The sequence below is a fragment of the Salvelinus alpinus genome, chromosome 5 (assembly GCF_045679555.1).
Source record: "Salvelinus alpinus chromosome 5, SLU_Salpinus.1, whole genome shotgun sequence".
NCBI classification, from domain to species: domain Eukaryota; kingdom Metazoa; phylum Chordata; class Actinopteri; order Salmoniformes; family Salmonidae; genus Salvelinus; species Salvelinus alpinus.
The window spans coordinates 62,678,620-62,819,978 of NC_092090.1; the positions used below are offsets into that span (position 1 = coordinate 62,678,620).

General features: G+C 43.4%; 10 protein-coding genes and 1 pseudogene across 31 annotated transcripts in view; 4 read left to right on the top strand and 7 right to left on the bottom strand.

Annotated features, from left to right (window-relative positions):
• The window catches only part of LOC139576443 (F-box/LRR-repeat protein 17-like), a 321,636-nt gene extending 319,637 nt beyond the window's left edge, over nucleotides 1-1,999 (bottom strand). For 3 of the 4 annotated variants that reach the window (XM_071402571.1, XM_071402573.1, XM_071402572.1), the window contains exon 1: nucleotides 1,797-1,998. The gene's annotated coding sequence lies outside the window, so the exon portion shown is untranslated. Of the gene's footprint in view, nucleotides 1-1,796 lie in introns of all 4 variants that reach the window. The other variant, XM_071402574.1, reaches the window with a different exon arrangement.
• Nucleotides 2,000-7,430: 5,431 nt separating this feature from the next.
• On the top strand, nucleotides 7,431-29,703 carry cdc14b (cell division cycle 14B). Of its 13 annotated transcripts, XR_011675115.1 has the most exons (17): nucleotides 7,431-7,710; nucleotides 10,119-10,209; nucleotides 19,259-19,334; nucleotides 20,648-20,740; nucleotides 20,907-20,983; nucleotides 21,216-21,282; nucleotides 21,415-21,477; nucleotides 21,564-21,651; nucleotides 21,981-22,211; nucleotides 22,319-22,457; nucleotides 22,712-22,874; nucleotides 23,025-23,122; nucleotides 23,899-24,057; nucleotides 26,713-26,757; nucleotides 27,029-27,151; nucleotides 28,026-28,091; nucleotides 28,383-29,703. XR_011675115.1 is itself a non-coding variant. In XM_071402577.1 (16 exons), exons 1-16 carry the CDS (start codon nucleotides 7,605-7,607, stop codon nucleotides 28,401-28,403), a joined length of 1,629 nt encoding a protein of 542 aa, XP_071258678.1. In that variant the 5' UTR covers nucleotides 7,431-7,604; the 3' UTR covers nucleotides 28,404-29,703. The 13 variants fall into 13 exon arrangements, 8 of the variants coding, with proteins under 8 accessions (XP_071258678.1, XP_071258679.1, XP_071258677.1 ...); XR_011675112.1 differs by lacking the exon at nucleotides 23,899-24,057 and having other exon boundaries at nucleotides 27,467-28,091; XM_071402577.1 differs by lacking the exons at nucleotides 23,899-24,057; nucleotides 28,026-28,091 and adding an exon at nucleotides 27,467-27,614.
• Nucleotides 29,704-30,228: 525 nt separating this feature from the next.
• Nucleotides 30,229-45,558, bottom strand: LOC139576445 (nucleotide sugar transporter SLC35D2-like). 4 transcript variants are annotated; one of them, XR_011675119.1, is made up of 15 exons: nucleotides 45,330-45,558; nucleotides 45,111-45,144; nucleotides 44,808-44,894; nucleotides 44,564-44,631; nucleotides 44,295-44,366; nucleotides 44,103-44,171; nucleotides 43,814-43,916; nucleotides 43,063-43,155; nucleotides 42,870-42,937; nucleotides 41,409-41,487; nucleotides 41,095-41,177; nucleotides 40,809-40,980; nucleotides 34,368-36,469; nucleotides 30,881-31,018; nucleotides 30,229-30,483 (listed from the first exon to the last, which is right to left on the bottom strand). XR_011675119.1 is itself a non-coding variant. In XM_071402584.1 (12 exons), the coding sequence occupies exons 1-12, from the start codon at nucleotides 45,464-45,466 to the stop codon at nucleotides 40,833-40,835; spliced, it is 1,041 nt and encodes a 346-aa protein (XP_071258685.1). In that variant the 5' UTR covers nucleotides 45,467-45,558; the 3' UTR covers nucleotides 40,805-40,832. The 4 variants fall into 4 exon arrangements, 1 of the variants encoding a protein (XP_071258685.1); XR_011675118.1 differs by having other exon boundaries at nucleotides 34,368-37,874; XR_011675117.1 differs by having other exon boundaries at nucleotides 34,368-40,080.
• LOC139576446 (zinc finger protein 367-like) lies at nucleotides 35,119-40,182 on the top strand. Of its 2 annotated transcripts, XM_071402585.1 has the most exons (5): nucleotides 35,119-35,433; nucleotides 36,347-36,497; nucleotides 37,005-37,124; nucleotides 37,261-37,399; nucleotides 37,536-40,182. In XM_071402585.1, exons 1-5 carry the CDS (start codon nucleotides 35,119-35,121, stop codon nucleotides 37,786-37,788), a joined length of 978 nt encoding a protein of 325 aa, XP_071258686.1. In that variant the 3' UTR covers nucleotides 37,789-40,182. The 2 variants fall into 2 exon arrangements, with proteins under 2 accessions (XP_071258686.1, XP_071258688.1); XM_071402587.1 differs by lacking the exon at nucleotides 37,261-37,399.
• A 3,976-nt stretch (nucleotides 45,559-49,534) lies between the features above and the next one.
• Nucleotides 49,535-53,276, bottom strand: LOC139576447 (C-C motif chemokine 28-like). Its single transcript, XM_071402588.1, has 3 exons — nucleotides 52,815-53,276; nucleotides 50,875-50,992; nucleotides 49,535-50,014 (listed from the first exon to the last, which is right to left on the bottom strand). The coding sequence occupies exons 1-3, from the start codon at nucleotides 52,912-52,914 to the stop codon at nucleotides 49,915-49,917; spliced, it is 318 nt and encodes a 105-aa protein (XP_071258689.1). The 5' UTR covers nucleotides 52,915-53,276; the 3' UTR covers nucleotides 49,535-49,914.
• Nucleotides 53,277-54,352: 1,076 nt separating this feature from the next.
• On the bottom strand, nucleotides 54,353-56,607 carry LOC139576448 (vasotocin-neurophysin VT 2). Its single transcript, XM_071402589.1, has 3 exons — nucleotides 56,420-56,607; nucleotides 55,622-55,826; nucleotides 54,353-55,179 (listed from the first exon to the last, which is right to left on the bottom strand). The coding sequence occupies exons 1-3, from the start codon at nucleotides 56,537-56,539 to the stop codon at nucleotides 55,034-55,036; spliced, it is 471 nt and encodes a 156-aa protein (XP_071258690.1). The 5' UTR covers nucleotides 56,540-56,607; the 3' UTR covers nucleotides 54,353-55,033.
• Nucleotides 56,608-67,211: 10,604 nt separating this feature from the next.
• On the bottom strand, nucleotides 67,212-72,781 carry LOC139576449 (RING finger protein 37-like). The gene is made up of 7 exons (XM_071402590.1): nucleotides 72,625-72,781; nucleotides 71,507-71,574; nucleotides 70,516-70,617; nucleotides 69,655-70,388; nucleotides 68,734-69,512; nucleotides 68,383-68,574; nucleotides 67,212-67,739 (listed from the first exon to the last, which is right to left on the bottom strand). The coding sequence occupies exons 1-7, from the start codon at nucleotides 72,725-72,727 to the stop codon at nucleotides 67,468-67,470; spliced, it is 2,250 nt and encodes a 749-aa protein (XP_071258691.1). The 5' UTR covers nucleotides 72,728-72,781; the 3' UTR covers nucleotides 67,212-67,467.
• A 22,451-nt stretch (nucleotides 72,782-95,232) lies between these two features.
• Nucleotides 95,233-113,637, bottom strand: LOC139576450 (leucine zipper putative tumor suppressor 3-like). Of its 3 annotated transcripts, none has more exons than XM_071402593.1 (9): nucleotides 113,429-113,637; nucleotides 108,873-108,936; nucleotides 106,565-107,419; nucleotides 103,350-103,787; nucleotides 102,972-103,139; nucleotides 102,705-102,833; nucleotides 102,438-102,629; nucleotides 102,081-102,311; nucleotides 95,233-98,047 (listed from the first exon to the last, which is right to left on the bottom strand). In XM_071402593.1, the coding sequence occupies exons 3-9, from the start codon at nucleotides 107,306-107,308 to the stop codon at nucleotides 97,163-97,165; spliced, it is 2,787 nt and encodes a 928-aa protein (XP_071258694.1). In that variant the 5' UTR covers nucleotides 107,309-107,419; nucleotides 108,873-108,936; nucleotides 113,429-113,637; the 3' UTR covers nucleotides 95,233-97,162. The 3 variants fall into 3 exon arrangements, with proteins under 3 accessions (XP_071258694.1, XP_071258693.1, XP_071258692.1); XM_071402592.1 differs by having other exon boundaries at nucleotides 108,853-108,936; XM_071402591.1 differs by lacking the exon at nucleotides 108,873-108,936.
• A 5,233-nt stretch (nucleotides 113,638-118,870) lies between these two features.
• Nucleotides 118,871-120,109, top strand: LOC139575319 (sepiapterin reductase-like; annotated as a pseudogene).
• An 8,412-nt stretch (nucleotides 120,110-128,521) lies between these two features.
• On the bottom strand, nucleotides 128,522-131,401 carry LOC139576451 (fatty acid-binding protein, liver-type-like). Its single transcript, XM_071402594.1, has 4 exons — nucleotides 131,150-131,401; nucleotides 129,781-129,953; nucleotides 129,304-129,396; nucleotides 128,522-128,613 (listed from the first exon to the last, which is right to left on the bottom strand). Exons 1-4 carry the CDS (start codon nucleotides 131,214-131,216, stop codon nucleotides 128,563-128,565), a joined length of 384 nt encoding a protein of 127 aa, XP_071258695.1. The 5' UTR covers nucleotides 131,217-131,401; the 3' UTR covers nucleotides 128,522-128,562.
• A 9,857-nt stretch (nucleotides 131,402-141,258) lies between these two features.
• Nucleotides 141,259-141,359, top strand: part of LOC139575218 (fatty acid-binding protein, liver-type-like) — a 2,646-nt gene continuing 2,545 nt past the window's right edge. The window contains exon 1 of the mRNA XM_071400200.1: nucleotides 141,259-141,344. Within this exon, the coding sequence (XP_071256301.1) occupies nucleotides 141,278-141,344 (67 nt within the window). The 5' untranslated portion in view covers nucleotides 141,259-141,277. The remainder of the gene's footprint in view (nucleotides 141,345-141,359) is intronic.

Genomic DNA, 141,359 nt, shown 5'->3' on the forward strand with positions numbered 1-141,359 from the left:
GATGCATGTTTTTGAATATTTTCCTTCTTTTCACACTAGGTTAGTATTGTGGAGTAACTACAATGTTGTTGATCCATCCTCAGTTTTCTCCTATCACAGCCATTAAGCTCTATAACTGTTTTAAAATCACCATTGATGTCATGGTGAAATTCCTGAGCGGTTTCCTTCCTCTGCGGCAAATGAGTTACGAAGGACGCCTGTATCTTTGTAGTGACTGGGTGTATTAATAAACCAACCATAAAGTCATTCATAACTTCACCATGCTCAAAGGGATATTCAATGTCTTCTTTTTACCCATCTAACAATGGATGCCCTTCTTTGCGAGGCATTGTAAAATCTCCCTTGTCTTTGTGGTTGAATTGGTGTTTGAAATTCACTGCTCAACTGAGGGACCTTACAGATAATTGTATGTGTGGGGTACAGAGATGAGGTAGTCATAGAAAAATCATGTTAAAACACTTATTGGACGCAGAGTGAGTCCATTAGCTTAATCAAAATGCACAAAGTACTAGCCTATGTAACAACATATTACTACAAATGTTGTTACTAGTGTAGGATAATTAGGGTAGTGCCACATAGGTATAAAAACTGTTACGAAAGTGTTACCAAAACTCTTGCGAAGGCTGCTGAACCAAAATGTTTGCCTTTCAAATGAAAAAAAGCAATCGACAGCCTTAAGGCACTAGACAAGACCGAGCTGCCACTATGATCACAGCAAGTCAAGTTCCAAAACATTCCACTGTTCCACTGACCTGCATTAGATCTCATTCAAGCCAACACTGTAACATAACATCTGCACTATTTCACCATAATAGGAAAATATGCCATTACATGAATTTCAAGAACTTCAAAAAGTGACAGTAACACAATCTTTCCCCCTGCTATTCTATAATGTGTGTGGTCTTTCATCACAAGTCATGGTCAAACACAACTATGACACTATCTGTGCCTAAATATAATGGAACAGCTGGTGGTCAGTTCCTCTAAATAGAACGCTACTGTAAGGTCCATCTCGACTCACAACAGTGTTTCCTGTATATGCATTTAGCAGCTGCTATTATTGGTCAAGCACAGACAGTGACAATAGTGGGCAGTGTAGGTCTCTAGAATATCGCTGTTTGTGTATTAAGGCAAGCAGCTAGTTAATGTTTCCTACAACGCATTTGATTATTCTTAAGGTAGTTAGCTAGTGTTTGTACAGTGATGATACTGCCCAATAGACAGTGAGTGAGTAAGATGATTTCTGCAACTATTGGTTTCACTAGCTAGGAGGCTACATTGTAAATACAACTTTAGCGAGGGCAGAGATTAAATTGTAACGTAGCACGCAAGACTTGTAAACGAATTAATCAGAATAAACTTTACCTTCCCTCAGCCTTAAATCATTGGTATATATATATTGCGATATACCTTACTCAATTATATCCATTGTGCGTTTATTTGCATTATCATTGGCATGGCGCAAGCAGGTTTTGGATTCGTATGCTTTTTTGCAACAATGTGTATCATTAGACAGTGCCTGCCTTTACTACTGACTTGTCATGTAAAACACTTAGCCTGGGGGTTTAAAATGGAAGAATAGCAAGCAAGCTATTACTATTACTTTATAGAAAATGAAAAATAACTTGTTAAATAACACATATCCAGCAATAGGCTACATGGTAAGACTACAGGATAGTAGCTAGTAGTAAAACAGTGGCTAGATCAGCTGTGTTTTAGATAGATAGCTAGTTAGCAACATGGATACTAGCTGAGGATGCATAGCTAGCTTCTAGCTACATTGTATTGCTGCTCACCAGTTCACGCTGTGCTCCCCCCTCCGAATGGTGCTCTCATAATCCGCGCGTGCAACACACGGACGAGTATAGCGTTAAAATTTCAGGACACAATCATGTGAAATTGGCAACAATTCAGGTAAAATATTCTTTATGATGTTTTGGTCTCCAAAGAAAACACTTCCGGACTAAATAAATGCAAGGAGAGGAAGACGACAAGCACGATTTACAATCTGTTATTGGTGGAGCCAAATGTCAGTCTTTGCCCAGTGTGACCAATCCAGGATGTAGTCAACGTTGGACTCCAATGGGTAGAAAAGGGGGTAGGTAGCTAATGACAATTGGAAATAAAATAGTCATGTAGTGGAAAGTAGTTGCAATCGGTGCTTAATTTGAGCCGGATCCGCACCTCTCAGTTTTGGACTGTTTCGTTCCGGAACCCATTTGCCAGGATTCGATACCTCTCTTGGCATGAAAAATTATTGTCACCATTTGTAATGTAAAACATTTGAATAAAAATAGTTAATTCAAGTTGCCTCCTCTGTAATTCTCCTGACACCTAAAAAAGTAAGGTGAAAACTTGCCTGATATTCTATGGATTGATTCGTGTAACGCCTCGATTACACAGACAGGATTATTGCGTTTTGGTACACCAGAAATACATTAATTTTCAATGGAACGCTGCGTTTGCCTTACAGCATTGCGTTGCAGAGGCAGTTGCAGTGCATTTTGTGTTGTGCATACTTTGGATTTATCGAACATATGCATCAACCTGTATGCGTAAACTGCTTGACATAAATGGTGGCAGAAGGTGAATGTTGAACTTTTGTTGCACACATATCCAGATTATGCTGAGTAATATTTTGCGCATATAGGCGTTAGGCCTGCCCAGTTTACGGTTTGCGCAACATTGTAGCCTATAGACCAATGCATGGCCATTGCTGTGGTGAGAGAGAGAATCACGGCTGTATCTCTCACATAACTAGAATGACATTCACTATTCACTTTCTATGATCTCTGCTCTGATAGATGATCCAACTCTCATCTCTCCAGCGTTGCACTTATAGAAGGGCTCCCGAGTGGAGCAGCTGTCTAAGGCACAAGAGGCGTCTCTACAGACCCTGGTTTGATCCCGGGCTATATCACAACTGGCTGTGATCAGGAGTCCCATAGGGCGGAGCACAATTGGCCCAGCGTTGTCCATGTTTGGCCTGGGTAGGCCGTCTTTGTAAATAAGAATTTGTTCTTAACTGACTTGCCTAGTTAAATAAATGTTCAATGTAAAAAAAAATCATAGATGCGGGGAAGGTGCTAGAGATGCCGCAGCACCCCTGATAAATTGAAATACATTTGCCAAAGTTATAGAAGTACTGCTGTCTGTTCAGAAAGAAATGAAATGATTCAGAAGACTACACCAGGAGTAGGCCTATAATTTAGCCACAGCGGATCAATAGCTTTTTTTTTAATAGTCTAGCTGTGGATTAGTTGGGAACACACTGCAAATCTGTCATTATTCTTCTTCTGTGGGTTTTATGCCGGACTACAACCCAAAAAGGTGTATTGCCGCCCCCAACTGGATGGGTTGAAACCAAAACAAGGTAAAAAGAAAATCCATACGCGATAGGGAAACTAACTTAATCCACCCAAATAAAAATAGTACATTGACAAAACAAAACTCCCACTTCCTTCTTTCAACTCTCTATAGCTCCCTTCTCAGGCTCTAGGGCCTGAGAGGGTTGTACAGCTTGTGACAATATTCCATGAAACTCCTTCACCGAGAAATCTTTCTGCCCCAGGAACTGCTCCTCCGCTTCCACAATGATTTCTATCTTCCTGGAACTTCTTTCCACCTTGGCAGAGCTATTTATCACCATAGCTATAAAGGCCACAAAGTACACCTTCTTCACCTTTAAAATGTCAGGATCCTGCTGGCGAAAGGCAACCACTGCAGCCTGCAGTGAAGGCCTATCCACCACCAAACCCTCAACCCTTTTAATAGCTGCTGCATATGATATGCTCTGGATAGCCCTGACTTTGGCCACCTCATTCTCTTTCACACTTGTGGGGCATTCGAAAGATGTGTCTGTCACATGTTCATCACTTTTATAACACATAGACTTAACTTTTTCTTCATTCACCACAATCGCGGGAACGCAAATGGCTCCTGCTGAAAAAAGAGAATACTAATCTGCTTGTTGGCTACCAAATATGTTATCAACTTCCAAATAGGCCTGTTAAGCGAACAGCCTTGTTTTACAATGTAAAACAAGCAAGAGGCTTTTGACACAATGGCATCAGTCATCTCCAGTGGGTGAGTGGTGAATCAGTGAAACTGGAAAGCTTTTTTAGGACTATAATTTCCTCCTCATATTGTACAATATCTGTGTCTCCACCTTCAGCCCCATCAGAGATATTAGTTAAAGGAAGACATAGGAATCCAATTGGGCTAGAAGAACAAAAGTGGAAGAGGCCCAACTCGGCTGAAATTCTGTTTCCCTCCAGCAGGTGACGTTTTTTGTTGTTTCGCCCACCGATCAAGGAGTTTTTGTATGGAGGTCAAAGTGTCGAATTTGGTCCCAAAAAATGGCTAATGGTCGTCTTGCACCGAACTGTGGGTGTGCAGGTCAAATCAAAGGCACTCCTTCGATATTAAGTTGTTTTTTGACAAAAATGAAAACGTTTCAGTTTGTCACTTTTATGAGGTTGGAGCAGTGGTGGAGAAAGGTCCGAGTTGGCATACTTGAGTAAAAGTAAAGATACCTTCATAGAAAATAACTCAAGTAAAAGTCACCCAAAATACTGATTTAGTAAAGTCTAAAAGTGTTTGGTTTTAAATATACTTAGCCTAATAAGTACTTTTGGGTGTCAGGAAGAATGTATGTTGTAAAAAGTACATTATTTTCTTTGTGAATGTAGTGGAGTGAAAGTAAAAGGTGTCAAGCATATTAATAGTAAAGTACAGATATCCCAAAACACTACTTAAGTAGTACTTTAAAGTATTTTTACATAAGTACTTTACACCACTAGGTTGGATTAATAACATGTTCAACTACTTAAGACACTGGCTCGATTCAAGGTTGTGCCTTTAGATTTGAGAAAATTAACAACCAAGGAAGAATTTTTCACTTCTCTCATTGACTTGACCCTGGCCTGGTCTGTTTGATCTATTTCGCAAGCATTCCAAGAAGTTTCGCGATGTTGGACTCCCGAGGGGCGCAACGGTCTAAGGCACTGTATCTCTCAGTCCCTGGTTCGAATCCAGGCTGTATCACATCTGGCTGTGATTGCGAGTTCCATATGGTGGAGCACAATTGGTCTGGGTTTGGCCATAATTGTAAATAAGAATCTGGGTTTAGACGTGTAGTGTTTGTAACACAAGATGGAGGAGAGCCTGTCTCTCTTCAGATTGCATATATTTTGGGAGATAGCAAAATATGACCTTTTCATTCAAGACAGGATAAATATATTGTTCCAGATGATAATAAAACCTGTTTTGTTGAGTTACTTTTTCCTCAACTTGTTTATCTAACTTTATAGCAAGTCAAGCTAGCTTGCACTGCAGCTAGCTAAAAGCTAGGCTAGGTTGAAGATACCATTGTAACTAGCGACCTCCACCTAATAATTATCATGAAATACCATGGGGTGACCTGGGGCGCTCTGAGGTACCCGAACGCATGAAAAAAAATACGTTATAATAAAGCATTGCATTATTTGTTCGACTGCAACTTCTGGGGTAGCTAGCTTTAGCTTGGTACCTAGCTAGCACCAATACAACCAGCCTGAAAAAAAATGACCAGTAGAAACTGCAGTCATTTTCATTATTCTTAGCAATGATTTAGGAATCATTGTGAGTAAGTATTAGCTAGGTAGCCACTTGTTGTTCGCCTATTGAAATTGAACTTCAGTTCATGAAAATAAATAGCTAGCCAGCTACTTAACCCTGTTGCCCAAAGCTAACGTTATAAGCAGCCAGCTAGCTTTATCAGGCTAGTGAAGCTCGACCGGACCGGGTTATGTGTTGTGAAGCTAGCCACAATAAGGATTAGGCACAATAGTGGAATTTTCTGTTTGCCTTCAAAATAAAAGGACCTCTTTGAAAGTTATGCAGAGGTTACAATTGGTGGAATCATGCCATATTTAGACTAGATAATGTTAAACAAGGTTATGACATATGAAATACGAATGTTAGTGTAATCAATGTGTAATAACTACGTAAAAAAATGTATGAATGCGTTAAATTATTATGTGACGTGCTGTCATATTCATGTCCTGATTGGTCAACAAGCTAATTTGACACGTCAAATAGTGGTATTTGACACGTCACATTGTGTTATTTGACATGTATATTTTTTGACACGCAAAGACCCAAATGGAGTTCCATAATTGCATGCATTGTCATCTTTTGCACACTGGCATAGAGCCGTAGAGCAGAGGTGCTTGCAGAAGTTGCACACATGGGGGGAAAAGTTTGTAGTCTAGGGTCTGGGAAATTGTGGCCTTTTATAAACTGTAGCCCTGGCTATGGAAACACAATTATCCTAATATATCATACGGGTGTATACGCTAGTCTAGTATAACACTGGTGTTACAGTGTTATATCACATTAAGCGTCTCCAATTCAAAATTAAATCTAGAATCGGCTTCCTATTTCACAACAAAGCATCCTTCACTCGTGCTGCCAAACATACTTTCGTAAAACTGATTATCCTACCGATCCTTGACTTTGGTGATGTCATTTACAAAATAACCTCCAACACTCTACTCAGCAAATTGGATGCAATCTATCACAGTGCCATCCGTTTTGTCACCAAAGCCCCATATACTACCCACCACTGCGACCTGTATGCTCTCGTTTGCTGGCCCTCACTTCATATTCGTCGCCAAACCCACTGGCTCCAGGTCATCTATAAGTCTTTGCTAGGTAAAGCCCCGCCTTATCTCAGCTCACTGGTCACCATAGCAGCACCCACCCGTAGCACGCGCTCCAGCAGGTATATTTCACTGGTCACCCCCAAAGCCAATTCCTCCTTTGGTCGCTTTTCCTTCCAGTTCTCTGCTGCCAATGACTGGAACAAATTGCAAAAATCACTGAAGCTGGAGACTCATATCTCCCTCACTAACATTAAGCACCAGCTGGCAGAGCAGCTCACAGATCACTGCACCTGTACATAGCCCATCTGTAAATAGCCCATCCAACTACCTCATTATATATATTTTTCTCCTTTGCACCCCAATATCTCTACTTGCACATTCATCTTCTGCACATCTATCACTCCAGTCTCTATCACTCCAGTGTTGAATTGCTAAATTGTATTTATTTCGCCACTATGGCCTATTTATTGCCTTACCTCCCTTATCTTACCCCATTTGCACAAACTGTATATATACTTTTTTTTCTATTGTGTTATTGACTGTATGTTTTGTTTATTCCATGTGTAACTCTGTCTTGTTGTTTGTCGCACTGCTTTGCTTTATCTTGGCCAGGTCGCAGTTGTAAATGAGAACTTGTTCTCAACCGGCCTACCTGGTTAAATAAAGGTGAAATAAATAAAATAAAATAAACAGTCGAAAAGCAGCATAATAATAATAACAGTAACTACTGAGGGGCAGGCAACGTCTTACGTCACAGAAAGGGATTCATAAACTTGCCCCGTTCACAAACGTCACCAAAGGAAAAACTGAGCAAGAGCGAACAACTGCGCTTCGGATGACACCCTAGCTGGAGAGCAAGGATCAACATAATAAAGCACCGAAAACTAAAACAACCGCAGTGCAGACGATCTCACTGTGCCATTTGGAGATGCTCGCAGTGCATGCATAAAAGCAAGAATGAAGCGCAAAAGCGAAAAGAGGCGACCTGAGTCGATGAAAAAGCGCCGTGCAGCTCAGAGAGAGGAGGCGGAGCTAAAGTCAGATATTCACATTAGTGTATCAGGTAAGAAACTGCGGATGAACCCTTCGTAGCTTGCATTGAGCGAGTTTGGAGCATAGACCGTAGGCTACGCTGGCCTTGCAGTGTCTAAATGCAGATTTTATGATTTAGCTGACTATTAGACTTCCCTGCAGCTTTTTATCTAAAATGGCGACAACATCGGTTCCTAATCATAAGCTACAATATTGACTATGCTACTTATGCGTTGTCAGCTACCCCAGTTTATGCATTTTCATACTAGGGCGGCGCACGTCAGTTAAGAACAAATTCTTATTTCCAATAACGGCCAAACCCGGAGGACGCTGGGCCAATTGTGCGCCGCCCTATGGGACAATCACGGCCGGTTGTGATACTGCCTGGATTCGAACCAGGATAGGTTCGATAGGCATGATAGGCTAGCCTACAGCCTTGTATAACCAACCAAACATTGTCGTCTGTAGTGACACCTTTAAAACTGAAATGCAGTGCCTTCGACCACTGCGCCACTCGGGGGCCACGGTGCACTACAGTGTATTTATATCATTACCATGTGCGTCAGAGGATGCAGAATTCCTGTTTACCCCAAAAATGAGGATAGGCTACAATACATGCATTTTGCCTGATTCAAAAGGCTGATAATGTGGCTGTTTTTATAAACCAAACCACACTTAAGGAAATTGTCTCACTTGTTATTTTAAATTGAGAATGGGCGCGCTTTTTGCACACAAACAATGGGTCTACTGTAGGCTATTTGTCAGGCTACCTCATAATGCATATTAGGCCTGCATGATAGGCTAGCCTACAGCCTTGTATAACCAACCAAACATGTGTCGTTTTGTAATAACTTGGTAAGAAAATGTTTTCAATCAATTCAAACCTTATCGCTTATTCTAAAAATCCCTCACTTGAGGACTACAGTGGACGTGTTCCGTCTAAGTAGAAGATGCATTTCTATTGGCCACGCGAATCTATTCTCCTAGCAACGGCTTGGGCATCGTTCCAATTAGAATCTCGAATGTCTTCCCAAGCAGAACTTTAAAAAATGAGGGAATTCGATTAATATAGCCCGGGAACCCGATACGCATGGTTTAACAGGGTGAAAGTTGATTGTATTCGTTTTGGAACGGGGCAACCACCCGGGCGTGAACCAGGTGCCCCGTTCAAAGTCCACGGCAAAGTCAGCTCAAAACAAAGGGGACGTAATTAAGCACGATAAGTAACGAGTAGGATGCTGTGTTTTCACATGCAAAAGTGATTGCTTTTGATAAAAACGTATTATCTGGCATTAGTTGTAGTTCGACAATTCAAAGATATAAGCTATTTGATGGAAAATAAATGTATGTTTCTGGACGGTTCGCCATGTTGCATTGTTGACAACATGACCGAGTGGCTCAGATTACTGTGAGATTTGAGAAGGGCGCTCCTGCCTCACTGCATTTGCCGTTTACGTCACGGGCCATGGTATGGTGCCCCGTGGTTCAACATAATAGAATCGGCCCAGTCCTGCATTCATAGAAGTAGAATGATTGGCATGCCAACCCTGCAACAGTGTAGCGTTCACCGTTTCCTTGAACCAATAACGTTGCGCGAGAGCATTACATTGTTGCAGTGGGTGGTGCTTATGATTCTATTTCAAACTATTTTTGAGCAGAGTACGTAGCCTGTCTATGCGGCGTGTTATTTTTCGTCGCTAAGCAAGTTGAGGCTTTATTTGTCATATCAGTATATTTTTTTCAACTGAGACAGACACATTTATAGACCTTGCCCAGCAAAGCATTATGCTACTTTAGAAAAATATTTGCTGCACTTTCTATTGGTTTTTGAGTGGTAGAAAATACCATATTTTGCTGTTCGCTACTGTGGGGCGTTTTAGTTTAATGGGATAAAGAAAATAGATTTTCTTTAATGCGTGTGTAGGCCATTGTGCTGGAATGTTTTTCAGACGTTTTCGTTATTATTTAGGCGCGTTTATAGTAAGACTGCAGTGAAAACAAGCCGTTCAGCTTGACTTGTAACTAATTGATGGCTAAAGTCGCTATCAGAATGACCGAGGACAATGTCACGAAAAGTATTGAAATCATTAAAGGTAAGTGCTGTTCTGAAAGCAAACCATACCTTGCCTACTGTAAATTGTTGCACTATTGATATCCGTCGGTCGAAACATTTCTGGGGGCAAGGAAATTCAAATTCAAACTGGCATGTGCTATTTGTTTTGCCCGCAAAGTGTGGCACAATTAACAAGCATTCATTTGTAGCTAACGGTACATTGTATGTTTGTTTGATGTCCATAATCAAATCAAATCCATGATGAAACTCAAACAGAATATAATGCAAAATAGTTCTCTTGATCACTGAACGCCCCCCCCCCCCCCCCCCCCAAGACCACGACTGTGTGCCAAAAAAAGCTTTTAAAACCCCCTTCTATTTTTCAGATCAACTGTATTTCGCAGTACTGCAGCAGAAGATAAAAAGCACAGCTGACAGACATTGCTTCTGCATAGATGATGAATTGTCATATGAAAAGTAAGTGCTTTGTCTTACAGGACGTTCATAGGCATATGAGTGATTCCTCACGAAACCAGGTGTGTAGTCATTTCTCCAAACATTTGCAAAACATATTGTTTTGCAACAAAAACTAGCGTTTCTATTGGAAAGGTTCAGCAAACAGGCCGGACCTACCCAAATCTGTCTAATAGAAACAATAGTTTTGGTTGCAGAACTGAACGTTTTGCAACTGTTTGGAGTAATGATTATACCCCAGGACAAAAAAAAGCAGGCTGAGTTTTCCAAAAAGATTCGTAGCACTAAGGATCATCTTGCGTCCATTTAGTTTCAATGGAATGAAGATGATCTACGATGCTTTTGGGAAACCCTGGTTGGATTTGAGATTACTCATGTATTGGAGCCCTGCAAAGTGGTCACCATAGCTGGCACGGCCACAAAGTCATGAAATCAGGTTTTAAATCTTAACCACACTGCTAAGCCTAATCTTAAATTAAGACCAAAAAGCATATTTGTGGTTTCATGAATTTTTAAAATATATACAATTTTGACTTTGCAGCTTAACATATATTTAACATTTGTATGTAAAAGCATAATTGAGAAATAATAAATAAATGTTGGTATATTTGACATTTTGGCCTTACCCAGGCCTCCTGTGTATGACTCCATAATGTTTCATTTGTAGGTGCTACAAAGCAATTATGTAATATGAAGCTTTACTGCTTGCTCTTTTTATTAATGTTTTACATTCGTTTATGAATATTGAAACACACATATGTACACACACACACTACCAGTCAAAATAAACACCTGTGTGTCACGAGAGAGAGAGGAGCTGAGGATATGTTTATTGTGGAGGTGTCTGCGAGCGTATATGACTGTTCTGGTCTTAAACCATACAAATTATATACTTTTACATTTGAGAAAATAAATGTTTACATACAGTATATGCCAAGTCTACAGAATGAAATGTGAAAGTGGATGGCATTTAATCTAATGTGCTATCTGATATACAGTACCAGTCAAGTTTGGACACACCTACTCATTCAAGGGTTTTTCTTTTTACTATTTTCTAAATTGTAGAATAATAGTGAAGACATCAAAACTATGAAATAACACATATGGAATCATGTAGTAACCAAAAAAGTGTTAAATCAAAATACATTTTAGATTCTTCAAAGTATTCTTTGCCTTGATGACAGCTTTGCACACTCTGCATCTTCTTCATTTTAAGAATGATGGAGGCCACTATGTTCTTGGGGACCTTTTAATGCTACAGAATTGTTTTGGTACCCTTCCCCAGATCTGTGCCTCGACACAATCCTGTCTCGGAGCTTTGACCTCATGGCTTGGTTTTTGCTCTGACATGCACTTGTGAACTGTGGGACCTTATAGTGTGGCAGACCAGTGGGTTGGGTCAAAACGTTTAGACAGATCAGACACGGACAGAGTAGGATTAGCTCAGTTTCAAAAGGTGTTTATTAAAATAAGTTCAAAAGAAAATAATGGGTCTCCCCCAAGAGACCCTCGCCGGGATACCGTCTTCTAGGTCTTGCTGTATCCTGTGGAGATCAAAAACGGAACTCCCTACTGTTACCTCTGGTACTGTCCCCAACTATACAGTAGTCCTTTCCTCCCCCAGTCTCTCCTCTGTGTGCTGCCCTTCTGGCAGCTTTATGGGACTTGTACAGCTGGTGAGCAATCAGCCCTTGATTACTCACCAATCAGCTCTGGCCGGAGAGACCTGGCACGTCCAGCAGATGGAGCCGTCGCCTCGTGATGTATACTCGGTCTGTCACCAGGCCTCGACGAGTCTCCCCCTGGTGGCTTACCTGCTGTACGTCCCCCCCTTAGCTCTGGTCGGGGAGGGGACTGTCATCAGTGCGACGTATGTCTCCCTTCCCGATAAGGCATCCGCGTTTCCATGCTTCGCCCCTGACCTGTGCACAACAGAAAAAGAGAAGCATTGAAGGGACAAGAACCACCTGGTGACCCGATCGTTTGTGTCCATTCCCCTGGCCATCCAGACCAGGGGAGCATGGCCCGTGACCAGGGTGAAGTGGGTACCTAACAGGTAATAATTGAGTGTCCCACTTCACCGCTAGACACTCTTTCTCAACAATAGAGTATTTTTTTCTCTCGGTATCAGCTTTTGGCTGATGTACATGGGGTGCTCCTCCCCATCGTGTATCTGGGACAGAACGGCCCCTAGTCCCGTATTAAATGCATCCGTCTGGACCAACATCGACACCTGGAAATCGGGCGTTACGAGAATCAGATGGGAGCACAGCGCTTCCTTCAAGCGGCTGAACGCCGCTTCTGTCTCGTCTGTCCATTTCACTGTTTTTGGGAGGCGGGCCCTGGTTAGGTTGATGAGGGGGGAAGCTATAGCCGCAAAGTTGGGGATAAACCGGCTATAGTATCCTGCCAGTCCCAGGAAGGACTTGACCTGTTTCTTGGTGCGTGGAACGGGCCAGTCACGTACCGTGTGACCCTTCCTCTCCTGGGGCTTGACGTTCCCCCGTCCGATCAAATACCCCAGCTAATCCACCTCTTCGAACCCTAGTTTGCATTTCTTGGGGTTCGCGGTCAACCCGGCTTGTCTGAGCGCGTCCAGCACCGCCTGGAGGCGCGTCAGGTGCTCTTCCCAACCTTGGCTGTGGATGATGATATCATCCAAATAGGCCGCTGCGTACTGCTGGTGGGGTCGAAGTACTTTGTTCATCAGTTGCTGGAATCTGGGCGGGGCTCTGTGGAGACCGAACGGGAGCACCCAGTACTGATACAATCCGTCTGGTGTCAAACGCCGTCTTCTCCCAGGAGGAGGCTGCCAACGGTACCTGCCAATATCCTTTGGTCAGGTCAAAAGTGCTGATGTACCGGCCTTTCCCAATCGGTCGATGAGCTCGTCCACTCTCGGCATGAGGTAGGCGTTGAACAAGCTTGTCGTTCACACCCCGGAAATCATTACAGAAGTGCAGGCTACCGTCGGGTTTGGGCACCAACACGATGGGGCTGCACCATGCACTGTGAGACTCTTAAAGCCCCCCCCCATCCTTAGCATAGCCTCCACTTCCTGTTTCACGGCCTTCCTTTGGGCCTCCGGAATCCGATATGGCCTCTTTTGTACCGTTTCCCCAGGTACGGATGTGGTGTTCAATGAGGGTCATGCGGCCCGGCATCTCGGAGAACACCGCCGTGTTCTGATCGACGAGCTCCCTGAGCTCTTGCTTCTGGGCTTGGTCGAGGTCCTCATTGCTCGGGACCACCACTGGTACCGTTGGCGTCCCGGGTCCTGACCATAACACGACCAAGGCTGTCCTCTCGTGCCATTTCTTCAACAGGTTCACGTAGTAAATCTGTTGGGGTTTCCATCTCCCCCGGCTGCCGTAAGCGGTAATTGACAGGTCCCAGCTTCTCGATCACCTCGTATGGCACGTGCCATGTTGCCAGGAACTTACTTTCGGCCGTGGGGATTAAGACCAGCACCCTGTCTCCCACCTGTTATTCTCGGGGCTGGGCTCCCCGATTGTAAGCTTGGGTGCGTTGGGCCTTCTCCATATGTTCCCTCACGACTGGCCATATGGCTGTCATCCGCTCCCTCATCATCTCCACGTGCTCTACCACGCTGCGTATTGGGGTCGGTTGGGCTTCCCACACCTCCATGGCGAGGTCCAGTAGGCCTCGTGGCCTCCTCTCATAGAGGAGTTCGAAAGGGGAAAACCCAGTGGAGGACTGGGGTACTTCTCGGATTGAGAACATTAGGTGGGGTAGTAGCTGGTCACAGTTCTTTCCGTCCTGCTCAATGACCTTCCACAGCATTTGTTTGGGTGTTTTATTGAACCGCTCGACGAGCCCATCCGTCTGCCAGGTGGAAGACGGAGGTCCGGATCTGCAGGAGAGCACACAAATCTTTCATTAGATGGGACATAAACTCAGTACCTTGGTCTGTCAGGATCTAGTTCGGGATGCCCACCCGGCTAAAGAGGTGGAACAGCTCCCGGGCGATTCCCTTGGATACCACCGCCCGTAAGGGGAATGGCCTCGGGATACCGGGTGGCATAGTCCACTATTACCAGGATGTACCGGTGTCCTCGAGCTGTTTTTACCAGGGGTCCCACTATATCCATGGCGATGCGTTCAAAGGGCACCCCGATGATCGGTAGGGGGACCAGTGGGTTTCGGAAGTGTGCCTTTGGGGCAGTCATTTGACACTCCGGGCAGCTTCGACAGTAATCTTCCACGGCCAGTGGAACCGGGCGGCGATCCGTTCCCGGGTCTTCTCCATTCCCAGGTGTGCACCCAACAGGTGGGTGTGGGCCAGCTGAAGAACGGTTCCCACGTACCGTTGGGGCAGCAACAATACCTCTCGAAGTTCCCAATGTTGGCGTGACATCTGATACAGAAGGTTATTCTTGATTTGGAAATGGGGGTATCGCCAGTCACTCACCCCCGGAAGTAGCTGTCCATCCACCGCTATCACTTGGGCTGCGGCGGCTTTCAAGTTAGGATCCTCCCACTGGGCCATCCGGAATTGTCCCCTCAGTTGGCCCCCAGGGGGTGTCTCGACTGGCCCCTCGAAATTGAGGAGGGGGAGGCTGGGCTCTTCCTCCTGTGGTTCCTCAAGGGGGTTGAGTTCCCACTGAGCCGCATGTTGGGCCCGGATGAACTGAGCTATCAACTCGTCCATGCTCATGCTGCATAAACATCAACCCTGATCTGACCACGTTATCAGAATGCCCGCATTCTCCACCACTTGTGGCAGACCAGGGGGTTGGGTCAAAATGTTTACACAGATCAGACACAGACAGAGTAGGATTAGCTCAGTTTCAAAAGTGTTTATTAAAATAATAGTCCGAAAGAAAAGAATGGGTCTCCCCCAAGAGACCCTCTCCGGGATACCGTCTTCTGGGTCTTGCTGTATCCTGTGGGGATCAAAAACTGAACTCCCTCCTGTTACCTCTGGTACTGTCCCCAACTATACAGGAGTCCTCTCCTCTGTGTTCTGCCCTTCTGGCAAGTTTATGGGACTTGTACAGCTGGTGAGCAATCAGCCCTTGATTACTCACCAATCCCCAATCAGCTCCAATTAGTCCAGCTCCAATTAGTCCAGCAGATGGAGCCATCGCCTCGTGATGTATACTCCGTCTGTCACCAGGCCTCGACGAGTCTCCCCCTGGTGGCTTACCTGCTGTACGCCACAATAGATAGGTGTGTGCTGTCGTGGCTTTGCTATGCCGGATTAAGTGATATGACATGCTATTCTATAAAATAATTTCTCTGTAACTAATATTACCTGATTGAACTAATCATGTAAATGTAATTAACTAGAATATTCGGGCCTCCACGAAATAATGTTTATAGAGCTGTTATCTTCCGAATAAACTCTTAATAACCTGTTGAGGATGGGGGCGCTGTTGTGGCTATTTATGCTAATCGTGTAATTTTTTGAAACGGCTTCCCACAAAGTTCTTGATCGTACAATATGCATATTATTATTATTATTGGATAGAAAACAGTCTATAGTTTCTATAGGAGTTGAAATTTTGTCTCTAAGTGGAACAGAGCCCATTCTACAGCAATTTCCCTGACATGGAGTCAGAATTCAGAAATTTTTGCCACTGTTCTGGAGTCAGTTAAAAGGCCACTGTTATTGCTATGACTATACGGACACTGCTTACGTCTTCCCCTGGATGTCTTTACGTGATGACGATTTGAATTGGGTCGATTGCGCGTTCACAGGCACTATAAATTAAAAAACCCTGAGGCTAGTCAATCTTTTGGAGCTGCGTCATGCGCCTAGAGGACACCGACCGCACCTGTTCCAAGCATTAGTGGAGGGAGTAATATTACTCTGGTCATGTTTCTACTCGTTATGGGAGTTAAAAACATCATAAGGTAGTTAATTTAAAGCGTTTTATAGCAATTTATATCCGTTTAGTGCGATTTTGGGACATTTATTTCTGAAACGCTGTGAGTTGCTGGGCACGCTTCCAGTTCATCCCGAACGCGGTTGGCATTTCCACATGGCAAGAGGACAGCTTTCCACCAAAAGACGATTGGACCCAAGAAAGGATCCTTTGCCCAAGATACCGATGGAAGAACAGCTCAAAGTAGGACATTTTTATTATGATAAATCGTGTTTCTGTCGAAAAGTGTTAGTGGCTTCGGACGCCATGTTTTTTGACGTAGCTTGGCTTGGCGCAAGCTGTATTGAAAAGTAAGGATAATTTAAAAAATGTAATTCCGCGATTGTATTAAGAATTAAATTGTCTATCAATCCCTGTCCACCCTATATTTTTTAGTCACGTTTATGAGTATTTATGTATAAGAGTAGATCACTGTCTAAGTGGCGCACAGACTTTTTCTGACCAGCTGAGCTACATTTCACATTGTCTAACCATGATTTTGGTGGCTAAATATAAACATTTTCGATCAAACTCTATATGGATTGTGTAATATGATGTTACAGGAGTGTCATCTGAAGAATTCTGAGAAGGTTAGTGAAAAAATTAATATATTTTGGCGATGTTTACTTTTATCGCTCACTTTGGCTAGAATCAATGCTGGGCTGCTATGTGCTATGTGCTATGCTAATATAACGATTTATTGTGTTTTCGCTGTAAGACACTTAGAAAATCTGAAATATTGTCTGTATTCACAGGATCTGTGTCTTTCGATTCGTGTATGCTGTGTATTTTTACGAAATGTTTGATGATTAGTAAGTAGGTAAACACGTTGCTCTAAGTAGTTTTTCTATTCCATTTGTGACGGTGGGTGCAATTGTAACCTAGGCCATCTACCTGAAATATGCACTTTTTTCTAACAAAACCTATCCCATACCATAAATATGTTATCAGACTGTCATCTGATGAGTTTTTTTTATTGGTTAGGGGCTATAAATATCTTAGTTTAGCCGAATTGGTGATAGCTACTGGTGTTGGTGGACAAATAAAAGATGGTGGATTATGCTAATGTATTTTTAGGTAATAGATGTACATCTTTACATATTGTGTCTTCCCTGTAAAACATTTTAAAAATCGGACATGTTGACTGGATTCACAAGATCTGTGTCTTTCATTAGCTGTATTGGACTTTAATGTGTGAAAGTTAAATATTTAAAAAAAATATTGTTTTTGAATTTCGCGGCACTGGTTTTTCAGTGGGGGTGGGGGGGGAGTGCCGCTAGCGCCACTCTCATCCTAGAGAGGTTAAAGACCTGGTAATCTTTTACATCAGTAGCGGTCAATTCTTAATCGTCACCTTATTCAGTCTCGTCTGAAGTCGTGGAATTCTTGGTTATCTTCACGAACCCTGGCTAACAAGTTGAATCAGCAATACAAAATTTGGTTTAATTATTAATTTACTAAATACCTAAACAATCACACAGAATTACACATACGCAGGATGGGTCATACATTGATGACTAATTATGTCATAAAAGAAAACGTCCCTAGCGGACGGAACAGATATGATGGCTGGTTACACATAGAAAGGTGGTTGGGTTTTGAATGAAAGCGCGGGAAGACTGGGGAACAAAGGAATTTGGTCTCTGATCAGACCTTGTAAAGCTATGCTATCGTAACTACAGAATCTTATGCATTGTAAATAACCACCCTTTTGGAAAAGGAAAATGCAAGGAATATTTACTCTGAGCTGTGCTTCAATAGGTTGGTCGTAGATGGAAGGCCGTGTTGCCCAACAGAGATCTTCCTGTCCTCTGAAGAATGTATGGTAGAACGGATGCGTTGTAGTAACGTCTTGTGTTTGGTAGAAGAGATACTTTGTCCGTCCCTTCCTACCCCACGTTTACAGCTGCTGCTGCTCACTCAACGGCTAGGAGGTATCACTTCTTTAGTGAATAAGAGTTCAAAGTTCATACCAAGTTGCCATACTTTAAGCTCACGCTGAAGTTGGTTTAGTTCTGTAGATTAGCCCTTTTAAAGTATGGACCGTCGTCCTCGGGAACACAAATGTTACATTTACGTAAAGGGCTTATATAGTGGTGGAGAGAAGGGCGTGTTTCATAGTTTACAAACAATGTCTGTTCGCATGGGCGGGGCCACTGAGTTGAGCCTAGTTCACTTATGAAAACCAATTCTCTCATTTAGAAGCTAAAATTACATTTAATCTTTTCACAAATAGTTTCATATTTAAACATTTAAATTGCACAACAATTCCATGTGAATCTGATAACTTGAATGTGTAGACTTTCCAAGATACAGTTTGTCATCCTATCATCAGTAATAATGTCTCAGATGACAACTGATCTGATATCATATTCTTTAAGTACCAATGCATATTTTCAACTGGTTGGATTACTGAAATATGGTTCTGGTCCCCACCCTTTTGATGTTTTCAGACTCTCTATGTTAACAAATGGCTTTCCAATAGTAACTCTGTAGAGAGAGAGAGGAAAGGGGGGGGGAGGTATTTATGGGGGTCATAAACCTGACCAACAGGCCAACGTCATGACAGTGCCCTTCCAAATCATGTCCAATCAATTGAATTTACCACAGGTGGACTTTGTTGTAGAAACATCTCAAGGATGATCAATGGAAACAGGATGCACTTGAGCTCAATTTCGAGTCTCTTAGCAAAAGGTCTGAATACTTATTATGTAAATAAGGTATTTCTGTTTTTTATTTGTAATGTGCAAAAATTTCTAAAATCCTGTTCACTTTGTCATTATGGGGTATTGTGTGTAGATTGAGGGACAAAAAAAATATTTTATACATTTTAGAGTAAGGCTGTAACGTAACAAAATGCAGAAAAAGTCAAAACGTCTGAATACTTTCTGAATGCACTGTAAGTGTTGAACATTAATGAATAGCAGATGTGGATGTCCAAGTATGAATGTTCATCAGCAAAGAGGATAGTTCACACACAGTGTAACATATGTCACAATATTCATATTTCCGAGCTTGTCTCCACCCATTAGGTCTTCATCAGAGGCTTAGGCCTATTTAGGAGAGCTGATTTATTGATTGTTCAGAACATTGCAGGTCACTCTAAAGAAACTTCGCTTTAACAGTCAACCTGCCTGTGCCTTGTGTTCTCTCTTCTCCAGCTTCTATGCAGACTTTGGCCCGCTCAACCTGGCCATGTTTTATCACTTCTGTTGCAAGCTCACTAAAAAGCTCAAGGTAAAGGAACTCTGTAACCTTACACACACACACACGGACAGAGGACTTGGTCAATTGATAGTCAACTGTTTTCTCAGCCTAACCAAACAGAAGTTATGTCACACTAGTCAGAAATGGGTAATGTTTGTAGATTATTGAAGAGAATGATGGCAGGGTATTAGAACTCATGATTTTTAGAGCATTGTAGTCTGGTAAACCCAGACTCTTTCGGCAACTTTGATAAAGGGAAGAAAAAATTTGGGGTGGGTACTCTTCAGACAACACACCTCTCCCAACAAATCTCGAGGCAGACATGCCAGAACTTCGGGATTCGAAACCAAAGTTTGCAGGCAAAACCTTTTGCAGTGGATTTAGTGAAGGTAGTTGATTCAAACTAGCCACTTGCGAAATGCACTCATTAAAAATAACCTCTGATCTCCGTCTTGCTAGCTACTATTTAGTATTTTATTCAAGCGAATAAGGTAGTGACGCAGTTCCTCTTTGCCGAACTGAAGTTCTATTGTTAAACTGGAATATTATAAAATTTTGGGAGGAACTCGGGATGTCTAGAGAGACTAAGAGCATTGAGTTCAGAGATCTCCTAATCCAGTCCTGGACACTCAATGATAGTCTGACTTATAGCAGGCCTAGGCCTATTGGTGTAAGACAAGCTCATATGGAAAAGTTGTGACAAAAGAAAAACCTTTCAATTTATTACTGTTCTGTATGTTGTCAACTTGCTATGTTGTTAGTCTGTCGTAGTCAGGGATCAGGATTGTTTTGTGTAGTGATGTGCAGAGTCAGGTAGCCTAGTAGTTAAAAGCATTGGGCCAGTAACCGAAAGGTTGCTGGTTCAAATCCCCAAGCTGAATAGGTGAAAAATCTCTGTGCCCTTGAGCAAGGCACTTAAAGATGCACTATGCAGAAATCACTCCGCCATTTCCTAGTCACTAAAATTCTAATAGTTCGCCTCATTTCAGTTTGTGACAAAACAATCAAGTATAGTGTAGAGAATCATTGTACAGTCTAAACCGCTGTGAAATATATTTTCCATAGCGAAAAATATTATATTTCCAGCTTTTTGAAGCTGGTGTACAAACCCGAAAGTAAAAGACGTAAGAACGGAAAACATAAAATAGCGCACATACAGATCTACCGCTTCGCAGACATGTTTTCAATGAGAATGACAGATCTATAACACACATTTCTATGTGAATTTGGTCGGGTCGCCCAACAAGTTACATATTGCAACTGTAAGTCACTCTAGATCAGAGCATCTGCAAAATGACTTAAATGTAATTTGCTAATTGTTATTTTGTTGTCATCTGGAGCAGTCATGCACACTAGCGAAGAAGAAGATAGTCTTCTACACCTGTGGAGATCAAAAGAAACAAGCCAACGCTGCTTATCTTATTGGTTCATATGCAGTAAGTATTTCTCACCCAGCAGAGAAGTCATACTGATTGATGGCCCTGTACCAATGATTGATTGTATGTTACCGGGTAATAAAAGTGCTTGTGAATCTTCATTTTAATGTTGCTGCTGTTCCCCATTAGTAGGTCCTCCGTAATGCTGGCCTGTGTTTGTTTGAAGGTGATGCATCTTCAGAAGACGCCAGAGGAAGCCTACAGTCTACTGGTGTCCAGGAACTCTACCTACTTACCCTTCAGGTAAACACACACACACAAATGCATGCATACATATACAAACACAGAACTTCTAGAGAGAGAAACTGCTCAAGAGCACACATTAGAAAGTAGTGCCAATCACAATTGATCAACGTCGTATTGTTAATCTTTTATGACCCTGTCTTTATTTAGTCCTTATAAATGTGGTATGAATGCTTTATGCAGATGGATTTGAATAGTTTCTAAATGTAATTGTTTTGTCTGTTTTGAACAGAGATGCCTCTTTTGGAACCTGCATGTACAATCTGAACATTCTAGATTGCCTGTGCGCCGTATACAAGGTACAACGCTTCAGTCAGTCCGATGTTAGTCTAACAAGTTCATCTGCAGCTGCACATTTTATGAAATGTAAAACATTTTGCATAGTGTTCCGTGCTCCAAATGAAATGTACTCCCATAAAATGTATCTCCAGGCTTTGCAGTTTGGCTGGCTTGATTTCTCCCAGTTTGATGTGGAGGAATACGAACATTACGAGGTAAGTTTATCGCTATCGTACTTCAGAATGCAACTTGGGTAAACACAAACGATTCGTAATTGTCTGTCTGTGTTTCTTTGTTGCAGAGAGCAGAAAATGGAGATTTCAACTGGATAATTCCTGGAAAATTCCTAGCGTTCAGCGGTCCTCATCCAAAAAGCAAAATGGAGAACGGTAGGATGAAACCCTCCAGATTAGCTTTCTTCAATCTGAGCTGTAAGGACATGTTTGCATTTTTTATGTTTTAATACCAATGTGGAACACGCTGCCACATTGATCTTTTCCCCACTAAGAATGACTGGCAAATTAACTCCCTTACACTGTGTAGGCTATACTTGCAAAGTGGACATTGAAAACATGACGCATTTCAGTCACAGAACGTTATGAAATGAATGATCATTTTGCAAGCGTACACTTCCCCCCTACATGCCGTGTACAAATATATGTGACTTCAGGTGTGCAGAAGTAAAACAATTTCTACAAAATAATTTTGTTCTCTCCAGGTTACCCTCTTCATGCCCCCGAGGCCTACTTTCCTTACTTCACGAAACACAATATCACAACCATCGTCCGTCTCAACAAGAAGATGTATGACGCAAAGCGTTTCACCGACATGGGCTTCGAGCACCACGACCTCTTCTTCGTGGACGGGAGCACGCCAAACGACTCCATCGTCAGGAAGTTCCTCAACATCTGTGAGAACGCAGACGGAGCTATCGCTGTTCACTGCAAAGGTACATTACTTAATTACATTCACGCCTCAGTCCCAAATGAATGGGAAAGATTGGCAGCGTAACTCTGATCAAACACTACATATCCCACTGATCCTAATGTTTTTCAGCTGGTCTGGGTCGAACAGGCACCCTGATAGGCTGCTACATGATGAAGCACTACCGCCTGACTGCGGCTGAGGCCATCGCCTGGATGCGTATCTGCCGGCCCGGATCAGTCATCGGACCACAACAAAACTTTGTGGAAGAGTATGTGTCTGATTTTCTCTAGATTCAATCCATTGTTGTGAAGGCTTTTGCTGTATAGATCAGTGGTCACCAGCTCTAGTCCTGGAGAGCCACAGGCAGACTAGCTCCAACCCAGCACTAACGCACCCAATTCAACTAAGTTTTTCAGTTCTGGGACATCTTGGATTGAGTTGAGTATCAATTGTTGAATCAGTATCAAAGATGTTTTGTAGGGAGTTGTACAACTTCAATGCTGTTATCCCGTTATGCTGCAGTAAGCAGAGCAGTCTGTGGTCCGAGGGCGACGTGTTCCGGGAGAAAATGAACGAGCAGGAAAACGGCAAGCTGGCGGTCACCAGGATCCTGTCGGGGGTTGATGACATCACCATCAACGGCAGCAACAAGAACAAGATGTCCAAGAAAGAAGAGGCGGAACTGGTAAGAGTTTTGGAAATCCTGTCTGGTTACTTTGATGTCAAGAAATTGAATAAACCTTAATGTCAAGAAAGGAGGGAGGGAACAGTGAGTTAATGGATTCCTCTGTCTGTGTACCTCATTTTCTTACCATTTGTCATTCATCTCCCTCAGTATAATGACGATGAGGAGATGAACGGCATCACGCAGGGTGATAAACTGCGAGCCCTGAAAAGCAAGAGACAGGCCAGAGCATCCACAGGCTCCCTATCGTAAGTATCCCATCTACCTTCAACTCCCATCATGCATCACACTGACTTGTTTCAGGATACTGAAATAAGTGAACCCCCCCCAATTCCCTGCATTTGGTTGAGTTATCAAATTGATTAATTGGGTTTATTTTGTCCTTAAAGTTCATAGAATTGTAATTAGGGGAGGGGAGTAGGAACAGGCTTTGTAGTCATGTTATCCAAGTCATCCATTGTATTGATGTTCAGAGAAAGTTGAGGTTTCATTAGGATTCTAACTTGAGATCATTTGGTATTGTAGTTTCCTTTTTGGATGTCATTTCATGCTCCCCCATTCATTCTTGGGTGGCAAGGATTTGATTTTAGCCTAATGATAGTTGGCCCATTATAGGTATATGTACTATGGGTTGTAATACAGGTTTTGGGTTGAAATAACAGTCCACTTGTTGTTCTGTTGGTGCCATGCATTTGGTCTTGTAGTCATCATGGTTTATTTTTCATTGTCTGCCTCAAAACCATATAGTAGCTGCAACTCATGATTCTAACACTGATTGACTATTGTTTATGTTGAGAAAATTGTCTATGTAGAATGACTGAAAGTAGTGTCTTACAAGCCCATATGGGCTGGGCACACTGCGCTATTTTAACGAGCGCCAAATTTACTATTTTAATTTGCGCCATGTTCCACTGAGAATCCAAATGCGAATGTTATGGTTGTGGAACATTTGGTGCCAACATGGAGCACAGTTTGTAGACCTCTGTGAACACCTATGGCTGTGGGTTTTGTTATCCCGTGGCAGGCAGGCGGTAGTATACTGCTGGAGCCTCTTAGGCACCGTGTGGCCAGAATGCTGTCTGGATTGTCTGCCTTTCAAAATGTAGCAGAGAGAGCAAGACAGAGAGGGGGAAAAAAACTGAGAGAAAAACTGAGAGAGGAAGTGAGGTTTTGTATCATGGAGGTAAGTGCATGTCACTTCTTGTCTGACTAGCTTCCTCTTCCTGTTTAAATGGTCGCCATGCCAATGGATGTATGGCTTTTGAGTGACTGCGGTACGATAAGGTATCCTGTGGGTGGATAATGTGATGAATGATTTTGGTCACCTGCTCGGGCACGTGCTGCTTTGATATGCACAGGCTAGCAAGGGGGAGAACTGGGAATCTCCATTAGACAGGGATTCCCAAGGACTGCTCATACTATTGATTGAGACAGCTGCTCAACAGAATGTGGTTTCTCCATCGTCACGGATACAGCGATATGCTCTGAGATTGGCCGTTCATGGAAGCCCAAACCTTGCCCTCCTATTATTTAACTCCAGCATAGTCCAGCTACCATTTAGTTTTTCTCTGTGAAAGGGACTGAAATGGATAATGCAACATTGACTGTGGGCACGTGTGATCTATTTTTACCTCCTATGCATGACAACAACAAAAAAGCATGATTTAACCTTTTGAACATGCACGGCCTCTGTATTGTACCTAATATGTTGTAAGTGTTGGGCCAGGTTGAATGTAAAATGGCTGTTCTTTTTCCATTGTGTTAGTGACTGGGTCAGTGCCTGCCCACTGTCCGAGCCTTGCTTCTTCCTGCCTAAAAATCCTCTTCTCTACTGAACCAAACCCACATTTATCTTGCAAGAATCCCTCATTGACTCTTGTCGTAGTAAGGGTCCAATCACCATAGGCCACTTTCATCAGCCTATTGTATTCATGTCTTGAGAATGATTATTGCTAATTATTTTCATGAAAGTCTCAGTTTCTTTCCGCCAGTATCTTCCACGGGCACAGTTAGACTCAGATTATGTTCTAGATTCCAGAGTGTATCCTCCACATGATTGTCAAATGCCCTGGGTGTTCACTGTGAGAACACTCGTCGAGACGACATTTGGGCTTCTGGACTAAGAGGTGTATAAGCCGAGTTATTTTTAGGTGATGTATTTACACAGTCAAACCCACATTGTGTGAAGCTTTTCTTCAGTTGTCTAGGCCTGTGGAGGTGCCTTTGTTCTTGCAGCGTGTCCTTGATTGCCTTCTCCATTGAAGTCAGTCTTTTAGAGTAAACTGGAAGCAAGCTTTGGTGTTTCCTTACTGATTCTCAATGTTGAACCATACTTAGGCCTATAACTGCGCAAACAACGGAGATGGTAGACTCTGAAATGCGCCACTAGACCACCATTTGGGAAACAGTTTTAGCATGCTGCAGAAAACAAGTTGTGTAAAATCAATGCAAGAACTTGGGAGGTGGTGAGACTTGAATTGGTGAACTTAGCAGGTACCTTTTCTGCTATGGTGAAAAGACTACTTTACCTTTTATTTTATTTTGTAGCCTGGGTGCCTAACTGTTTCAGCATTTAATAATGCCACTTTGCTGCCTTGTCAATCAAGATAACAACCAGTTGGCTGAAGTGGAAAGGGTCTGGCGCCCAGGCTACAGGCTAGTGGATATGTACAGTAGGACTCAGGACGGGGTGTTGCTGTTGGCTATGCCTGACCCAGTTCCAGTGGAAAAAAGAACGAGTGAGATTCTCTCCTCTGGATGTCTCTCTGGCTATCCTTCTTTCTGTCATGTTTTTGTTTCTGTTCTGTTTGGATGTTTTCCCCCTCCTCCTTTAGATGGTTGATAGCCATGCTGCTCTCGTCCCTGTGTAGCCTTGCCCTGTGGTGGATTGTGTATGGCTTCCCTTCTTCCATCCTGCATTTCTGTATAGACGGGTTAGGATTTCACTGAGCTCTTCTGTCCGCCCGTCCCCCAAACTCTTCCCCCTTCCGGAGTCTAACTGAGAATGCTGTAAGTGTGCCCCCTCACCTTAATAACCCCCTCAAGAGTTTATGTGCCGGGCCCCCCCCCCCCCCCCCTGTCCACCATCCCGTCCACCATCCTCACCTTTCTTTACACTTCTAAATATCCTTCAGAGTTCTGGTACAAGTTTTCTCACACCCTGGCTGCAACTGACTTTTTTTTGCAAACGAGGAGAGTAGGGATCACATTTCTGTGATGTGTTACTTAGCCTTTGTCAGTCTTGGAAAGTTTTGGAAATGCCTTTTTTTGCTTTTTAACTTCAAGCACTGCCAGTAATAACCACTTCCTGCTTATATATTTCACTCCTTGAATCTCTGTTTTGGAATAATTTTACCAGTAGCTGCATATCAGCAAAGCCAATGCAAATCACTCCCACCCCAACTGAATAGTGCGCTTAAAGCAGTCAGTGAAAACAGATATTGATCCAATTCCTAATTTAAGTGCTACAACCAGCTTATATTTGACCCCTGGCAAGCCTCCAGCACCTGAATAACCAACAAAGTGCTTCTATTGCCTCACATTCAACTTTGCATCAAACTCTGAGCCAAAGTTCCTCTGAGCCATGAGTAAATTAATGCTCAACATCTTAGAATGTTCTGGATTATTCTGCGGCTGCTGCCTGTTTGCTCTCTCTCTCTCTCTCTCTCTCTCTCTCTCTCTCTCTCTCTCTCTCTCTCTCTCTCTCTCTCTCTCTCTCTCTCTCTCTCTGTCTCTGTCTCTGCATCTCCAAGCTGTGTGGTCTCAATCTCCTCCTGTTTGTCTTTCTCCCTCCCTTGCTGTTGATGTTGAAATATGGTGTGTGTTTGTGTGTTTACAGACAAGAAGAAAAAAACATCCACAGCAGGTCATCGCAGTCTTTAAGGTACTTAAACGCTTCCTGATTGAGAACTCAACTAGACCGATTGTCCGGCTGCACAGTATGGGGCCGTTTGTTCACTTGCTGTCGGCGTGGTGTGTTAAAGGGACCCCCCACAACTGAAGGCCATCATGTTCGCCCGTTTCTACGTGTAGCATCGGTTTGCAAATTACGGCCGGCACTCTGTTCAGACGGGCTAAGTACTCTCGGCCGGCAGGCGCTTGACAATCCTACCAGTCTGTCCGTTCTCTAAGTATGTGATCTCTCTCTGCTCCAGGATTCTCCTTCAGTCCAGTGGGCAGAGCTGTAAAGCTGTGGTGAACCCCTCCCATCTCCCTGATGCCTCTGAGAAAAGGAAGAGAACCAGAACCTCACTGCCTGCCAATAGTGTGGGGGGCAGGTTAGTGTCAAGGTCTCCAATAAGCCGTGCTATTGAATTCCAACTAGTACTTTCATCGACAGCAGTGCAATATTAATGTGAAAGTCTGTATACGGTGTGGGTAACTCAAGTTAGGATTTGTCAGAGGTAATGCTGATCTAGTTTATTCTATTTCTCATATTTGTTAGCTGAATATTCTGTAAAATGTTTGAAGGTTATATTTACTCAGTCATACAGAAAAGAGTTGACACAAGTGTGTGAAGTAAACTGGACAGAATGAGCTGTAGCCATACATGGTTTATGATGACTCGATGAACCCCTTCCCTCCTCCGTCAGCTCCCTGTGCCACTCCAGACTAGCCAGGTCTCTAGACAGCATGCATGTAGTGGCCAGTGACAGAGAGCCAGTGTGCCGTGAGCCCAGTGGCTGCCGTAGAGACACAGTCAACCTGCCCAACATAAACATGCTGCAGGCCCCTCGGAAGGCAAGCCCCTCCTCAACCTTTTCTCTGGGCTCAACCTCACTCTCTCCTACTCTGCGGGTCCCCCACACACCAAGGGTCTGCCTAACTTGACATTTCATATGAGCAAACGCCTTCTATATCTGTTTGTACTCTAGGCTTCCGACACTCCGGCTCAAGCAATTGAACAGTCTCTCCAGCTTTTTACACTCCCTACGTCTTTTTGCATGTCCTACTGGAATGGATGATTCAGGAGTATGACTGGCTATCACTTCTCTGGACTTTTACTGCTCACACTGTGTCTCCTTGCTTTCAGACCCCGACAACCTTTTGTTGGCTGTTGGCGATTCTGCTGAGAAGTCATTGGGGAATCAATCATATAACCCTTTCATTTTTCTTTCACCCTTTTTTACTTTTTAATTTCACTCCTAACAGACGCACTGTGTCCAGAAGACGGAGAACTCAATGCTCTTTACAATCAATGCGCTTAACGAGACTATGGTATCCATTTCCCTTTTCTATCCCTTTTTGTATGGCTCATTGCTCTGCTATGCTGTTGTGTGTCTCTAGACAACCTGCACTCTTAATTGCCCACATCTCTAAGTCCTTTATAAGATTAGAATAGACAGACTGCATGCATAGTAAAGTCTTGCATATTGTGTTTTTGTAACCCCTCTTTAGGGTCTTTAATGAATAGAAGACATTGTAGTATCGTTGAGAAGTTGCGGTGTATTATCTGAATGTCCCATTTCTCTCTGCCTGGGTGTAATTGTGTGCTTTTTCTCCCTTCAGTCACTCCATACCAAAAGCTAGAGCTCCTCTACTGCGCTGAGCCTGGGGTCCCGGAATTCTAAAAGAGTTCTACAGGAGTCCAGTCTACCCCACAGCTCCTGAAAATTTAGATTTTGTTTTCATTTCTTAAAAGGGACTGGGTGTATTTTTCTTGAACCAGTCCAGTCGATTTTTGATAAAGGGATGATGTTCGATGAGGAAATGATGCATCTGATTGTGAATGGGAAGAACGAGTTATCAGATATGATTGAAGATGTAAACCATGTTTGGTTGGTTTGGAGTTAATTTGCCAAATCTCTTTATCAAAAGGCACGTCTTTTATTATATATTTCACTGTTTATCATGGAACAAAATTTAAAAAAGGTTGTGTGCATCTTAAAATGAAACCCTGTTCTCTATACACTAGTCCTGGCCATAAGTAGTGGAAATAGTGTTCCATTTCACACATTCGTTGCCTGCTTGTTTACATACTAGTAGAGGGTTGCCATAGCAATCCAGACTGATCCTGAACCATCAGACTGTCAATCTGCTTGTTGGTGAAGGTCCTCCAGAGGTAGGCACCGTCCACTTTTCTTAACCTTTTGTATGATCTAGGTCAGGTCATGTCCAGCTGTTTGGAAGTTGAGGTGTTTTGTAGATGAAATCATTTGTGAAAAGCTCATGTCGGCCCTCTTGAACATGCACCATGTCTACTCTAGGGGGTATGCTCTTTGGGGAGCATCTTTCAGAATGTTATAGACAGAAATGTCATGCACAGAAGTAATACAATGCCACCCTCTTTTCAATAATCGATGGTTTGTCCAGAGTTGTAAATCCTCATTTCGCTTGTTGTATTTCACTTGGCTCTATTCAATCCGTATTGCGGAAGTTCAACGTTCCCGCTCGATTGAAATTGAATGGCAACGTTCCCGCGTTAGCAGAGACTGCGTTCACGGTCAACTCTGCATATGTCCGTTCAATCAGAAATGATCTTTACATTTCTAGCGCTTCAGCGACGCAGACTGAATAGCACCCTTAATATGCTCCAGCTTTCTTTCATTCTCCAGTGACGCTTCCAGTCAGTTGTCTTTTTTTTGTTGTTGAGCTGCTGTACTTAAACTGTAAATAAGTCAACATTTTGATATACTGAAAAATGTATTTGTACTTTGTAAATATTTTTGTACTTGTTATGATCAACCACGCTATCAATTGTAATCAGTCTTGCATACAAAATGGTCTTAAAGGGGCCTCATCTCATTTGTGATGATCGTGCATTATATATCTGCTTGGAGCACATGGAGTATACCAGCTTTCTAAAATAAAATGCCACCAATTATACTGACCAATGTCTTTGATCATTTTTGGTGACAGCCTGCTCATGTACTACCACAGCAACCAAATAAATGTTCAATTCATGGACACCCCTGGCAAGCACCATTCACTACTCACCATTTTCAAGCTTTGTACTTTTAATCTTGTATACTTTGTGCTACATTAGAGCCATTGAGAACAGGATATTGATGGTGATTGATGACCACAGGATAGTCAATTATTCATAGTGTGTGCTGTGGTGAATTATCTGAATGTTAAGTCTGCAGCTGTGTATCTACAAACTCACCACTGGGGGACATATAATGTAGAAAGCTGCTAACTAACTGGTTAGACTAAGTGTGTAAAGAACAAGAGACCAACACCGACATCAGTGGTGTGCAGTAGATCACCTGCTGGGTGTCGTCGAACGGTGGCGATTTAACATGTAGAATCAGAAAATTACTGCCAATATTCTGAGGATGCGCATCCACTGTGCAAGGCCTGTGTTGGTCTGTTGTGTCCTTCAGAGGAACAAAGTAAGACAAGACAAGCCATCTGCAACAGTACATCTATTGTCACAGGACTTATTGAACATTGCCTTCAGTGCTTCCATAGGAACACAAGGCAGGAGGACAAATAACACCCAAATGTGTTAGAATAGATTTCAAAAAATGTAAGTGCAACCCATTTCACCAGGAGCCAAATGCAAACAAAAGGAATTCCTTTGTAGTCTTGGTAAAATAATTAATCTCCCCATAGCTAAGGCAGGGAAGTCCTCAGGGTGATCTGGGTTTGGGGCTAGGACATAAGCCTGGAGAGAAGCACAACAGGACATATGAACATGAGTGGTGTTAGGGGATAGGATTATAATACGTGTACAGTACTTTTCATGCTCCTAGAAAGAAGTTTCTTCACCTCACAAAATGTGTTATGGTTGTCTAAAAATAATTTTGTCTGTTTTTTACCAAGACATTTTAAAAAAACCCTTGCCTTTGGTGTTCACTTAATAGAACTGCTCTGTATAAAACTAATATAAAAAGCCTCTGCCCATATGTAGTTGGTTTCCAGCATATTTCCTAGTATAAGAAATGCCAAATATGAGCAACAATAGAAACACATGAACTTAAACACAAATAAATGCCTAATTGTTTATCCATTTATGGTCCTGCCAAAGGTCAATCTCTGCAGCACTAATCTGAATCACTCACCTCAATGCGTTTGGACTTTATGCCTTGGAGGGCACCTTGCTGTCCAGCTTACGGAGGTTAAACTCCGCCTTGGGGCGACTCAGCTTCTGCAGGGCCTTCCACTTGTCCAGAGACACTTCTCCCTCTGGCTCTGATGGTCTGTGATGAATGGGAGGGATGTATAATAAACACATTACCACTACTAAAAATATAACTATACACCTGTTCCACTATGCATCTTCCCAGTATCAATCAATGTTATTACCTCCAGAAATTGTTGAGTGCATGTGTTGTATTCACTGGTTCCCCCCATCTATCGTGTGTGTGTGTGTGTGTGTGTGTGTGTGTGTGTGTGTGTGTGTGTGTGTGTGTGTGTGTGTGTGTGTGTGTGTGTGTGTGTGTGTTGGTTATCCTATCCTCGTGGGGAACTAAAATCCCCAATTGTCCCCACAAAGATAGTCAAACAAGGAAAACTCTCCCTCATGGGGACATTTCAAAGACTATTTTAAGCTTAGGGGTTAGGTTTAGTGTTACAATTAGGGTTAGAATTAGGATAAGGGGTTAGTGGTTAGGGTTACGGGTTAAGGTTATGGTAAGTTTTAGGGTTAGGCTTACAATTAGGGTTAGGGTTACAATTAAGGTTAGGAGTTAGATTTAGGGTTAGGAGTAAGGGTTAAATTTAGTTTTAGGGTTTGGGGTTAAGATTAGGTTTAGGGAAAATAGGATTTTGAATGGGATGAAATGTTTTGGTACCCACAAGGATAGTGAAACAAATGTGTGTGTGTTTGTGGTGTGTGGTGACTCCGCCTCAGGTGGGATTCCTCCTGCATCAGGAGTCACGTCCATCCCTACATCACTACAGCCCTACATCACTACATTCCCACATCACTACATCACTACAGTGGAGAGAATAACCATGCTAAATCATCCATCACCAATTTTAAAATTGCACTTTGTGCATTTTACTATTACAACTTTCAAGAGTAAGTTTAAAGTTGGACTGAGTTCCAAATGTATTATTATTATTTATTTATTTGGAGGGGGGGGGGGGCATAGTATGCTTAGCCTAGCCTACATAGGCTATATGGAGGCCACACTTGCACTGCAGAAAAACTACTGTAGTGTCATGTTCAAGAGGAAATTAGAACAGCACATGGAACAGATGTTATATTTACAGAGGAACTATTGGTGCAGTCGTCTACTTTTGTGGAGAATTTTCTTTTTGGGGGGGGGGGGGTGCTGCAGCAAACTTCCTTTAAAACTGCAAAATGTTCTCTATGCTGAAAATGTACACTGCTCAAAAAAATATGTTATGCAAATGGAATAGACAAAAGGTGGAAATTATAGGCAATTAGCAAGACACCCCAAATAAAGGAGTGGTTCTGCAGGTGGTGACCACAGACCACTTCTCAGTTCCTATGCTTCCTGGCTGATATTTTGGTCACTTTTGAATGCTGGCGGTGCTTTCACTCTAGTGGTAGCATGAGACGGAGTCTACAACCCACACAAGTGGCTCAGGTAGTGCAGCTCATCCAGGATGGCACATCAATGCGAGCTGTGGCAAGAAGGTTTGCTGTGTCTGTCAGCGTAGTGTCCAGAGCATGGAGGCGCTACCAGGAGACAGGCCAGTACATCAGGAGACGTGGAGGAGGCCGTAGGAGGGCAACAACCCAGCAGCAGGACCGCTACCTCCGCCTTTGTGCAAGGAGGAGCACTGCCAGAGCCCTGCAAAATGACCTCCAGCAGGCCACAAATGTGCATGTGTCAGCATATGGTCTCACAAGGGGTCTGAGGATCTCATCTCGGTACCTAATGGCAGTCAGGCTACCTCTGGCGAGCCCATGGAGGGCTGTGCGGCCCCCCAAAGAAATATTCCTACACCATGACTGACCCACCGCCAAACCGGTCATGCTGGAGGATGTTGCAGGCAGCAGAACGTTCTCCACGGCCTCTCCAGACTGTCACGTCTGTCACATGTGCTCAGTGTGAACCTGCTTTCATCTGTGAAGAGCACAGGGCGCCAGTGGCGAATTTGCCAATCTTGGAGTTCTCTGGCAAATGCCAAACGTCCTGCACGGTGTTGGGCTGTAAGCACAACCCACACCTGTGGACGTCGGGCCCTCATACCACCCTTATGGAGTCTGTTTCTGACCGTTTGAGCAGACACATGCACATTTGTGGCCTGCTGGAGGTCATTTTGCAGGGCTCTGGCAGTGCTCCTCCTTGCAGTGTACTTTAAAACTTAAATTTTTCTCTCAACTGTCAAGGGGGTGCCACAAAAAAAAAATGTGACCACGTGGTGGGGGGTGGGGGGGGGGCTCCCACCAAGTGGGTGAAAAGCCCTGACACAATCTCACCTGTTTAGAAAGCCCTGACACAATCTCACCTGTTTCAGAAAGAGTTGCTATTAAAATATTTGCCATACAACCTCCGTTCACAATTTATGCTTACATTTTGCTCATATTTCATCACAGAAAAACATATTATGCATGGGATCCGATGTGAGGAGGCACACCAACTAGAAGGGGGGAAAGGAGGCAACACACACCGTCTGTTGAACTTTATTTCCTTTACACATGTAGGCCTACATGTCCGCAAATATCCCATAAGAGCCATGTGCACATGCAACCAGAGTAAAGTAATGAATCTGTTTTCATTATCTTTTTAAAAACGTTACAATGCCAGTCTTACATACATTACAAACAGTCCTCTGATAAACAACAGGTTAATTTAATTTACTAGGCCTAATGTAATAGGCAAATACTTGTATAGTGTAGGACTATTCTACTAGGCATAGGTTTTAAATGACTGACTGCAACCTTATTTTCAGTTTCATTTCCTCTCTGGTGGCTTGATTAGGCCTACCCAGTGTTGCCAACTCATTTTCAGGGTAAGTTGCTAGAGGCAGGTTGATTTGTTGCTAAAAGTTGCGAAATGACGTTACACAATAACGTTACTCAAATTGACTGGCCATCTCGGCAAAGAATATGATTTGACATTTGTTCAGGTACAGACTTCCACTCTTTTCTGTACTTCTGGCTGTACAATTTTGATTGAGACATGTTAATTGATGTAAGTTCTGTTCAAGATCAAACATTCGTGACCAACTATATTCATTGGGTTTGGCTCGTCGACTGACTGACTGCTGTTGAAGTCAGCCAACAATGATTTGCAATTTGCTGAAATTGCTAATGCCTGTGCACGAGCTGAGCGCCTGCTGCTGACGTCACTCACAATGCACTTTTGCAGCCAGTGACGTGTGTTGTGACTGAGTGTGTGACAGAGAAAATCGTTTTTGTGTCATTTAGAGGGAAAATGCGTGCATTTTAGCGTTTGAGTAACTTTTCAAAAGTTGCTAAAAGTTCCAAATACATTTTTAAAAGTAGCTACATTTGTTGCTAGATGCTATTTGAAAAAAAAGTTGCCAGGGTAGTCAGAAAAATTGCTAAATCTAGCAACAAAATTGGTCTGTTGGCCTACCTACGTAACTTTGGCGCCTTTGACTCACCCGTTCCCTTTAAATCGTTCCAAAAATGTAATAATATAAACAAACATAGGCTACTTTATGCGTGGGAGAGGCTTCTGATCCGCAGCGGTCCAATCCCAGTCCACTGTAAAAATTAACCGCCCTTCATTGCTATTGGTTTAAGCATCTCAGTGTCTGGAGCGGTTTTATGCGTTATGCACATTGGTTCAATCTGCTGTCAATCTGTAAAGGCGCGCTCTAGAACGTTTAAAACATTCATTGGATAAAAAGTAGCAACCAATGAGCGTACTTTGAACGTTCCGATGATGACCATTGGTTACTGTGTTGCTCTCGTTCGGATTTACCTCATGCTTTGACCCTTGTAATAGGTTATTTCCCATACATGTGGTAGGAGGATTTAATTTACCTTCAACTGATTTGTCAAATGAACCGCCCAGGCGCGATTTGCAACGCGGGAAAGACTTCCAGAAGTAGGAGCTGTATCCACATTGACCTTGTGAACATCGGACTTTCTATTTTTGTAAATTAATGAATATTTGTGCAATTTTTAATACGGAATTGTGGCGCGGTTGTCTACGTCGCTGGAAATGAAGAATATTTTCTCTCCTGATTGAGTAGCTGAATTTGGTGGGACACTTTCAGACGTATAGCTGCCTAATCCAACTTCTGTTAGAAGGCTATTTTGCTAACGTTAAGCTACTTGATAAAAACGCGTTTAGCCTATCTTTAGATGACAAAGTGATTCCTGAACACCATTGTGATACAATTTGAGATGTTATCAGTTTTGAACAAATCGGTCTTCATCTCAGCGATGGCCGAGAACAAGCACCCTCAAGTAATTTTTTGCAACGACTCCCCAAAGAGGGTTCTGGTGTCTGTGATCAAGACCACCCCGATCAAGCCCAGGAAGTGCGCGTCCCTGATGCCGACCAGCCCTGGATTCAGCGACTTCATGGGATACCCGTGTGGGTGGGGGGAGAACGCCCATAATGTGAGTCTGAGCCCTGGCTCGGTGAACGGGGCTGCCTCACCTACCGGGACCAACACCGCCAGCGAGGCTGACCTGGCTGCCTCTGACCAGTTTAAGGTAGGATAAGTTGGAGGTTGTTGTTCATGTTGTTTACCCTAATAACGTTGTGTTGAAGTTGAAATCATATCTAGTAGGCTAGGATAGTTTTACTGACTAGAAAGTAGTCTATACAAATAGCCTACTTAGACTTTGTATTAATTATGTATCTGTTAGTATACCGTAATAAATGTATGAGCATATTTGCATGTAACTTTCAGTTGTTTTTTGTATTTAATCTTTTTGCAATGAATGATAGGTTACATTGTTTCAACTTTACAATATAGATGATCATGTTACACTCATCGGAAAGGCCAGATACAAATACACTTTAGGCTACACTGAATCATTGAATGACGCAAAAAGAGAAATGTAATCTAAATCATTGTCGTTTTTTTTAATGAAACGGCAACTAGGAAAAGTGTGTTTTTAAAAAACGCCTGCGCGCACGGTGTGACATGATGAATTTTAAAACCCAGTCACTTCCTACAGTAACATCTGTCACACGTGATGTCACCTCGCGCGGCAATTTTTTTTTTTACCGGATGTGCATGGAATGAATGAATACATGCACCTTGCCACAATGTTGAACTGCTTGTGGCCCTGGCACCATTCATTTGTACCAAACAAACAAATATCCCTATTTGACAATGATCATCAAGTTGATTTATATCATGTGTGGCAGCAATGATTTGAAGTTGGAATTAGAAATTGAGGGAACTTTTGCTTTGAATGAAGCCGTTCATAAAGCATCAGTATAAGACGACGTAACAACTAGTTACTGTTTTAGTAAAACAAACATTGTTAGGGGAATAATGCTGCATTCCAAACTGAAAGTATGAGGTTGTAAGTCTACATTAAGTATTCAGAGAGTAAAGAAAGATGCATTTATTAATTTAAACTGTAGTTAACTTTGTTTCCTCTTTGTTTTCAGGACGGTATTCGGCGTGGCCGCCCGCGTGCTGACACTGTCCGTGAGTTGATCAACGAGGGGGAGAGCTCCTCCAGTCGCATCCGCTGCAACATCTGCAATCGTGTGTTCCCCAGAGAGAAGTCCCTACAGGCCCATAAGAGAACACACACAGGTGAGAGCAGAGCACAGATGGCCCTGACACACGGACACCCAGCCTACCAGGACACTATGCTGTTACCTGTGTTGCAACCTGCATTTGGCGGAACACCAAGACTCCAGCCACCCAAGTCATCGACTGTTCCTTTGGCTACCACCCGGCAAGCGGTACCGATGCACCAAGTCTGGAACAAACAGGACCCTGAACAGCTTCTATCCCCAAGCCATAAGACTGCTAATTAGTTAGTTAAATAGTTAACCAAATAGCTACCCGGACTATCTGCATTGACCCTGCACATCGACTCGGTACTGGTACCCCGTGTATATAACCAAGTTACCGTTACTCATTGTGTATTTATTCTTCGTGTTAATATTTTTCTATTATTTCTAAACGTTTCTGTCTGCATTGTAGGGAAGGGCCCGTAAGTAAGCATTTCACTGTTAGTCTACACCTGTTGTTTACGAAGCATGTGACAAATAGCATGTGGTTTTAGTTCAACTCCCCATCTGTGTTCTCTCTCAGGGGAGAGGCCATACCTGTGTGACTACCCTGACTGTAGCAAGGCTTTTGTCCAGAGTGGCCAGCTAAAGACCCACCAGCGTCTGCACACTGGAGAGAAGCCCTTTGTCTGCTCTAAGAAAGGTAAGTACACAACTAGATCGTCACTTTTGTCCCTTTACATAGGTGGTACCTTGAGACCTTTCATATAGATGGGGTGCAGAATCTACCAAATGGAAAAGCATTGACACTAACTCGGATGTTACTGTTACCTCCGCAGCCTGTGGCAGTCGCTTTACCCACGCTAACCGGCACTGCCCAAAGCACCCGTATGCCCGTTTGAAGAGAGAGGACCCCAAAAAGGGACCAGGCAAGGCCCAGTCTGTGGACAATAAGGCTGTGGCAGAGTGGCTGGCAAAGTGGGTGGCTCTGGAGGGAGGGAGGACAGGCAGATCAGATGGATAGTAAAAACTAGTAAACAAATCAAGCGATATCACCCTGTTCTGCACACCCCAATACTCACCATATCCCCCCCTTGTCTCTGTGTTGTGGCAGGTACTGGCAGACCCGTGAGCAGCGTGCCCCTGTGCCCACCAAGGGGAAACCCCAGGGCACGGGTGGGGTGGAGGACCAGGAGCAGCAGGACCCCCGGGAGTTTCTCCAATCAGACGAGGAAGAAGAGGAGGATCCAATGGAGGAAGAGAAGGGCAACGGGGGCGGGGCTGCTAGGCGGCGTCTCCAAGAGCAACGGGAGCGTCTTCATGGTGCCCTGGCGCTCATTGAGCTGGCTAATAACCTGTCTGCCTAAATCCCCGCCCACATCCCAGTCCTGAAACCTTCCCCAGTCAATCCCCTTCTGCCTCCCTACGCAGTATGCTTGGGATAGAAGTTTGCCTGTAGGGAAAAACATCTAGGATAAGCTTACCCTCCCCAAATACTTAACCATTAATGGGGGGGGGACGCTAAGCTGACCTTAGATTAGTATGTGGAAGGAACTCCTCCACCTGCAGTGTGGGGCAGGCACAAGCTTAAAGCACCTTATCCAGCTTCCAATGTTACCTTATTGGGCTGCTATGATTGTAGATGTCATTATTTGATGAATGTTTTTACTCTCCTCTGCCTTCTAAAGAAAAGAGGAGAGAGGAACTTTGAATGTTTTTGCTGTTGTTTTGTTTGCACTTTGGTGGTAACGAGTTATTTGCCGTCTTTTACTTCGGGAACTTAAGCATATTGTGTGCTTGTGATTGTGTGAAGCATATTCTGTGCTTGTGATTGTGTGCGTATTCGTATAATGGATGTATATGTGGATTCGGCTCAGATGGAAGTAGTGGTACAGGGTGCGTTCAGACGTAGGATAACTTAGGTGTATCTAAATGCTCTGATCTGGACTGTGACAGGATACAGTAGGTGGAAAAGCAATGCGGTGGAAGCCTATCAGGGGATCTTGCTTCCACCTGTCTAGTTCTTTCAGATCAGTGCAGATGAAGGAGAGTAGATGAGGGGAGGAAGTCACTGAAGAGACGATTGGGATGCAACCCACTGTTAGAAGAAGAGGTGGTCATTGCAAGTCCAATCTAGAGTAGTAGCTAGGCACAAGCTTTCACAAGAATCCAAGCTCTGACACCTTCACCTGTCAAACGAATCCCACCCAGACCTGTAGCTCTAACCCAGGGGAGGGACAACTCGGGTCCCGGAGAGCCGCAGAGTGAGCAGATTTAGCTCCATCTCAGCTCTTAACAAACCCGATTCAAATGGTGATCTTATCATGGCCATTTAGACCACAATCAGTCGACCCGGGTGTGTTAGAGCTATGGCTGTGCAGGCGTTGACCGTCCCTGCTCTAACCAAATCACATCGCCGGACAGAAGGAAGACATGCAGAGCCAGGATATGTAAAGTCAGAAGTGCTGCCATCTTTTATATTAAAAGATGCTAGCTGATTGGAGATACGGACATGGTAGCGCCATTGGTGGTGTATGAACAAGTCTTCTCTGCAATCAACGCTTCATAGGTATTTATTTCATCATGTTTATTTGACATTATTGATGACACCGATTTGCTATCACAAGCTTTCTCCGAGTACGGACATACTGAGTAATTCCACTGAAGAGTTTATTGATCATGTCCTTCCTCAGTGATTTAGTATCTATCCATGTCAACTAATAGCAATTAGAATGTCACTCACCTTTGCAGCAGAACTTGTATCTATCTGCTATTAAGTTTTGCCTTTATTGATTAAGTTTGCAGTGTAACGTTTCCACTTATCAGACCGGTCTAGAGAAATGTCTAGAGGATGTAATGATTGCTTGGCGTTGGCGATGTTTTATTATTTGTTAGCAACACTACATCTTTTTACATTGTGTAAAGGTTTTATGATCAATGGTCAATTGTTTTTAAATTTATGTTTCGGTTGTTTGATTAGGTTTGTGCTTCGCGCAATACCCAGATCCTTTATTGGCCATATGTGATTAAATATGTTGTATCCCACTGGGACACAAACTGGTTGAATCAATGTTGTTTCCACAGCATTTCAACAACAACAAAAATGCAACGTTATGACGTTAAATCAATTTGGAAAACTGATTGGATTTACCAAAAGTCATTAACATTAAGGAATTTTGGTTTGTATTTTTTTCAGACAACTTTTAACCAATGACATGGTAAAAAAAAAAAAAAAAGAATTCACATTGAATTCACTTTACTTTACAATTCAAACAAATGTAAATAAAACTAGACTTTGAATGGACCACACTGTCCAGTGGGATAACATGTCCTATAAATCTTTTAATAGAGTACAGGTTCAACTGGACGACAGTTATTATTTGATAGTCAAAGCACCAAATTATGTATAATGTATATATCTTGTTTTTCTAACTCTTTGTTTATTATTTGGTTTCAAAATGTTTCGTCGGTTAATATATTCCCTAACTTGTTTGTTAGAAATAGAGAAGGGGGAAAATGACTGCACACGATCTACAGTACAAGAGCTTGAAGTTCATGTGTAGATGATTGTGAAACTCACTTTCTCTCCCACCGTGTTAAACAGACCATAGTCAGAATTGGTGTGTTTTAGGCCTTGATAGGAAATGTTCTGACTTGCTCTGTGGAGATGACATTGTTGTTGTTTAAAGCAGAGATTCTCTTTATAGGCAGTCCACTGTTGGTACTTGTTGGTCTTCAATAAACACCATCGTTGATCATGATCTAGGAGCTAGTTTCATTTCGTCACGTTTATAGTTAGGTTCATTGATTGGTAAGAGCTGCATCACTAAACTAGTTTATGTTCTCATTGAACATACAACTCTATACACTACACTTACAGTATGTCTTTCAGTCACACACATTGGTTTCAAGAGGTGGTTAGTAACTACTAGTGGCCATTGCTACTTACATGTGTAATAATACAAATAGTATTGCTATTTACATGTGTAATACATATAGTATTGCTATATGGATGTTTAATAATACATATAGTATTGCTATTTACATGTGTAATAATACATATAGTATTGCTATATGCGTGTGTAATAATACATATAGTATTGCTATTTACATGTGTAATAATACATATAGTATTGTTATTTATGTGTGTAATAACACGTATAGTATTGCTATTTACGTGTGTAATAACATAGCTAAACCCTTGACAAGACAATTGAATTGCAGGTTTCAACTTGCAACACAAAATAATGAACATTGGTCTAAAATATGATTATAATTTAACATAATGATAATTTAAGTCTACAAAATGTTATAACTTTTGCTCCACTATGAAGGCAGTGTTTACTGCTTACAGTACAGAAAAAGAGACTACGGCATCATGTCTCACCTGGTTCATCACAGGTTTATTCACTTATTTCACAGGGAGTCTGTCTATGGAATCGTCCATCATGGGAATGATCAGCTGATCCTGGTTTCCCTGTATTCCGCTTTCATCGCTTTGGGATGGTTTGCTGCTGCTGTGGAACGTCAGGTAGGAATACACAAGTCCCCCTGATATACTGACGAGAAGAGAGAACTATAGAGTTGGACATTGGCAATAACTTAAACAGAATGGCATAGCAACAGTGTTCCTGAGCTAATGTGTCACGACTTGGAAACTCATCCGCTCTTACCAAATATTTAACCCCAGGAAGTTTGTCCATGAAAACAGGTAGTCTCCACCTAAAAACATGCCGATGTAGGCCACAGCAACGTTCTGCGGAAAACAATTGATCTTGATACACTAGTTGCCTTGGCATGATATTCATGGATATGTGGACTCGTGAGAAGGACATGATCAGAAGAGGATTGTGCATTTAAAAACATTTTCTTCCCCCCCCCCATTTTGTGCTCACTGAACCTGACCCAGCTGTGTCAATACAGCCCCGAAATGTTAGGAACAAACATATTGACCCACATGTTACTGGTCCACATGTGCTCTTCTTACCTTAATTGCTCCCACCACCGTGGTGGTCAGTGCAGAGTTGTAGTGGCTACACAGCACTATGGAAAACATCAGCACAAACCTTAAACAGAGGCGCAACATTTTTATCATGTTATACTTACATTTCATATGATTTTTATGATTATTATTTATTATTAATAATAAGACCACCACCCCCTAGTAGGGGCCTTTTGTTTTTTTAAACATAGATTTATTTTTCAAGTTCAAATATACATTATAGAACACCATGTGAACGATCATACTTTTTGGAAGAAAAGGGAAAGAGACATAAAAATAAACAAAATAAAGAAGAATAGAAATTCAAAAAATTAAGTTTAAAAATAAAACATCCTTAAAAGGACCAAAATAAGTAATAATACTAATAATTACAGGAGTTTATTTCAGTGTCATTAAATGAAGGGAATTATTCTACAAACATATGTCCCTCTTTTTGTCTATACAGTTATTGGGCAAGGTACAATCTGTTGGGAGTCCATTTCGACAGAAAAGTATCCATCTTTAGTTGCAACCTGGCTGTCATATTTTCCATAATTGACAATTTTTTCCCGTTGACTTACAGTTGGCGGCTATGGTTTAAGCCAATTGAACATAATAATTTTCTGTGCAATCACTAACAGTGACCTTAATATGTACAGTTGTTTTTTTATCTTCCAGGTTACAAGGTATTATACCCCTAATAAAATGAACATTGGGTCCAGTGGTAACTCAATGTCTCGGATTGTCTTCACTTCTTACTTTTTTTAATGCTCTTCCAGAACCCTTGTAACTTTGGACAGTACCAGAAGATGCGTGTGTGGTCTCATATTTTTCAACACAGCGACTCCAACAGTGCTGAAGCTGTTTGATCAAATGTTCGATATCAACAAAGGTGTTTTAAAGTATCTCATCTTCACTTACCAGTCAAAATCCCTCCACGCTGGGCTACTATTGCATTTGTGACTACTTTCACAAATTCTCTCCCATGATTCATCTTCCACCACCACATTCATTTCTAGTTCACATTTTCCTTTTACCTCCCACGTGTGTTCAGAAGTGGTCATTTGAAACCTTTTATGTAACTGAGACACCTCTTTTCTGGCTGCTATTTGCCCTTCTAATATGTTTATGAAATATTGCTCTACAATGAATGGTAGTAGGGGCCTTTTGCATTACTTTTCTTAATATGTTCTAAGATTTGTTAGGGGAAGTTGTGTTGGCAACGATTGAGCCCAATGGGACAACATCATGGCTAAGGTGGAACGTGTCTCAGTGTTCTGCTCCGCCTCCAGTTGTTGAGGAAGGATATCCTCATGGAGACTACACTTCCTTGAGACACATCTTGCTCTTACAATGTTGAACCACAAACATATCAAATGACAGAAGTGGAATAATCCCCCTTTAACAGCCATATAAAAAGGCATACGCTGCCAGTTTCTTTTTTGAGTCATTTGTACACTGACTTACCCCATGATGCAGGAAATAAGGAAGCAGGAAACAAAGGGGGCATTCAACCAGTGTTCATATGTGATGGCCTGTCAATGGAAAACAAACACACAGACAGCGGGTCAGACAGACAGACAGACAGGCGGGAATGAACTGATCCTAAATCTGTGGCTAAAAGCGATGCTTATCCTGAGAAAACAAGAAATCCATTTACCTTGTGTAAATCCCCAGTAAATGCACTTGCCAGAAGAGTTGGGATGACGATGATGAATGCATTGTAAAATAAGATCCCATATTTTCCAAGACCCTTTAAAGAAATAGAAAACTTTATTTCATGTGAATCCCGAATTACGCAAAACACTTCGCTTTTCAACTCCTCAAATGTTCAACCATAAGAGGAGAGTGTTGCTGGAGCTTAAAGATCCAGTGATCCACAGTAGAGGCAGGTTACGCATTTTGCAGTGTTTACTTTAAGGGTGGTTATCCAAACAAATGAATCAACGTCACGTAGCCTGGCCACGTTTAGGTGAGTCATTATCCTGAAAATTCAGACCCTATACATTGTAAGCAATAGAACACAGGTGACTCTTTCAGCAACACCTCACTTCACCTTTCCTCACTTGGCTGGAATGTAAACATGCAGGATGTAAATGTATCGATTGTTGCAAAACTAAGGACTAGATTCATTCAACCTGCCGTATAAATATGTATGTATTCTCCTGTGCCTGTTTAAGAATCTCTTAAATCTAAAAACTGGAAGTATCTACCTGTAAGGAGAATGTAGTCCAGGTGCTTGGTATTGTCACAGTACCCAGAACCATTCTGCGATTATTTATTTGACGACGGGTAAAAAAGGTATGTTTACGTGCTGAAATCAATTCTTTATCCCTTCCTAATTGCCCTGGTCTACATGTTGATAGGGAAAACAGATGGAGGACAAATAGTGTGGCTACAATGTGTCCCACCTCAGTTCCCAGCTTCTTCTTGGTGTACACACCACTGGCAGCAGTGAAGACATCATTAAGCAGAATGAACGTGTAGGCCTCTGCATCAAAGGCCAAGTCAGAGCTATTGGAGAAAATAAGTGGTACATTTTATTCATAATGGTAATGAAGATAATCAGTGATTCCTTTGAAGAACTATAGATGTTTTCAGAGGTAATATCTGAAGGAGGGTAGCTCACCGGACAGGAGTATGTTAACAGTGTGAAAGTGTATTAGTAGCATATCAGTGTTGGCAATCTATTGGACCTACCTGGCAGCCACCAAAGCTCCAAAAACTATGGCCAGAACACTGTAGATAAGACGATTAGGGAATGTTTTTCTGGAGAGGAAATGTGAATGAACATGTTAATACTTCAAGGCTGAACTGTAAACTTTAAGGCTGAACTGTAAAAGATGAGCAGTTATTACAGTGCAGTAGACATGTGGGAAAATGGCCACAAACCTCAATAGCCTTGCTTCCATGATCATTGTCATCAATATGGTGAACTTCCTTAATACTGTGAACATGGGCAAGCTGTACAAGGATCAATGGATCAATCAATACAATCATTAATATTTGATCTGCTTTTTTATAAATGCATTTGTCACAAAGTGCTTGGCGCCCAGGCCTAAGTTCCTATGAGTAGGGAGTGTTGTTTAAATTGTACCGACTGTAATTGAGATGATATCTGAAACATTACGTTTCACTCATGCATTTAGACTCCATTGTACCTTAACTTCTTTGTACTAGCCAGTCCTGTTATGTGGTTTCCAACATACAGCAAAGGTAGGGGGAAGATCTGTATGTCCAGAATGTATTAAATTAATTAAATCAAGATTATTACATTGACATGTTGGCAAATGGCCCCCCAAATCTTTTTTTTAACATTGGTTCCTTTTGTGGCTCATTGTGGTTCACCTTTTGTTGTATGCATCTGTGACAGACAGAAGATGAAAATAAAGGGAAATCACTTACTTTGACGAGAACGCTTCTGTCAAAGTCTTGGAAGTGAACTGTTTGGTTCATTTTAGCAAAATAGAGAATGAGGATTGTAGTAGTCATCTGTAAATAATTTTAAAAAAAGAAGGGGGATCAATATTTATGAATAGATGGCAATTCCACACTCAGTGATGTAGTTGATGTTACGCTACTGATAATGGTCAGTTCTTATTTCATCAACAGTTTGATTTGGTTATGATACGGGAAGGTAACCTGATCCTACATCTGCGGTGCAACTTCTACCTCAAGAATCCTGAATTGAGATACAGAATAGCCTACCTGGCCAATTCCTAGAAACATGTAGGAGGGAAATCTAAAAGCAAGGAAATAAATGTTATTGGATAATCAAGATGTCAAGATGTAGCGTATAAACAATACAATACAGAAGGTAACCCATGATAACTGGCTGCCTGTTTGAGCCTCAAATTGTCATGTTAATTTAGAATGTTATTTGTTGAACCTCTGTACACAATAATTGCAGTGACGAAACGACCTTACCTGTAGTTTGTGAGAATCGTTTTGTTTACAACAATGATAAAAAAAGAACTGACAGCGTAGAACGCAGCAGATAAACACTTTAAAAGTACGGAATGTTCGGGTTCTGGTAAATTAGCTGAGGTAGACATGACAGACATTAGTTCAAGAATAGTTGTTATCGCAAAAATATATATAATGATCTCGGTTGCTTTCACTTAGGCTTTGTCGCGATCATTTGGTAAAAGGGGAGGACGTTAATTAGAGTGGGCTGGGACTGTTCAAACAGGCTGAAATTTGCGAAGGGAATTACATAATTCTGGAAGATTATAAACAATATCTTTACTTTTACTTTTTGCATAGAAGGGAGGAGATATACGTTTAGTGCCAAATATAGACGTTATGCCATTTTGCTGAATCATGCTTGATTATTCACAATTCATTTCCATGCATGGTCAATTTTTTACAATTTTTTAAGTAAAATGACATGGAATTTCAATGACTGCCTGAAGTACGACTAACCATAACACACACACAGTCACACAGCTAAGTATTTATGTAAATATAATAAATCAAGGGAAAGGGAAAGGAGACGATCTGGATACGGGGATTGCTATGATTATTTTATTGCACCATAACACAGTAGTTCATGATTTATTACCTGTTCCAGCTGTAAAATTCTCACTGTCATTACTAATCTTCAAAATGAAGGCAAGTGGTTGTTAATTCCTTTAGGTGGCGCCATTGTGTAATTTTGTTTAATATTGCTACTCTTGCAGCCAGTAACTTTGCACCTCTCTTTTTGTAGCCTGGGACCGGATATCTGGTCTGGTCTGGTCCCAAATGGGATATCTGATCTGGTCCCAGGTTAGATCAACCTGTAGGCTGCAGGCTGGCAGAGAGCTTGGGAGTCAAAAGTGTTTGTCCCCTCCCTAATATATCTCTTTCTATCTGTCTCTGAGTCCACACTTGTATTTTCTCTTGACCATCTAGAATGAGATAAAGAAGGATTGGACTGTGGAGCAATGAATCTCAATATTCACCCGGAAGTGAAATGGAAATTCAGTGAATAGAACTGAATAATACGATCACAGCATTTCCCATAATATTAGCATACATGGCTGCTTTTTCATTTTTTTTAACAAAATCTCAAAATGTTTTTCTGAGTCCATTTGAGTCTACACAGGTTTGTAGGCAGGCGATAGATAAGTGAGTTGACCTGAGCTTTTATACTAAGAGGCTCTGTTTTCCTCTGCTCAGTATCTCTCCCAGGGCCGACTCCAGGCATAAGCGTCATAAACTTTTTTCAATTTATTTAAAAAATTGGAACTCATTCGGTGTCTCAACTTACTGTTGAGATTTAGAATAGTAGAATACGTAAGGTGTAAGTTTGAAATTTGGTTGTGCATCAGCCAGGGGACCTGCATTGATTTTGCTAGTCACGCTCACTGAGATATCATTAATATGGCATAAGTCATGGCAAAATGTGTAGAATTGCAGGATATTCGCTTTAAAACGGCAACATTTTCTCTATGCCCGATGGCAAAATGTGTAGAAATGCAGGAAATTAACTACTATCAGGGCCACCCAACCAAATCTCTTAGGGCCTCCTAAAGGCTAGAGCCAGCCGTGGTTTCTCCTCTCTTTGTCTACTTCCTGCTTCTCCAGCCTCACAGACTTAAGCACAGCCTCCACATCTCTCTCCCTGGACGAAAGGATGGAATACCAAGGTGGGTCTAAATAGTGACTTCCTCTCCTCTCCGTCTAGATTGATGTGAAAGACATGGACACCTGGGTATCCATCTACCGTATTGCTTTCACATGTTTTATGATCATTGCAGATGAAGGAGTGGAGGCATTTTTTGTCATTTAATATATTGTTTTGTTGCTCATACACTGCTAAACTTTTGTCATTTTGGTCCTGGAGGTAAAGTATCTTCCTAATTAGTAGACCTTTGTTTTCCTCCTTCACATGTGTAGAGTAATCCCTCTAAAGCAGAGGTTACTTCTCTCGTTTATCCGGTCTTTCTCCTCCACCCCTAGCAAGAAATCTATGTGTTTTGGCAAAGTTGTGAATGAGTTCTGTTAAGTAAGGGAAGTCATTTTACTCACAAGCAGCTGGCTTCGCTATGAAGGTCACCTTCCTGGACCTCCTCAGCATTTTCACAGGTCATAGTGACCCACAGAAACACACCACAACCAAACGTCACTCCTCTGAGTGTTCCAGATACACACATCAGTTGTGTTTATTCATATGTGTGGTCATTGATGTTTTCTCTGTATATATGTCTCTGTACGTGCCTCTGGTCCGTACTGGTCTCTGTACGTGCCTCTGTTGTACACCAGAGCTGGTGTGTTAGCAGAAGGATTGTGTGTGGTCTTGGTTTAATTGCTGTTGCTAGGTTGTAAAGCAGTGGTCACCAACCCAGGTCCTGGAGAGAGATTGTTGGGTGTTTGTCTCAGTCCAGCACTAACACATCAGCTACTCAACAAATGATCAAAAACCTAAATTAGTTGAATCAGGTGGGTTAGTGCAGGGCTATAGCAAAAGCCTGCACACCTCTTCAGAATGAGCGTGACTGACAGTGATCGCAACGCAACCCTTACGAAAAGACTGCATGATTTCACACGTGACAAATCACAGGTTTTGCCCATGTACAATTATATTTCAGATGTGAAATTTCAGATGTGAAATCATGTGAAAACATGTGGTTTGGAACACTTTATATGTGATGATATTTCACATGAAGTTTCACGTGAATTTTCACGTGATCACACAACATTTCACATGTGAAATCATGTGAGACCATCTGGTTCTGGAACACTTTAAATGTGATGATATTTCACATAACCTTTCACATGTGGATTAATATTTTCACATGATGCCCTGCAAACAAAAATGAGTTGTTAGGATGTCTCCGGAACATAACGAAATAGCCACAGTGTTTTCAATTCACATATTTGACTACATTGTGTATGTTTATACATGAATTATTATTCAAGGTGTCCTCACCTGGGATTTGAACTCACCACCTCTTGGTTCACAGCATTCCAATATTCCTGCTATGCCACCATGTCTGTGTCAATCACTGATTTCATCTGTATTCCTACACTTTGGCCTTCAAAGTAAATCTCAGCTTTGTATAACACACTCAAGAAAAACTATTATATTTATCATAGTGATTCAGGAGTAGCATTAAAACAGAATAATATGCTCCAACAACATTAGAACACTATACAGAAAACCCTCAAATTGATGGTACTCTTTTGCTAAGTGCAGAGATATATTATAGGTAATGAATGTGTAGGGGACTGTCACGATCGTTGGAATAAATGGACCATGTTTTAATAAATGAAACTCACCAAAACAAATACAGAAACAAACGAAACGTGAAGTAATGGAGTGTTCACAGGCACTACACAAAAACAAGATCCCACAAACAACAGGTGGGAAAAGGCTGCCTAAATATGATCCCCAATCAGAGACAACGATAGACAGTTGCCTCTGATTGGGAACCATACCAGGCCAACATAGAAACGAAAAACTAGAATGCCCACCCTAATAACATCCTGACATAACCAAGTAGAGAAATGAAAGGATCTCTACGGTCAGGGTGTGACAGGGACATCTGAGAATGCTTCAAACTTTGTGGCACAACAGAAAGATCAAAGTATCCCAAATAGTGAGTTCAAATCCCAGATAGGGTCATATTGAACATGTTGAATTGAAATGTTCACATGGGAAAACAAAAGACACACATGTGAGGTCAGTTGTTCACATGTAAAATCATATGTATTCAATATAGAGTTCACAAGTTAACAGCACTTTCTCACATGTAAGTAGAATAACATGTTTTCAACTTTCACTTGTGAAATTGCATGTGAGCTAAAATGAGCATTTTCACATATGAAAATTTTCTCTGAAAATCTAACTCTCAGATGTGAAAATCAAATTTGCACTTTCATGTAAAAAACATTTTCACATGACAATCGAATTTTCACTTTCACATGTAAAAAAACGTTCAAATGTTGTCACGTGTAGTTTCCTGGTATCACATGTTTAAATGTTGCATCTCAAATGTTTTCACATGTGTAGTTTCATGTTATCAAATGTTGCTTTTACATGCTGTCACATGTTATGTAAAACACTAGATCACATGTGAAATTCATGTGGTTTTTCTATAAGGGAATATATTGCAGCTCATACTAAAATCAACAACACAAGAATGTTTTGGGATAAGTATGGATTTTATTTCAGATATCACAGCCCTTGATTATTTATACAAAGTATAAGTAGAAAACAGTTTTGCGAATGCTATAGATTAGTTGGTGGATTACATGCAGAAATGTATTCGATTTTTATTACACACACCACAGGTTTCTGCCTCACACACATAGTAATGCATTTACAAAACTCCTCCAAAACACATAATGATAACCAAGGAAAATGTCTAAAAAGACATGAAAGAAAAGTCAAGCTGCTGCACATTAATCTCAGTTAACCTAGAAGTAAAATGTTGCATAAATTGGTCAGGTGCCAGTTATGTTTACGTAGTCTGTCCACAAGGGATTAGCCACACATTAAAAAGTTCCCTCACTCCACAGAGCACTAATGCTTTTTCTGTTTTCCGCCCTTTTTTCTCTGCATCCTCTTCAGCTTTCTCTTTACCTTTGGGTGGGCACAGAGCTTCTTCCCTTTCACGTGCAGTCTATGGAAATGGAGGGGAAAAGACATTGTCTCAGGTCACCATCTGACATAGAGGGTCTTTATTAAAGGCCCTGAACAGTCATTCTGAAAAATACATTTTCTTTCATGGCTAACTACCAGGAAGTATGAAAAGACAGGCTGAGTGAGCAGGGAGCTTATATTCATGACCTCGTCTTTACTGACAGCTTTTTGAAACGCCTTTGTCAAGTAACTTGGATGCAGTGAGTAGCGTTGCAGTAAAATTACCCCCGGCAAATTTGTTGAGACACAAAGCAACTCAAATAACATTGAAATTGCATCAAATGATATAAACAAATGTAATACACATCTCCTGTTTGGCATGTCATTTGTGATGCGATTCACAGCAGCACTGACGGGGTGTGTTGACTTGACAACTGCGTCAGTTTAGAACGACCCCCCCTTTTTGTTCCATGCTAGGTGAAGACCTAGCTAGCCAGAAGCTAGCTAACACCAGACACAGATGAAAGGGGAAACAAGGCGGTAAGAGATACGAGAGTATCATGTTACCATTGGTGTATTAAAATGAGAATTAAGGTAATGTCACCTTGTCCCCTTAATGATGAAGCTAAGTGTTTGACATGGGGGGAGGGGACCAGTAACTTTTTGATTAAATGTTATCAATGTAGAAGTGACAGTCATTTTTCATACTTTGATCATCATACCTTCAAATATCATCCAATTTCATGAAAAACATGATTTTTACTGTTCTGACCTTTAACATAATTTATATCAGACAGTGGAACACTAACACTAGTATGCCATGACAGTTTTTAATGATAGTAAATGTGTAATTGGGATACTACAATTAGTCTACTCTAGTCAGTACTGTGATGAACTCACACGAGTGCGTTGATCTCACAGGGACCATTGCTTCTCTGCATCTCTGCTCTCTCCACCTTCCTCAGCACATTGGGGGGAATGTCCATAGATGTCGTCACACAGCATTTAGGAATGCCACCTGCAATGTTTACCATCAGTTGTAAGAGTTGCAGTAATAGTGGCCTAAGTGATGGTAGTGGTAGTTGCAGTAGTGGAAGTTGTATTGGTGTACAGATGTAGGATCTTAATATGATCACTATGGTGTTGCTGAGAATTTCCCCACACAGCAGGAAATGCAAACCTGTAGTATATTCAAGGTTTAAAAAGGCTTCAATAGTTGGTAATTTTAGTAATGTATCAACCCCTACAAACAAATGTCCATTAATTACTGTATAATCCACATAATAATTAACATTACCTGTTGCTGCAGGATTATTTTCCTGCTGTAGCAAACTGGCTCAAATCAAGATCATACATCTGTAGTAGTGGCTTCAGTAGGCATGGTAATAAAATAATAAAGTAATAATAATAGTAGTAATAGTTGTAGTAGTACAGGTAGTAGAGTGTTTTTTCAAAGAACAAGGAGTTGGAGAGGTAGCTGAAGTAGTAGTTTAGGTTGCTCCAAAAACCACAGACTAGTAAATTCTCCTTAAACTCAAGTGACCTGTGTTGTTTTAAACTGTGACTATAGAATGACAGTTGAATGACAACCTAGTGGTTGATGAGTATCAACTGAAAGTAAGCGAGTCATAACAGATAAAACCCAACAATTATAATCCTGCCTGTGCCACCAAATAAACACTTCTGGGCAATACCATTCAGGAAACATAACTATAGTAACTGTCAATCTCTCTCTCTCTCATTGTCTCTTTCTCTTTCTCTTAATCGCATGTACACACACACACACACACACACACACACACACACACACACACACACACACACACACACACACACACACACACACACACACACACACACACACACACACACACACACACACACACACACACACACACACACACACACACATACACATACACACACACACACATCACAAGCTTCAGCATTTCCACTGAGCTCTTGTGTCTCCACTCTCACACAGCCCCAAATAATGAACATTCAAGGCAGCTAGCTACTCATTGAGTTCTATGCAAAGGAGTGATGGTTTGATGACTGACCAATAGATAAAAGTCATTGTTTACTAGGCCACTGCTGTTCTGATTTGTCAAATATCAATATTTGTTTTTCAAGCAAGAACTACTGCAAAATGTTCTGATGATAGAAATTAGAGTGGCAGGGGGCCAGATCCTGAACATTTATTAATTTATAATGGTCCCTTTGATCAATTCTATACATTAATCAAATATTCTGCATATGAATTTGGCTCTAGCATTTGTATGGTTTAAGCTACAAAAGATCATGACCACATTCCCGAAAGCTACGACTCTAAGGAACACCTACGTGCTTTCTGTTTCCATCTCTGATACTCACAAGGACTCTGTTAGAAGGGAGTGTGACAAAAAACGAATCTAATGACTGAGGGAAATTAATTCAAAGCATACTGTACTTCCTTCAGACTGGAATTTGGCATTACCTGATTTGTGTTATTTATTGAGATTCTTAGTTTTCAGATCATTTTAAAAGGACCTCATTACTTTTAAGAGGCTTTTGAACAAAAAAATGGTGAGCAAGCTTTGCACCTTTACCTTTTCAATGATGATCAAATTATTTGGTTGCACCTCATTGGTTGAGCACCCTCCACTTGTTTCCTACCTCGTTTTAGCAACATTACATTTGAAGAAAAGTGCTTTATTGGTGGTTGCGTTGCTTTCTTATACAGTTCTTCCAAAGAATAATCGCATGTGGAAAATGTCCGGCCCCTCTGCAATTTACCTTTTGTACATCTGCCCCCCCTAAGAATATAGTTGAATAGACTTGTATTACAGTGTCTTCCTTACCTTCAGTGGTTGTGACGGCCAGAGCACACAGAAAGAGCAGCATCACCATCACTCTAAGATCCATGGTGACAGCGGGAGTGAGAGAGCAAGTGAAACCCATCAGAATTTATACCGAATTCCTCCCCCCTCCTATCGCTGTGGGTTGTTGGTATTAGTCTGGCAGGTTTTAACAGGTTCGATTACTACTACATTTAACTTAATGAAAGACTACAACAACCTCACAATGCTTTGCGAGAGACATCATGTAGAATGGTAGAATGGATAATAGAATATAGGTGGCAAACCAAAAACAGAGATCTAGGTGGAGCAGCCTGGTAAAAGCCAGGGTAAAAGTGGGGGCAGTGCATACCAAACCAACACAGGAAATAAAGGGGGCTATACTGTCAATATAGCGCAAATAATGCAATTTAAGGTTGAGCTGTGTTGTCAACAGGCGTTGATAGAACTCATATCTTTTTCAGTATGTATTTTGTTGTTCCATCAAAAAAGTATGAAAACACCCCTCAGTGAAATTGCTAATAAATCTATTTGCTGATAAATTGAAGAGTTCTATACTCCAACTCTATACTAGTTCCAGACATCTTCACATGGTAGAATTCCCCCTGGGGAATTTTATGGTGTGATACAGTGAGTAGTTGATTGGTTTGTCCAGGAAAACATACTCAATAAGAGTAGAGCTATCAAAACATAGACGAAGAGTGTTTGTTTAGCACGATGACACACCTGCTAAATCATCTCAACACTGGTTTGACAGTAGTAAACTGCTAATGACTTGCATATGTTCCACCCCCCTCTCTCACACTCTCACTCACCACAAAGCAATTTGCAATTGCCTTTTTGCAAAATTACATGTGACGACCCTCCCATTCTGTCTTCCGAATTCTTTCTCTTTGCTATTGTTTTCCTTAATAAGATGGGTAGTCAGTGAAATGGAACACACCTGGGCTCGGGTGTGTCCCAGGGATAAATACACCTTTCCCCTATTCATTAGAGAGACTCTCTCCATGCAGACACACTGTATTTTTGGTTGTGGCATTTTGTGGCTTGTTTATTTTGGCACTGCTCAACACCCCACATTATCACTACCTATGCACGCAACCACTCACTTACACTACTGATTACTGCCTAGACACACACCATTGTTAATTGTATATAGTTTACTTTATTTAATAAATATCTTTTTGTTATTCCGTTATCTCTGCGTTGTCTCCCTCTTTGTTACGGGCTACGAGTCGGTTCGTGACACATAGGTGTCTTCTCAAACCTCCTCAGACCAGGTGTTATTTAACCATCAATGCACTTTATAATTAAATATCCAGGTATTGGCTGCACATACCATCCTAGAAAAACTACGCACGCACACACACACACACACACACACACACACACACACACACACACACACACACACACGGTAGAACCAGTCAAGACGCATCCGTTTCTTTCAGTAAATCAAAGCTATGAGACAGGTATAATTACTCTTCAGAAGTACAGAACCTGGCTTGGAACTGGGTACAAAAGACAACCGACAAGTTTGGTTGGTAGTGATTTCTTGATATCTTTAATTCAATTATACAACAGCAGAGATTCTCAGTATTATATGGTGATTCATAATAGTAATATCTGTAATGCACTGCATTAATGTAGTGATCTACAAGCACTTCACATACTAACAACAATGATTGTTGAACATTAATCTGATCATTCTATAACACTGCAAGAAAACGATTTATTTCCTACATATTTAAATGTCTGTATTTCTGTGGTGTATACATGACCTATTTATATTGAGGCATTAGGAGAAACAATGTCTTGTAGAACTTAAAACGTATATATGCAATGTATGTATGTGTATATACGTTGTTAGGTGGAAAAAACACTCTTTCTTTGACAGTTCATAACTCGTATCCATTTTATCCTGTTATTTCTGTCAGAGGTTTAACCATTTTGCCTGATTCCAAATCGACCGCGGGCCCCTAGCCTAAGTATTGTATAGATGTAAAAGATTTTGATAGTAGTGGTCAACAATATGGCGAAATCGCCACCACTAGGCAAGGTGGAACAATTACCATATTGCTAAAACCTATCCAATTACTTGAAGTTCCTTCTGAAAAAATTAAGTAATTCATTTCAATCTTTTCCGATCTACGAGAAGTGTCAAATGCTAGTAAGGGAATTAGGCAACATGTAAGCGAATCTCTGGAGTGAGATTGTTACTCTTAGTATTCACTTTGCCCCCTGGTGGCAAAGTGTAGCAGGCGCAGCAGCAGTTCCTCCGGTGAGTCACTTGTGGCTCCAGCGCTGTGATCCGCAGGAGAGTGGTACCGACTCTCCCCCAAACAGTCTTGATCTAGAACACAGCTCTCTGTCGACATACATACAACGATGAGAGTTAGAAAGCGATATAAACATAGCATTTATTGTGCAAGTGTAACGGATGTGAAATGGCTAGCTAGTTAGCGGGTACGCGCTAGTAGCATTTCAATCAGTTACGTCACTTGCTCTGAAACCAATATGTAGTGTTGCCCCTTGCTCTGCAAGGGCCGCGGCTTTTGTGGAGCGATGGGTAACGATGCTTCGTGGGTGTCAGTTGTTGATGTGTGCAGAGGGTCCCTGGTTCGCGCCCGTGTCGGGGCGAGGGGACGTACTAAAGTTATACTGTTACACAAGTATACACCGGTTTGCACAGACAGAAACAGACAGACATACAGAGGCAGATGACAGACAGACAGACAAACGGGTAAGCGCACAACCACACACACAGACGAAACACAATAGACAGAAATAAACAATGACACCTACTGTACCTGAGTCACAGCAAACTCCTGGTGCAGCGCAGTGCCCTGAATCAGATCCACAAGGTCTCCCTCCTGTCTGGCAGGGGGTGGGCAGGTAATTCTCCTCAAAGCAGCGTGCTGTCTCTGAGGAGCCCATCCAGCAGCCCAGTCCCTCCCCACAGCAGATACTGGGGCCAAAGCAGCGGCCCTGGTCCCCTGGTCCACATGTCATGCACTTCAGGGGGAGAGACCAGTTAGCTGGCTTTCTATTGTTTTTATGCTATGAACCTCAATGTGTCATTTGTTTATGATTTAATTATTGATAATAGTTGGTATTGGAAATACAATTATCCATAATAAAGAAAAAAAAATGTTTTCATTGTTGTAGGCCTATGTGTGTTTTAAGGAGCACTGGAAGCACAGATGAACTCCAAGAAGAAAAAAAATTGCCTACAATTATGTCGGTTCAATCTAAATTCCATTCCGCATTTATTATGACCGTGTAAATACCGAATTGTATAAAACAATAGGCTCTATATTGATGAGTTGTCAACATAACAGTATGACCATTAGAAAAAACCTAACTAAAATGCAATAGGAAAAATAAATTACTGCACCCGGTAATTTTCAAATGGTCATTTTCCAAACCTTTAGGCCTATGGATTATAATAAAGTTGTGCGGTGCGTAATGGAAAGATGGTAGCCTAGTCTATCTACTCTGGTGGGGGGGGGGGGGGGGGACAGCACAAAGTAATTACCTTTGAAGCATAGCCTATATAGCCTAAAAAGAGGACTCGGAAAATAGAACAGTCTGTAACGTAGGCCTACCTGTCTGGTGCCGGTGTCCTGTAACGCGCGCTTCCCGCCTCTGGGACAGTTCTGGATGTAGCACGCAGAGGAGAACGCTAGGAGTCCGATGACGCACAGTAGAAGCGTGGAATGTGGCATTGCAATTGTGCAGAAAAAGCGCGCCTATATTCCTCTTGCTGCTTCACTGATGACTGACAGATATTCGATGCTATCCGTTACTTATATGGGATGGGTTTGTTATTCAAAGTTGTTTGACGTCAGAGTTTTTTCTTACATTTGCCTCTAGTGATGGAGTTAGGGTACTAGGGGGTAACTAGCCCCCAGGGGTAACTGCCACCCCCCCTGTAATTCACATTAAGACCACAAGATGTCACCAAATTATTTCCCCAACACTTTCCCTGGCTGCCACTGCTCTTGCTCAACAAAAAATGTCCTCTGTGTCATCACAACTTTTGGAGATATTTCAACAAAATGATTTTGTGGTAAGTTGATTTAAAAAAAATCAAATTTTAAAAAGCTGTAGTTATAGTCCAATGAAGTTAGATCTATATATATATTTATAAATGTACAAGTAGGAAAGCCTTAACATAAATAATCCACTTGTTTAGAGAGGAAAATGTAGATAATTTTTTTGTAAAGCAGGATGTTGGATGAGTGTGTTGGGGGCAACTCGCCTACTTTATGCTAACTTTCTAGCTAGCAACTTCACTAGCAGTAAATGCTAGCCAGCTAGCTAGTTAGCATAAGCTGCTAGGAGTGCTAGCTAGCAATATTACTACCAGATCGTCTGAGGGAAAATACATTAAAAAAAGATAAAGTAACTTAATTGCAGTTGTAAATGTTTCCACTTATGACTGACAGTTTTACACTAAATGCTACTTTATAGCCTTTTAGCTATTTTACATAGCTTTTTATGTCATATAGCTAGATAGCTAGCTACGTTTTTGAGTTTCTTGTTAATTTTTATTAATCAACATTTCATTAACAGTGCCGGTTTTAGCCAGTCGGCTAATTTTCAACTGAAGTCCCTGGGCAGGTTTTCAGAGAGAGCTTTTCAAAATCTCTCCTCCTGTTATCAGTCACAGGTGGGGACTGGATTAGGTGTGAGCAGTGAAGTGAAGTGAAGTGAAGTGAAGTGAAGTGAAGTAAAGTGAAGTGAGCAGGCTCATGAGTTGTGCTCCAATTTTACTGGGGATAGCTTTATTTGTGACCGATTTACAAATTAGAGTCATACAATAGCAGAGAACAAGAGTTGCCACAATGTTACATTTAATGAATGAGTTATGACTCAGTAACTCAGTTATCCTGTCTAGCCCCAGCGTTCCGCTAGCGGAACTCCTCCCACATTCCACTGAAAAGGCAGAGCGCGAAATTCAAAAAATATTTTTGAGAAATATTTAACTTTCACACATTAACAAGTCCAATACAGCAAATGAAAGATACACATCCTGTGAATCCAGTCAACATGTCCGATTTTTAAAATGTTTTACAGCGAAAACACCACATATATTTATGTTAGCTCACCACCAAATACAAAAAAGGACAGACATTTTTCACAGCACAGGTAGCATGCACAAAGCCAACCTTACTAACCAAGAACCAACCAAACTAACCAAGAAACAACTTCATCAGATGACAGTCTTATAACATGTTATTCAATAAATCTATGTTTTATTCGAAAAATGTGCATATTTGAGCTATAAATCAGTTTTACATTGCAGCTACCATCACAGCTACCGTCAGAAATAGCACCGAAGCAGCCAGAGTAATTACAGACACCAACGTCAAATACCTAAATACGCATCATAAAACATTTCTGAAAAATACACAGCGTACAGCAAATGAAAGACAGGCATCTTGTGATTCCAGACAATATTTCCGATTTCTTAAGTGTTTTACAGCGAAAACACAATATAGCATTATATTAGCTTACCACAATAGCCAGAAACACAAGCCATTTACCAGCAGCAAAAGTTAGCGATCGTAACAAACCAGCAAAAGATATATAATTTTTGACTAACCTTGATAAGCTTCATCAGATGACAGTCCTATAACATCAGGTTATACATACACTTATGTTTTGTTCGAAAATGTGCATATTTAGAGCTGAAATCAGTGGTTATACATTGTGCTAACGTAGCATCTTTTTCCCACAACGTCCGGATATTTTTCTGACACTGACACATATTCTGACCAAATAACTATTCATAAACATTACTAAAAAATACATGTTGTATAGGAAATGATAGATACACTAGTTCTTAATGCAATCGCCGTGTTAGAATTCTAAAAATAACTTCATTACGACATGCAGTTTACGTTATGGCGAGAGCGTGCCCAAAATCTGGGCGCAAACTACTAGTTCACATGTTCGACAGATATATGAAATAGCATCATAAAATGGGTCCTACTTTTGATGATCTTCCATCAGAATGTTGTACAAGGGGTCCTTTGTCCAGAACAATCGTTGTTTGGATTTAGAATGTCCTCTTCTCCAGTCAATTAGCACGGAAAGCTAGCAAAGTGGCGCGAAGCTCTCCTTCCTGAACATACGCAGACAAAGCAACACGCCTAACGTCCCAAAAAAAATTCAATAATCTAATAAAACTATATTGAAAAAACATACTTTACGATGATATTGTCACATGTATCAAATAAAATCAAAGCCGGAGATATTAGTCGTCTATAACGACAGCTTTACAGAAGGCAATACCAGGTCACTTCTCTCGCGTTCCAGAAAACAGGAAATTGGGGTCACGTCATGCCAAGAGCTTTTATTCGACCTCAGATGATGTTATACACTCCATTTCTTCTCTCACTGCCTGTTGACATCTAGTGGAAGGCGTATGAAGTGCATGTATACTAATAAATATCAAGCACATTTATAGGCAGGCCCTAGAACAGAGCATCGATTTCAGATTTTCCACTTCCTGTCAGGAAGTTTGCTGCAAAATGAGTTCTGTTTTACTCACAGATATAATTCAAACGGTTTTAGAAACTAGAGAGTGTTTTCTATCCAATAGTAATAATAATATGCATATTGTACGAGCAAGAATAGAGTACGAGGCCATTTAAATTGGGCACGATTTTCCCCCAAAGTGTAAATAGCGCCCTCTATCCTCAACAGGTTATGAGTTATTGTTATTAAATGTTATATTCCAATATTATATAATGTTATTAGTTACAGTGCCTTCGGAAAGTATTCAATCCCCTTGACTTTTTCCACATTTTGTTAGCATGGTGGTGGCAGCATTATGCTGTGGGGATGTTTTTCAGTGGCAGGGACTGGGAGACTAGTCAGGGTTGAGGGAAAGATGAACGGCCCAGCCAAAGTGGCCCAGCCAGCCAGAGCTCGGTCTTGAACCCGATCAAACATCTCTGGAGAGACCTGAAAATAGCTGTGCAGCAACGCTCCCAATCCAACTTGACAGAGCTTGAGAGGATCTGTATAGAAGAATGGGAAAAACTCAAGTCATTTTTCCAACAATTGTTTACAGACAGATTATTTCACTTATAATTCACTGTATCTCAATTCCAGTGAGTCAGAAGTTTACATACACTAAGTTGACTGTGCCTTTAAACAGCTTGGAAAATTACAGAAAATTATGTCATGGCTTTAGAAGCTTCTGATAGGCTAACTGACATCATTTGAGTCAATTGGAGGTGTACCTGTGGATGTATTTCAAGGTCTACCTTCAAACTCAGTGCCTCTTTGCTTGACATCAGGGGAAAATCAAAAGAAATCAGACCTCAGACCTCCACAAGTCTGGTTCATCCTTGGGAGCAATTTCCAAACGCCTGAAGGTACCACGTCATCTGTACAAACAATAGTACGCAAGTATAAACACCATGGGACCACGCAGCCGTCATACCGCTCAGGAAGGAGACGAGTTCTGTCTCCTAGAATGGAACGTACTTTGGTGCGAAAAGTGCAAATCAATCCCAGAACAACAGCAAATGACCTTGTGAAGATGCTGGAGGAAACAGGTACAGAAGTATCTATATCCACAGTAAAACGAGTCCTATATCGACATAACCTGAAAGGCCGCTCAGCAAGGAAGAAGCCACTGCTCCAAAACCGCCCCAAAAAAGCCAGACTATGGTTTGCAACTGCACATGGGGACAAAGATCGTACTTTTTGGAGAAATGTCCTCTGGTCTGATGAAACAAAAATACAACTGTTTGGCCATAATGACCATCGTTATGTTTGGAGGAAAAAGGGGGAGGCTTTAAAGCTGACGAACACCATCCCAACTGTGAAGCACTGGGGTGGCAGCATCATGTTGTGGGGGTGCTTTGCTGCAGGAGAGACTGGTGCACTTCACAAAATAGATGGCCTCATGAGGGAGGAAAATTATGTGGATATATTGAGGATATATTGAAGCAACATCTCAAGACATCAGTTGGGAAGTTAAAGCTTGGTCGCAAATGGGTGTTCCAAATGGACAATGACCCCAAGCATACTTCCAAAGTTGTGGCAAAATGTCTTAAGGACAACAAAGTCAAGGTATTGGAGTGGGCATCACAAAGCCCTGACCTAAATCCTATAGAACACTTGTGGGCAGAACTGAAAAAGTGTGTGCGAGCAAGGAGCCCTACAAACCTGACTCAGTTACACCAGCTCTGTCAGGAGGAATGGGCCAAAATTCACCCAACTTATTGTGGGAAGCTTGTGGATGGCTACCCGAAACGTTTGACCCATGTTAAACAATTTAAAGGCAATGCTACCAAATACTAAATAAGTGTATGCAAACTTCTGACCCACTGGGAATGTGATGAAAGAAATAAAAGCTGAAATAAATCATTCTCTCTACTATTATTCTGACATTTCACATTCTTAAAATAAAGTGGTGATCCTAACTGACCTACGACAGGGAATTTTTACTAGGATTAAATGTCAGGAATTGTGAAAAACTGAGTTTAAATGTATTTGGCTAAGGCGTATGTAAACTTCCGACTTCAACTGTAGGTGTGCCAAGCTTGTAGCATCATACCCAAGAAGTCTCATGACTGTAATCGCTTCCAAAGGTGCTTCAACAAAGTACTGAGTAAAGGGTGTGAATACTTATGTAAATTATGATATTTCATATTACATTTCTTTTGTAAATTGGCAAAAATGTAAAAAATTCTGGTTTTGCTTTGTCATAATGGGATATTGTGTGCAGATTGATTAGGGGAAAAAACGATTTAATCATTTTTAGAATAAGGCTGTAACGTCAATGTCAAGTGGTCTGAATACTTTCCCAAGGAACTGTATAATCCATTCCAATATTACATTTAATCTTTTTTTACATTAATTAAAAACAACTATTGAAAACCTTTTGCTCCTGAATGTAATTTTAAAGATGGCTGGGATTTAAAATCTTGCATTATTCAAATAATATTTAGTGCAATTGTACATAATGGACTGTATGGAAAAGGAAGAAAGGAGAAAGAACAAATAAAATGAATGTGCAGGTGAGTTAAAAAGAGGAACTTTACATAAAATCTCCTTATACTGCGGATTTTAATGGTGACATGTGCAACACCATTTCCCCCCCATATTTTATAAAAATAATTCAAATTAGACAACTAGACTTAGCTTTTAAGTATTACATACTAAAGAATTTAAACCCCACCCATAAAATGGATTTTAACACACTTGTGTGAAACCCTATGCCATAATCTTCTACAGGGGTTACTGGCAACCCGGTACTGGCTAAGTTACCCCCGGTACTTTTAAAAAACACCCCATTTCTAAAAACAACAACAAAGTGTAAACTGTAGCTATTTATTTCTCTTTATTGTTAATTTGCCTAAGCATGACCTTCATCCACATACCATTTTTTCCCCAAGCGTTGCTGTTTTGTGTTTGCAATTAGACATCGATCTTAGGGGGGGGCTAGTTACCCCCTAGTACCCTACAAATTAACATTAGCCTAAGCCATACCACATTCTATTTTGCTTCTCAATTCAGTTAGACTTTTTGTTTTTGTCCTTCCCGTGTGGCATAACCTAGCCACCATGATGTCCTTTCAATTGAGTTTTTCCTATTCCTTTTCTGTTTTGCCTCTGATTTTAGGATGGTGTTGTTGCATGTTCTTTGAGAGTTGTAGGTTGCCCACATTTAGAAGGAAGGAGAAAGGTAAAGACCACTCAGGATTAGATCCACCCGTTGTATAAAACAGAAATAAACAATTTGTTCAATAATGTTAGGCAGACAGACAGTGCCCTGTTTGGAAACAACACGTATCCCCGGAACTTCATGTAGCCTATAGGCCACCTGTAGCTCCACATTGCTGTAATAATTGTTAGCTAAGATACAGTAAAGTTACACTAGCTAAATCATTTTTGGGGTTAACATAGAATTGTCTGGTGATGTCATTGAGATCAATAGATAAAATGAAATTGTCCTCGATTTTCAGATGAGTTTCAAAGGAAGAAAACAACATTTTCATGCATTTTGGTGTAGAATGTCCCACCACAAGTGACCTTCTCACAGTCGTTAACCCCAAAAATTCCCCGCTACCTCTGCCACTGCTGCTGAAGAACATCCTAGGGGAAACACTGTACCTATCCAATCCTTTTTAGATTGGCATAAGTCAAAGCCATGCACAAGGGCCTGGGGGTTAGGGGCTAGGGGCTAGAGGTTGTTTCAATGTTTCTGGACAGAGCCAAAGATAACCAGTTCTGATAGCTAGATAGCAGAACATTCAGTGCAGGGGTGGGATGTATAGGCACTGCCTGGCCAAGGTAGTCTATACAACTGGCACATAATGGCCTTGACTGTATGACCCTACGAATAGAAGGATGGAGGTGGTCACTTGTTTTCAGGACACCACAGAGCTTGGAGAGGGTTGAAGTTAATAGAAAGAGAGAACAAGGGAATGAGAGGGAAAGGGAGAGGGAAGAGAAAGAGACGTCACACAGTGTCTGTCTTTGCATCCAAAATTCTAAATTATCTGAGCAACAAAAGAGAGCTTTGAACCTGGCAGAAGAAAACATCTAGTCTGTATTCAAAACTGCATGTATACTAATCTGGTTTAATTTTTATGAATTATTCATGTACACGTAACTGCCAAAATAATGGAAACACGTGAAAAAATGAGGGATAAAGTTGCCTATATTGAAAGAAGGTGCTTCCACACAGGTGTGGTTCCTGAGTTAATTAAGCAATTAACATCTCATTATGCTTAGGGTCATGTATAAAAAGGCTGGGCAGGCCACTATTGGTCTATGGTCATTGAATGGTTTGATGAGCATGAAAACGATGTTAACCATGTGACATGGCAGTTTCAGTCACCAGATCTCAACCCAATTGAACACTTCTGGAGCGGCGCCTGAGACAGTGTTTTCCACCACCATCAACAAAACACAAAATTATGGAATTTCTTGTGGAAGAATGGTGTCGCGCCAGGGGAGAACGACTGCATGGAAGTTCAAGGCCGACAGCTGTACTGCAGGCATTATTAGCAGAAAACAGGATCCCCCACTATAGTGAATATAACATTTTAATCTTCCTGGTCAATCTTAGTGTAAAAAATAAATAAAAATTGAACACAACCATGGTACCAATAATTGCTTCTAATACACCAGATGTAGAATCAGAATCACATTTATTGTCCTTCAAGAGGAAACTCTTGGCACAGCTCACACATGAATTGATAAAACAAATATGAAACGCAGAAGAAACAGACAAAAGGCATAAATCTGAGAAATTACATGGAATTTTTCACTATGGTGATACCCCCGGGATGAAACTCCTCCTGAAACGCGCAGTGATGCCACTCTGACATTGCTCATCCTAATACTTATATATTCCTTAATTCCATTATTTTACTTTTAACTTGTGAGGGATCAGCCGGATCAAGTGGACCGACCGCGCCGTCTCCTGGAGGTGGGCTGCAGTACAGCCACTACTGATGCGCTCACCTGAGGTTTGTAAACACTTGATGTTGAGGTTTCCTTTATGTTGGAAGTTACCTGTATGTGGTAGCTAGGTGGCATGAAAGCAACCCACTGGGCATACACTGGTTGAATCAACGTTGTTTCCTCGTCATTTGAAGCAATGTGGAATAGACGTTGAATTAACGTCTGTGCCCAGTGGGGGGAAAAAGTATGTTTTTATTTCAACAAAATATCATTGCATAATCATTGTTTAGGTATTTATATGGCATATTTCTAAAGTTTTCCTTAATAAACTACTTTACATGATGTGGAAAGAAAAGTCCAAGAGGTAAAACAGACTTAAACATGATACCACAGCGACTGTGTTCCATGGACAATGTGACAAATAAGTTTCCCTTCGAGATGTGTTTCTATTTATTGATGACTGAAGAAGCAAACCATGTCTGCCAATATAGATTTGCATCTCAAACTGACATTTAAATGATCAGATTAATTATTGTATTCTAGATGAGTGTCTTGATGCATGCTTAGGTTTGTGTTCTCCTTATAAACTGTCATTATGTTGCTGATTAACTTGTAAATAGCAAATGAAATTAAGCAGGCACATTGTTCAGAAATACAAAAGGGCAAACGATGCTTAGTAGGAGGGTAACTGTGTTCTTGTTATCTTCCCGAGAGTGATAGGGAGTTGAGGCTGGTCCTCTGATAAGTAGAAAATCACTTCAAGATACCTTCGTAAAAACAGGTCTATACATTATAAGTACAGTACCTCATTCTGCTATACTTTCAAGAGTATGTGGTTGAGGTGGTTCAAAGGAATGTTTACATGTGAGAGCATGTTTAAAAAATATATATATATATTGTAGCCTATCAGCCTCATAACAGCAGTACACATAATTTGTGTACTGTTGAAGATTAGTTTGACTGGTGTCTGTCTGCATAGACCTTAAGATCTCAATGTTTAGTAAATAAACAATCTCCAATTCTGCCCATGTAACCCCAAAATGAGTGTCAGTGAGAGAGAGAGAAAGAACACCAGCATTGCTGTCTACCAAGCCACTCATTACAGAGAACCAGGGACAAGACACTTGTCCAGCTTTACGTTGCCCTTGCAACCTCAACTTCCTAACTCCTATACTTTGTAAGGATTGCGTTGTGGGGATCACAAAATGGTCTTAACGTAAACTTTGATCTGAAGCCATTCTTGTGATTTTGCTATTGTAAATGTTTGTAGGCTTATGTAGCCAAATTGTATCTATGATCGTACGCTATCCATTTATGTTTTTTGTATGCTATTTTAATATATGATAATTAACCAATGATATCAGGCCACAACTGGCTATGATTACAGACACCTGTGTGTGTCTTTTGACACTATACAAATGAGTTATCTCGGAGTGTTTGTCATTATAACCTGAAGAAGACAGCTTGTCTTTCAAAACGTTGGGCATAAATATTTTTGCATCTGAGCTCCGAGAGTGTGCGGTTCTCCTTTATTTTTTTAAGTGTTCTACTCCGCTAGCCAGCACCTCGCCTAAATAGGCGTGCGTTTCTTTCGCCTCAGGATCACAAAATGTCCAGTGCTTTCTTCCCAGATTTGTATAACACAATTGGCCCTTGTAGAATAAATAAAGTATACAACTGAATTGGATTGAATAAACAGGTGTAGAGAAGTTCCATGTTGTACTGGCCTCCTTCTGTCAGTTGAGATGGTAGAAAGGAGGAGAGGGAGCAGAGGGATGTTGATCTAGTGCAGGCCTCCAGTGGTCAGTTCAGCACATGGTTCTGCTTTGTTCCCTTACAATGACACGTCAGCCTTGGGACCACTCTGTTCACTGTCACTCTTTCTCTACCTCTCACTCTTCATCGATTGCCTGGAGATTTGAAGTGTTTTAGCCTTCAGCAACCAACTCAAGGGTCCTCACAATGAGACGGATGAGAGGAATAGAGAAGGCAAGGGCCTTTTCCTCAACTGGATTAGCTGAACTCATGCGTCCTCTGCTCCGTCCTCTCTCACATTTGAAAAAGGTAAATCGAGAGAAAGTGGACGAAAATATGAAATGAGACTCTCCTCCACTGGTGCGTCATCAAGCAAATTACTTTTACAGGGTGGATCCCAAAATAATTGTGTAAAATTATAAAAACAAAGTTAGTTGCGCACTACATTTTCTAGATAAAAACATGCTACTTATAATTTTTAACATGTACGTGTCCTTCTCTTACAAAACAATAGCTTATTCAAACGGGATGTGGCAGATTTCAAAACTCTTCTACGAAGGACTCGGGTAGGATACACGACTATCCTCTATGAAAGGTGGCTATCGAGGGGGGGGAAGACACTCTCCCATCGTATTGAAACTCTCCTCGAACACTTTTCGGCTTCCGGGTCACGGAGGAGAGGACGGACTTTTGCCCAAATGTGAAAAGGCCGAAGAGAAGAGAATGAGAGGGAGAATAGTATAGATAAATGTATTCACCTATGAAGTTGCTTTAAATTACCTACGTATGAAGTCCCTGTCAATAAATTGTTTTTGTCTTTATGTTTGAGACTATTGTGGCAAAATATATTTTGAATCTTGAAAACAGGGGGGGGGGTGGGGGCAGGATCAGCAGAGGTTTTTCTGTACTGGCCACTCAGATACAGCAACCTTGGACCACTCTGTTCTCTCTCATTCTTCATCTCCCCCAACCTTTCTTTGTGACTCAACACACTTTTCTATTCCTCTCTGATCAATCTATACAACGGCAGCTGACAAAAGGCTGTGGCCCTTGCTGTGACGCTACACTATTGCCTTGTTTAGCAAGACAAGTTAGATAAAGCAGAAACAGAGATACACTCTCCTTAAGTTATGACACTTGGGTGCAAGTACGACCCACATCGCCACAATTAATAAACCAAACAAAAAAACATAAATTTAAGAAGTTTAGTCTGTAAACGTTTTAATGACTTCTGTTGGGGAGTGGGGTAGAGGGGCAGCACAAGACAGGTGGATTTGTTTATCAAGGCTCAAGGGATAATAAAGAGTCCCATTGCAATCTGTTTCGTCCAATGTCCACCCCTCACAGTTGCAGTGAAGAGCACAGGCATGTACAGTGAGTGGGAGTCCGGTGGTGGTTAACAACACACATGTTTTCAGTGAGTAGGGTTGTTCAGTGGTTAATGCCACACATTTTTTCATTCAGTGATGCACGCGCGTTATGTTACTGGAAGAGGCAGGGATATTGCAGGTGGGACATAGGATGTGATTGGGCATTGCTGTGGTGACAAGTGGGCGGGACTTCCTGTGTAGGCAGGGGCGGCACAGGAAGTGACCACAGGGCAGGCGGTATGCTGACGGAGAGGTCGAGTAGACGGACAGAGAGCAGGAACACGAACCACACCTGTTCTCACCTGGGAGAGAGAGAAAGGGAAGGGGAGAGAGAAGGGGGGGAAGGAGAGAAATAGGAAAAGCTATAGAGGGTGAAGGAGAGAAAGAGAACATGTATTGAGCAGTACATATAACCTTGAATGAGTATCTGTTCAGTTTTTATTTTCTCTCTCACAGACCACTGTATTCACTCTCCAACAACTGAAACATTATTGAAAAAAGGCTAACAACAAACTACAGGAATTACAGCAATGGAAATAACGCTTTTATGGCAAGTCGGAGAGGATCCAGTATAAAGAAAGACCCATCTTGACCCATCTCTGCACACATACTGTAGGTGAAAATAACAAACTGAAAGACCTTGGTAGTGTAGTAGGCCTGAAAAGCCTGCCGTTGCACTGCCTCTCTATGTTTTAAGTGTCTTTCTCCCTGGTAACTAGGCAACATCCCACTACTTAACCATCTAACTCGGTCAACTAATGACTAGTCAACTCAATACTTTTCCCCGTCATTCATTCGTACTCTCAACCCTGAAGTTGATGGAAAACCTTATAAAAGCATTACAGCCATTCTATTTTAATTGAAGTAATCACTTTTCTGAACGGGATTGGAGAAGAGAAAAAACAGGATTCCACTGAATTGTTTTTCCTTGTCAGATCAGTGATTACTCAGAGGAAAAGATACATCTTAGCCATATTCATACCAGCCACTAGCCGCTGCTCCTACCTGTTGGGGTGTCAGCGGGTGTGTCTGTGTGTTTGTGTTGGACCTGGGGGGTTTGGGAGGTGTAGGAGGTAAAGGAGGGTCGGCCCTGCAGGGCTGAGAGAAGGGCCTGGTCTAGACTGGCAGACAAACGCTGCTCATGGTCTAGACTGGCAGACGAACAATGCTCATGGGAGCTACCGCTGGGAACGGTGGCTGGAACAAAAGGAATAACACAGCAACACTCATGAGTGACACATTCAAATATTTGATAGATCCAACCTTCAATAAAGGCCTTTGAACTAGCAAGAGAATTAATGCCTTGATGTTTTGCTCTCACGCTTTTTGAATTGTCTACACCAGTTTACCACTTACCTGTGGAGATAGTGGAGTTTGTGTCTGTTCTTAGTCTTTTCGAGTCAGGAAGTAGCTCCTTGGCGTGACCAGCACTAGCAGAGGCTGCTTTGGCCGCGGGGGGCTCACCCTTTCCCTTAGAGCGGATCAGAGTGGCCCAAACCTCCAGCTCTCTCTTCCTCCTACTCCCCAAATCTGGCCCTCCATCCTGGGGACTCACTCTATCCACTACCCCTTCTTTACAACCAACTTTACCAGCACACCGGTCCTTCCCATTCCCATTCTTCACCCTGTTGTTAAAAGCTCCGGTTCCCCTGTGCTGTGTAGAGTGGCTCCTCTCAGTATTTACACTTTCTGCACGTTTTTGGGTAGTCTGTGTGAGAGTCCCACTGTTCCTGCTAAGTGCACCCTGGTGGTTGGCTGACTCTATAGCAGCAGCAGCAGTAGTGACAGCAGAGTCCCCACTGTCCCCAGTCCTCTGTGGGGGTATGAGCCTGGAGGTGTGCGGACTCTCCCCCTGGACCTGCCTCCCCACCATCCCCTCCCTGACCTCTAACCCTGTCTGAAGCAGGAAGCGGTCGATGCGGCTCTTCAGGTGGGGGTTGGGGAGGGCCTGTGCCTCAGGGATGAAGGGTACACCGGTGAAGGGGTCGTTGGGGACACGACCCCAGGTAGCCTCCCTCCTCTGGTACTCTTCCAGAGTGGAGCTGTCCACAGACACTCCGCTGGGCAGCAGCATAGGGAGCAGCATCACTTCCTGGGTCAGGGGGTCCAGGAAATCCTCAGGGACCTGCAGGAGGCTGGGAGGGGGGTTGGACCGAGAAAAATACAGAACATTATTATCGTCCCAGAGATCGTGCCTTTGGCTTGAGGACCAGAATTACAATTCACCTTGCATCATATATTGTGTTGAAAACAGTCAGCATTTAATACACACTTTACCTAGTTGCTGTTGTCGTCTGTGACAGTGGCTGTGGTTGAACGACAGGTGAAGGCTGCGCTGATGCCAAGTGGCTAAGCTGTGGCGCTGGTCTCAGGGTAGCATTCTCATGTGCTATTCTCACCCTCTCCGCCTCCTCTGGAGGACAGCAGCGAGAAGGCAGCCCCCACACTGCCAGTGCCTTGAGCCCCATCGCGGAGGCACCCGCACCGTACGGCACTGACACACGGAGCTGCTTCACAGAGCCTAGTGAGAGCGGCCCCCTGCTCCACAGCTCCTCTTGTCTACACCCCTCTCGGGGGGGCGGTGGCAGGGAGGGGAAGGGAGGGCGCGGGCGGAAACAGGGATGGGAGAAACTGACATGGGTCTCTTCTCTTAGTTCACAGCGTCCCACTAGACGGAAATCCCCCTGGCTGGTGTCTGTGTGACTCTGAGTTTGGCCACGTTGGGCCCATTGCTGGCTCTTCTCCTGGCCTTGTTGGCTCCATTGTTGGGCCTGGAGGCTCCATTGGTGGCCTTTGAATTGGGCCTTGGCTTGGTCCCATTGCTGGCCCTTCTCTTGGCCTTGTTGGACCTGACTTTGGCCCTGCTCTAGGCTGTGGTTGTGAGGGAGTGGGGGATCAGAGCTGGTGCTGATCTCCAGCCTCTTGCAGGCCTGTCCACGGTCCATCCCCCAGGGCCACAGCTCCACATCCACCCGACACACTTCCACCTGGAAACCAAACTGCAGTGTCACCTAGGGTCAGATAAAGGGAAGATTAGACAGACACACACCCAAAATGACCACTTCTCTAGAACGAGATGAAGAATAGAACAGTGATGTCATAAGATTAATCTCTAAATATTCTAGAGCGTCAGCTCACCTGAACGGGTGGCCGAAGGAAGTACTCCAGCTTAAAACCCCGCCTCCGGACTGCTGGGTCAGCCGATAGGAGGTTGGTGACGTCATACCCATCTGCACACAGCTAGATGAGGGAGAGCGGGAAAAGAAGAGAGGAGAGAGAGGGGTGAAGAGTGAGGAAGGGGAGAGGGATGGAAAGGAGGAGGAGAGAGAGCGGTAGGGTCAAAGAGAGAAGTTATGAGGGGTAAAGTGAGGTAAGGGAAAGAGGAGACAGGAAGGGCAAAAAGGAGAGGTGGAGAATGAAAGGAGAGAGGGAGAGGTAAAAGAGGAGAGTGAAAAGGATGAAGAGTCACTCCCAGAACAATAATAAGGACTAGCCAAGAGAGTTTCATTCAGCCTATAATACAAAGCGAGGAACAGAGCAAGGTCAGCTGTGATTCAACCTCCCACACTTGCCCCTCTCCTTCCAACCTCTTCCTCTCATTCTAGCGCACATCTCTCACCCTAGCTCTTTTTCCTCCTCTCCATAAAACCCAGAAGACAGAACATGACCACAGATGTATTAAAGAAGGACAAGAGGGTGAGACGAGACAAAAATAAAAAGTGGCTTTGTCAGCTGGATGCCAGGTTCGCACTCAGGAGGAAAGCGGGTATCTGAACTTTTCCAATAAGAATGCTCATTTTAGATGTTTTACTTAGAAGCATCTCCCCCATTTGCATTGACTGGCTGAGCATACCCATAGCATAACCATAGGGCAGCGCACAATTGGCCCAGCATCGTTAGGGTTTGGCCGGGGTAGGCCGTCATTGTAAATAAGAATTTGTTCTTAACTGACATGCCTAGTTAAAGGTTAAATTATATTTATTTTTTTTATTTTATTTTTTAAAGCATACAACCTTTGTTCAGATTGTTAGCCGACACATTGAACCAATGCTAGAAAACGACCCATGGAAGGGGGGATAATGTCAGCTCCGGTCCATACAATCCTAACGCAATGTAAAATGTTTTGTACCTTGTCACACTGGATGGTGGTCTTGAAATGTGGCAGGCAGAGATTCACCACCATGGTCTTCACACTTGCTGAAAAAAATAATAATAAACTAAAATCAATGTTAACTTCTACACTTTTCATTGCTCTCCTCATTAGGGTTACCAACTTACTCGGTGGAATTATGAAAATCCTTCAGACAACACTCTAAACCAGGCGTAGCAAAACAAGTGTCAACCCTACTGATCACATAGGGCAGCACGTCTGTGGGTGTATGACAGAGATGCTGAATAATTCCATTCAATTGCCTAGATCTTTATTGTCCCTTAAAAGGTCAATTCTTGTTCAGTGTAAAAAAAGACATACATCTACATATAGCAAATATTTCTTACAGTGACAAGGGGAAGAGTAAGGCCAGTGTGTTGTGAATCATAAACACACAATGAAGTTCTATACAGGCAGTAATAGCTACAGACTTAACGAAATTGTTTCTCTTCAGAATTGCAATAACCCTTGACCTCTCTCCACTGTGAGCGGTCAGATGACCTTGTCCTAGAAAGGGACACTTATTTAGTTTCACGTTAATTTACAACGATTGCCTACTTGATTCAAAGAAACAATATATTGGGAAGCAATATATAACTCATAGCACTACATCCAATAAATCGTAAGGAGGATGACACACTACATTACAATTGAACACAAAGAAAAAGGACATGGCAGTAAAGAAAAAAAATACGACTATGCCATTCAGTAGTCTATCTGGAGTTATACAGTCATGTTCAGTTAGCCTAGCTATTCCTCCACAACACAACAAGTTAGCTAGCTAGATAACGCTAGAGGCATATGCTAGCTACATAATAGCATTTGAACACATTATAGCCTATTCTACAAACAAACGGTCGACTAATGACAGTATTCTGTCATTTATGTTGGCCCTTTCATCTCTAAAGATAACCAACTAGCTAGGTAGTACTTCTTTGGTTGTTTCCTAGGCAGAGACCCGACGATGTGGTCTCTCTGGCTAACGTTAGTTGCTTAATTGCTAGCGAACGTTCGCTAGCTAGCTAGGTTTTGTTTACAGAAACCGGTCTAACGTTAACTTCTTGCAAAAAGTTGTCTAGCAAGCTATCTGAGTTTACCGTGCTTCCTGCTAATGTTCTTGTAGAAGAGCTCACACGAACTGTCTGAAATATATGAAGATACAATCACTTGAGCTTTTCTCTGGAGGGACCACTTTTGCATGCATTTAACCAAAACACTGACTACTAGCTAGCTAGCTAATGTAAGGAAAGAGAAGAGGGACAAATTTCACAGCGTCAACTGTTTTCACGATTGCTACTACCTTGTGACAGTTCTAATGAACTGGCTCTGAGTATAGCACTATGATGCCAAAAGCAGATAGGCCTACAATGTTAAAGCTGTTCTTACAGCTTCTCTGCTATGAATTAAAGTATTTTTCTTAATTCGAAATGGTTAATTGTTTCGATGTGGCAAGAGAGGTTTACATCAGAATAGCAGCAGTACCTTGACAGATTTATTAGATTATGGCACCTAGGGGAGAGTGGGGTAAGTTGAGCCACCATTGTTTCTAGGAAATCAATCACAAAATTAATGATTTTAATAAATATTTAGGAAAAGGTAATCATTTCATGGAGTCTGTGAAGTAAGAATCCACATGGAAAAAGTGGTAAGCAAATTAGGTAAAAAAAAAAACAGTAAGTGTTTCCAAAAAAGTTCAAAGGGTTTGTTATTTGTTAAGCCTGTGTTAAAAGTTGCTTAAAAGTATTAAAAGGCAAAAAAGCATTGTGATTGCGTTGAATTGTGTTTGGGAAATGGTTTTAAAAGGTAATGGTAATATTTCATTAAGTAAAAAAATGTGTAGGCAGCTTAATTTACTCTGTCCCATGGCTCAACTTAACCCATACCCGGGGTAAGTTATGCTAAGAAACCACTTTTGTATGGCTGTATGGTCAAAAAGGGTATGAAATTGTTGCCGCCGTAGCATTGAACGCCAGAGAGCATTTGGCCTCCCTTGATAAAAAACAATATAAAATAATAGCCAATCAGCTTTGAGCTAAACTGAGTGAGCTCAACTGGGAAGCCAGTTTGGATTTGGCTTCACACCAATCACATCAAAAGCAAAACGACAAAAAAAACTTGAATTGTTGCATCTTGTTGTGTCGTTGTCCTCTGGTGGCTAGCTAGCTAAAATGGGCCCTTTCCTAAATTAGCCATGGATGGAAATAGGGATTTGGACTAGATGTAGTAGGCTAATGTTAACCAGCTGGCTTATCGTCACCCATGAAAGGAAGTTAGGCTAGTGAGCAAGCATTTTAACCAGGTAGCCTAGGACAACAAAAACTTAAAGCATGCATTATATGACAGTCATAGACCGTTTCGTCAACATGAAAGAGTGGAGGATGGCATTGGCATTTCTCTACAAGTAGGGTGAGTCCCAAAAAAATGATACTTGCACACACACACACACACACACACACACACACACACACACACACACACACACACACACACACACACACACACACACACACACACACACACACACACACACACACACACACACACACACACACACACACACACACACACACACAGAGAGAGAGAGAGAAATCAGAACCATGGACAGCCACATCATATTTAGGTTTGGTTGATTGGACCAAATCGTTTTTGGTATCTTTTAGTTGGCACTGTATTAGACTAAGCAAAGGGGATTGGATGATATTGAAATGGTGCTGGAATAGTGGAGGCAGCTCCTGTTTTCTTTGCGACTTGCGGTAACTCTCCGTGGTTCTAAATCAACAGTTGTTTAGTACTCCGAAAATGTCTGAAACATTAACTTGCTTGACCATGCTGTAGGTCATGTAACTGTTTGTTACATGCAATATGGTTTGTGGACTTCACCGGACAGATGTTGCTTTCAGGTTTTGTGATGAAACAAAGGTGTGGTTGAATTTATTCTGCCACTGTGTCTTCTCATTGTCTCGGCCTTAGGCCTATATATCATGGTGGCAAGGCATATGAACTAACAGGTTATAGAGCAAACAACGCAATTATCACACCACATAGGTTGTAATATGGCTTTTTAGGGTGGGGGGGAGCTTAGCTTCCCTGGTGATTTTACCCACGCACAGCTACTGCCCTTGACCGTGTCTCCCGACCCATCCTGTCTCAGCCTCCAGTATTTATGCTGCAGTAGTTTATGTGTCGGGGGGCTAGGGTCAGTCTGTTATATCTGGAGTATTTCTCCTGTCTTATCCGGTGTTTATTTATTTATTTTATTTAACCTTTATTTAACCAGGTAGGCAAATTGAGAACACGTTCTCATTTACAATTGCGACCTGGCCAAGATAAAGCAAAGCAGTTCAACACATACAACAACACATAGTTACACATGGAGTAAAACAAACATATAGTCAATGATACAGTGAAAAAAAATAAGTCTATATACAATGTGAGCAAGTGAGGTGAGATAAGGGAGGTGAAGGCAAACAAATATATGTATAAATAAATACAAATATAAAAAGGCCATGGTGGCGAAGTAAATACAACACAGCAAGTAAAATAAAAACTAAAAACACTGGAATGGTTGGTTTGCAGTGGAAGAAAGCGCAAAGTAGAGACAGAAATAATGGGGTGCAAAGGAGCAAAATAAATAAATAAATACAGTAGGTAAAGAGGTAGTTGTTTGGGCTAAATTATAGATGGGCTATGTACAGGTGCAGTAATCTATGAGCTGCTCTGACAGCTGGTGCTTAAAGCTAGTGAGGGAGATAAGTGTTTCCAGTTTCAGAGATTTTTGTAGTTCGTTCCAGTCATTGGCAGCAGAGAACTGGAAGGAGAGGCGGCCAAAGGAAGAATTGGTTTTGGGGGTGACCAGAGAGATACAGTGGGGAGAACAAGTATTTGATACACTGCCGATTTTGCAGGTTTTCCTACTTACAAAGCATGTAGAGGTCTGTAATTTTTATCACAGGTACACTTCAACTGTGAGAGACAGAATCTAAAACAAAAATCCAGAAAATCACATTGTATGATTTTTAAGTAATTAATTTGCATTTTATTGCATGACATAAGTATTTGATACATCAGAAAAGCAGAACTTAATATTTGGTACAGAAACCTTTGTTTGCAATTACAGAGATCATACGTTTCCTGTAGTTCTTGACCAGGTTTGCACACACTGCAGCAGGGATTTTGGCCCACTCCTCCATACAGACCTTCTCCAGATCCTTCAGGTTTCGGGGCTGTCGCTGGGCAATACGGACTTTCAGCTCCCTCCAAAGATTTTCTATTGGGTTCAGGTCTGGAGACTGGCTAGGCCACTCCAGGACCTTGAGATGCTTCTTACGGAGCCACTCCTTAGTTGCCCTGGCTGTGTGTTTCGGGTCGTTGTCATGCTGGAAGACCCAGCCACGACCTATCTTCAATGCTCTTACTGAGGGAAGGAGGTTGTTGGCCAAGATCTCGCGATGCATGGCCCCATCCATCCTCCCCTCAATACGGTGCAGTCGTCCTGTCCCCTTTGCAGAAAAACATCCCCAAAGAATGATGTTTCCACCTCCAAGCTTCACGGTTAGGATGGTGTTCTTGGGGTTGTACTAATCCTTCTTCTTCCTCCAAACACGGCGAGTGGAGTTTAGACCAAAAAGCTCTATTTTTGTCTCATCAGACCACATGACCTTCTCCAATTCCTCCTCTGGATCATCCAGATGGTCATTGGCAAACTTCAGACGGGCCTGGACATGCGCTGGCTTGAGCAGGGGGACCTTGCGTGCGCTGCAGGATTTTAATCCATGACGGCGTAGTGTGTTACTAATGGTTTTCTTTGAGACTGTGGTCCCAGCTCTCTTCAGGTCATTGACCAGGTCCTGCCGTGTAGTTCTGGGCTGATCCCTCACCTTCCTCATGATCATTGATGCCCCACGAGGTGAGATCTTGCATGGAGCCCCAGACCGAGGGTGATTGACCGTCATCTTGAACTTCTTCCATTTTCTAATAATTGCGCCAACAGTTGTTGCCTTCTCACCAAGCTGCTTACCTATTGTCCTGTAGCCCATCCCAGCCTTGTGCAGGTCTACAATTTTATCCCTGATGTCCTTACACAGCTCTCTGGTCTTGGCCATTGTGGAGAGGTTGGAGTCTGTTTGATTGAGTGTGTGGACAGGTGTCTTTTATACAGGTAACGAGTTCAAACAGGTGCAGTTAATACAGGTAATGAGTGGAGAACAGGAGGGCTTCTTAAAGAAAAACTAACAGGTCTGTGAGAGCCGGAATTCTTACTGGTTGGTAGGTGATCAAATACTTATGTCATGCAATAAAATGCGAATTAATTACTTAAAAATCATACAATGTGATTTTCTGGATTTTTGTTTTAGATTCCGTCTCTCACAGTTGAAGTGTACCTATGATAAAAATTACAGACCTCTACATGCTTTGTAAGTAGGAAAACCTGCAAAATCGGCAGTGTATCAAATACTTGTTCTCCCCACTGTAAACCTGCTGGAGCGCGTGCTACAGGTAGGTGTTGCTATGGTGACCAGCGAGCTGAGATAAGGGGGGACTTTACCTAGCAGGGTCTTGTAGATGACCTGGAACCAGTGGGTTTGGCGACGAGTATGAAGCGAGGGCCAGCCAACGAGAGTGTACAGGTCGCAGTGGTGGGTAGTATATGGGGCTTTGGTGACAAAACGGATGGCACTGTGATAGACTGCATCCAATTTATTGAGTAGGGTTTTGGAGGCTATTTTGTAAATGACATCACCGAAGTCGAGGATTGGTAGGATGGTCAGTTTTACAAGGGTATGTTTGGCAGCATGAGTGAAGGATGCTTTGTTGCGGAATAGGAAGCCAATTCTAGATTTAACTTTGAATTGGAGATGTTTGATGTGAGTCTGGAAGGAGAGTTTACAGTCTAACCAGACACCTAGGTATTTGTAGTTGTCCACATATTCTAAGTCAGAGCCGTCCAGAGTAGTGATGTTGGACAGGCGGGCAGGTGCAGGCAGCGATCGGTTGAAGAGCATGCATTTAGTTTTACTTGTATTTAAGAGCAATTGGAGGCCACGGAAGGAGAGTTGTATGGCATTGAAGCTTTTTTTTTTTTTTTTTCTTCTTTTTTTAAAAAATTTTATCCCCTTTTCTCCCCAATTTTTCGTGGTATCCAATCGCTAGTAATTACTATCTTGTCTCATCGCTACAACTCCCGTACGGGCTCGGGAGAGACGAAGGTCGAAAGTCATGCGTCCTCCGAAGCACAACCCAACCTAGCCGCACTGCTTCTTAACACAGCGCGCCTCCAACCCGGAAGCCGGCCGCACCAATGTGTCGGAGGAAACACCGTGCACCCGCCCCCTCGGTTAGCGCGCACTGCGCCCGGCCCGCCACAGGAGTCGCTGGAGCGCGATGAGACAAGGATATCCCTACCGGCCAAACCCTCCCTAACCCGGACGACGCTAAGCCAATTGTGCGTCGCCCCACGGACCTCCCGGTCGCGGCCGGCTGCGACAGAGCCTGGGCGCGAACCCAGACTCTGGTGGCGCAGCATAGCACTGCGATGCAGTGCTCTAGACCACTGCGCCACCCGGGAGGCCTATTGAAGCTTGCCTGGAGGGTTGTTAACACAGTGTCAAAAGAAGGGCCAGAAGTATACAGAATAGTGTCGTCTGCGTAGAGGTGGATCAGAGAATCACCAGCAGCAAGAGCGACATCATTGATGTATACAGAGAAGAGAGTCGGTCCAAGAATTGAACCCTGTGGCACCCCCATGGAGACTGCCAGAGGCCCGGACAACAGACCCTCCGATTTGACACACTGAACTCGATCAGAGAAGTAGTTGGTGAACCAGGCGAGGCAATCATTAGAGAAACCAAGGCTGTCGAGTCTGCCGATGAGGATGTGGTGATTGACAGAGTCAAAAGCCTTGGCCAGGTCAATGAATACGGCTGCACAGTATTGTTTCCTATCGATGGCGGTTAAGATATCGTTTATGACCTTGAGCGTGGCTGAGGTGCACCCATGACCAGCTCTGAAACCAGATTGCATAGCGGAGAAGGTATGGTGGGATTCGAAATGGTCGGTAATCTGTTTGTTGACTTGGCTTTCGAAGACCTTAGAAAGGCAGGGTAGGATAGATATAGGTCTGTAGCTGTTAGGGTCAAGAGTGTCCCCCCCTTTGAAGAGGGGGATAACCGCAGCTGCTTTCCAATCTTTGGGAATCTCAGACGACACGAAAGAGAGGTTGAAAAGGCTAGTAATAGGGGTGGCAACAATTTCAGCAGATAGTTTTAGAAAGAAAGGGTCCAGATTATCTAGCCCGGCTGATTTGTAAGGGTCCAGATTTTGCAGCTCTTTTAGAACGTCAGCTGACTGTATTTGGGAGAAAGAGAAATGGGGAAGGCTTGGGCGAGTAGCAGAGGGGAGGGCAGTGCTGTTGTCCGGGGTAGGGGTAGCCAGGTGGAAAGCATGGACAGCCGTAGAAAAATGCTTATTGAAATTCTCAATTATAGTGGATTTGTCGGTGGTGACAGTGTTTCCTATCTTCAGAGCAGTTGGAAGCTGGGAGGAGGTGTTCTTATTCTCCATGGACTTTACAGTGTCCCAGAACTTTTTTGAATTTGTGTTGCAGGAAGCAAATTTCTGCTTGAAAAAGCTAGCCTTGGCTTTTCTAACTGCCTGTGTATACTGGTTTCTAGCTTCCCTGAAAAGTTGCATATCACGGGGGCTGTTCGATGCTAATGCAGAACGCCATAGGATGTTTTTCTGTTGGTTAAGGGCAGTCAGGTCAGGAGAGAACCATGGGCTATATCTGTTCCTGGTTCTAAATTTCTTGAATGGGGCATGCTTATTCAAGATGGTGAGGAAGGCATTTAAAAAAAATGTCCAGGCATCCTCTACTGACGGGATGAGATCAATATCCTTCTAGGATACCTCGGCCAGGTCGATTAGAAAGGCCTGCTCGCTGAAGTGTTTCAGGGAGCGTTTGACAGTGATGAGTGGAGGTCGTTTGACCGCTGACCCATTACGGATGCAGGCAATGAGGCAGTGATCGCTGAGATCTTGGTTGAAAACAGCAGAGGTGTATTTGGAGGGCAAGTTTGTTAGGATGATATCTATGAGGGTACCCGTGTTTACGGAATTGGGGTGGTACCTGGTAGGTTCATTGATAATTTGTGTGAGATTGAGGGCATCAAGCTTAGATTGTAGGGTGGCTGGGGTGTTAAGCATGTTAAAATTTAGGTCGCCTAGCAGCACGAGCTCTGAAGATAGATGGGGGGCAATCAGTTCACATATAGTGTCCAGAGCACAGCTGGGGGCAGAGGGTGGTCTATAGCAGGCGGCAACGGTGAGAGACTTGTTTTTAGAGAGGTGGATTTTTAAAAGTAGAAGTTCAAATTGTTTGGGAACAGACCTGGATAGTAAAACAGAACTCTGCAGGCAATCTTTGCAATAGATTGCAACACCGCCCCCTTTGGCCGTTCTATCTTGTCTGAAAATCTTGTAGTTGGGGATGAAAATGTCAGAATTTTTGGTGGTCTTTCTAAGCCAGGATTCAGACACGGCTAAAACATCCGGGTTGGCAGAGTGTGCTAAAGCAGTGAACAAAACAAACTTAGGGAGGAGGCTTCTAATGTTAACATGCATGAAGCCAAGGCTATTACGGTTACAGAAGTCATCAAAAGAGAGCGCCTGGGGAATAGGAGTGGAGCTAGGTACTGCAGGGCCTGGATTCACCTCTACATCACCAGAGGAACAGAGGAGGAGTAGGATAAGGGTACGGCTAAAAGCTATGAGAATTGGTCGTCTAGAACTTCTAGAGCAGAGAGTAAAAGGAAGTTTCTGGGGGCGATAAAATAGCTTAAAGGAATAATGTACAGACAAAGGTATGGTAGGATGTGAATACAGTGGAGGTAAACCTAGGTATTGAGTGATGATGAGAGAGATATTGTCTCTAGAAACATCATTGAAACCAGGTGATGTCATCGCATATGTGGGTGGTGGAACTGTGAGGTTGGATATGGTATAGTGAGCAGGGCTAGAGGCTCTACAGTGAAATAAGCCAATAAACACTAACCAGAACAGCAATGGACAAGGCATATTTACATTAAGGAGAGACATGCTTAATCGAGTGATCAATAAGGGTCCAGTGAGTAGAGGTTGGTTGGGGTCACGGCGATCCAGACAGCTGGCCGGGTAGATGGCTATCGGTAGCAAGATAGCATAGTATGGAAGTCTATTTGTAGATACCTCGTGCGTTTCCGTCGGTAGGTTAGTGGGGTTCCGTGTGGTAGAGGGGATCAATCCAAATTGGCAAAATAGATATAGTGACCCAAGAAAAAAAATAAAAAAATAACTAATAATAATAATTGTCCGATATACTTATTCAGATAGCAGCCGATAAGACAGCTAACGGTTAGCGGGCCCCAGATGAGCGTTCAGGTAACGTCGGGACGGAGGTGCCAGTTGGATAACTCCCTCGGGCAGATAACGTCGGCAGTCAGTCGTGAAGGCCCGGTGGGGCTCCGTATCTGCAGCAACAACAAAACAAAAACAAAAAACGGGTCCGGATAGGTGACTGTAGCCCAGGAATGGCTGATGGAACTCCTCAGCTGGCTAGCTCCGGAATGATTTGAGTTTGCTCCGGGATCGACGTAAGCCAATAGTCACACGGTTTGCAGCTAGCTAGCTGCAAATGTCCAGAGCCTGCGGCTGAAATCCGGGGAAACTGAGAGAAAAAATGTCCCGGAATGCTCCGGTCCGAGTCGCGTTGCACAAAAGTGCCGTTAGATTATCGAGCTAAAGGAATAGCTGATGACCACAAAACGTGGGCAGCTGAAACACCAACGCTAGCCAGCAGACCGGCTAATTTCTGGGCAGCTACAGATTAGCTTCTGGCTAGCTATCGGATAGCTTCTGGTTAGCTTTCTGGCTAGCTTCTGAATTAGCCCCTGGCTAGCTTCCACGGTGGATTTTCAGATTTGAGGTAAATAATACTTTTTTGTAATTGGTGAAGCGGGTTGCAGGAAAGCTTTTGCAGGAAAGCTTTTGTAGTTGAGTTCTTGGATAATAAAATATATAAAAGATATGCGAAGAAAGGTGTAAATATATATATATACAGGACACGACAATACGAAACAGAAATGACGTCTGAACTGCTAAGCCATCTTGGAATATCAATATCGGTGTCCAGTGTGAATTTAAGTATTCTCTCTCTCTTTTTCTCTCTTTCTCTCTTTTTTTCTTTCTTTCTCTCTCTCTCTCTCGGAGGACCTGAGCCCTAGGACCATGCCTCAGGACTACCTGGCCTGATGACTCCTTGCTGTCCCCAGTCCACCTGGCCGTGCTGCTGCTCCAGTTTCAACTGTTCTGCCTGCGGCTATGGTACCCTGACCTGTTCACCGGACGTGCTACCTGTCCCAGACCTGCTGTTTTCAACTCTCTAGAGACAGCAGGAGCGGTAGAGATACTCTGAATGATCGGCTATGAAAAGCCAACTGACATTTACTCCTGAGGTGCTGACCTGTTGCACCCTCGACAACCACTGTGATTATTATTATTTGACCCTGCTGGTCATCTATGAACATTTGAACATCTTGGCTATGTTCTGTTATAATCTCCACTCGGCACAGCCAGAAGAGGACTGGCCACCCCTCATAGCCTGGTTCCTCTCTAGGTTTCTTCCTAGGTTCTGGCCTTTCTAGGGAGTTTTTCCTGACCACCGTGCTTCTACACCTGCATTGCTTGCTGTTTGGGGTTTATAAATACATTTGATTGAATGATTGACCGAGTTATGCTGAATGTAAAAAATTGCTCAATTTACCCCACTCTCCCCTACTTAAAATAAATGCAGGCATGACTGTAAGTTGCTTTGGGTCCCATGTGGCGCAGTTGGTAGAGCATGGCACTTGCAAGGACAGGGTTGTGCTTGATTCCAAAGGGGGACCAGTACGGAAAATATATGCACTCACTGCTGTAAGTCGTTCTGGATAAGAGCGTCTGCTAAGTGACTAAAATGTAAAAAAGCCTCTTCTAAATGGCATATATTATAAAGGTGAATGCTGGTTTTCCTGCCAGAAAACTGCTGATATTGACATGGCCTTGACTGGTAAGCTTAAATTCTTATATTTTTAGTAAACTGAAATAAAATTATTAACGAAACTATACTAAAACTATTATCTTTGACTTCAAAAATAAAATCATCATTAATTATGTTCAGTTTTAGTTTTTTTTCACTAGCTATCACTAGCTAACAGCGGGGAAAAACTCTAGCTAACTCGATTTTTCTTACTGTCAGGTCAGAACACAAGTCTGTAGTGTAAGCCTGTATGTTATATGTATGTACAGCGGGAAGAAAAAGTATGTGAACCCTTTAGAATTACCTGGATTTCTGCATAAATTGGTCATAAATTGTTATCTGGTCTTCATCTAAGTCACAACAATAGACAAACACAGTCTGCTTAAACTAATAACATACAAACAATTACAATTTTTCATGTCTTCATTGAACACACGTTGTAAACATTCATAGCGCAGGTTGGAAAAAGTATGTGAACCCTTGGATTTAATTACAGGTTGACCCTCCTTTGGCAGCAACAACCTTAACCAAATGTTTTCTGTAGTTGCGGATCAGACCTGCACAACGTTCAGGAGGAATTTTGGACTATTCCTCTTTACAAAACTGTTTCAGTTCCACAATACTCTTGGGATGTCCGGTGTGAACTGCTCTCTGGAGGTCAAGCCACAGCATCTCAATCGGGTTGAGGTCAGGACTGACTGGGCCACTCCAGAAGATGTATTTTCTTCTGTTCAAGCCATTCTGTTGTTGAATTACTTCTGTCTTTGGGTCGTTGTCCAGTTGCATCACCTAACTTCGGTTGAGCTTCAATTGGCAGACAGGTAGCCTTACATTCTCCTGAAAAATGTCTTGATAAACTTGGGAATTCATTTTCCCGTCGATGATAGCAAGCTGTCCAGGCCCTGAGGCAGCCCCAAACCATGATGCTCCCTCCACCATACTTTACAGTTGGGATGAGGTTTTGATGTTGGTGTGCTGTGCCTTTTTTTCTCTCCACACATAGTGTTGTGTGTTACTTCCAAACAACTCAACTTTAGTTTAATCTGTCCACAGAATATTTTGCCAGTAGCGCTGTGGAACATCCATGTGCTCTTTTGCAAACTTCAGATGTGCAGCAATGTTTTTTTTTGGACAGCAGAGGCTTCTTCCATGGTGTCCTCCCAAGAACACCATTCTTGATTAGTGTTTTACGTGTTGTATACTCGTCAACAGAGATGTTAGCATCTTCCAGAGATTTCTGTAAGTCTTTAGCTGACACTCTAGGATTCTTCTTAACCTCATTGAGCATTCTGCGCTGTGCTCTTGCAGTCATCTTTGCAGGACGGCCACTCCTAGGGAGAGTAGCAACAGTGCTGAAATTTCTCCATTTATAGACAATTTGTCTTGCCGTGGACTGACTTTTAGAGTGACACAATAATTTGTGTGTTATTAGTTTAAGCACATTGTTTGTCTATTGTTGTGACTTAGATGAAGATCAAATTTTTGGTCAAATTTATGCAGAAATCCATTTAATTACAAAGGGTTCACATACTTTTTCTTGCCACTGTATGTACAGTATGTATGTACTGTATGTATGTATCAGTGGAGGCTGGTGGGAGTAGCTATAGGAGGACAGGCTTATTGTAATGGCTGGACTGGAATAAATGGAACGGAGTCAAATGTGGTTTCTGTATGTTTGATACCGTTCCAATTATTCCATTCCAGCCATTACAATGAGCCTGTCCTCCTATAGCTCCCACCACCAGCCTCCATTGGTATGTATGTACAGTTGAAGTCGGAAGTTTACATACACCTTAGCCAAATACATTTAAACTCAGTTTTTCACAATTCCTGACATTTAATCCTAGTAAAAGTTCCCTGTCGTAGGTCAGTTAGGATCACCACTATATTTTAAGAATGTGAAATGTCAGAATAATAGTAGAGAGAATGATTTATTTCTTTCATCACATTCCCAATGGATCAGAAGTTTACATACACTCAATTAGTATTTGGTAGCATTGCCTTTAAATTGTTTAACTTGGGTCAAACGTTTCGGGTAGCCTTCCACAAGCTTCCCTGTCACGATCGTCTTGCTGTGAGAGATTGGACCAAGGCGCAGCGTGTGCAAAATACATCTTCTTTTATTGAAGAAGAGAGAAAACAAACAAGAAACGAACAACTATACATGAACTAACAAAATAACAAAACTGACGACCGTGAAGCTATACAAACATAAGTGCTGACACTAAACACTTAGACATAGACAATTACCCACAACCAGCTAAAGCCTATGGCTGCCTTAAATATGGCTCCCAATCAGAGACAACAATAACCAGCTGTCTCTAATTGAGAACCAATTCAGGCAACCATAGACTTTCCTAGACACCTACACTGAACACTAAACCATCTACTCTACTTAACCCCCTAAACCATACAACACCCTAGACAATACAAAAACACATACTACACCATGTCACACCCTGACCTAACTAAAATAATAATGAAAACAAAGATAACTAAGGCCAGGGTGTGACATTCCCACAATAAGTTGGGTGAATTTTGGCCCATTCCTCCTGACAGAGCTGGTGTAACTGAGTCAGGTTTGTAGGGCTCCTTGCTCGCACACACTTTTTCAGTTCTGCCCACAAGTGTTCTATAGGATTTAGGTCGGGGCTTTGTGATGGCCTCTCCAATACCTTGACTTTGTTGTCCTTAAGCCATTTTGCCACAACTTTGGAAGTATGATTGGGGTCATTGTCCATTTGGAAGACTCATTTGCGACCAATCTTTAACTTCCTGACTGATGTCTTGAGATGTTGCTTCAATATATCCACATAATTTTCCTCCCTCACGAGGCCATCTATTTTGTGAAGTGCACCAGTCTCTCCTGCAGCAAAGCACCCCCACAACATGATGCTGCCACCCCAGTGCTTCACGGTTGGGATGGTGTTTGTCAGCTTGCAAGCCTCCCACTTTTTCCTCCAAACATAACGATGGTCATTATGGCCAAACAGTTCTATTTTTGTTTCATCAGACCAGAGGACAATTCTCCAAAAAGTACGATCTTTGTCCCCATGTGCAGTTGCAAACCATAGTCTGGCTTTTCTATGGCGGTTTTGGAGCAGTGGCTTCTTCCTTGCTGAGCGGCCTTTCAGGTTATGTCGATATAGGACTCGTTTTTACTGTGGATATAGATACCTGTTTCCTCAAGCATCTTCACAAGGTCCTTTGCTGTTGTTCTGGGATTGATTTGCACTTTTTGCACCAAAGTATGTTCATCTCTAGGAGACAGAACTCGTCTCCTTCCTGAGCGGTATGACGGCTGCGTGGTCCCATGGTGTTTATACTTGCGTACTATTGTTTGTACAGATGAATGTGGTACCTTCAGGTGTTTGGAAATTGCTCCCAAGGATGAACCAGATTTGTGGAGGTCTTGGTTGATTTCTTTTGATTTTCCCATGATGTCAAGCAAAGAGGCACTGAGTTTGAAGGTAGGCCTTGAAATACATCCCCAGGACTCAAATGATGTCAATTAGCCTATCAGAAGCTTCTAAAGCCATGACATCATTTTCTGGAATTTTCCAAGCTGTTTAAAGGCACAGTCAACTTAGTGTATGGTAACTTCTGACCCACTGGAATTGTGATACAGTGAATTATAAGTGAAATAATCTGTCTGTAAACAATTGTTGTACTTGCCAAAACTATAGTTTGTTAATTAACAAGAAATTTGTGGAGTGGTTGAAAAACGAGTTAATGACTCCAACCTAAGTGTATGTAAATTTCCGACTTCAACTGTATGTACTGTATATATGTATTCATGTATCACAGGAGGTTGGTGGCACCTTCATTGGGGAGGACCGGCTCGTGGTAATGGCTGGAGCAGAATAGTTGGAATGGTATCAAATACATCAAACACATGGTTTTATTATGAGTCGTCCTCCCCTAAGCAGCCTCCACTCTTATGTACAGTGGGGAGAACAAGTATTTGATACACTGCCGATTTTGCAGGTTTTCCTACTTACAAAGCATGTAGAGGTCTGTAATTTTTATCATAGGTACACTTAAACTGTGAGAGACGGAATCTAAAACAAAAATCCTGATTATCACATTGTATGATTTTTAAGTAATTAATTAGCATTTTATTGCATGACATAAGTATTTGATCACCTACCAACCAGTAAGAATTCCGGCTCTCACAGACCTGTTAGTTTTTCTTTAAGACGCCCTCCTGTTCTCCACTCATTACCTGTATTAACTGCACCTGTTTGAACTTGTTACCTGTATAAAAGACACCTGTCCACACACTCAATCAAACAGACTCCAACCTCTCCACAATGGCCAAGACCAGAGAGCTGTGTAAGGACATCAGGGATAAAATTGTAGACCTGCACAAGGCTGGGATGTGCTACAGGACAATAGGCAAGCAGCTTGGTGAGAAGGCAACAACTGTTGGCGCAATTATTAGAAAATGGAAGAAGTTCAAGATGACGGTCAATCACCCTCGGTCTGGGGCTCCATGCAAGATCTCACCTCGTGGGGCATCAATGATCATGAGGAAGGTGAGGGATCAGCCCAGAACTACACGGCAGGACCTGGTCAATGACCTGAAGAGAGCTGGGACCACAGTCTCAAAGAAAACCATTAGTAACACACTACGCCGTCATGGATTAAAATCCTGCAGCGCACATAAGGTCCCCCTGCTCAAGCCAGCGCATGTCCAGGCCCGTCTGAAGTTTGCCAATGACCATCTGGATGATCCAGAGGAGGAATGGGAGAAGGTCATGTGGTCTGATGAGACAAAAATAGAGCTTTTTGGTCTAAACTCCACTCGCCGTGTTTGGAGGAAGAAGAAGGATGAGTACAACCCCAAGAACACCATCCCAACCGTGAAGCACGGAGGTGGAAACATCATTCTTTGGGGATGCTTTTCTGCAAAGGGGACAGGACGACTGCACCGTATTGAGGGGAGGATGGATGGGGCCATGTATCGTGAGATCTTGGCCAACAACCTCCTTCCCTCAGTAAGAGCATTGAAGATGGGTCGTGGCTGGGTCTTCCAGCATGACAACGACCTGAAACACACAGCCATGGTAACTAAGGAGTGGCTCCGTAAGAAGCATCTCAAGGTCCTGGAGTGGCCTAGCCAGTCTCCAGACCTGAACCCAATAGAACATTTTTGAAGGGAGCTGAAAGTCCGTATTGCCCAGCGACAGCCCCGAAACGTGAAGGATCTGGAGAAGGTCTGTATGGAGGAGTGGGCCAAAATCCCTGCTGCAGTGCGTGCAAACCTGGTCAAGAACTACAGGAAATGTATGATCTCTGTAATTGCAAACAAAAGTTTCTGTACTAAATATTAAGTTCTGCTTTTCTGATGTATCAAATACTTATGTCATGCAATAAAATGCTAATTAATTACTTAAAAATCATACAATGTGATTTTCAGGATTTTTGTTTTAGATTCCGTCTCTCACAGTTGAAGTGTACCTATGATAAAAATTACAGACCTCTACATGCTTTGTAAGTAGGAAAACCTGCAAAATCGGCAGTGTATCAAATACTTGTTCTCCCCACTGTATATATATTGTTTTTAAAGCATTGGATTGGTGAGATTGACTTTATAATTTATACCTAACCTAAAGTAACCTATGACCTGACCCCCCACCTGTCCCCCGGCCCCCAGTGGCAAGAAGAGGCATCCCAAAAATCACACATAACTACAGTATATAACACAAATGGCCCCTCCTATGCTCCGACACATGCTTTCTGTCCCTAACACTAAAACCAAAAATATTATAACAACTAAAGATGTATTTGTATAGAACTAAAACTAAATAAAAACCAGCAAATCAGGTCTAAAAACTGAAACTAAACTGAATTTTAAATAAAAAAAACAAATAGAAATAATAACAAATATAAAACCACAAAACTACACTGAGTATACAAAAGACTAGGAACACTTGCTCTTTCCATGACAGACTGACCAGGTGAATCCAGGTGAATATGATCCCTTATTGATGTCACTTGTTAAATTCGCTTCAATCAGTGTAGATGAAGGGGAGGACACAGGTTAGAGAAGGATTGTTAAGCCATGAGACATGGATTGTGTATGTATGCCATTCAGAGGGTGAATGGGCAAGACACAAGATTTATGTGCCTTTGAACGGGGTATGGTAGTATTTATTGAACCTTTATTTAACTAGGCAAGTCAGTTAAGAACAAATTCTTATTTACAATGACGGCCTACCAAAAGGCAAAAGGCCTCCTTCGGGGACGGGGGCCTGGGCTTAAAATAAATAAATAAATACAATGTAAAAATAGGACAAAACACACATCACAACATTAGAGACAACACAACACTACATAAAGAGAGACCTGAGACAACAACATTGTCACGTTCCTGACCTGTTTTCTGTTGTTTTTGTATGTGTTTAGTCGGTCAGGGCGTGAGTTGGGGTGGGCATTCTATGTTATGTGTATCTATGTTGGTTAATGGGTTACCTGATATGGTTCTCAATTAGAGGCAGGTGTAATTCATTTCCTCTGATTGAGAACCATATTAAGGTAGGATGTTCTCACTGTTTGTTGGTGGGTGATTGTCTTCCGTGTCTGTGTTTGTCGCGCCACACGGGACTGTTTCGGTTTGTGTAGTCTATTCCTGTTCTGCGTGTTTATGTAAGTTTTTCCAGTTCAGGTCTGTCTACGTCGTTTTGTTATTTTGTTTATTATCAAGTGTAGTTCGTTTTCGTCTTGTTTAATAAATTCATCATGTCTTCATTACCCGTTGCGTCTTGGTCCAATCTATCTCCTCAAGACAATCGTTACAGAATCACCCACCAACCAAGGATCAAGCAACGGGGGAGAAAGCAGCAACAACAGCGCACGAAGGAGGAATGGACATGGGAGGACGTTTTGGACGACAAGGGTTGCTACACATGGGAGGAGATACTGGCTGGAAAAGATCGCCTCCCATGGGAGCAGCTGGAGGCGATTAGGAGAGCAGAGGCAACCGGAGAGAGGGACCGGCATTATGAGGGTACGCGGCTAGCACGGAAGCCTGTGAGTCAAGCCCAAAAATGTATTGGTGGGGGGCTAAAGGGTAGTGTGGCGAAGTCAGGTAGGAGACCTGCGCCAACTCCCTGTACTTACCGTGGAAAGCGAGAGTACGGGCAGACACCGTGTTACGCAGTAGAGCGCACGGTGTCTCCTGTACGTGTGCATAGCCCGGTGTGGTACATACCAGCTCCTCGTATCTGCCGGGCTAGATTGAGCATTGAGCCAAGTGCCATGAAGCCGGCTCTACATATATGGCCTCCAGTACGTCTCCTTGGGCCGGCACCAAGGATGGCACCAGCACCAGCCTTACGCATGGTGTCCCCGGTTCGCCTACATAGCCTGGTGCGGGTTATTCCACCTCCCCGCACTGGTCGGGCTACGGGGAGCATACAACCAGGTAAGGTTGGGCAGGCTCAGTGCTCAAGGGAGCCAGTACGCCTGCACGGTCCGGTATTTCCGGCGCCACCTCCCCAGCCCAGTACCACCAGTGCCAACACCACGCACCAGGCTTCCTGTGCGTCTCCAGAGCCCAGTTCCTCCTCCACGCACTAGCCCTGTGGTGCGTGTCTCCAGCCCATTACCACCAGTGCCTACACCACGCACCAAGCCTCCTGTGCGTTTCCAGAGTCCTGTGCGTCCTGTTGCTGCTCCCCGCACTAGCCCTGAGATGCTTGTCCCCAGCCCGGTACCACCAGTTCCGGCACCACGCACCAGGCCTAATGTGCGTCTCCAGGGTCCAGTATGCCCTGTTCCTCCTCCCCGCACTAGCCTTCAGGTGCGTGTCCCCAGCCCGGTACCACCAGTTCCGGCACCACGCACCAGGCCTACAGTGCGCCTCAGCCGGCCAGAGTCTGCAGTCTGCCCAAGGCCGTCTGAGCTGCCCGTCTGCCCAGTGCCATCTGAGCCATCCGTCTGCCCAGTGCCATCTGAGCCATCCGTCTGCCCAGTGCCATCTGAGCCATCCGTCTGCACAGCGCCATCTGAGCCATCCGTCTGTCCAGCGCCGTCTGAGCCATCCGTCTGTCCCGAGCCATTAGAGCCGCCCGTCTGTCCCGAGCCGTCAGAGCCGCCCGTCTGTCCCGAGCCGTCAGAGCCAGTCAGCCAGGATCTGCCAGAGCCGCCAGTCAGCCAGGATCTGCCAGAGCCGCCAGTCAGCCAGGATCTGCCAGAGCCGCCAGTCAGCCAGGATCTGCCAGAGCCGCCAGTCAGCCAGGATCTGCCAGAGCCGTCAGCGAGCCATGAGCAGCCAGAGCCGTCAGCGAGCCATGAGCAGCGAGAGCCGTCAGCCAGTCCGGAGCTGCCGTCCTTCAGTCCGGAGCTGCCGTCCTTCAGTCCGGAGCTGCCGTCCTTCAGTCCGGAGCTGCCCCTCAGTCCGGAGCTGCCCCTCAGTCCGGAGCTGCCGTCCCTCAGTCCGGAGCTGCCCCTTATCCCGGTGCTGCCCCTTGTCCCGGTGCTGCCCCTTGTCCCGGTGCTGCCCCTTGTCCTGGTGCTGCCCCTTGTCCCGCTGATGCCTCTTATTTTAGGTGGGTGTATTTGGAGGGTGGTCATTGGGAGGGGGCTACAAAAGTGGGAATTGACTATGGTGGGGTGGGGACCACGCCCAGAGCCTGAGCCGGCACCGCGGACAGATGCCCACCCAGACCCTCCCCTAGACTTTATGCTGGTGCGTCCGGAGTTCGCACCTTGAGGGGGGGGTTATGTCACGTTCCTGACCTGTTTTCTGTTGTTTTTGTATGTGTTTAGTCGGTCAGGGCGTGAGTTGGGGTGGGCATTCTATGTTATGTGTATCTATGTTGGTTAATGGGTTACCTGATATGGTTCTCAATTAGAGGCAGGTGTAATTCATTTCCTCTGATTGAGAACCATATTAAGGTAGGATGTTCTCACTGTTTGTTGGTGGGTGATTGTCTTCCGTGTCTGTGTTTGTCGCGCCACACGGGACTGTTTCGGTTTGTGTAGTCTATTCCTGTTCTGCGTGTTTATGTAAGTTTTTCCAGTTCAGGTCTGTCTACGTCGTTTTGTTATTTTGTTTATTATCAAGTGTAGTTCGTTTTCGTCTTGTTTAATAAATTCATCATGTCTTCATTACCCGTTGCGTCTTGGTCCAATCTCTCTCCTCAAGACGATCGTTACACATAGCAAGGCAGCAACACATGACAACAGCATGGTAGCAACACAACATGACAACAACATGGTAGCAACACAACATGGTAGCAGCACAAATCATGGTACAAACATTATTGGGCACAGTCAACAGCACAAAGGTCAAGAAGGTAGAGACCACAATACATCACACAAAGCAGCCACAACTGTCAGTAAGTGTCCACGATTGAGTCTTTGAATGGAGAGATTGAAATAAAACTGTCCAGTTTGAGTGTTTGTTGCAGCTCGTTCCAGTCGCTAGCTGCAGCGAACTGAAAAGAGGAGTGACCCAGGGATATGTGTGCTTTGGGGACCTTTAACATAATGTGACTGGCAGAACAGGTGTTGTATGTGGAGGATGTGGGCTGCAGTAGATATCTCAGATAGGGGGGAGAGAGGCCGAAGAGGGTTTTATAAATAAGCATCAACCAGTGGGTCTTGCGACGGGTATACAGAGATGACCAGATTACAGAGGAGTATAGAGTGCAGTGATGTGTCCTATAAGGAGCATTGGTGGCAAATCTGATGGCCGAATGGTAAAGAACATTAGCCGCTCGAGAGCACCCTTACCAGCCGATCTATAAATTATGTCTCCGTAATCTAGCATGGGTAGGATTGTCATCTGAATCAGGTTTAGTTTGGCAGCTGGGGTGAAAGAGGAGCGATTACAATGGAGGAAACCAAGTATAGATTTAACTTTAGCCTGCATCTTTTATATGTGTTGAGGACAGTGCACCATCTAGCCATACTCCCAAGTACTTGTATGAGGTCACTACCTAAAGCTCTACACCATCAGAGGTAGTAATAACACCTGTGGGAAGAGGGGCATTCTTCTTACCAAACCACATGACCTTTTGTTTTGAAGGTGTTCAGAACAAGGTTAAGGGTAGAGATAGCTTGTTGGACACTAAGAAAGCTTTGTTGAAGAGCATTTAACACAAAATCCGGGGAGGGGGCAGCTGAGTATAAGACTGTATCATCTGCATATAAATGGATGAGAGAGCTTCCTACTGCCTGAGCTATGTTGTTGATGTAAATTGGGAAGAGCGTGGGGCCTAGGGTTGAGCCTTGGGGTACTCCCTTGGTGACAGGCAGTGGCTGAGGCAGCAGATTTTCTGACGTTATACACTGCACTCTTTGAGAGAGGTAGTTAGCAAACCAGGCCAAAGACCCCTCAGAGACACCAATACTCCTTAGCCGGCCCACAAGAATGGAATGGTCTACCGTATCAAAAGCTTTGGCCAAGTCAATAAAAATAGCAGCACAATATTGCTTAGAATCAAGGGCAATGGTGACATCATTCAGGACCTTTAAGGTTGCAGTGACACATCCATAACCTGAGCGGAAACCAGATTGCATACCCGAGAGAATACTATAGACATCAAGAAAGCCAGTCAGTTGATTATTGACTGTTTTTCCAACACTTTTGATAAACAGGGCAACATAGAAATAGGCCTATAACAGTTAGGATCAGCTTGATCTCCCCCTTTAAATAAAGAATGAACTGTGGCTTCCTTCCAAGCAATGGGAACCTCCCCAGAAAGGAGAGACATGTTAAAAAGGTTGGAGATAGGCTTGGCGATGATAGGGGCAGCAACCTTGAAGAAGAAAGGGTCTAAACCATCTGACCCAGATGGTTTTTTGGGGTCAAGTTTAAGGAGCTCCTTTAGCACCTCAGACTCAGTGACTGCAGGGAGAAACCTTGTTGCGGGGCAGGGGGAAATGATGGAATAGCATCGGGGATAGTCGCATTAGAAGGGGTGGGAGATGAGGAAATGTTGGACGGGCAAGGAGGAATGGCTGAGTCAAATAGGAATCCTGACTTAATGAAATGGTGATTAAAGAGCTCAGCCATGTTCTTCTTGTCAGTAATAACCACATCATCAACATTAAGGGACATGGGCAGCTGTGAGGAGGAGGGTTTATTCTCCAGGTCTTTAACCGTTTTCCAGAACTTCTTGGGGTTAGACCCACAGAGAGAGAACTGCTCCTTAAAGTAACTAACTTTGGCCTTCCGGATAGCCTGAGTGCACTTATTTCTCATTTGCCTGAACGATAGCAAGTCAGCTTGAGTATGCGTGTGCCGAGCCTTTCGCCAAATGCAATTCTTGAGGTGGCGTAACTCTGCAAGATCACGGTCGAACCAGGGGTTGAACCTGCTTTTAATTCTAATTTTCTTAATGGGGGCGTGTGTTACCACTGAAAATATAAAAAAGAAGGTTCAAGTGTCTTCGACAGAGGGGATCAAGCTGATTCTATACCATTACACAGAGGCCAGGTCATGAAGGAAGGCTTGCTCATTAAAGTTTTTTAGCAAGCGTCTATGACAAATCAGGACAGGTCGTTTCACTGAGCAGCCATTATGAACACAGGCTGTAAAACAGTGATCATTAAGGTCATTACAGAAAACACCAGACTAATACCTATCAGGATTATTTGTGAGGATAACATCGAGGAGAGTAGCCTTTTCTGGGTGTTTGGAGTCATACCTTGTGGATTGGTGATCATCTGAGAAAGATTTTGGGAGTCCCATTGCTTTAGGACTCAGGTGGTTAAAGCATGTCCCAGTTTAGGTAACCTAGCAGGACAAATTCAGACTTAGTGTAAGGGGCCAGGAGAGAACTTAGGGCAGGTAGGGTACAGGCCGGTGCTGATGGAGGACGATAGCACCCAGCAACAGTCAACAAAGAGCTATTTGAAAGTTTAATGCTTAAAACCAGCAAATCAAATTGTTTGGGGACAGACTTGGTAGAGACAACCGAACACTGAATGTGATCCTTGGTAAAGATTGCCAATCCCCCACCTTTGGAAGATCTGTCTTGCCGAGAAAGGTTATAACCAGAAAGGTTAACATCAGTATTCAAAACACTTTTTCTGAACCACGTCTCAGTAATGGCCAACACATCTGGATTGAAGCTGTGAACCCACAATTTCAATTGATCCATTTGAGGTAATAAGCTTCTGGTGTTAACGTGCAGAAAACCCAGGCTTTTATGAGAGCAGAAATCAGTGAAGCAGATATCAGAGCACAAGTCAGAATTGGGGCTAGCAACAGTAGATGGGCCAGGGTGTACATGCACATTTCCAGATATCATCAACAGTAATACAATCAAGGCACGGCTTAGTACAGGGAGAGCTCTGCAGTGCTGATTTATGACATCTGAATGTATATCAGATGGCAACAAGATCATATTGTAGTAGGTGCCAGGTGCACTGGTTTGAAGGTGTCAAGAACTGCAACGCTGCTGGGTTTTTCACACTACCTTGTGCATCAAGAATGGTCCACCATCCAGCCAACTTGACACAACTGTTGGAAGCATTGGAGTCAACATCCCTGTGGAACGCTTTCGACACCTTGTAGAGTCAGGCCATGCCCTGACGAATTGAGGCTGTTCTGAGGGCAAAGAGCGTGTAACTTAATATTAGGAAGGTGTTCCTAATGTTTTGTACACTGTGTATAATAACCCTATTGGAAATTAAGTCATGTTTATTTCCTTGCATCTTTATTGATTCAGTTTGATTTTACCCAGGAGTGATCTTCATCAAGCCATTACAGTAACATAAATACAAACCGTTAAAATAAGTACAAAAACATTGGTGGCAATTTCCCCTCTAAAACAATACAGTAATTACATTGACATCACCAACAACAACAAAAAGAAAGTAACAACGGCTTTGGATATAGTTGATATTGTTAGTAGTTGATTTTCAACATATTCTTACAATATGGTTGAACCATGTAGTAGATCTAAACTAGCATTCATACAGTTAAGAAACATTCAAGAAAAGCTTATAATATTCACAAGAATAATAATAACAATTGTAATAGTAATAATTTGATTTCTTTAAATATTCACACGCAGTATCTTGGTATGCTGGAATAAACATGAACACATAAAAGCCATACTATTCACATCTAATCGAGTCTACTTTCGGTCTGATCTCCTCAATAGGACATAGTGCAGTAAGTCTGAACCCTACCTAGGGAAGGCAATGTCTTCCTTTGTCTGGCTCTCTAACTCTTTGGGATGCATCCCATTTTGAAAACTGGCACCCTTGCTGATTTGAAAGGGCTGGGTGGGTGAAAGTTATTTCAGCCTTTCTCTGGCCCAAGCCTCTCATTCTTCCACTACTGTACTCTCACTTGCCTCCTATTTTTACATATGAAGTCAGTTTCAGCTCTGTCCTCACTTTTTTCACCTCATTCTTTCTGCTCACTCTTGTCACTTGGTCTTCTCCTCTCCTCCCACTCTTGCGTCATAAAAGCACGATCTTGAAAGTATAAATAATGACAATATCCGAGTAAAGCCAGTGTGTTTCCCGTGTCTCTTTCGCAGACCCCGGAATAAACAGTCATTTTCAAGTAATTTTCTCTGCTGGTGGGGAGGTCTGACACAGCTCAATGCGGACCCCTTGTGTTCATCTTTAGTCACCGCGGACAGTTTGTAGTGCCAGAGAGCCAGCCCACTGGGCACATACTGGTTTAATCAATGTCGTTTCCACATCGTTTCAATGAAATGACGAAGAACCAATGTCGAAGAGACGTTGAAATGACATCTGTGCCTAGTGGGAGGTTCTCCAATATCCCTGAATCTACATTAAGAATCATTCAGAGTTCGACTACATTTCATCTCAAGCCACTTCAGGAAATGAGCTGAAACGGAACCAACCAAACAACTACCAATCAACTACACTACTATTCTCCTAATTTCCTCCTATTAAAAACCACTTTGGATTTTTCATCCACAATTTTCACTTTCCAGACACATCCACTTTCTCATCACAATCCTCTCACACACCTTCTGAGAGAAACATCGCCCCAGAAATGGAAAAGACAAGCACATTCCGCAAAACCTCGCCCCTGATTATCCTCTAAAATATGATTCTGTTTTCCCCGACTTCATGTCCCATTATCATAGACATGCATTTTGGCAAACTACCCTCCAGGTTGGTACCAAGCCTCCCAGAACAATAACATGGTTATTTGCATTCAAACTAGAATGTTATCATCTTGGAACTTTTGGTGCCAATCTTGCTTCCATCTGAGTGTCACTGCTTCCCACCAAGACTGCATGGTAAGCAATGGATACTTTATCATTGACAGGATTGAGTAGTTTAGTTTTAATATTCAGATATAGTGTACTTTGCTTGTAATGTAGTTTATATTGCATTCTATAATGTAGCCTTTCAGTTTGTTTTTCTGTTGTTTTCTTTAATACTGTATCGTATTCAATTATAGTTTGTGTTCATAGTCTAAAACTCTATTGTATTGTTCTCTGCTGTTCAGTTTGCATTGGTTGTTTTAACTGTACAATATGCAATGGTACAGTTTGCGTTGCAGTTCTGTTTTGTAGTTTAATATGTCTTTTGTTGTTTGTAATCAAGTTGATATTCAGTAGAATGGAGCCTCTCTAAATCTCAGTGGACTCTATCCTCTCCAGGCGTGAGGGCCCTGCCCAGGGTGAGGGCAGCTGGAGGAGGGAAGGGGGGCCTTTCTGGTCCTCACAGTGCGGGGGTGAGAGGGTGAGTGCAATGGGGGCAGGGAGAGGGACGGCGGGCAGGGGAGGGAGGGTTGACAGGGCTGGTGGTGGGGGAGGGGAGCTGGAAGATGGGGAGGGGGTAAGTTTGGTCCCCAGCTGTCCCACCTGTTGCTCTAGAGCCTGGTTTTTCTGTAGAGTCTCCACATAGCTGACCTGAAGCTGCGCCTGGTATTTCAGCACACGCTCCTTCTCGTCAATCCAGGTGTGTCGCTCCTGGTCAAAACTGTGGGCTTGGAGCTCTCTCTGCTGACGTTCTAGACGTAAGGCCCCCTGGAGCTGTTCCAGCTGCTCACGCAGGTTCCCTGATTCCTCCCACTGGGCCTCCTGGCGCTGCTGCTGCTGCTGGGCCTCCTGACGCAAGTAGGCTTCCTGACGAAGTTGAGCTTCCTTACGCAGTTGGGATTCCTGGTGGAGATGAGCCTCCTGACGGAGATGGGCCTCCTGGCGTGGCTGCATGTCACACCACTGGGCCTCTTCACGCTGCTGCCTCTCCTGTCTCTGTGTCTCTTGCCTCTGGGCTTTTGCCTCATCACTCTGAAAGCTGAGCAGGGCATCTGAGGTGTGGGTAAGGGGGGTGGATGAGGGCTCAGTGGGGGTGCGGAGGCAGTAGAGAGCCCCCCAGGGGGGGAGTAGCCCTCCTGCTGTTAGGGTTTGTGTTATTGCAGGATCAACCGCTCCGCCCAGCTCCCCCAGAGTTCGTTTAAGACCCAGAACCTCAGCCTCAAACACACCCAGCTTCTCCCTCAGGATAGACACCTGGCAAAGAGAAGGAGGATTTAGTGTGCATTAGTGCTGTCTCTGAGCTTTTTGTGGTTGGTTCACTGTTTTCAATTTTGATTATTTGGCTTGAATGCTGTAACACACAATAAAACAATTCGAAAAAGTCCCATGATGGTATTACTGCATATCACTTAATAACCATAATTTATTCATAGTACTTATAAAAACAAACAGTTGTTGTGCATATTACATTTGTTTTATTTGATTCCAAGTCATCATCTCATCTCTATAGAGTAGTGCTGAGAGATTCGTGCTTTTTGAGGTTGGTTCGGTATAAAGAAATATTGAAACATTTTAAAATAATCCCGGTTTTCAATTTTGGTTAAATTATTTTGGTTGAATACTGTAACAACACAGAATAAAACAATTAATACAAGTCCAATGATGGTAGTGACTGGGTTTCAAAGTGTCGGAAACTTTCTGGTAAATTTCCCTGAATTTTTCCAGAAATTGTCCATGGGAAGTTAAGCCCGGGCAATTCTAGGTTTTGTGGCATATTTTGGTTAAACTATCCCCAATTCAATGGAATTGCAACCCCCTGCATGCACAGTGCACTCTTCCATCACATGTACAGCTGATTCTCAAGATCTTGCACACTAATGAGATGCTATTGAGCCCACACTACTACACTGTCTGAGTCAAGGACTACATGCTTTCTGATAAATTTTGATTACAATACTGGGTGGGGTGAATATATTTTATATATTTATTAACTAGTAAATAGTAGAATACAGAAAAGTGTGTTTAAATCATTTCTAACTTGTTAACAATTTCTGCTAGTTAGTTTTTGCTACCATGTGGGTTTTAGCTTGCTTGAGCCTGCTAACTGAGGAGTGTTAATTCACCTGTTTCCATACATGTTTCATTTTAAAACATTTATCTTACAAAGGAGTTGTTTAATCTTACTGCTTAACTATTTATCTGTACATGGAATTGTATTTGTTTTTTATTACCATTTTTTCCCTAATCTTTACAGGAAAATGCAACGGGCACTATCTGATGTGTGGAGACATTTCACTGCAGCTAATGTTGAAGGAAAAGCTGTGTACATTTGCAAATACAGTGCCAAATCATATGTGAAGAATGCAACAAAGATGCAGACTCATCTGGCCAAGTGCATAAAGTTCCCTCAGCGCTCACAACAAGCAACCTCTGACAAAAGTCCCTCTACTTCTATTTGAGGTGAAAATTATGACCTTATCGATAGCAATAGTTCATGGTCCTCCTGGAATTATAAGTTTTTTTGACTCACTGGAGGAACGTAGTCAGAGAAATGCTGATAAATGTCTTGCTCGAGCTGTGTATGCAACTATGCAACTCTGATGCTCACAGGCAATGTGTACTGGAAGAGATTTCTGAATGTTCTTCGCCCAGCATACACCACTCCAACCAGACATGCTTTATCTACTCATTTGCTGGGTGCAGAGTTCAACAGAGTTCAAGTGAAGGTCAAGCAAATCATAGAGAAAGCAGACTATTACAATCATCTCTGATGGGTGGTCGATTGTTCGTTGGCAAGGAATAATTAACTACATCATCTCCACCACTCAACCAGTATTCTACAAGAGCACAGACACAAGGGACAACAGACACACCAGTCTCTACATTGCAGATGAGCTGAAGGCAGTCATCAATGACCTTGGACCACAGAAAATATTTGCACTAGTGAAAGACAATGCTACAAACATGAAGGCTGCTTGGTCTAAAGTGGAGGAGTCCTATCCTCACATCACACCCATTGGCTGTGCTGCTCATGGATTAAATCTGCTCAAGGGCATCATGGCATTGAAAACAATGGATACACTCTACAAGAGAGCCAAGGAAATGGTTAGGTATGTGAAGGGTCATCAAGTTATAGCAGCAATCTACCTCACCAAGCAAAGTGAGAAGAATAAGAGCATCACATTGAAGCTGCCCAGCAACACCCGTTGGGGTGGTGTTGTCATCATGTTTGACAGTCTCCTGGAGGGGAAGGAGTCTCTCCAAGAAATGGCCATATCACAGTCTGCCGATATGGACAGCCCCATCAAGAGGATCCTCCTGGATGATGTATTTTGGAAGATAGTGGTAAGCAGCCCGAAACTCCTGAAACCTATAGCAGTAGCCATTGCACGACTTGAGGGAGACAATGCCATCCTGTCTAATGTTCAGACTCTGCTTGCAGATGTAAGAGAAGAAATCCGTACTGCCATGCCCACGTCACTGTTGCTCTAAGCAGAGGAAACTGTAGTTCTGAAAAACATCAAAAAGCGTGAAGACTTATGCCTGAAGCCCATACACACCGCAGTGTACATGTTGGACCCCAAGTATGCTGGCAAGAGCATCCGGTCTGTTGCAGAGATCAACAAGGCCTATGGTGTCATCACTACTGTGTCTTGCCACCTTGGCCTGGATGAGGGCAAGGTTCTTGGCAGTCTGGCGAAGTACACTTCCAAGCAAGGGCTTTGGGGATGGAGATGCAATATGGCAGTCGTGCCAACATATCTCATCAGCCACCTGGTGGAAGGGACTTTGTGAATCTGAGGTTCTTTCTCCTGTTGCCTCCATCATCCTCCAAATCCCACCAACATCAGCTGCCCCCGAGCGCAACTGGTCCTTGTTTGGGAACACACACACCAAAGCAAGCAACAGGCTGACCAATTCAAGTGTTGAAAAATTGGTGGCCACCCGGGCAAATTTGAGGCTTTTTGAGCCTGACAATGAGCCATCCTCAACAAGGTTGGAAAGTGACAGTGAAGATGAGGCTTCAGAGTCTGATGTTCAAGAGGTGGACATTGAGGAGGTCCAGGGAGAAGACATGGAAGCCTGAGAGGCAGACAACCCAAGCTTTAGTTTCTAGACTATCATTTTACATATGTATGTTAAAAACGTTTTTGGGAGATGCAATGGATCATTGGGGATCATTCAATATTCCCTTTCTTTTGTTGTTCAGTGAAATCATCCCATGTGAAGAGTCAACTCATTTAATTAAAGTTAAATTCGTAACTAAATAGTTTTTAAAATTTATATCGGAAGGATTTAATCATTTGCAATTATGTCTACTTATGAGAAGGTAAAATGTTTATGTTTCTGTCTTCATATGATATGGTAAATATATCCAATGCAAAAAACATCGATATTTAAATGGTATTAATATTAATTTGCATTTTTTTCCGTTAATTCCCATATATTCCCGTTAATTCCCATATATACCCGTTAATTCCCATGGAAAGTTTCCACCTCTGAATATTCCCCAAAATGTGCAACCCTAGTAGTGACTGCCCATTACTGGTTACTACCATCATTTATTCAGTTTTACTTAAATAAAATTGTTGTGTATAGTACATTTGTTTTATTCGTTGACTTTATTATATCATTCCAATTCATCATCTCATCTCTATAGAGCTGCTGCCTATTCTGTCTGACAAAATCACTGTTTTGTAGTTCTTCAAAGTAAATAAGGCATACTTTTAAGACTGCTGAATACCAACTATCAATCACTTAGAGCATGTACTTTCAGGTACAGACACTTCGCGAAGCAACAGCTGCTCTATATATCACCTCACGATCACACATTCTTCTGTCCCTCTCCGTGTCTGCACCACACGAACCTAATTTAGTAGGCGTAAATGAAACGCAGACCGGACAAGTAGATGCGCAATGGATTATGGTTATTGTAAATAATTACGACGTTTTATGCACTAAACTATGTAGAATATTGTCCTGTTGGAAACAACAACTCCCTACTACATCGCACTGTTAAGTTTGGATCTCATTTGTCACTAAAGGAACTGTGCCATGTGCACATTGAGCTCACAGAAAAATAAATAAATAAATGGAATTCAAATAATTGAACTGACGTCGGTCAATTAGTGTTTAATCACTCAGCACTAGTGTGCATATACTGCATGTATGTGTGTGGTCCGGTTTCATTTTGATCCCTAACTCTAAAACAACAGGATATCCCATCTAGTGTCACGTATTTGTGTCATCAGAAATGTGACTTACAGGTTTGTATGTGTATAGCTACCTCAGTCAGCGTCCTCCTCAGCTCTCCCTGGCAGCGCTCCAGCTCCAGGCTCTTGTTGGTGTAGGAGTCCTTGAGGCCCAGCATGACCTCCTCCCGGTCTCTCAGCTGAGCGTTGGCCTCTTTCAGCTGACCCCTGAGGGCCACCATCTCTCCCGCCCGCTGGGTCACCTCCACCTGGCTCTCCCTCAGCTGCTGCTTCAGCAGGGAGATCTCCCCCGCTTTCTGACATACCTGGACCACACAGCAGGGAAAGCATATAGTATAGTAAGGTAGAGCTGCAGTGTTATGGGGCTGTTCATACCGACGCACCATGCACAAACACACACATACACACACACACCACCACACGACACACACCTCCCACTTGGTCTCCTCCAGGCGTGGCAGTATGTCGGCCTGTTCCTTCTTGAAGTCCAGACACTTCCTCTCCAGCTCTTCTCTCTGGGCCAGCAAGGCAGGCATCTCCTCCTGCAGGCGCCGCTTGTCCTGCGACAGACGGGTGATCTGGGCCTGCAGGGCATTCTGGGAGCGCTGGGCGCGGCGCGTCACCTGTACACAGAGGAAGAGACGAACAACATTTGGTGGATTCTTATTGGTTAATGCCGCTGTGGAATGTGTGGTCACCTGCTGCAGGCGGGAGGCATAGTTCTGTCGCAGCTCTTCCATCTGTCTCTCCCACACGCGCTGCTTCTCCTCAAAAACCTGGACGATGGCTGCCTCGCTCTGGTCCAAGTTACGATGCATGTGCTGCACCTGGGAGAGGGGAGGAGAGGAGAGAGAGCTCAGGAGAGGAGGGAAGGATTGTTGGCACTGACCGAAGCGATGATAATTGCTACATCCATCTACTAAAATAAATCCCCCTTGACCACAAAATGACCTTTCACCTCTCACCTCTTGCTCCTTCTCCCAGAGCCGGTCCTCCAGGTCTTGGATGACGTCATCAGAGGAAGGCGAGGGGCGAAGGGGTGCTGGGGTGTCCCCCAGGTGGCTCAGCCTCTGATAGGATGAGGAGCTCTTTCCTGAAGAGGAGTGGCCACTGTCCGAGGCACTCAGCCCATTCTGGAATAGTCTCACATAGATTCATATACAGTCCACACTGGACTGGTACCAAACTGGATAGGTGCAGATACCCAGAGCAAGTAAAAACAATGTATATGAATTGCTGCTGGTAAACTGCACTACGCTAAAAGTATGTTAACGCTTATCAAATATGAACTCATTCGGAGTCGACTGCAGTGTCTGTAATTATGTTCAAAAGACCCTACCCACCTGGTAGCCTGGTTTCTCCAGCTTGTCCTGAGCCGCTGCAGCTCCAGCGGTGGTCCCCAGTCTGTTGATATGGCTGGTAGAAGCACTGAGAGTACCCAGGGCCGCTGGGGGCACATAGCCCGACCTAGAGCCTGTGTAGGTGGGCAGGCTGGTCAAGGAGTTTCTCCCCGAATCTGACATCCCCCCCTGGACCCCTCCTGCTCCCTCACCCCCTCCTGCTCCCTCTGCCCGGCAGCTGCCTCTTCCTGGGCTGTCCTGGTCTAGAATGAGGGCCTCTGGAACTGCCCCTGGTTCTCCTCCCCCTGCTCCTCCTTCTCTACGCCCCCCCGCACCCCTACCCTCACCACTAGTGGTTTGGCCTATGAGGTTCTGCATGGAGTGAAAGCTTTTGGGAACCACTGGTTTAAAGGCAGAAGGACGAACCAGCCCGGAGTTGTTCTAGAGAGTTGAAGGGAAAGGGGGAGGAAGGAGAGAGAGATTTGGGTAAAGAGCGATACGGGTAGAGATGGTTATAAAGAAACAGGAGAGGAAACTGTTAGCAAAACAACACATTAAAGGGGAATAACAGCAAATTTCTATGTTCCTAAACCCCCCTCGTTATTGGACTGTCTGTCAAAGTGCGAACCTCTCTCACTCAGAGAGAGCGAGGTAGAGACAGAGCAATGTCACAGGGTTATACAGCCCCCACTCACTGCAGCGCTAGAGAAAACTTTGTGGAATAACGCAAATCTACGAAAAATATAAACGTTCTGTCACAGCAAAAATAGTACATTTGGGAAGTCCAATCGATTGTGAGATATGTCATATATGTTTTATGTGATACATTTGGGTCGCTGGTTCACAATTGTACCTTTTCTGAGATCTCTGCCAAGCAAAGAGGAAAGGGGCCGACCTAATCCCGCCTCACACTTTAAGCTTGCAACTCCATTGGACATAATTTAACCTGCCTGTCAACATTGTCCATCTTCCCTCTCTGACTGTAGGCCACATCCCTCGTTGTATGGTGTGATCAGATCATTACAGCAAAGTATATTTACTAAAATGAGTGGGAAAGACTACTGAGTGTGCAACATAACGTCCACTTCCTAGGATGACACATATGGGCTAAAAGGCTCATTTATGTAACAAATGCTTAATTACATTGTAACTTTTCTACAGTAGCCAGCTGACAGCAAACATATCATTGGAAAAAAAATTGTGCAGATATAATAGATACAGTAGATACAGTATGTGATTGATGCTCATTGGGGTAGATCAAATATGATTTATTTACATTTATTATGAGCCTACATTTACAAATTGGTAGAATAATGACAATAATTGACAAAAATTATGCAGGAGATTCTGTTTGCAAACAGGGACAAATTGCCTTCCTCGAGCGAGCAAGAGAATGTGAAAATGTAGGCTAATTTTATAAAATGAAAAAGTATTCTTACAGCCTATGTTTGCATCAAACATGCATCAAATACCCTACTCCTTCAAAGTCGTGCATTGTTTATTTATAGCATATGTGATGAATAATGATCACTGCAAATCAACAGCTGCAGTGTTGCTCATTGGATTACCCCATATCATGGAAAAGGCTATGTACAAGTTTATAAAGACAAAAGGCAGACACATGGAATTATTTGATTTGGATGGATGGTTGACATGACAGAAAGCTAGGTGGATATTTTCTTATCTAAAATGTGGGTGAAACGCCTCCCGAGTGGCACAGCGGTCTAAGGCACTGCATTGCAGTGTTGCGCCACCACTACAGCCTGAATTTGATCCCAGACTGTGTCACAACCAACCGGGATCGGGAGTCCCATAGGGCGGCACACAATTGGTCCAGCGTCATCCGGGTTAGGGGAGGGTTTGGCCGGGGAGGCTTTACTTGGCTCATTGCGCTCTAGCGACACCTTGTGGCGGCCCGGGCGCCTGCAGGCTGACTTCAGTCGTCAGTTGAACTGTGTTTTCTCCGACACATTGGTGCGGCTGACTTCCGGGTTAAGCGAGCGGGTGTTAAGAAGCACGGTTTGGCGGGTCATGTTCGGCAGGACGCATGACTTGACCTTCACCTCTCCCGAGCCCGTTGGGGAGTTGCAGTGATGAGACAAGATCGTAATATCGGGAAATTGGGGAGAAAAAAAGGAGGTAAAATTACAAAAAATATATTAAAAGAATAAATACAAATTTGGGTGAAACTTTGCTTCAGCTGTGTGGTTTCGCTTACGGGACTCGAGCCTGGATATACTCAGAACTGGTAAAAACCTTATATATTCCAAAATTCTAACAAAATACACCAGCAACATAATTTAGATAAAGGTTGTGATCAGTGTTTCTGATGAGATCGACAATTGGCTTCTATTGTATTTGTGTGGCTACAATACCATCTTTAGTGCACAGCATTTTCTGATTGGTTTCCAAAGCATTGAAAAAGACAAATTAAATAGGCTACTACTGAGGGGTGTTGTGTTGGGTCGGGTGATGTGCTAAAGTCTGATTTAGGCTATTTTGAAAACTGCCGGTGTTTTTTATGAGGAGCCCCTTCGTGCGTGTGTTGTTGCATGAGTTAGCTGCTGTTACCGCCTTGCTTGGCAGAGATCTCAGAAAAGGTAAAATAGTGAACCAGTGACCCAAATTATGACATAAAATGTATATGCCATATCTCACAATAGACTGGACTTGCCGAATTGGCAGAGATCTCAGAAAAGGTAAAATAGTGAACCAGTGACCCAAATTATGACATAAAATGTATATGCCATATCTCACAATAGACTGGACTTGCCGAATGGAGTATTTTCCCTGTGACAGAACTAAGTTCTATCTAGAGCTGAAGTGAGCGTTTTCTCCGAGTGACCGAGGTGTGCACTTTGATTTTCGAAATGTGCCGTTATTCTCCTTTAAAGCCTTTACGTCAATGTCTTAAATTAGTAAACACTAGAAATCATTATGAAGTACTATGGCAATATATATTTGTAAGACCTTTTCACCATGTCAAATTCTATTTCATCAGCTGTTATAAGATAGTCAAGTAATTATACAACAGTGTAATTATAAAGTCTTTATGTAACTGCAATGATATAAGGATACAGCAGAGTATGTGTGTCCCATGCAGGAATCAAACCCACACAACCCTGGTTTTGCTGTAATCTAATTGTGAACTAACTCACTATACCAATAAGCCACATGACCCTAGCTACAAACATACTTGTTTGAGAAAAGGAACATACCTGCTCTAGTTTGCCAGAGACAGGCAGGATTTGGGGTGGGTTGTGGTTTGGAGGGTTGTTGTGATTGTCTGTATTGGTCCCTCCAGTGTCTCTTTGTTGGTGGGGGGTCATCCCAGTACCAATATCATTCTCCCCCAGTCCCACCAAGTTACTGCATACATCCAGACTCACAACCCCTCCTCGTGGCTCTCTTTCCCTCTCTCTCTCAACCCTCTCTCTTGTCCTCTCTACCCTCTCTCTCTCCCGCTCTCTATCCCTCTCCCTCTCTACCCTGTCTCTATCCCTCTCTGTCCTCTCCTTTTCTCTTTCCCTCTCCCACTCCCTTTCTCTCTCCCTCTCTGCACTCTCCCTTTCCCTCTCTTTCTCCCACTCTCTACTCTCCCTATCCTCTCTACTCTCCCTTTCCCTCCCTCCACTCTCCCGCTCCCTCCTTCCTGCTCCGTTTCCGTATCCCACCCCTGTATCCCCCCGGTCACAGTTGGATGCAGTTGTAGCGGTACGGTCCGTGTCAGAGTCCGGGGGCCGGTCTTTCCCAGTTGCGGTCCCAATACTAATACTTCCTCGTTCTTCACTAGACGCAGTTCCCTCGGAGGCTGTCGCTGGGGGGAGTCGTTCGGTGCTGCAGCTACGGTCGGCGGGGCAACGGCGAGACAGGGGCGGAGCGCGAGGCAGGGTGGTCCTAGTGCCCACGGACTTCATGGCAAACTCCTGTTCCCCTGCCACTCCACTACCCACACTGCCCATGACGAAGGGTCAGGGGTGAGGGGTTAGAGGGGACAGAGAGTCACTCAGCCTCACACACTGGGAAGCAGTGTGGGTCATCAAGGGCTAAAGGAGGCACTGGAGGCACACACACTGAGGCGGAGGAGGAGGAAGAGAGAGAGAAGTTAATAATGTGCTCTTCATAAGTACCCTCATGCAAATAGACTGTTCATCCAGATGGTAGCAGAAGGCAGAGGCAGTAATATTCACAATGACGTCTATGAAAGAGGTTGGATCATCTGTCTAAACAATTATACTACACAGTGAAATACAAGGTGTAAAAATATAACAGTTCCGGTCAAATGGTGTTGTAGTACATTGGTTCGTCCTTTAAAAGTTGCAGCCTACTGCAGCATAGCTTGCGTGGTGCCGCAGAATTCTATGGCAGGTTATTTAAGTGCCAACCACTGGTACCACTAGTTAGTGCTAGTTTGACCAGAAGAGGGCATCTTTGAGATGCATTTGATAGCCTTCAATAGTGGCTGTACTAGAGAATTGAAAACCTTTTTTTGTAAGAACATAGTATATGGGAGTGATTTTAACAAATGTTGCTTAATTAATTTGCTTAATATTATGGTGTTTCTATTACAAGAAAAACGAAAAACCCTCTGGGTTTCCATTAGGATGGAATGGAAAATATGGCCCTGTACAATGTGACGGTCGGGAGTAGGCTACAGTACTTGGCTATTTAGCTAAAGAATCCCTGTGTTGTGCGGGCATGTGGGAGACTGGGGTTCAATTCCCCAACAGGGAGGAAGGAGTAGGCTGTCCTTGTAAATAAGATTATTTTCTTAACTGACTTGCCTAGTTAAATAAAGGTTACACTAAGAGCATAACATTTCTACACCCTAATTTTATAATTCTAGTCTAACCAATACCCAAACGGAGATTCAGTGAAAATAAAAATCTCATTGATTTATCAAGACCAGTCCCCATGCTTGTCTCAGAGCAGCGCGAAACGGTGCTAAAATAGTTGTAGGCTATTGCTTCAAGTCCTATTGCTTCTAACTGCAATATGCTCTTTAAATAAATAAGACCTACACCACTTTTAACAGCACATTACTCAACACTAGTGAGACTCATGTTGCCTACGGTAGGCCTACAGTATATCGAAAAATATGACGTGACTCTCTGCCAATAATTACATAGAGGATTGGAGGATTCTAAATTAAACCCAAAAGCTGCCTCATGGGTCTCCCGGTGGCGGCCGGCACGGGTATCTGTAGCAACGCATTTTGCATTGCGATGCGGTGACTTAGACAGATGCGCCACTGTATCACAAAGTATCAAAATAGAGAGAGGTGTTGGTCAAGGTATATTGTCATGCTAATAGCCCAAATGGGTTATTATAATACTGTACATGGTGTCCAGGTCAGGATAACCAAAACATTTCTTTGTTATAGACTATCAGAAAGAATGTTGGTACTTATTTATTTTGATCCAAAGCCATGAATGAGCGAGTCACTCAGCTTTATGTAGGTGCCACTATATGTAGGTGCCGCCAAGTTAATAAACAGATCACTGACCATTTCGAATCCCACCGTACCTTCTCCGCTGTGCAATCCGGTTTCCGAGCTGGTCACGGGTGCACCTCAGCCACGCTCAAGGTACTAAACGATATCATAACCGCCATCGATAAAAGACAGTACTGTGCAGCCGTCTTCATCAACCTGGCCAAGGCTTTCGACTCTGTCAATCACTGTATTCTTATCGGCAGACTCAACAGCCTTGGTTTCTCTAATGACTGCCTCGCCTGGTTCACCAACTACTTCTCAGACAGAGTTCAGTGTATCAAATCGGAGTGCCTGTTGTCCGGACCTCTGGCAGTCTCTATGGGGGTACCACAGGGTTAAATTCTCGGGCCGACTCTTTTCTCTGTATATATCAACGATGTCGTTCTTGCTGCGGGTGATTCCCTGATCCACCTCTACGCAGACGACACCATTCTGTATACATCTGGCCCTACTTTGGACACTGTGTTAACAAACCTCCAAACAAGCTTCAATGCCATACAACACTCCTTCCGTGGCCTCCAACTGCTCTTAAACGCTAGTAAAACTAAATGCATGCTTTTCAACCGATCGCTGCCCGCACCCGCCCGCCCGACCAGCATCACTACTCTGGACGGTTCTGACTTAGAATATGTGGAAAACTACAAATGCCTAGGTGTCTGGCTAGACTGTAAACTCTCCTTCCAGACTCATATTAAACATCTCCAATCCAAAATTAAATGTAGAATCGCCTTCCTATTTCGCAACAAAGCCTCCTTCACTCACGCCGCCAAACATACCCTCGTAAAACTGACTATCCTACCGATCTTCGACTTCGGCGATGTCATTTACAAAATAGCCTCCAACACTCTACTCAGCAAACTGGATGCAGTCTATCACATTGCCATCCGTTTTGTCACCAAAGCCCCATATACCACCTACCACTGTATGCTCTCGTCGCCAGACCCACTGGCTCCAGGTCATCTATAAGTCTTTGCTAGGTAAAGCTCTGCCTTATCTCAACTCACTGGTCACGATAACAACACCCACCTGTAGCACGCGCTCCAGCAGGTATAACTCACTATTCATCCCCAAAGTTAACACCTCCTTTGGCCGCCTTTCCTTTAATTTCTCTGCTGCCAATGACTGGAACAAATTGCAAAAATCTCTGAAGTTGGAGACTTTTATCTCCCTCACTAACTTTAAACATCAGCTATCTGAGCAGCTAACCGATCGCTGCAGCTGTACACAGCCCATCTGTAAATAACCCACCCAATCTACCTACCTCATCCCCATATTGTTTATATGTACTTTTTTGCTCTTTTGCACACAAGTATTTCTACTTGCACATCATCATCTGCACATCTATCACTCCAGTGTTAATTAGCTAAATTGTAATTACTTCGCTACTATGGCCTATTTATTACCTTACCTCCTCACGCCATTTGCACATACTGTATATAGACTTTTTTTTCTATTGTGTGTACGTTTATTTATTCCATGTGTAACTCTGTGTTGTTGTTTGTGTCGCACTGCTTTGCTTTATCTTGGCCAGGTCGCAGTTGTAAATGAGAACTTGTTCCCAACTGGCCTACCTGGTTAAATAAAGGTGAAATATATATATATATATTTTTTTAAATGACTGTGCCATCAACTTGATAATATATAACAATATTTTGGAGGTAATTTTGTTTTCAAAAAAACTAAAGTGAGCGATTGTAATCTGAATAATGGCCAAAATAATATTTGTATGGGCAAAAACATTTATTTCTGTTTTTAGAGGGAGAGAAACGCTGGGCCAATTGTGCTCTGCCCTATGGGACTGGACGATTGGATGTGATACATAATAATAATACATTTTGTTGTATTATTTGTTTGGTCTTTTCTGGTAGATTAAACTGAAATTGCAACCAATCACGGCCGGTTGTGATACAGCCAACCTAACTAAGAAATACAATTGACGATAGAATTATCCCCCTACCCTCCTTCTAGGCAGGTCTATTGTCCAACTACTTGCTAATAGCCATAATGGCACTGTAGTACGTGACTGTGTGTGTTTGAAAAAGTATTTTCCAGTAATCAACCATTTGTTTACCTTTATTAGACAACTCTGTTCCAATATTTCTGTAATTCAGTGATATTTATTCCCATAGTAATTCATTATGGATCCATAACTAAATAAACATCGGCTTCTGAAAGAGTATTTTTGATCATTATTTAATTAACGAAAGCATAAAGATGCCATTATTAGTTACATTGTTTTAGTTTGACTAAGAACAGACTGGCACTAAGAACAGCGGGAACGTTTCCCTAGTCAGCTCCATTACAGTGACCCTTACACTGTTGCTCTGTGCTACCCAGTGTGGCTGGGTGGGGATCCACCCCCCCTCCCCCTCCCTTCCCCATGGGCTAGGTCCATCTTCTGTGCGCGGCACTGCGGCCCGTCCCATGCCCCCTGCCCTCGTGCCTTGAACCTTGCGTGCTTTCAGTAGATACAGCTGGAGAAATGCAAGGCAATCCCATTGTGCGTCACTCGGGAGCCATGACCAATATGACCAATATATATTGTCCTGCTAATAACAGGGTTAATAATATATCAATGAGAATATCCAAGGGGCTTTTATATCATTCAAAATGAATAATAATCGCTTTATTTAAAAAATAACAATATTTTGGAGAATATTTCATATAACGTAAAATGAGTGAGAAAAAAAGCCATTCTTGAACATCGGGTGACATTGTTACTAATTTGTAAATAAAGCCAGTTTGCTATTTAGAATTATTTATTTATATCACGTTTCAGGTAAGACCCAGATGCAGACAATGTCGAATTAACAACAGTTTATTAATCCAACAGGGGCAGGCAAAAGACAGGTCAAGGCAGGCAGGGGCGCAGTAATCCAGATAGGTGTGGCAAAGGTACAGGACGGCAGGCAGGCTCAGGGTCTGGGCAGGCAGAAAACTTGAAAACAGGAACAATCGAGAGATAGGAACAGAGGGGAAAACGCTGGTAGGCTTGACAAAACAAAACGAACTGGCAACAGACAAACAGAGAACACAGGTATAAATACACAGGGGATAATGGGGAAGATGGGCGACACCTGGAGGGGGGTGGAGACAATCCAAAAAAGGCGAAACAGATCAGGGTGTGACAATTTCTGTTTTTAGAGGGAGAGAAACCAAAAACCTACAGTCGTCTCATGAGTCTCCCAGTCAAGGCCGGCACGGGTATTGAACCAGCATCAACACAGCTTGCACTGTTATGCAGTGTCTTAGACCGTTGCGCCACTCAGGTGCTGTACAACGTGACCGGTCGGGAGTGGGCTACACTACTACAGTAAGAGCAAAATAATTCTAATAAAATAAAATAATAAAAACCTTAGTGTAACTACAGTTTTAGTAAGTAATACTGAAGTCGTGCACAATTATCAGTTTCTATTTAGGTTTATGTCACCCATTCATTGTCAGTTAGAGAGACAGTAGGCCCCAAAAGCATAATCAGTGCTCTAACTCCCCCTTGTGCTGGTCTGGAACAATGAAGTGGTGACGCAGGGTACCGTACTAAACCATAAATTACCTCTAAGTACCGCAGCATAATCGCAAATATTTTAGTGGAGCAACCACTGTATGCAACATCCTATATTTATTTTGCCTTTATTTAACCAGGTAAGACATTGAGAACACATTCTCTTTTACAATAACGACCTGACCAAGATTGAGCAATAAACTGTGCAGAAAAGCAAACATTCAGTTACTATTCAGGTTGTTTCTGAACTTATAAATGACTTACGTGTGCAACATGTGTGTGTGTGTGAATGGCTGTGTGTGTGTGTGTGTGCGGATCTTTGTGCAGCTTGAGTGGGCGATTAGGCCCTGCCTACAAGGCAGTGAGTGAGAGGGCGGCAAAGAGGTATGTGCTCTTATGAAGTGTGGTTGTGTGTGTGTAGGTACACAATTGTTGACAGCTACATCAGGTTACATCTGGCTACTCTTGCACCTTTCAATCTGCAATGAAATTTAGATGGCGCGATTGCTGCAAAAGAGTGTAGGAGTATAGGCCTATATAGCCTTTTCTTCTCACTAACTCTCCCCTGTCGTCAAGACATTACAGACAGTAATGTGTGACGGTATACAGTATTCAACAGTACCCTCAATGCATTGACATGACAGAGGAAGAGAAGAAGAGAAAAAAAAGAGAGAGAGAGAGAGAGAGAGAGAGAGAGAGAGAGAGAATGAGTCGCTCCTGCCAGATAGGCTATAACCCCCACTCCATGTCCTTCTACACTATTTAATTCCACTCGGGTAAGCTATAGTAGCAGCCTAACTAACACACTGTCTCTCTACTGACATGGTCTCCTCTACTCTCACCCATGATTCTATCCACATCTCTCATCCCTCCCACCTTCTCTCTCCATCCCAACGTGACTATATCAGGATTCGAATCGCACAACTGCGTTTCCTGAAACATGAACAGTTATTATTAGATTGAAATGATTATAGTTGAAGTCAAATAACACGTATTTGTCATTGTCTGAGACGCTTTGATGTAGCCTGGGATACCGTATCGAACCATTACATCCCGTATGCCCTGTCTATAACATAGCCTACTCACTGTTTTCACCACCACCGTTGGTTTCGAGACACGACGATCGTAACAGCCGTTTATCCGTTAAACATACCCTTGGCCCCGTTCCGGTCGGTTCTGAAGGATAATGAAATGTTGTCAGTGGATGTTTTTTCCCCGATAATAGTCGCAGTCGGTGTCGTATTGATGATGGAGGCAGCGGAAGACGCGACTATCAGCTGTAACCAAACAACCCAGACACGCCCCTTCTTCTGCACGACAGAAACGCCCCTTTTTGCGCCACTCAACCATACAGGAGCAAAGGATATAGGCTACTGTCATCATCTATCAATCAAAAGTATTGGAAATAGATGAAATCATATTTTCGACCACCTATAGTCCTATATATACAATTTGTCTGGGATGGCGCAGTCTAAGGAAATTGGCAATATATTCCTACCAGTATCATTGACTCTAGGTGCATAAAGTAATTTGTGGTGTAACAGTATGTTGAAGAGAGAAAGTCAGAGAAAGTCAAGAGAGAAACTCAAGTCAACACTCAGACTGAGACATGGACAGTGTTCATCAAGATGTCATGGCTGTTAAGAGGCTGTCCATACTGCTACACGGTTGAGAGGTTAATTGCTGTGTTCATAACACCTCGTAAATGTACAAATACCAGCATACCACTGGGAATAATCCACTTGAAGGCCCCTCCAACTAGAAAGTAATGGGAAATTCGTGCCATCGTGGGAGCCCCACCCATAGAGAACGATAGAGGCCTCTAGTGGCAAAAATGCAATTTTAGCATGGGCAGTGCCACTGAGGGCTTCCACCATGCTTCCGACATTTTAGTAGTGAACTGGGGAGGGATTTCTATGAGTTGTAGCCTCCATGCGCTGCCCATGCAGTCACAGATTATATAATGCACACAACTTGTCCAATCCTCCCCCATTTCTCCTTCACCCAAATCCAGATAGCTGATGTTCTGAAAGAGCTGCAAGATCTGGACCCCTACAAATCAGCTGGGCAAGACAATCTGGACCTTCTCTTTCTAAAATTATCCGCGGCAATTGTTGCAACCCTTATTACTAGCCTGTTCAACCTCTCTTTCGTATCGTCTGAGATTACCAAAGATTGGAAAGCTGTAGAGGTCATCCCCCTCTTCAAAAGGGGAGACACTCTAGACCCAAACTGTTACAGACCTATATCTATCCTACCCTTTCTAAGGTCTTCGAAAGCCAAGTTAACAAACAGATCACCGACCATTTCGAATCCCACCGTACCTTCTCTGCTATGCAATCTGGTTTCCGAACTGGTCATGGGTGCACATCAACCACACTCAAGGTCCTAAACGATATCATAACCGCCATCAATAAAAGACAATACTGTGCAGCCGTCTTCATCGACCTGGCCAAGGCTTTCGACTCTGTCAATCACCACATTCTTATCGGCAGACTCAACAGGCTTGGTTTCTCAAATGACTGCCTCGCCTGGTTCACTAACTAATTCTCAGACAGAGTTCAGTGTGTCAAATCAGGGGGCCTGTTGTCCGGACCTCTGGCAGTCTCTATGGGGGTGCCACAGGGTTCAATTCTCGGGCCGACTCTTTTCTCTGTATACATCAATGATGTCGCTCTTGCTGCTGGTGATTCTCTGATCCACCTCTACGCAGACGACACCATTTTGTATTCTTCTGGCCCTTCTTTGGACACTGTGTTAACTAACCTCCATTACAACTCTCCTTGCGTGGCCTCCAACTGCTCTTAAATGCAAGTAAAACTAAATGCATGCTCTTCAACCGATCGCTGCCCGCACCTGCCCGTCCGTCTAGCATCACTACTCTGGATGGTTCTGACTTAGAATATGTGGACAACTACAAATACCTAGGTGTCTGGTTAGACTGTACACTCTCCTTCCAGACTCACATTAAGCATCTCCAATCCAAAATGAAATCTAGAATCGGATTCCTATTCTGCAACAAAACATCCTTCACTCATGCTGCCAAACATACCCTCGTAAAACTGACTATCCTATCGATGCTTGACTTTGGCAATGTCATTTACAAAATAGCCTCCAACACTCTACTCAGCAAATTGGATGCAGTCTATCACAGTGCCATCCGTTTTGTCACCAAAGCCCAATATACTGCCCACCACTGCGACCTGTATGCTCTCGTTGGCTGGCCCTCGCTTCATATTCGTCACCAAACCCACTACTGGCTCCAGGTCATCTATAAGTCTTTGCTAGGTAAAGCCCCGCCTTATCTCAGCTCATTGGTCACCATAGCAGCACCCACCCGTAGCACCCGCTCCAGCAGGTATATTTCACTGGTCACCCCCAAAGCCAATTCCTCCTTTGGCCGCCTTTCCTTCCAGTTCTCTGCTGCCAATGACTGGAATGAATTGCAAAAATCACTGAAGCTGGAGACTCACATCTCCATCACTAACTTTAAGCATCAGCTGTCAGAGCAGCTTACAGATCACTGCACCTGTACATAGCACATCTGTAAATAGCCCATCCAACTACCTCATACCCATTTGTTATTTATATTTTTTTGCCCCTTTGCACCCCAGTATCTTTACTTGCACATTCATCTTCTGCACATCTATCACTCCAGTGTTTAATTGCTAAATTGTAATTACTTCGCCACTTCGGCCTATTTATTGCCTTACCTCCCTAATCTTACCTAATTTGCACACACTGTATATAGACTTCCAATTGTGTTACTGACTGTACGTTTGTTTATTCCTTGTGTAACTCTGTGTTGTTGTTTGTCGCACTGCTTTGCTTTATCTTGGCCAGGTCGCAGTTGCAAATGAGAACTTGTTCTCAACTGGCCTACCTGGTTAAATAAAGGTGAAAAAAAGAAAAAAGAAAAATAAATAAAGAGTCCTCTATATATCTCTATGGCTCCGACTCTCACATGCTGAACTCAGATATCACATACTAAGGGAACATCATTTTCAGCAGTTATATGCAACAACAAAACATTATTTATAAAAAACAATCTATTAATATGTTTTTTGAACACTATAATTTGTTTACGAGCATGATAGCTATTGCCATTAGCCTAAAGCCGTTCTCAACGGGTTCAAAGCACATGAACGCACACAACTCGTTACTCGTTGCCAGTTTACAGTATTATTTTCTGAGTTTCCAACTTATGAACGCAGCATATGGATGGATAACCAGAAGCTGAGCGCACGAGGGACAGTTTTGCCACAGATAGAACAATGAGACAGATATTTCACCAGATGAAGCATTCGGTTGGCGTTTCCACTCACTACCAAATATGGTGGTGAGAGGAAGCCCAGTGGCTGGAAGTGGTAGAAGATGGAGTGAGATGGATTTTGGCCGACATTCTGCAAATTTTCTCATCAGTGAATACAGTTTTCTGTTTCCAGGCCGTCATTGTAAATAAGAATTTGTTCTTAACTGACTAGATAGTTAAAAAAGGTTAAATACAAAATAAAAAATTCCAAAACTAGAATATGTTACAAACAGAGTGGACTAAGTTTTGTAGACTTTAACCTTTGCCAAATTCTCAAAAAATTGCGTTGTTTAGGAGTGCAAGGGCAAATTTTGTTATTAAAGGACATCATGCTAATTAGAAGCATGCTGGAAACCTTGTGGATGTAGCCTAATGTAGCAGAACATTCTGATAGCTCTATGGAGCCCTAATTGCTCTTGGACAGATTCTGCGTGTAAAACAGGCCGTGACAAACTTTCTGGAGAATTGTACTTCAGGGTAACAGAGATTAATGGAGCCCCAAAGATGACAATCTCTCTCTCTCAAATGATACCAACACGTTGGGGTTGCTATGGAAACATGCTTCATTTGCTCTGTGATCATGTCAAGGAGATGAGGAAGGGGTTGCAATGCAGCAAGGAAGAGGAGAGGGAAGAGAGTGTGTATGTGAAGAAGAACGTATTGCCCAGTTTTATCTCGATCCCTAAAGACCTCGATATCATTTATGTAATCAGAAATGAAGGTGGCACTGAAATGTGACATAACCGGTGTCATAAGTTGACAGGAAACAGAGAGATCAGTGATAACCTGAATCCCAGAAATAATGCATTGTCTGACTGCACCATGTGTGGAGGCTGCAATCTGCATGGTGACTAAGGCAGATTGGAGATGCATCCTAGGATGTGGTTATGGATAAGAACAGAGCCAAGTTAATGTGCTGCTATAAAAAACATATTGTGAGGTCAACGTTGTTATATACGTAGCCTACAGTAAACACAGGCTGTTAAGTGAAAAAGTGAAATCCCATAATTAACTTAATTTGTTTCCTAGCGTGTTACAGTCTGTCACGTTCCTGACCTGTTTTCTGTTGTTTTTGTATGTGTTAAGTCGGTCAGGGCGTGAGTGTGGGTGGGCATTTCTATGTTATGTGTTTCTATGTTGGTAATGGGTGACCTGATATGGTTCTCAATTAGAGGCAGGTGGTTTTCATCTCCTCTGATTGAGAACCATATTAAGGTAGGTGGTTTCACATTGTTTGTCGTGGGTGGTTGTCTCCTGTGTCTGTGTTTGTCGCGCCACACGGGACTGTTTCGGTTTGTTTGTCCGTTCGTTCTTTTGTGTAGTCATTTTCCTGTTCGTGAGTTCTTCGTGGTATGTAAGTTCGCATGTCCAGGTCTGTCTACTCCGTTTTGTTATTTTGTTAGTTATTCAAGTGAAGTTCGTTTTCGTTCCTTGTTTAATAAATATCATGTCAAATCACAACGCTGCATTTTGGTCGAATCCCTGCTCCTCCTCTTCGGATGAAGAGGAGGAGGAAATCCGTTACACAGTCTAACTACATAGGTTATTTTTTGGAAGTTTGAAGTTGATGTGCCTCTTGGTTTGCACTGTTCGTGTCAGTGCCCTCTATAGCTGGCAGCTCTGCTGTTAGTGTACATGAAGCAAGGGTTATGGGACAAGAGGAAAGTGTGGAGATGGCACGTGAAAGTAAAAAAACAGTCTCAGCATCCCCCTGTTACTGTGGAATTGCCCATATAGGTCATACAATATGTTAATGATACCTTTAAATATGTCATATACTGTCAATTTCCTTCAAGTCTGAGTCCTTTAAACACATTCACAAAATGAAAAATATTGTTTGTCAATTTGTTTGTCATTGATAAAAATAATCATCATGTTTTCCCATTCCATGACCATGACACTTAACATATTCTGTGACACAACATTAACTGACCAACTATCAACATCTAATCTATATCTCAGGATGTATCTTAAGACATTTAGTCATGCAAAATATAGCATCCACACGAGATAGCGTTAGTTCTTCCTGAGTGTAACGCCCACTCCATCATAAAAGACACTCATCTCTCATTGGCAAAACCCACAATCCCTCTCATTGCATATTCTCCTCTCATCAGCGCTAATCTCTCTTTCTCCTTGTTCCTTTCTAGGATGCAGGCTGATCTGATGTCCAACCTCCTCTTTTCTGACTCTAGGAGCAGGGCTTTGGCCGCAAAATGACCATGCAGGTGAGTTCTTTCTTTGTTTCTGTCTGTCCGTCAATCCATCTGTGGAGAAACCAGACCATTGTCAGAAATGTACAGTAACTATAAATACTCCCCGATGTATTTGATCTACCAGGTGGTGTGCGAGGCTCCAGCCTGGCTCGGTCTTTCTCCTGGTGGCTCAGTCTGGGGACCAGCTAAGGATGCTGAGGGAGGATCTGGAGGATTCTGTGGTGGTTCAGGGGGGGCTGGTGGTCCGCTGTGTTCCTGCAGACCTGAGCAGGAGAGAGGGGGTGGAGGAGATTGGGTTGTCCGGGAAGAGGTCACTCGATATCGATCATGTGCCCCTCATCAACACTGGTGAGATGCCTTCTTGCTCTCTTCCTGTTTCTACTCTCTGCTGCTGATTGCTGGTGAGAGAGTGGTTATAATCAATTAGTGTTGAACACGAACTACAGAAATTCACATGCAACTTGAACTATCACACAAATCTTGCACAGGAGATTTGCATGGATATTGGGGTAACTCATCTCTGTTCTCCGTGCAGGCCTGCCTCCATTGGTGCTGTACTGTACAGGGAAGGCTGCCTGAGAGATGATGTTCAGAGACTTGGCTGAGGAGGAACAAGGTCTCAGGGTGCTCAATTATGCTCCAGGTGATAGCACAGGGACACAACTATAGAATTAAAAGTTTTTGGAATAGACATTACAAAGCAATAGACATTACAAAGCAATGACTGGCAGCTAATGTTGGGTGTTAATAATAATAATCTGTCAGAATTAGCTGCAATTCTAATTATTGATTCCAGAGATATCATCTGATTCCATTTGGCCCTACCCAAATCCCTCTGCTACTGTGTGTTCCCGCAGGTCCTCTGGACATGGATATGCAGGCGGAGGCATGGCGGGGCTCAGGGGATGTGCATCTGCGTCTGTACTGGACCTCCATGAATGCACAGGGACAGCTGCTGACCTGGCCTTATGCCATCCTACTTGACACCCCACCTAGTCAGAGAGTCAGAGAGAGAAAGAGAGAGAACATGAAAGAGCGATAGAGAGAGAAAGTGCCAGAACATGGTGGAGGAAAGGAGAAAGTGGGTAATGGGTTAAAGTTAAGGACAAACTATTGTAATTATACTGTAATAATACAAATTGTTTGATCACCATATTGATTTATTAGTTACAGTATCTGCTACTACTGTACTATGGTTGCATTTACTGCAAAATATACAGTGCATTCGGAAAGTATTCAGACCCCTTGACTTTTTCCATCAATCTACACACAATACCCCAAAATGACAAAGGAAAAAGACGTATTTAGAAATCTTTGGAAATGTATTAAAAATAAAAAACTGAAATATCACATGTACATAAGTATTCAGACCCTTTACTCAGTTCTTTGTTGAAGCACCTTTGGCAGTGATTACAGCCCTGAGTCAATCAATCACATTTATTTATAAAGCCCTTCTTACATCAGCTGATGGCACAAAATGCTGTACAGAAACCCAGCCTAAATCCCCAAACAGCAAGCAATGCAGGTGTAGAAGCATGGTGGTCAGGAAAAACTCCCTAGAAAGGACGTAACCTAAGAAGAAACCTAGAGAAGAACCAGGCTATGAGGGGTGGCCAGTCCTCTTCTGGCTGTGCCGGGTGGAGATTATAACAGAACATGGCCAAGATGTTCAAATATTCATAGATGACCAGCATGGTCAAATAATAATAATCACAGTGGTTGTCGAGGGTGCAACAGGTCAGCACCTCAGGAGTAAATGTCAGTTGGCTTTTCATAGCCGATCATTCAGAGTATCTCTACCGCTCCCGCTGTCTCTAGAGAGTTGAAAACAGCAGGTCTGGGACAAAGTAGCACGCCTGGTGAACAGGTCAGGGTTCCATAGCCGCAGGCAGAACAGTTGAAACTGGAGCAGCAGCACGAGCAGGTGGACTGGGGACAGCAAGGAGTCATCAGGCCAGGTAGTCCTGAAGCATGGTCCTAGGGATCAGGTACTCTGAGAGAAAGAGAGAAAGAGAGAGAGAATTAGAGAGAGCATACTTAAATTCACACAGGACCCCGGATAAGACAGGAGAAATACTCCAGATATAACAGACTGACCCTAGCCCCCCAACACAAACTATTGCAGCATAAATACTGGAGGCTGAGACAGGAGGGGTCGGGAGACACTGTGGCCCCGTCCGACGATACCCCCGGACAGGGCCAAACAGGCAGGATATAACCCCACCCACGTTGCCAAAGCACAGCCCCCAGACATTACTTCTGAATTTAGTTCTATAGGTCTATTAATTATATTTCTATGATTCTGACCAGGTTATATCAATATTATATATCTACACCAATGTAGTAATGATAAAATGTTTTATCAAGGTTTTTATCTAAAACCCAAGGTCACTATCCCAGGGCCAGGCTTACTGCTACTGCATGGTAGACAGTGAGAGATCCAGCTAGTGGGTCAGACTTAAGGACACTTTACACCAGTTGCAGGATGTAAAAAAACTAAAATAAAAAAATAATATTAAAAGCTGATGCACAAAACATTAAAGCATATCAGTATATCATTGCATCTAAATTATGCTCCTTTTTTCTCCTTTTAGTGGAACATTTTAATATATTCCCTGATTAGATGTTATACTCTATACCTCGCTATAGAATTACATAATTACTAATTATGTAATGTGATGTCTATGGTTACTATGTAACATGATGTCTATGGTTACTATGTAACATGATGTCTATGGTTACTATATGACGTGATATCTATGGTTACTCTGTAACTGTCAGGATTTGGCCAGGATTGTTCCGGTTTTGGCCACTAGATGCCCCCATTGTGCTTTTTTGACCCTTTAGTTTTCCCTTGTTTCCAGTTATTATTTGCACCTGTGCCTCGTTTCCCTTGAATGTATTTAAACCCTTAGTTTTCCTTTGCTCTGTGTTTGAATGTTAGCACCCAGCCCTAGCGATGCTGTGAACATTTGTTGCTCCAGTTGGACTCTCTTGTGGTACTCTGTTTTTGTTCTCGTTTATTTATTTTTGATTATCTTTTGAGGTTTTTTCCTGCTGTACCTACTACCTTGTGGATTTACCTTTTGACTTGGAGGATTACCTTTTTCTCTTGGAATTACTTTTGACGTTGTGGATTTATATTTTTGCCTGAAGAACTTTCCTTTGTACTTTATTAAAACACTGTCTCAAGTACTACTGTGTCTGCCTCATCTTCTGGGTTCTGCCGACTATTAGTGGCTCAGTTTGCTAAGTGACTGTTTCTCACACCGGAGACCCGAGTTCGTAACCGGGTCCTGACAGTAACATGTCTATGGTAACTATGTAACATGATGTCTATGGTTAATATGCAACATGATGTCTATGGTTACTATGCAACATGATGTCTATGGTTACTATGCAACATGATGTCTATGGTTACTATGCAACATGATGTCTATGGTTTCTATGCAACATGATGTCTATGGTTACTATGTAACATGATGTCTATGGTAACTATGTAACATGATGTCTATGGTTACTATGTAACATGATGTCTATGGTTACTATGTAACATGATGTCTATGGTTATTATGAAACATGATGTCTATGGTTACTATGTCTCTCCATGGGAATGGAGAGGGGCTGAGTGGAGATATCCAGCTCGGATGCCAGGGCAGCATCCATAAAGCTCTCAGAGTCGATGAGGACCCAGAGAGATTTCGACTGGTTCCCCCACAGCAACATGGCATGAAAAGGGATGCGAGTAAGAGGAGAGGAAAAGTTCTTCGTATGGCCCACCAGAATACTCGCTCATACAGGTGAGCCTGGTTTTTTAGTGGACAGGTGGAGATTAAATAACCAGTAGTCTCGCAATACAGATAGCTCTTAGTGTGAAGACTGTAAAGCCGTTCAGCTGGAGGCAGCCTAGCTCTGCCTAGTTGCATGGGCTCGGGAAGAGGTGAATCGGCAGCCATAGGAGACTCTCTGGGAAACTCAGGTAGCCTCGGGTTCTCTCGGCAACGGAGCCGTCGGGGACTTACGGGATACCTCGGAGGCGAGGTGGAATCGTTGGACGAACGAGTGAAATCGATTCTCCTCTTCTTCCTTTGTTCCCATGGTCGCCCATCGATCCGAATGGTCAAGGCAATGAGCGAGTCGAGATCCGTCGGTAGTTCCCGGGCAGCAAGCTTGTCCTTCACTTCCTCCGAAACTCCATGCAGGAACATGTCAAACAGTGCTTCCGGGATCCAGGCACTCTCAGCTGCCAACGTGCGGAAATCCACTGCTTAGTCTGCCACACCGCGGAAGCCTTGCTGGAGTAACTTCTGTGCAGCCTCTCTCCCGGGCAATGGAACATCGAAAACCTTCTTCACCTCTGCCATGGACTCCTCCAGACTGTTGTTCCCATACTGCCGTAGCCCAGGTGAGAGCCCTCCCAGACATTAGCGTGATGAGGTACGCTATCTTCGAGTGGTCCGAGGGGACGGAGGAGGGCTGCAGCTCGATGATGAGTGAACACTGAGCGAGAAATGCCCGACAGGTGCCCGAGTCTCCATCAAAGCGCTCCGGGGGAGGTAAGCGGGGTTCCCGGGAAAACACGGCGATGGTGCTGCTAACAGCCGAGTTACTGAGGGGTTGGGAGTTTACAGTCGTGGTAGGCTGCATAGTAGACAACCCACGGAATTGCTCCAGCAATGTGTTCAATGCTTGGTTGTGATGTTAAGGCCAAGGTCTGGAACCCTTCCATAAGACCACAAAGCAACTCCTCGTGCCTTCCAATGGTGGCTGCTTGGGAGGAGAGGGCATTGTGGAGCTGGTCCGAGTCTGCTGGGTCAGTCATGGCCAGTTCCTACTATCACGTTTCAGGTATGACCCAGATGCAGACAGTGCCGAAGAAACAAACGTTTATTTCTAAAACAGTGACAAGCAACCGACAGGTCAAAGGCAGGCATGGGTCAATAATCCAGAGAGGGTGCAAAGGGTCCAGAACGGCAGGCATTCTCAGGATCAGGGCACGCAGCGGTCAATAATCCAGTAAGGTGGGGTAAGGTACAGAACGGCAGGCAGACTCAGGGTCAGGGCAGGCAGAACGGTCAAAACCGGGAAGGATAAGAAAACAGGAGAACAGAACACAGGTATAAATACACAGGGGATAATGGGGAAGATGGGCGACACCTGGAGGGGGGTGGAGACAAGCATAAAGACAGGGGAAACAGATCAGGGTGTGACATGTAGTCCACAATCATCTCCTTTGTCTTGATCATGTTGAGGGAGAGGTTGTTGTTCTTGCACCACACGGTCAGGTCTCATTGTTGTCGGTGATCAGGCTTACCAGCAAACTTAATGCTGGTGTTGGAGTCATGCCTGGCCGTGCAGTCATGAGTGAACAGGGAGTACAGGAGGGGACTGAGCACGCACCCCTGAGGGGCCCTCGTGTTTTGTTACCTACCCTTACCACCTGGGGACGGCCCGTCAGGAAGTCCAGGATCCAGCTGCAGAGGGAGGTGTTTAGTGCCAGGGTCCTTAGCTTAGTGATGATCTTTGAGGGTACTATGGTGTTGAACGCTGAGCTGTAGTCAATGCATTTTCACATAGGTGTTTCTTTTGTCCAGGTGTGAAAAGGCAGTGTGGAGTGCAATATCATTTGTGGATCTGTTGGGGCGGTTTGCAAATTGGAGTGGGTCTAGGGTTTCTGGGATATTGGTGTTGATGTGAGCCATGACCAGCTTTTGAAAACACTTCATGGCAACAGACGTGAGTGCTACGGGTCAGTAGTCATTTAGGCAGATTACCTTAGTGTTCTTGGGCACAGAGACTATGGTGGTCTGCATAAAACATGTCGGAATTACAGCATCAGATAGGGAGAGGTTGAAAATGTCAGTGAAGACACTTGCAAATTGGTCAGCGCATGCTCGGAATACACGTCCTGGTAATCCTTCTAGCCCTGCGGCCTTGTGAATGTTGACCTGTTTAAAGGTCTTACGCACATCGTCTACGGAGAGCGTGATCACACACTCGTCCGGAGCAGCTGATGCTCTCATGCATGTTTCAGTGTTACTCGCCTCGAAGCGAGCATAGAAGAAATTTAGTTCGTCTGGTAGGCTCGTGTCACTGGGCAGCTCTTGGCTGTGCTTCCCTTTGTTGTCTGTAATAGTTTGCAAGCCCTGCCACATCTGACGAGCGTCAGAGCCGGTGTAGTACGATTCGATCTTAGTCCTGTATTGACATTTTGCCTGTTTGATGGTTCGTCAGAGGGCATAGCGCGATTTCAAGGAACGAGATTAGAGTCTCGTTCCTTGAAAGCGGCAGCTCTACCCTTTAGCTCAGTGCGGATGTTGCCTGTAATCCATGGCTTCTGGTTGGGGTATGTACGTACAGTCACTGTGGGAACGACGTCATCGATGTGCTTATGAAGCCAGTGACTGATGTGGTGTACTCCTCAATTCCATCGGAAGAATCCCGGAACATATTCCAGTCTGTGCTAGCAAAACAGTCCTGTAGCTTAGCATCTGCTTTATCTGACCACTTTTTTATTGACCGAGTCACTGGTGCTTCCTACTTAAATGTTCACTATGCATGACTGATATCAGTAAACGTTGGCAAAAAAAAGAAATTCAATTGTTTCCAGCAGCACATTTACATTTACTAACGCTCTGGATAACATGAAAACAGCCTAACCAGCTCTGCTAGGTTGAGTAAAATGGTCAGAGTGAGGTGTTCTCTCATTTGTGTCTGGAAGTAGCTAGCAAGCTTGCCAACTTTAGCCAGTTAGCTTGGGTGCTTGACTGCTGTTGTGAGGTCAGAATGCTCTTATCAACCCTACTCCTCGGCCAGAGCGTCCACTGTGCAATCTAAACGCCCCCCGAGAGCGAAACACTCTGAATTTATGAACAGACAATCTGACAACGCTCTGAATTTACAAGTGACACAGAGCGCACCCTGACACACTGGAGGATATTTACAAACGCACCAGATGCCTATAGATACAACCTATTTGGTTATTATATCACAATCAGCATTTACATTTTATGTTTATGGTTCATCATTGGACATTAAAAACTCTAAATGACCTATTGGTGATCCGCTCAAAGGTTTGTGTGATATGAGACCATAATAATGACAGCCAGTGAAGGAGATTAAAGTCCATTGAATTAGTAGTAGAACAGACACACCGCTTTAAAAATTACAAAAACAATCATAGTCCATTGTAGTGACTTACCAGCACTGGGCTGAATGTTACAGCACAGTGAATATGATGACTTTTTGACACACAGCACTTAGCCACTCATTTCATGTTTCAGATGTGGATGTTATTGTGCAATTAAATGTCAGTTAAAATCTTAGCTAGGTCCAATTCAGTGAGGTTGCTTATATATTGTACTGAAGTAGGAGGTCAGTAAATTGGTGGGTTAAATAGGTGGGCTGTACAAGGAACTACAAATAGGTAGCTTTGAACTACAAATCCTATCAACCAAGTGACCCCCATGGAACCATGGAATCACTTGCAGCTCATTGGTGGAATCGATAAGGAAGGCTGTGGTCAGCTAAGTCCAGGAGTCTGAGGATGATGTCACCAGAGTTGCTGACCTCTGATTGGCTGATTTGATTGTCACCTTCCATCTCGGCCTTCCAAGATTGGTCCACACTGCAGCCCTCTGAGTTACAAAATAAAGGATGAAGCAGGACACACAAGTCAACTCCCTCCCTGAATTGCACCTTCACTTTTCTAACCACGAGTGCATAATACTCCACCTGTCCCTTACATACCACGTTTGCATTCCCGAAGCACCCCACCATAAAACCTAAAAAGCCCTGATGTGGGGAGTGAGTCTACTCTTTAGTCATTATAGACAAGATAGCCGATTTTAGTTCATAGGAGTGGTCAATAGCGATAAAGAGGCAAATAACTATACTGAAGAAAAATATAAAATTAACACGTGACAATTTAACTGAGTTCATATAAGGAATTCAGTCAATTGAAATCAATTAATTAGGCCCTAATCTATGGATTTAACATGACTGGGCAGGGGCGCAGCCAAGGGTGGGCCTGGTAGGGCATAGGCACACCCACTCGGGAGCCAGGCCCAGCCAATCAGAATGAGTCATTCCCCACAAAAGAGCTTTATTACAGACATAAATACTCCTGTTTAATCAGCTGTCCAGGTGGCTGGTCTCAGACCATCTTGGCAGGCAGGGAAGATAGGTGGGACACTGCATGATGTGTAAGGCCTACGCCATCCTGCAGAGAACCCAGACAAAGACCTTGCGGTAAGACATGAACACAGGATGATCTGCAAGATTAAAATACATCTATATGACCCCACCTAGGTTCTGAAGACAGTTGGAGTAAAGGATGTTTAAGTAGAATGAGTATCATTTTCTACACACACAGGGGGCCCTGAAGGACTATCCAATAAGCATGAACAAACCTATGGCGGCAGGTGTCAAGAAACCAACAGCCAGCAGTAGTAACCTCACATTATCATACAAATATGTCAGACAAATCAACCCTTCAATTCCTACGTCCATGACACGTCAATTAAAAATTTGTCACAAGCGCCAAATACAAGTGTAGACCTTACCGTGAAATGCTTACTTACAAGCCCTTACCCAACAGTGCAGTTCAAGTTAAATATTTACCAAATAAGTAAATACCGAGTCAGTGTGCAGGGGTACAGGTTAGTTAAGGTAATTTGTACATATGTGAGGTGACTATGCATAGATACAGCAAGTAGCAGCAGTGTACAAAACAGAGGGGGTGGGGGAAAAGGTGTTCTGCCCTCTTCACAACTGCCTTTGTGTGTTAGGACCATGATTGTTCCTTGGCGTCCACATTTCCAGCAAACTAGCCGCTCTGTCGATGTTAATGGGGGCTTGTTCGGTTCGCCTTTTCCTATAGTCCACGTTCAGCTCCTTTGTCTTGCTCACATTGAGGTTGTTGACCTCTTTATAGACGTCTCATCATTGTCGGTGATCAGGCCTACCACTGGTGTTGTGGTGCACCTCAAACGTGGTGTTGGAGTTGTGTTTTACCACGCAGTTGTGGCCACGCCATTGTGGGTGAACAGGGAGTACAGGAGGGGCCCCAGTGTTGAGGATCAGTGTGGCAGATGTGTTGTTGCCTAACCTTACCACCTGTGGGCAGCCAGTCAGGAAGTGCAGGAGCCAGTTGCAGAGGGACGTTTTTAGTCCGAGAGTCCTTAGCTTTTCCAACCACACTGTAGCTGGGAAACCAGTCACCCTCAAATGGTGCACCTTTAGGCTTTTGTCAGCTACACTGGGGTGGAACTAGTGAAAGCAATGTCCAAAAGCACAGCCACTAGAATGCCTGAAACTTGATTTTCAAAAGTAACTGGAAATTGAGGAATCTGCTTTTTAAACTGACGCACCCAATGGTGGTAGGATTCTGACCCATATTGCAACAGACTACATGGAACAACCAAAGCCTTCATTTCTACAATGCTGGGTTCACATTTTAATGTGACTGCTTTATAGCAAATGTAGAAAATCCATCTTGGCCATTGTGTACTGTTTACGGAACTATGCCTTTCTACTGAATCCCACTAAGGTCGTCACTCATCCAACTCAAACCTTGCCTCATTATTACAAAACTCAATTTTCCCTGAAGTTCTACACATTGATATGAAATGCTGAGACCAGACCATTCCATGCCGTTCACATTTTATTAATCCAAAGAGTGCAGTAGATCTTCATAGTCGTTTGCTGGTCCTCTTGTATGAGATGCCAGCCAGAGTCATGGTCTGAAAAGAGAAAGCATCATTAATCATTACTGAATAAATCCATGCCAGTACACTATGCTGACCAAACCGGCCGCGCTCGTACGCACATTGATTTTGTTCACCCACACAAGTGATCAGGACATGCAGGTTGAAATATCAAAACAGTTAAATGCTTTTTGCCCCCAAATGAATGTATGGCAATTTAGCTAGCTAGCTAATTTGTCCTGACATGCAAACATTGGGTTGTTATTTTACCTGAAATGCACAAGGTCTACTCTGACAATTAATCCACAGAAAACAGTGAACTGAATTTGTTTATCGTCATCTCGCCTCCTTTATATGGCGGTTGACAACCAACTTTACCACAACTGACCAGAGTCGAACCTCAAAGTCAATCACACACATGGGTATATGCTCCTAGAAACCAATGAGGAGATGGGAGAGGCCAGACTTGCAGCACGTTGAGCATCACAAATAAAACCACGCAGCCACGCAGCCACACAGACGCTTGCTGAGGTGCGCGAGCAGTGTGGGTGTACATTTATTTTGCGACGCGAGCGGTGGGGTCAGCATGTAATTAGAACATTGGTGGCAGCAAACTGTTGAATTGCATTCACGACACTGTTAAAGACCACCCATTTTGTTAATGGTATAAATTAACCCTGAAATAGTGTCGCTTCATGAACCCCCAGCCATATTCCCCAGACTCACGTTGACGAGGATGTTTGTGTCTATAAGTTCTGTGACGTATTCGATCCCATTAATTAAGGACGTCAGCTTGTTACCTTCCCTCATTACCACAGACTGAAACACAGGAGAGGTCAATGGTTAGATCTGAAAGCAGTGGTCACCAACTAGTCAACGAGCACCAATTTAACAGGCCCAAGTTGGATGGCCATATATGGAGAAAAAAAAGGGTGACAGTGTGCATCAGGTGTGTGAGTTGGTTATGAGACGTAAACTGCTATAATTTTGCAACTGTGAGCCCAGTCCCTGGAGAGCAGAGGAGATTCTCTGCCAAAGAAAGTCAGTCCTCCCACAACGTCACTGGGACCTGAACTAACCATAGTGACCCCACATCAGCTGAACTTATAGTTTAGTTAGATACTGGCTGTATATGTAGGGAGATGGATAAATCCAGGCTACATGTATGAAACTCATGGTTGGGTTGTGACATGCGCCACCCACAGTGACTTTCTCCCCGGTCGGCGACTCGAGCTCCGTCTCCTGGCCAATGGTGAAGGAGTTGGTGAGGATCTTTGTCCCCGTGGTGACAGTCATCTTGAAGTGGTCTCCAGTCTCCTCAATCTCAGAGATGCTCTTGATGTCTTTGCCCTCCTGGATAAGCTCATCAGGGAGACCTACATGTTTGCGGCAGCGAGAGAGTCATATACACTGCGCTTTTTAGTACTACAAAAAGTTAATGAAGTGGGACATGAACACTGAGTTATTACAGCTGAAGTAAAGCTCTGATGCACTATAATATGGCAACAATGAACTGAATGCAAACATTGAATGCATTCCCAGCTAGCACATAACGTTCTGAGGACCATACGTTTTAGGGCTTGGTTATTTTGCATACCACATTCTGGCAATGGTGCAGGACAGTTGATTGGCTTTGGAACATTCTCATTAAGGAATTCAACAAAATGTTATTTTCTTGGCATTTCATTATTTGATCAGAATATTTCCTGAAAGTTCAAACATTTAATTGAAGGTAAAGTTCTAGGAACATTAGTAATTTTACATTGGGAATGTTCTCAAGTTGTTCAGCTGACTAAATGTTCTCCTGTGGGAATTTCAGTACTTCAGCATAATGTTCTTTAGGTTCTCAGTTCCAGTTAAAGTCATGTTCTCAGAACACTAAAAACTTGCCATATGAAAACAAAAAATGAATTACTGAAACACACATTCCGTTTTCAGCTTCAACAATCACCATCATCTGTTAAGTGTGTTGACCACAGTAGTTGGCCACACCTGATCTTAATGAGTGCTCGTTCCTGTTGAAATAGTGTTTGAATAGACTACTTTTATCCACTTTCAATGAGTTACAAACTAATGCATGACAACATCCTGGAAGCACAGTGGATTAATTCCATGGATTGAGGACAGAAGAGCATAGGTTTGAAACTCACTGACACATGATTAAAGCCTAAGCAAATCTTTTTCAAACAATCCCATCTGTGCTGGAAGTTCAAAATAGTTACCCCCAAACAAACTAGTGTTTTTAGTCTTAAATTAAACATTCAGTGAAAGTTATTCAAAACACAGAAAATAACCTATAATTTGTTGTTAAGAACTAACACCTCCCAGGAGAACATAGTAAGATGTTCTCAGAACCTCCCTGGAACCTAAAAAAATATTAATTAAAAAACATTCCTACATCTCACTTCCATTCTCAGAACATCCAAGGAAACTAGTGTGCTACCTGGGTTTACGCCTCAGAAGTAACCATTGCAGTCGCAATCACCATTGAACATCATTACTGAAAGGACTACGACTTCTGAAATTAACACCCAAAGTCTAATCAAACGTACAACCCAACAGCAAAACTTACCAATAGCCTCCATGAAAGACTCAAAGTTCTCATGTGTCTCCATCTGGTATATCCCTGAGAAAGACATGGTGACTATAAGGCAGTGACGGTAGAGACAGCCACAGCTCCCTGCTTGTCTTTATACCCTCATCTATCCAGCCCTGCACTCATTAACTAACTAAAGGTGTCTACAATTGAGAACCCCTCCCCCTCATATCTTCCCTGCTACTTGCCTGTAGGCACAGATCTAGGATCAGCTTCCCAGCCAAGGGCAACTAATCTACATAGCAATGGTCAACTTTATTGTGCTCCCCTTCTCATCCTCTCTTCTTCTACTTTGGCGGTGTCAGTGATCATTGATCTGTTTTGAAAAGCAAGGCCTCCTCGACTCCTTAGAAAAATGATAAGCAGTCTCGTCATTGTAATACAAGTGTATGGATCAATCAACACATTTCAAATTCAACTTGACTTTATCTCGCTATACACCTGTATTGAAATTAAACTAGGCTACATTGCACTTTGAGTTGATTGAGTTGAGAGGTGTATTTTGTCTCCCTGCACTATAAAAAAGTTGAATCAATGTACAATTGTAAGGCAGCAGACTGCAATATGATTGGTCTTATGCACATCGGCTACGGAGAGCGTGATCACACACTCGTCCGGAACAGCTGATGATCTCATGCATGTTTCAGTGTTACTCCCCTCGAAGCGAGCATAGAAGTAATTTAGCTCGTCTGGTAGGCTCTGGTAGGTGGTGTACTCCTCAATGCCATCGGAAGAATCCCAGAATATACTCCAGTTTGTGTTAGCAAAACAGTCCTGTAGCTTAGCATCTGCTTCATCTGACCACTTTTTTATTGACCGAGTCACTGGTGCTTTCTGCTTTAGTTTTCACTTGTAAGCAGGAATCAGGAGGATAGAATTATGGAGGGCGAGGAAGAGCTTTGTACTTGTCTCTGTGTGTGAAGTAAAGGTGGTATAGAGTTTTTTCCCCCTCTGGTTGCACATTTAACATGTTTGTGGGAATGACGTAAAACGGACTTAATAAGTTTTCCTGCATTAAAGTCCCCGGCCACTAGGAGTGCCGCCTCTGGATGAGCGTTTTCCTGTTTGCTTATGGCCGTATACAGCTCATTGAGTGCGATCTTACTGCCAGCATTGGTTTGTGGTTGTAAGTAGACAGTTATGAATAATATAGACGAAAACTCTCTTGGTAAATAGTGTGGTCTATAGCTTATCATGAGAAACTCAACCTCAGGCGAGCAAAAACTTGAGACTTCCTTAGATTTCGTGCACCAGCTGTTGTTTACAAATATACATAGACCGCCACCCCTTGTCTTACCAGAGGTGCCTTTTCTATCCTGCCGAAAAGCGTAAAACCTGCCAGCTGTATGTTATTCATGTCATCGTTCAGCCACGACTCAGTGAAACATAAGATATTACCGTTTTTAAAGTCCCGTTGGTAGGATATACTATACGGGCTCGTTGCTCGTCTATTTTATTATCCAATGATTGTACTTTGGCTAATAGGACCGATGGTAAAGGCAGATTACCCACATTACCCACATTACAAGGCACCCAGACCTACGTCCTCGATATCTCCATCTCTTTCTCCTGTGAATGACTGGGGTGAGGGCCTTGTCGGGTGTCTGGAGTAAATCCTTTGCGTCCGACTCGTTAAAGAAAAAAAATCTTCTTCCAGTACGGGGTGAGTAATCGCTGTCCTGATATCTAGAAGCTCTTTGTGGTCATAAGAGAGGATGGCAGAAACATAATGTACAATATGAGTTACAAATAAAGCGGGAAAAACACACACAATAGCACAATTGGTTAGGGGATCGTAAAACGGCAGCCGTTCTCTCATCTAATCTATCAACATAGACAGGGCTCTAACTCCTCTAGCTAAACAATGAGATAGAGGGCAGGCCAGGCAGCAGGCTGTTAGCAAGCCTGCCAGCTTAGTGGAGTCTGCCACTAGCACTGTCAGTGTCGTCAGCTCAGCTATACCCATTGACATCGTGTCTGTGCCTCAATCTAGGTTGGGCAAAACTAAACATGGCGGTGTTTGCCTTAGCAATCTCACTGGAGTAAAGACTTCCTCCATTGTTGTCATTATTGAAAGAGATTGTGATATCTCACATCGCAAAATAGGGCTACTTAATGTTAGGTCCCTCACTTGCAAGGCAGTCATAGTCAATGAACTAAACACTGATCATAATGTTGATGTGATTGGCCTGACTGAAACATGGTTCAAGCCTGATGGATTTACTGTGTTAAATGAGGCCTCTCCTCCAGGTTACAAATAACAAAAAATCTGCTCAGACCCCAACCAGGGATCATCAAAAGCCATGCTATAAATTCTCGGACAACCCAACAATTCCTAGATGCCCTTCCAGACTCTCTCCACCTACCCAAGGATGTCGGAGTACAAAAATCGGTTAACCACCTAACTGAGGATCTAAATTTAACCTAGCATAATACCCTAGATGCAGTCGCACCCCAAAAAAACAAAAGACACTTGTCACAAGAAATTAGCTCCCTTGTATACAGAAAATATCAGAGCCCTGAAGCAAGCTTCCAGAAAATGTTAACGGAAATGGCGCTCCACCGAACTGGAAGTCTTGGAAAAGACAGTACTGTGCAATATCGAATTACCCTCACTGCTGCGCGATCATCCTATCTTTCCAGTGGTGGGCCGTCAGGGCCAGCAAGGCCTTCTCTGCTGGCCTAAACATCATCAGAATATAATTTTTTTTTAAATATATTTTCCCACAAATATGTATTAAATTATTCCCCAGAGTAAGAGTTATACTCTTCATTTCATAGCTTTCCTCTTGGTTGCTTGCACTGCTTCCAGCCCCAGGTTGAGATTTGGAGGGCTGGTCTTTATGTTAGATCTTTTATCCAATCATATTCAGCCATCATGTGTTGCCAGGGGTCTAAAATCTGCCCTCAGGCCTTCAGAATCAACAGTGCGGGCGCTTGTAGCTTAAAGTGAATGGAAATGAAAATTTTGTGTCAACCAATCAGCTTTAGAGTTGGCTATTGTACGCCTGCTGGCTGGCTCCAGTGTTACACAGGAGCCAGCTAGCAGGCGTAGTGCGTGCACGTCTTTTGATTGGATTACCAATATTGAGAGGCAGGTCCTATGGGCAGGTCTATGCAGAACCTCAGAACTAGGAAACTGAATTTGATAAACAAATTAATTTGCGTACTACTAAGCTGTTTTTTCAACCCACAATGGCGGAAGGAGGAGAAGATATCGATTTGGTCGAGGATATAATTATAACGCCATTCTCAAGACAAACTTTTCAAGAAAAGTTTGACATTGTAAGGAGAGGTCGCCCGACGCCGACGCTACAAAGCCTGTCACAGGCGGGAAAGGGGTTCGTTCGCCACTTTCAAAGTTCCAACTACGAGCGCTATCAATGGCTCGCAGGCTCCGAGAAGCACAGCAAACTGTACTGCTGGGAATGCCTATTATTTGCAAGTGATCGATTTGGTGTTTGGAGCCACACTGGCTTTGCAAACTTGAGTTGTCTAACCAAGGCAGCAACGAGACACCAAAGTACGGCTGGGCACTTACAAGCAATGGTGCTTTTGAAAACTTTTGGGGACACCCGAGTGGATCTACAGCTCAACGAACAAGCGCGCAGGGCAACGGAGCTGCACAATGAAAAGGTGAAGAAAAATAGGGAAATATTGAAAAGACTCATTGATTGTGTCATGTTTTTGGGTAAACACTGTTTACCCAAAATGTATAGTGTCTAGAGCCATGGCATCATAATGATGGTAATAAAGGTGGATTAATTCGGGTGGGACTGTGTAGGACCTCACTGAAGGCCCAGGCCCCAGGCCCACGGCACACCACTGTATTTTTCCAACCTAATTGAGGAGAATAAGAACAATCCTAAATGTATTTTTGATACTGTCGCAAAGCTAACTAAAAAGCAGCATTCCCCAAGAGAGGATGTATTTCACATCAGCAGTGATGAATTCCTGAACTTCTACGACGAAAAGATCATGATCATTAGAAAGCAAATTACGGACTCCTCTTTGAATCTGCGTATTTCTCCAAAGCTCAGTTGTCCTGAGTCTGCACAGAACTGCCAGGATTTAGGATCAATGGAGACACTCACGTTTTTTAATCCTGTATCTCTTGACACATGCAAATAGTCATGGCCTCTAAACCTTCAAGGTGCATACTGGCCCCTATTCCAACTCGGTGGTTTAAAGAGCTACTTCCTGTGCTTGGCCCTCAAATGTTGAACATAATGGATCGCTCCCTATCCTCCGTATATGTACCAAACTCTCTAAAGGTGGCAGTAATAAAGCCTCTCTTGAAAAAACAAAACATTGACCCGGCCGATTTTGAATATCCTATTCCTCGAACAACAACAAAAATAATAATACTATTGCCCAGCATCTCTCTGCCTTCCTGAAGACAAAAAATGTATATGAAATGCTTCAGTCTGGTTTAAGACCCCATCATAGCACTGAGACTGCACTCATGAAGGTGGTAAATTACCTTTTAATGGCGTCAGTGTCACGTTCCTGACCTGTTTTCTGTTGTTTTTGTATGTGTTAGTCGGTCAGGGCGTGAGTGTGGGTGGGCATTATATGTTATGTGTTTCTATGTTGGTTAATGGGTGTCCTGATATGGTTCTCAATTAGAGGCAGGTGGTTTTCATCTCCTCTGATTGAGAACCATATTAAGGTAGGTGGTTTCACATTGTTTGTTGTGGGTGGTTGTCTTCCATGTCTGTGTCTGTTTGCACCACACGGGACTGTTTCGTTTTGTTAGTTCGGTTTTTGTGTAGTCTATTTTCCTGTTCGTGCGTTCTTCGTGTTATGTAAGTTCGTTTGTTCAGGTCTGTTGACTCCGTTTATTATTTTGTAATTTCTCAAGTGTTTTTCGTATTTGTCTTTATTCTTTAATAAATATCATGTCAAATTACTACGCTGCAAATTGGTCCTCCGATCCTTCTCGCCTCTCCTCGTCTGATGAGGAGGACGAAGTAGAAGAGCGTTACAGAACCACCCACCAAACCCGGACCAAGCAGCGGGACTACGAACAGTGGTCCACTACACGGGAATTCTGGACATGGGAGGAAGTAATGGAGGGAAAAGGACACTGGGCTCACATTGGGGAATATCGCCGCGCTCGTGAGGAGATGGAGGCAGCGAGAGCCCAAGATCGGAGGTATGAAGGTACGCGGCTAGCACGGAAGCCCGTGAAGAAACCCCAAAAATGTCTTGGGGGGGGGCGGCTAAGAGGTAGTGGGCCGAGGGCAGGTAGGAGACCTGCGCCCACTTCCCAGGCTAACCGTGGAGAGCGGGAGTACGGGCAGACACCGTGTTACACAGTAGAGCGCACGGTGTCTCCTGTACGTGTTCATAGCCCGGTGCGGGTTATTCCACCTCCCCGCACTGGTAGGGCTAGATTGGGCATTGAGCCAGGTGCCATGAAGCCGGCTCAACGCGTCTGGTCTCCAGTGCGTCTCCTCGGGCCGGCATACATGGCACCAGCCTTACGCATGGTGTCCCCGGTTCGCCTACATAGCCCGGTGCGGGTTATTCCACCTCCCCGCACTGGGCGGGCGACGGGGAGCATTCAACCAGGTAAGGTTGGGCAGGCTCGGTGCTCAAGGGAGCCAGTACGCCTGCACGGTCCGGTATATCCGGCGCCACCTTCCCGCCCCAGCCCAGTACCACCAGTGCCTACACCACGCACCAGGCTTCCAGTGTGTCTCCAGAGCCCTGTTCCTCCTCCACGCACTCTCCCTATGGTGCGTGTCTCCAGCCCGGTGCCTCCTGTTCCGACACCACGCACCAAGCATCAGGTGCGTCTCCAGAGCCCTGTACACATTGTTCCTTCTCCCCGTACTCGTCCTGATGTGCGTGCCCTCAGCCCGGTACCACCAGTGCCGGTACCACGCACCAGGCCCATAGTACGCTTTGAGAGTTCAGTGTGCCCTGTCCCTGCTCCCCGCACTAGCCTGAAGGTACGTGTCCTTAGCCCGGTGCCTCCAGTTCCGGCACCACGCACCAGGCCTACAGTGCGCCTCATCTGGCCAGAGCTGCCCGTCTGCCAAGCGCCATCTGAGCCACCCGTCTGCCAAGCGCCATCTGAGCCATCCGTCTGCCCAGTGCCATCTGAGCTATCCGTCTACCCAGCGCCATCTGAGCCATCCGTCTGCCCAGCGCCATCTGAGCCATCCGTCTGCCCAGCGCCATCTGAGCCATCCGTCTGCCCAGCGCCATCTGAGCCATCCGTCTACCCAGCGCCATCTGAGCCATCCGTCTGCCCCGAGCCATTAGAGCCGCCCGTCTGTCCCGAGCCGTCAGAGCCGTTCGTCAGTCAGGAGCCGCTAGAGCCATTCGTCAGTCAGGATCTGCCAGAGTCGCCAACCAGACAGGATCTGCCAGAGCCGCCAACCAGACAGGATCTGCCAGAGCCGCCAACCAGACAGGATCTGCCAGAGCCGCCAACCAGACAGGGTCTGCCAGAGCCGCCAACCAGACAGGATCTGCCAGAGCCGCCAGTCAGCCAGGATCTGCCAGAGCCGCCAGTCAGCCAGGATCTGCCAGAGCCGCCAGCGAGCCATGAGCAGCCAGAGCCGTCAGCGAGCCATGAGCAGACAGAGCCGTCAGCGAGCCATGAGCAGCCAGAGCTGTCAGCGAGCCATGAGCAGTCAGAGCCAGCCAGCCAGGAGCTGCCAGCCAGCCAGGATCCGCCAGAGCCAGCCAGCCAGGATCCGCCAGAGCCAGCCAGCCAGGATCCGCCAGAGCCAGCCAGCCAGGATCCGCCAGAGCCAGCCAGCCAGGATCCGCCCCTCAGTCCGGAGCTGCAGTCCTTCAGTCCGGAGCTGCCCCTTATCCCGGTGCTGCCCCTATCCCGGTGCTGCCCCTATCCCGGTGCTGCCCCTTATCCCGGTGCTGGCCATTATCTCGGTGTTGCCCCTTAAATTAGGTGGGTGGAATAGGAGGGTGGTCATTCGGAGGGGGATACGTAAGCTGGGATTGACTATGGTGGGGTGGAGCCCTCGCCCAGAGCCTGAACCACCACCGTGGTCAGATGCCCACCCAGACCCTCCCCTAGACTTTTGGTGGTGCGTCCGGAGTACGCACCTTGAGGGGGGGGTTATGTCACGTTCCTGACCTGTTTTCTGTTGTTTTTGTATGTCTTAGTCGGTCAGGGCGTGAGTGTGGGTGGGCATTCTATGTTATGTGTTTCTATGTTGGTTAATGGGTGACCTGATATGGTTCTCAATTAGAGGCAGGTGGTTTTCATCTCCTCTGATTTAGAACCATATTAAGGTAGGTGGTTTCACATTGTTTGTTGTGGGTGGTTGTCTTCCGTGTCTGTGTCTGTTTGCACCACACGGGACTGTTTCGTTTTGTTCGTTCGGTTTTTGTGTAGTCTATTTTCCTGTTCGTGCGTTCTTCGTGTTATGTAAGTTCGTTTGTTCAGGTCTGTTGACTCCGTTTATTATTTTGTAATTTCTCAAGTGTTTTTCGTATTTGTCTTTATTCTTTAATAAATATCATGTCAAATTACTACGCTGCAAATTGGTCCTCCGATCCTTCTCGCCTCTCCTCGTCTGATGAGGAGGACGAAGGAGAAAAGCGTTACAGTCAGACCAAGGCTCTGCATCTGTCCTCGTGCTCCCAGACCGGATTTTGACACCACCGATCACCACAATTTGTTGGAGAAATAGGAAACCCTAATTGGTCTACACAGACAAGTTCTTGCCTGGTTTAGATCTTATCTGTCGGAAAGATATCAGTTCATCTCTGTGGAAGGTTTGTCCTCTGACAAATCAATTGTAAGTTTTGGTGTGCCTCAAGGTTCTGTTTTAGGACCACTATTGTTTTCACTATATATTCTACCTCTTTCACTGCTATGCGGACGACACACAGCTGTACATTTCGATGAAACATGGTGAAGCCCCAAAATGTCCTACTCTGGAAGCCTGTGTTTCAGACATAAGGAAGTGGATGGCGGCAAATGTTTTACTTTTGAACTCGGACAAAACAGAGATGCTAGTTCTAGGTCCCAAGAAACAAAGAGATCCTCTGTTGGATCTGACAATTCATCTTGATGGTTGTACAGTTGTCTCAAATAAAACTGTGAAGGACCTCGGCATTACTCTGGACCCTGATCTCTCTTTTGACAAACATATCAAGAATATTTCAAGGACAACTTTTTTCCATCTTTGTAACATTGCAAAAATCAGTAATCTTTTGTCCAAAAATGATGTAGAAAAGCTAATCCGAGCTTTAGTTACTTCTAGATTAGACTACTGAAATGCTTGACTCTCCAGCTACCTGGATAAAGCACTAAATAAACTTCAGTTAGTGCTAAACACCGCTGCTAGAATCTTGACTAGAACCCCAAAATTGTATCAAATTACTCCAGTGCTAGCCTCTCTATACTGGCTTCCTGTTAAGGCTAGTGCTGATATCAAGGTTTTACTGCTAACCTACAAAGCAATACATAGGCTTCCTCCTACCTATCTCTCCGATTTGGTCCTGCCGTACCTACACGTACGCTATGATTGCAAGACGCAGGTCTCCTGATTGTCCCTAGAATTTCTAAGCAAACAGCTGGAGGCAGGGCGTTCTCCAACAGACCTCCATTGTTATGGAATGGTCTGCCTATCCATGTGAGAGACGCAGACTCGGCCTCGACCTTTAAGTCTTTACTTTAGACTCATCTCTTCAGTAGGTCCTATGATTGAGTGTAGTCAGGCCCAGGGGTGCGAAGGTGAACGGCAAGGCACTGGAGCGTCAAACCGCCTTTGCTCTCTCTGCCTGGCCGGCTCCCCTCTCTCCACTGGGATTCTCTGCCTCTGACCCTATTACGGGGGCTGAGTCACTGGCTTACTAGTGCTCTTCATGCCTTCCCTAGGAGGGGTGCGTCACTTGAGTGGGTTGAGTCACTAACATGATCTTCCTGTCCGGTTTTGCGCCCCTTCTGGCTCGTGCAGTGGAGGAGATCTTTGTGGGCTATACTCAGCCTTGCCCCCCCCAGAAAGCCCCAGTGACTCGGTCAATAAAAAAAGTGGTCAGATGAAGCAGATGCTAAGCTACAGGACTGTTTTGCTAACACAGACTGGAGTATATTCTGGGATTCTTCCGATGGCATTGAGGAGTACACCACATCAGTCACTGGCTTCATCAATAAGTGCATCGACGACGTCGTTCCCACAGTGACTGTACGTACATACCCCAACCAGAAGCCATGGATTACAGGCAACATCCGCACTGAGCTAAAGGGTAGAGCTGCCGCTTTCAAGGAACGAGACTCTAATCTCGTTCCTTGAAATCGCGCTATGCCCTCTGACGAACCATCAAACAGGCAAAATGTCAATACAGGACTAAGATCGAATCGTACTACACCGGCTCTGACGCTCGTCAGATGTGGCAGGGCTTGCAAACTATTACAGACAACAAAGGGAAGCACAGCCAAGAGCAGCCCAGTGACACGAGCCTACCAGACGAGCTAAATTACTTCTATGCTCGCTTCGAGGCGAGTAACACTGAAACATGCATGAGAGAATCAGCTGTTCCGGACGAGTGTGTGATCACGCTCTCCGTAGCCGATGTGCATAAGACCAATCATATTGCAGTCTGCTGCCTTACAATTGTACATTGATTCAACTTTTTTATAGTGCAGGGAGACAAAATACACCTCTCAACTCAATCAACTCAAAGTGCAATGTAGCCTAGTTTAATTTCAATACAGGTGTATAGCGAGATAAAGTCAAGTTGAATTTGAAATGTGTTGATTGATCCATACACTTGTATTACAATGACGAGACTGCTTATCATTTTTCTAAGGAGTCGAGGAGGCCTTGCTTTTCAAAACAGATCAATGATCACTCACACCGCCAAAGTAGAAGAAGAGAGGATGAGAAGGGGAGCACAATAAAGTTGACCATTGCTATGTAGATTAGTTGCCCTTGGCTGGGAAGCTGATCCTAGATCTGTGCCTACAGGCAAGTAGCAGGGAAGATATGAAGGGGAGGGTTCTCAATTGTAGACACCTTTAGTTAGTTAATGAGTACAGGGCTGGATAGATGAGGGTATAAAGACAAACAGGGAGCTGTGGTTCCTCTCTACTGTCATTGCCTTATAGTCACCATGTCTTTCTCAGGAAAATACCAGATGGAGACACATGAGAACTTTGAGTCTTTCATGGAGGCTATTGGTAAGTTTTGCTGTT

Bases quoted from the DNA above. Each gene is read 5' to 3' on its own strand.
- LOC139576450 (XM_071402591.1), bottom strand. From the start codon at position 107,308: ATGGGCAGTGTGGGTAGTGGAGTGGCAGGGGAACAGGAGTTTGCCATG. The intron at 103,140-103,349 runs GTGGGTAGGGTC...AGACTATTCCAG, and splicing joins TGGAGAAACCAGGCTACCAG to AATGGGCTGAGTGCCTCGGA. The intron at 102,630-102,704 runs GTGACCACACAT...CTCTGTGTACAG, and splicing joins ATGCCTCCCGCCTGCAGCAG to GTGACGCGCCGCGCCCAGCG.
- LOC139576451 (XM_071402594.1), bottom strand. From the start codon at position 131,216: ATGTCTTTCTCAGGGATATACCAGATGGAGACACATGAGAACTTTGAG. The intron at 129,397-129,780 runs GTGGGTGGCGCA...CCTGTGTTTCAG, and splicing joins CGACCGGGGAGAAAGTCACT to TCTGTGGTAATGAGGGAAGG. The intron at 128,614-129,303 runs GTGAGTCTGGGG...TTCTCTTTTCAG, and splicing joins ACACAAACATCCTCGTCAAC to ACCATGACTCTGGCTGGCAT.
- LOC139576446 (XM_071402585.1), top strand. From the start codon at position 35,119: ATGTTATCAGTTTTGAACAAATCGGTCTTCATCTCAGCGATGGCCGAG. The intron at 36,498-37,004 runs GTGAGAGCAGAG...GTTCTCTCTCAG, and splicing joins CCATAAGAGAACACACACAG to GGGAGAGGCCATACCTGTGT. The intron at 37,400-37,535 runs GTGGGTGGCTCT...GTGTTGTGGCAG, and splicing joins GTGGCAGAGTGGCTGGCAAA to GTACTGGCAGACCCGTGAGC.
- cdc14b (XM_071402575.1), top strand. From the start codon at position 7,605: ATGAAGCGCAAAAGCGAAAAGAGGCGACCTGAGTCGATGAAAAAGCGC. The intron at 21,652-21,980 runs GTAGGATGAAAC...TGTTCTCTCCAG, and splicing joins AAAAAGCAAAATGGAGAACG to GTTACCCTCTTCATGCCCCC. The intron at 23,123-26,712 runs GTAAGTATCCCA...GTGTGTTTACAG, and splicing joins GCATCCACAGGCTCCCTATC to ACAAGAAGAAAAAAACATCC.
- LOC139576449 (XM_071402590.1), bottom strand. From the start codon at position 72,727: ATGCAAAAGTGGTCCCTCCAGAGAAAAGCTCAAGTGATTGTATCTTCA. The intron at 70,389-70,515 runs GTGAGCTGACGC...ATCTGACCCTAG, and splicing joins TCCTTCGGCCACCCGTTCAG to GTGACACTGCAGTTTGGTTT. The intron at 69,513-69,654 runs GTAAAGTGTGTA...CCCCCCTCCCAG, and splicing joins CAGACGACAACAGCAACTAG to CCTCCTGCAGGTCCCTGAGG.
- LOC139576448 (XM_071402589.1), bottom strand. From the start codon at position 56,539: ATGCCACATTCCACGCTTCTACTGTGCGTCATCGGACTCCTAGCGTTC. The intron at 55,827-56,419 runs GTAGGCCTACGT...CTCCCCCTGAAG, and splicing joins AGGACACCGGCACCAGACAG to TGCATGACATGTGGACCAGG. The intron at 55,180-55,621 runs GTACAGTAGGTG...GTATGTCGACAG, and splicing joins AGGAGTTTGCTGTGACTCAG to AGAGCTGTGTTCTAGATCAA.
- LOC139576445 (XM_071402584.1), bottom strand. From the start codon at position 45,466: ATGTCTGTCATGTCTACCTCAGCTAATTTACCAGAACCCGAACATTCC. The intron at 44,895-45,110 runs GTAGGCTATTCT...AATTATTTACAG, and splicing joins TGTTTCTAGGAATTGGCCAG to ATGACTACTACAATCCTCAT. The intron at 44,367-44,563 runs GTACAATGGAGT...ATCCTTGTACAG, and splicing joins GCTAGTACAAAGAAGTTAAG to CTTGCCCATGTTCACAGTAT.
- LOC139576447 (XM_071402588.1), bottom strand. From the start codon at position 52,914: ATGGGTTTCACTTGCTCTCTCACTCCCGCTGTCACCATGGATCTTAGA. The intron at 50,993-52,814 runs GTAAGGAAGACA...TAAACATTGCAG, and splicing joins GGCCGTCACAACCACTGAAG to GTGGCATTCCTAAATGCTGT. The intron at 50,015-50,874 runs GTGAGTTCATCA...CCATTTCCATAG, and splicing joins TGTGAGATCAACGCACTCGT to ACTGCACGTGAAAGGGAAGA.